Raw genomic sequence first — 143,022 nt, 5'->3', positions numbered from 1 at the left:
GCCAGGCTCTTTTCAGTGGTGGCCGGGGACGGGACAAGAGGTAACAGGCGCAAACTTGACCATAGGAAGTTCCACCTAAACATGAGGAGGAGCTTCTTTCCTGTGAGGGTGGCAGAGCCCTGGCACAGGCTGCCCAGAGAGGTGGCGGAGTCTCCTTCTCTGGAGACATTCCAAACCTGCCTGGACGTGTTCCTGTGCCACCTGCTCTGGGTGACCCTGCTCTGGCAGGGGGTTGGGCTGGATGATCTCCAGAGGTCCCTTCCAACCCCCACCATTCTGTGATTCTGTGATTCTGTGGTCTGGGCCCTGGAAGAATTTCGTTCAGAGGTGGTTTTCATGTAAACATGCTTTTCTCCATGCACTTCACCATTTCTGAGCACCTTCTACCTCTGCTCCCCAGCTCTAGTTAGGGAAGATCCCTGATGGTTGTCTGTGTGTCTCCCATGGCCCGTATTCATACCCTTCCAGGAATGTATTCGTATGAAAAGAGCATATTGGCGAATTAAAACCTGGGGACCAAACTCCTGGCTTGATCACATGATAATGGTGGTACATTCGCAGCATTGCAGTACCCCAGAGCAGAATTTGGGAGCTTTTATTTATCATTGCACCAGACTTGGTTGAACACCAGCACACATCTCCGTTGTACAGGTTGGAGTCCAGAGCTGGAATCCGCATCTTTCTCCCAGCAATAGTCTTTCTTGGGCACCTTCCTGCCAGACAACAGGCTTTCTAAGCCCGTTCCCCAAAATTTCCAGACAGGCCGTGGTTTCCCCCCCGGCCCCGATTTTCCACAAGCGTCCATTGCGGTGCAGCTCCAGCAGCCGTGGGCATACCTGGGGGTGTGATGGCAATGCAGCCACGGTGAGAGGACTTGCCGTGCCCCGGAGGCAGGTTCTCTAGCGCTGTGCAGCCATTTCTCACTGCACTGCTCTCCTGTACGCACACTCCTCCTGTATTTTCTGCAGCAGCTGGGCTGAGCAGAGCAACATTGCTTCGACACCAACATTTTTGCCAGGGATTTCACAATTGGCTGCCCTCCCTCACCTCCGAACCGGGACTTCTTGCCAAGTACGTGTTTCCCAGCAATGCACTTCCAACCCTGTCACCTGCAAACACAATTACTCCTTGCTTTCCATCAGCTTCATTAGTGACGGGGATGGAAAAGGACTGAAATGGAGCATGCTGCATTCACTGGGGGGGGGACACACGTTGTTAGCAGGCAAAGGAAAAGGACATTTGCCAAACCAGCTCTGTCAAACTTAGCGCAGCTGTTCTTGGTGAAGCTCTCGCTCTCTGATACAAGTCAGCGAGGCATGAAGAAGGCTTCTGGGAGCTGGAGAAGGCGTCTTATTAATATTGGTATATTAAGCATACAGAGAATGTAGCTGTACCAGATCCAGCGATGCTGTTGGCTCCGACTGGACTCAACACCTTTCCTTCTCAGGGGTGGCAGAGGAGGTGCTGGTCAAGAGTGGCTGTTCAGGGACTTGATTGGGGAGTTTTTAATCTTTTTTTCACGGTCTTTGACATTAGAGTTTGTTTTCATGGGGAAAAGCAGGCCAGAAGAAGCAGCACAGTCATTTAGTGGTCTTTGGTAAGCACAGGAGAGATGGTTAAGGTTTTCTTGCCAATCACCACTCTGAGAACTTTGCCTTCTCTTTTGAATCTGTTTCCTAGGTTGAGAGGACCTCAAGATGTCTGCAGGACCTGAGACCTTCCCTGCTTGGTTAGGATGGTAGCTTTGTCATTCTGGGGGTCAGATTCACTATAGGGTCTTGACAAGTGCTTCTTCATGGCAGATGGTGTAGAAGTGGTGTAGGTGGTCTAGTGAAACTTGAAGTCTTGCACGGTCACTTGCCATGCTGTGGGCAGGCAGAGCCTTTCTTGAGAACCATGCTTATCTCCTCCAGTCTACATTCCCGGGAAAGAGAAGTAGCCTGGGAGAGGTGAGGAAGGAAGGAGAGGAAGGAAAATCATATCCTATTCTGTGCAGCCGTTTTCATGTCAGTAAGTTGGAAGCCATTGCTGAAAACACAGCTGCTAAAACCCAGAGGCCAACTCCAACATGGAGAGCCCAGTGCCCTCTGCATCAGCAGCTTGAAGTGCTGAAGGAACATGGTGGATACGGGTCAATAGTCCATTTCTAGTACCCAGGACTGTGGGCTTGGCAGACTGGTTTTAGGCAGCGGTGTGGCCAAGGGACTGACTTTGGTGTGTCACAGTAGGCAGTTGCAGCCTGTTCCTGCCCATCCCTAGGAGAGAAATTTAGCTTTTCGCTTACTTTTTGTAGACATTTTGGGGACTGCTACTTCCTAGCCTCCTGGGGCAAGGATCTCAGCTTTTCTTGCTAAGGTGCGCTGTGAGAGCTAAGCCCAGGATCTGCTGGCTGGCTCCCAGTATTTTTGCCTTTAACAGGAGTTAACTGGGTTGCTTCCCCTGTGTCTGTGTCTCATAGGGGTACCATGGCCTCTAGGGCTGCAGAGGTCTACCACGGTTCATTGCTTGTGGAAAGACCCAAACTGGAGGCACTTCTCACAAACACCACTGTGTGAAAGCAGCAATAAAAAAAATACATGTATTTTAATCGAATCTGGATTGGATTTTGTGATAACAGCAAATTTCATCACGGAGAACTACATTTCTGTTGATTTTCAAGTGCAGAGCACAAAAGCCTCGTGTTCTTCCAAAATGGGCAACGTTTTCCTGGCATCCGTCGAAAATGTGGTGTCACTGCTTTTGTTAATGTTATCAGCAACATATTTGAGCCCAAAGCAGGCAGTAGGCACAGGCAGTTTTTTCATGAGTCATTACGGTTTGGCAGGCTGTGGACAAACGGAGGAGTGTTACATGACCTTAATAGTCGAGAGTCTCCTGTAGTAACTGGCAGCTTGCTTTCGGCAAAAGCATCGTGCCGTGGGGTTGAATCAGGGGTGGTGGAGGGGGGCCGAGGAGGAAGCCATGGGCACAAGGATCCCTCCCTCCCTCTCCTTCGGGCAGCCTCAGCGCACGTGTCCGATGAGCCTGGGCTCCGAGGCGTTTTCTCTGGAGGCGGCTGGCAAAATGCGCTTCCCACCTTCATGGGTGGAAGCATGGAGGGATGGGGAGCTACCTGGAAAGAAAGGAAGAGGTGGTACTTGTCACACCGGCCTTTTCTTTCCTTTGGTGTCCTCCTGCTCTTCCCGCCCCAAGCTTTTGCTCTTGCTCAAAACTTCCTGGGGGGCTGGAGGAGGGAGAGACCGTGCAGCTGCATGTTGACCTTCTAGCTGGAGCCGGGCACATAACAACCAACTGTGAGCTCATATTTCATTTCCCCGAGAGCTTTGGGCAAGGCAGGCTGCTTCCAGCGAGTGATTTACCCAGTGGATTTTCAATGCTGGCAGAATTCATTATTTTGCTAGTACGTTTCATTATCCAATTGCCTCTGTGTGTTCCCAGCACCTTGCTATCCGAACACCTTCTGGTAGTGCCTTGAGCAATTCAACTAGTGTCTGCTTTGTGCGGTTTGTTTTCTCATCCAGTTCCCCAGGAGAAGTGAATGCAGGAGAGCTGGTGGTGGGGGGAGATTGTTGGTTTGTTTTCCATTTATTTATTCCTAGCTAGTGTCTACACAGGTTTGTGTTCACAGTAGAAAAAACACGCTGAGGAACCATTCCTCACACTTGGAGCTGGCCTTCTTGGAGAGGCTCTTTTCCTGGATTCCGTTTTGCGGCACAGGCAGGCTGTCGTCTACCTGCAGAGCCTCCCATGGTGCCACAAAGCAAGGCTGTGTATGTCGTAGGTAGCCCACGTCAGTGCCCTGGAGTACCTTCAAAACAAGGGGCAAGACCTTGTCCTAATTTGCTTTTCTGTGGGGAGTCGGTGTTAAAAACCAAGAGGCTGGTCATGGCGCCTCATGTTCCTGAGAGGTTACGGTCGAAGAGCTCAAATGTGACTGTGGGCTCTTTCAATCATTTCTCTCTGCCAACAAACTTTTGCTTGAATCAGCCTCGTCCAGATGTTGCTCTTGGCCAAGCACTGGCCCATGTTGACAGCAGTCGTGTGGTGAAGCAGGAAGCCTCTTGCAGACAGCTGGCGCTTGAATCCATCTTATCTGACCGGTTTGCCTTCAAGCTGCTTTTGGTGATGGAGCAGGTCTGGAGAGAGAAAGGGTCTTTGTGTGAATGTTGTGGGGGAAGCGCAGGTTCCTGTTGCGGTTTGGGTGTATCCCACCAGGAAGGCCTCCAAGCATTTCTCACATCCGCTGGATCCATGCCACCTTGCAGGCAAGAGAGCAGTGCTGCACGCTCTTTCATTATCAGCCAGTAGGATGGATGCGACATACTGCTTTCATTATCTTTATTTTTAGCCTCTGTCTCCTTCTAGCACATCTGTTCCTGTACAGGCTGCGCACCATTAGCCAGGAGCAAGTGGCCAGAGATGGAGAAGGGAGACCTTTGCTGATCGCACCAAGAGGCCCGTGAGAGACCAGATCTCTAGAGTTTGGGAAGTAATTGTTCCCAGGTTTATTGCTCAGCCTTTGCTATTATGGGAAGCAGGACCTCTCTGAAACCTGGCCGTCCTTCACACGTTCCCATCTCCCGGCTACGTCCCAGAAGGTGTTTCCTGAAAGCAGCCAGCTGGGATAGCTGTCCGCAAACAAGATCTCGCTGCTCCTGAGCCATCCAGTTTTTTGTACAAACAGCAATGCCGGTATAGCCCCTTCATAATATTCATCCAAGACAGCAGAGCTCTTCCCCCTGGATCTTCCAGGGGCTGGACCTCCCCACTGTGGGGCTCCCCAGAGTCACCTTCTGCTGTAGTAGTGCAGAACATGGCAAGTAGGTCCTCATTACAGCCAGAATTCCTCTTTCGGCCCTTTTTAGCTTCCTCTGTTACATTCCTCAGTCCACCACGTCCTCCACACGCACAGCCAGCCCCTTTCATTCACATTCAGATTAGCTTCTTCCTCTACAACCTCCACTCTCCTTTCCACTGCTCAGAGCTCCGTCTGGAGAGAAAGGACGTTTCCGAGGTTACACTGGAAGAACAGTAGCTCCTGGGATTTATATTCATCCCATGTCTAGAAGATCAGGCTGTAGAAGGCTTCTCCACAGGTCCTGTGAGGAGCCACTTGAGAAGCTGAACCCTCAGCACCTCACCTCAATTTAATCCTTCTTTTTAGTTCCCAGTGGATCTGATTAGGCTGACAAAGAAACGAAAGCTGCCAAAGCACTTCTTAGAAGCAGGGACTGGGCAAAATGAGACTGAGGAGGATGGAGTGAACATTGTGTCTTTGTAAAGGTTTCCAAAATGCCCTCATCTGATAAGCAGGAGTGGCTTGTTCCAGAGAAATAGGCAGAAGCCCCAGCAGTTACCTCCTGACATTTCATTAATTTTAATTACAGAACATCAGCAAAACCGTTACAATCCAAATAGCGTCCTCAAGACCGGACTGAATGAGGTCTAGGTGGTACCGTGGGGTCAAAGACTCAAGGAAAGCTGTGTATGGTCCACCAGGAAGTGGACTTTCCGAAGAGTGTTTGGGTCACAAGAATACGTCCAGCAGCAGTGTGACTGAGTTGATATGATCATTGAACCTCATCTCCTCTGGTCCAAGTCCTCTTGTGCTTGAGTAATCCTTGTACAAGTTGTAGAGTCAGTGTGGTCCCCATATGCTATACGAGTTGCAGATTTTTAATGATACTTACAGGTTGTGGTGGCCCACAGCAGAGGAATGTCATTTGTTGGGCACGTAGCAGCTTTGTGGTGCATCAGGGAGTCCAGGATGTGTTTGCAGGATTTCATCCAAAGCAGCAGTTTTCATTTTTGCTCTCAGTTGTAGACACTTCTCTAAAGAAATGGAAGATAACCAGGCACTGTAGACTCAGGCGTTAATTCGAGCTCAGGGGAGGCTGGTGAAACACTGTGTAAATGAAGACTAGCAGGACGGAATGGATGCAGTAAGCCACCTGTCTCATCCCATCCTCTCTCTCTGTCCTGGTATTTTGTTGGAAAGGGTTATTGTTAGATCTCACTGTGTAAATTATCAGTCTAAATATCCCCTGACTCACACCGCAAATGCTACTGAGGGAGTCGGCATAGCGTCAGTATAAAGCACAGCCCGTGCCAGATCCCCAGAGAAATCACTGCAGGATCTGGTTGACCTTTACATAGAAGAGGGATCCATCTCACGTATCTTTGGGCTCCTCGGAGTTAGATTTCCAGGCAAACCTGGTTTTCTGGGCTCCTCTATTCAGAGGTAGGCAGCTCCGAAAGATGGTCCTGCCCTTCCATAGAGGGAATCTCTCTACAATAACTGTAGAAGGAGGCTACAGCTCTCTCTTCGGCAGCCGGGCTGGGTGAGATTGTTGCCACAGGGACCGTACGGCATGGACTGCTTCCCATTCCCTCTCCCTTGTCCCTTCTTGGTCACTAGGATGCGGCAACCTGCTCTAAGGTGACCCTGCTCTGGCAGGGGCGTTGGACTAGATGATCACCAGAGGTCCCTTCCAACCCTGTGATTCTATGATTCTATTCGTCTTTAGTACCTCCTAATGTCTGAGCAGTGAGTTAGGCCTATGGTAAGTATTATAACTGAAATCCTCTCAGCTCGATGTGGAACATATGTCAGAATGGATTTTTGCTCTGTTATTGCTACTGCCAAAATGAAATTAAATTAATCCAGTGTGTGAAAAGTCAGAAAGAAAGCCCTCCATGACACGGCAGGGATCTTGCATGATTCTTTTGGCTGAGCCAGCAGCAAGATGAAGCTGGGAAGGTCTCTGCTTCGTGACTGAAAGGACCTTGAGACCATGCTCCCCAGCCTGCCCTGGTTGCTCAAGGCTGATGTGTTCCTTGGGATTGTGCTGAGCCAGCCCGAGTAGCTCTCAACGTGTAACAGAAAATACCCACAAACATGGGATGTTTATACAGTGCCTGGGTTTTACATCTTGAGAGCATGTTGCAGACCCTAAGGAGGTCCTCCTCCTCCAAGCCACAGCTGAGTTTTCGCTTCACCAAAGCTACCTCTTGCTATGGATTTGGTTATGGGTTATGGGTTTGGTTATGGGTTTTGCTATGTCTTGCTGTCTCTGCTCTGGGTTTTGCTGATAACATGGTGGCATCTCCATGCTGTTGCTTGTCCTGTCCCAGAGAAGCGAGGAGAGCAACAAATGGGGCATGCAAGTGATGAACTGATCCTGGGACTTGGATTTCCCAACAGAGAGCCCAGGAAATCAGAAGGATCCTTCCATTTACCAGAGCTTGGAAATATGAAGGTAGGTATCTGCGCTCCATTCAGACGCTCCCGCTGACCCTCTTGGCATATGTGTGTCCCACAGCCCAGGGGTGACATGGGCCAGCTCCAGACAGCTCAGCCTCCTTCTTTCTGAACACCGAGGGAAGCAGCGTGTTCTCCACCCACCTCTGGCCAGCTGCATCCAACACAGAGCCCTCTTCACAAGCCGTGTGAGCTCTTGGGCTTCAGAGGAAGAGGTTGCAGGTGTTTCATAGAATCATAGAATCATAATGGTTCGGGTTGGAAGGGACCTCAACGATCATCCAGTTCCCACCCCCTGTCCTGGGCAGGGACACCTCCCACCAGACCAGGCTGCTCCAAGCCCCGTCCAACCTGGCCTTGAACCCCTCCAGGGATGGGGCAGCCACAGCTTCTCTGGGCCAGGGGCTCACCACCATCACAGTCAAGTATTTCTTCCTGATATCTCATCTAAATCTCCCCTCTTTCAGTTTAAAACCATTCCCCCTCATCCTGTCGCTCCCCTCCTTGATCAAGAGTCCCTCCCCCGCTCTCCTGGAGCTGCTTTAGGGATTGGAAGGGGCTGGAAGGTCTCCCTGGAGCCTTCTCTTCTCCAGGCTGAACCCCCCCAGCTCTCTCAGCCTAACAGTTTCAGCGCTGTTACCAGCCCTGAATGGCACACGTCATTTTCCATCTCCGATGCAGCTTCATGTGTGCACTGCGTGTGCCTCCTTTGCTTGCTCTGAAAAGCCTTGTTTCTCCTTGCCTCCCTCCTGCTCGTGCCTCTGCCTGGTGACCCACCAATATTCCCCCTTCTCATCCTTCATCAGAGTCTCCCTCTGCTCTCCTTGGGCGTGGCTCTGGCACCGATAAGCTTTTGGAGGCACTGGCAAGGGATGGTGGGGCTGGGTCCTGGTCTGGCCGTGATTCACGGGGTGCAATGGGCAGGATGAGGCAGGCTGTTTGGCTCCGAGCGATGGCTGAACAACCCACAGATCCGCACATCCGGGCGTGAGAGAGAGCAGGCTGACTTTGATCTGGCTGGCGCTCACTTGCCAGTCAGCTGCGCTTCTGGAGCAGGGTGTCCCACACCTAAACCACCCACTTGCAGAGAGAGCCAAGCCTGCGGGTCATGACAATCATCGGTCTTCAATCATCAGCAAGGCAAGCTGCCTCATGAAGGAAGAGCCGGAGCAAAGCGTGGGGGTGAATAAATGAGCCGCCGAGCAGCTGTTGAAGCAACGCCTTGGGCCGCATCCCCGCTAGGACAAGCCTCTGGAGCCCCACCTGGCTTGGCCAAGGAGTGAGCAGGTACTGAAGTACGCCTTGTGTGATGATCAAGGTGACAGTCCCCGTCCCCGACCTCATTAGGGTCTGTAACGCAGAGGTTCCTCACACCCTCCTTGCTCATCTGTCTGGTCAACACCAAATGATCATCCCTAATGTGAAGCCTGCTCTTTCCCCTGCTGTTCAGTGCTTAATGGCTGGCAATTTCCCTGGCATGTAAAAGCTTTGGAAAATTAATGTAGAGCATAGGTTCACACCTTGTCACAAAGATGCAAAGTTTAATAAACTGTGGAGCCAAACTGTTGGCTCCTTCACATTAATGCAGGCAAGCAGCTGGAAACTGCTTTACAGAAGAAACTCACGGCAGGATGCCGGAGTCAGAGCACCCAGAAATTCCTCGGCAGCTGCTTTGCTCAGCTGCCAGAGCCTCTGGAAACAGGGACCATTGAACCAACCGAAGAGGTTGTGCCCCAGGCCAGAAAAGATAAAAGTCCATGTACAATCTTGCAGAGATCTAGGAAATTCCCCCCCTGCATCAACCTCCTGCATCTGCAGAGATTGTCAAGGCGAGCCCAGCCCATTTCAACCTGTCACTGGAGTATCCATCTCCCCTAGAGCTTTCCACAACCCTGTTGGTCTCCTGTACACCAGACTCCTTCAGACAGTTCCTTTGATTTGGGTGTCATCTTAGGTTCTGTGTCACCAGCTTCAAGCAGCAGCTTGTTGGAGTGGTGTGTTGGGTGGTGCAGCATCTTGGCTTTCACCAGGGGATGTAGGGATGAACCAGAACACCCGCACCACCACTAAGCACATGTCGATATATAAATATATATTTACTGAAAGAGAATCACAGAGTGATGGGGGTTGGAAGGGACCTCTGGAGATCATCCAGTCCAACCCCCTGCCAGAGCAGGGTCACCCACAGCAGGTGGCACAGGAACGCATCCAGGCGGGTTTGGAATGTCTCCAGAAAAGGAGACTCCACCACCTCTCTGGGCAGCCTGTGCCAGGGCTCTGCCACCCTCACAGGAAAGAAGTTCCTCCTCATGTTGAGATGGAATTTCCTGTGTTCCAGTTTGTGCCCGTTGTCCCTTGTCCTGTCCCTGGGCACTGCTGAAAAGAGCCTGGCCCCATCCTCCTGACACCCACCTTTTAGATATTGCTGAGCATTGATGAGATCCCCTCTCAGCCTGCTCCTCTCCAGGCTGAACAGCCCCAGGGCTCTCAGCCTTTCCTCAGCACAGAGATGCTCCAGGCCCTCGATCATCTCTGTAGCCTCCCCTGGACTCTCTCCAGCAGTTCTCTGTCCTTCTTGAACTGGGAGATCCTACTCGATACTGGGAGAAGGTACTGGGAGGTACTTTTTACCACCAAAGCTTTCCTGTGCCGCTTACAGCAACCTGATTACTTTGCAGACCAAGTCCTATCCCAAAAATCCGACCACTCCATTGGGACCTGCTGAAAAGCAGCTTAGTTTTCAGGTGTGGGTAGGTGGTAGAACCCAAGTGAAATAATGGTGGGTTACCTTTGCGGCACAGGGTGGGGGGCTCTCAGCGAGGGCAGAGCTCGTTTCAGAGCGGCGCTGGCAGCAGGGGAGCGTGGCGGAGGCTCTCCCCGGTGCCGCAGGGCTCTCCAGGGAAGGAGGGCAGATAGATGGCATCCAGCCCCCTCGCCCGTGGGCTGCAGAGCCTCCATTCTTATTCCCACTATAGGATCCACCCACTGCCTTTAATGATTCATATCACTCACTTGTACCACTTAACCCATTCTTAAAGCATTCACTTAAATCATTTTCAGTCTGTTATTTCATCATATTTTCTAGGCCTCCTTTCCATTAGTGCTCCATCTGGGAAGGGAACTAGTTCAAGAGCGTGAACTCCGAAGACTCATGCACTCCGCTAAGTGTTCTGGCTGTGGGATGGGAACAAATGTACGGATCCTGGTTTCATGTCATAGAATCATAGAATCACAGAAGGGTTTGGGTTCGAAGGGATCTTAAAGATCATCCAGTTCCCACCCCCTGCCTGGGGCAGGGACACCTCCCACCAGCCCAGGTTGCTCCAAGCCCCGTCCAACCTGGCCTTGAACCCCTCCAGGGATGGGGCAGCCACAGCTGCTCTGGGCAACCTGTTCCACTGCCTCGCCACCCTCATATCCTAGAGTTATTCTAGAATTGCTCTCTTGACTGGCTCTGGCAAAGCATATGCAGCTCCTTTTCTTTCTCGGGCGTTGTTCAGGGGCTCTCGGGAGCTGGGCTGTGCTGGTGATCCTGCTTCACTGCACGCCCAGCCACGTGGCTCGAGGTTTCCTCTACTGAGCTGAGCACAGGAACACTGTGGCCGCCTGTGCTTCTGGAGAAGGTCTTGTCCATGGGCAGTCTGGATGCTCTGGTGGAAAGCAAACAAGAGGAACCCAGTCTGGTGGGTTTTTTTTTTAAGCTTATCTTGTACGTGCTTGGCACCTGAATTGTGGTATTTCACTGCCTGGGTTTGGCAATAATGGAAATAGCTAAAAATTCAGATGCCAGCGGGATGTAAATCTTCTGCGGGAAATCTCTCAGCGTTAGAGTTCCTCTGGGTTTCAGTGGTGTCTTTGTGCTACCCGCGGTGCGAGTGCTGCAAAATGAGTCAATCTGGGTGTTTCACCAAGTGCAGAAAGTACACAGGGCGTACATAAGCTTCTTAAAAGAGGCCCAGTGATCTCTGAAGGGATCAATTCATCTGTGTTCAGCTTCGCTGTGACAGTTCAAATGGTGGAAAAAATTATCCTCGTCTGGAAGCAGCTTGAACATGCCTTATTTCGGGACTGAGCTGCAAAAGGCCCCGTGAAGAATAGCTCCTGCAGAGGGAAGAGGAAGAGCCCAGATTAGTTACAACTGTCTAACCGGGAAGGGTTAGAGCTGGGGTTTATGACTGATTATCATGCACAGCATGAGGGTTTATTGTGAGAGCTCGCACGCTTCGCTCTTCCCAGCCGTCCTCTGCGCTGGCAGGTCCTGGAGAAGCAGCCGGCTGCCTTCTCGCCTCTCTCGGCACACGCGCGGTAGGTCCCGCTTATCACCCCGGCGGCAAATCCCGACGGCTCGGCAGGGATTTGTTGCACCGGGGCAGATGTCTGGGTTTGGACAGCAGCCGGGCTCCTGCCTGCGGCGTGGGGCGATGCGGCGTGGGGTTCACCGGAACGGCGTGGCGGAGCATGGGGCTGCGGATAACGCGCCTCGGCCAGGTGCACGACATCCATCCCACACTGCAGCGGGGCAAACCGGGCCCTCCACAATCATTCCTGGCGCCAGGAACACGTAGGGAAGCTCACAGAGAGAGTTTTCTGGGTCCTGGCGTGCATTATTTGGCTTTATGCATTGTTTCTCTTGTTGCAGGCTTCAGCATTTTTTATAGGCGTGTGCTTTTCCCCCCTAACGGTCATGAAAAAAGATAACCTCCAACACTTCCTTGAGATTGGAGTAAGAAACATGGGACAGTCTGAAAAAATACTGATGTTTTGCAATTACTAGTAGACATCAAGAAGCTCCAAAAGGCAGAATAAATTAACATGGTGGTTTTAAATACGGAGCCCATATCAAGGAGACAATTAAAGCATTCCTTCTTAGTTGTGCACACAACATCTGGACGAAGCGCAGGTGGAAGAGATCTGTCTTGTAAAGGAGGAGAAAAAAAAAAAAAGGAAAGAAAAGAAAACCCAGTGGCGTATTTCTTTTAAAAGCACTTCTTTCTTTGATATGTATGGTACGCTGGGAGAGAAGGGGGAGGCAAACACCCAGTCCCCACCAAGTTTCCGCAAAAGCTGAGCACCCGCCTGCCTTTGAAAAGCCAGCAAAGACTTTTTGCAGAGGGATGATGCGGCAGCGAGCCCGGGGAAGGACCTGCGATGTTGTGTCCCCATCCCGTCCCCCCAGCACCAGCACCGCCAGTTGCATCCACCCTCCCTTCCCTTCCCGAGCCCTTGGAGAGGTGCGAAATACAAAATCTTGGCTTCGTGATGGTGAGAAGCCAGAGGGCAAGCATGGTCGTAAAAACACACAGCCATTTTCTAGCATTTTAATAGAGGGGATGGATCCGGTTACATCCCTCTTCATCAGGCAACCGTTCCCACTTTGCTGACATGACCTGGGGAGCGCCGTGCCTTGTGATGGGCTGGGTTTCCATGGAGACTGACGGGATGGCATCGGCAAGTGCACGGCGAGGTTATGAGCAAATGGAATATAGGAGCCTTAGGAGCATAAAAATTAAAATAAAACAAAATGGGATTTGCGTGCAAGTCAGGAATTTGATTAGGAAATACCTGCATTCGTCAAAGAACTGCGGTCTTCCTTGGGTGATGGAGGTGGGATGCTGCAAGGCGATATGTTGTATTAATTGGGTGTCCGGAGGTGCTTTGTACAGATGATGGACCATGGTTGGGTTGTAGAAGGCCAACTCAGCTGGAGATTGGCCGGTGGGTTTTTTAAAAACCTTACTAGAGCTGTTTGCTGTTGTCTCCCATCATTCCTTCCTTTTGCCTCCGCCTTTCTCTTTGGATAAGTCTTTCCCATCTCCCTGCCCATTTTTTTTCTGGCTTCGGCATTGCTCATCTCTAAGGATGAGCCTTTCTGGCAGACAAGGCAAAACCGCCCTCCATCCTTTTTTGAGAGGAGGAGGCGGAGGAGGAGGAGGGCATCCCCAACGTGCTTTCTGGGACTGTGGGCTACCAGCAGGGCTGCTCCGGGCAGACGGGCGGTTGTGGCTTTGCGGTGCCTGGCTGAGGCTTAGCAGCTCTGGCACAGAATTTCAGTGGTGTGTAGGAGCCCAGGTTGGGTAGAGGGTGGGCACGAAATCCCGGACCAACCTTCCTCGGTGCCCACGTTATATATTTGTAGAGGTGGCCTTGCCACGTTCACACCCGCTCTTTACCGTATAATGTGTGCAAAGTCTTAAATCCTTCCTTTGTTGCATCCTCTTTGTAGGTGGAAGGGAACAGCCAGAGCTGTTTTCTTGCCTTAGGTGTCATGTTGTTCAAAATGGTCCTGTTTCCCTACAGCCCCTTGCCCAAAGGTGCCGTGATCCTACCAGGGGCTGCTCCCCAGGATTGCATTAGCAACAATAAGCGGGAGTCCATGTTGTCAGGGTTTGATCTTGGCAGCATCCCGGCGTGGTGGAGCATCTCCTCAGCGCCGTCCCTGAGCTGCCATGGCAGCCCTCAGCCTTGGGTGAGAAGGCCACAGCTCCTCTTCTCCAGCAGGATCCGCGGCATCGGAAGGGCTGCGGGTATCCAGCTGTACAGCTTGACTCCTTCCCAAGAGCTGGCAGGATGCAACCACCTGCGATTTGCAACCTTTCAGATTCCATTTTCGTCGCGCGGACTCAACCGTCTGCCCCAGCGTTTGCTCTGCGGTGGGGTTTGAGGGGTACAAACAGGTCTGTGCACTGAGAAGGGGCTTGGCTGGAAGAGACTGTGAAAAACAGCTGAATTTGATACCTTTGTGGTTTTTTGGTTTTTTTTCCCTGTACTCATGAAAAGCAAATGCAGCGTTTTTACCTCCCCTTCCATCTCCCAGAACCAATATACAATTCTGACAAATCAGCCCGGAATGCAAATCCAATAAAGTTAGCATAATTGTCTTTGTTATGAGGAGCTGGAACAGGCTGCTCTGCATGAAAATCAAAATAATAAACCACTAAAACATAATGCAATTGGGCGATCGTAAACCTGGCGAAGTGTCCCCGCCAAGGTGTGGGTGCCGGCGGTGGCGGGGGGAACTGTGCAAGGGCCAAGGTGGGCAGCTCCAGGCAGCTTTTTTTGGCTTTGCTGGCCATTTTTAAAAGAAAACAAGCAACGGAGGGAGGGGCAGATTGTTTTCCTGTTTTAATGTTTAGCAGATGAAGAAGAAAAACTGAAGCATTTCACCATCGGGGGAAACAGCGGTGAGATCCCGCTACTTCTTGTGTTAATTGCGTCTGGTTTTAAAAGATCGCAGAACTGAGCATTGCAAATAAACCAAATTGAAATACTCAAAATATTTTGCTTAGAAAACATTGACAGAAAACAGCTTTTTTTTTTTATTATTTCCTTTTCTTTCAAGGAAGTGTTCCTAAATAAACAACCCTGTTAACGTGACTGTGAAAGATGTGATGCAAGCGAGCGCGAACAAACGTTCAGGTAGGAAAAAGCCCCAGCTCTGGGAGTCCTGAGAATGCGGAATTGTAGCTTTCGTTAAAAAAAAAAACAAAACAAAAAAAAACAAGTGAAGACAAAAAGCTGTGGCTTTCCTGATCATGGAAAGTGAAGAACATGAAATAATCCTGCTGCGATGCTCGGGACAGCCGGGATTTTACCCCATGCAGCCGAGGTGGTGGCCGTATCTCCTCCTTCCCTGAGCCTTGGTCCCCTTCGTTCCCTCCGCAAAGAATCCCGCTTACGTTAGCAGCACCCTCCCCACCCCCTCTGTAAATCACTGCTTTTAACAGGTTTCCCCATGTGCCTTGGGGCCGTCGGGGTGATGCGACCCGGGAATAATTCTTGCCCTTTCTCCTGCCTGTGCTAAGCGGGTGTCAGACCCCAAGCCCTGCTCGCCCGGATCCCAGCCCCGGGGAGCTCCCACCCAGGGGACAAACACTTTCCCAAAACCGCGTTTGAAACCAGCCCGGCTCTAGAAATTTTAAAATTGGGGAGCAGGACTCGGGGTGCTGGAGGAACCCAGGAAGAGTGGTTTGCTTCCTTGGGAGAAATTGATTTTCAAAGCTATTGATGTTGCTTTTGAAATGCAGCCTGCTGTTCGCCGGCATTTAGATTACCTTCCTCCCCGCGCACCCGCCTTTGTTGTTTTAACATCAAAGGAAAGCTGCCCTGCTCCGCGCCGAAATCGCCTCTCCCCTGCCGTTCGGGGTATTTCCAGCCATACGCCGGAGTGGGGCTCAGCTCTGCGGGGGGAAGCACCCAACCCAGTGGCACGTGTCCCGAGACCAGGAAGGGATGTAGAGATGTCACCGGGGCGGTGGGACACCCTGGCAGGCACCGTGCCGCCCCATCTGATGGAAGGTTGGGATTTGGGGTTTTTTTTCCCTTCTTGTACCCAAGTGAGGTTCGTTGGTCTCCAGTTGCCATCTCCGGTGTTGCGCGGTCCCCAGCTCTCATATGGCGTGGCTTTGGGTGGCCCTACTGGCTACCGTGGCCCCACCAGCGCTGGCAGAGCCCATTGCGTCTGCTTTTCTGCAGGATCGAGGCATGCAGCAGTGCAGCCTTGCTTCTCGCAGCTCCGCTCTGCCTCAGCAGAAGGTATCAGGGGGGTTTGGCAAGCACATCACGTCTGGAAATGACAGCACCGGCTCCTTTGGCTTGACGTGGTTTCTTCTCCCTCCCCCCCAATCTCCTGCTTCAACCTGTGCTCTTGAAGAGGCTTTAGAGCTCATCTGTGCTATTGTGCGAAGGAAACCTAGAAAAGGTTAAACCAATCCAAATTGCTGAGTCTTTGAAATAAAATAAGAGTCTCTCCTGGCAGGAGATGTGCTGAACAAAAGGGCTTCGGCAGTCAGCTTGATTTCAGCAGCTTTTCCCAGAAGATTCAAAGGGGTGACCCCGCGTCCAAATTCCTGCAGAAAGCAAGCTGAAACCCCTTTTAGATGAAGTGCGTCTTCCCGGAGAGTCTCTTTCTCTCCCCGCAGTCAGGCTCCCATCTCCTACCTGGACGAGGCAACCGATGCCCTGGGTGTGCAGCTGTGGGGGCGCAGGGACCCCCCTGCTCGGAGCTTGGCCATCAGCCCCATGTGAGCTGAATCAACAGGGGCCATTGGAGGCCCCAGCTCATTCTGGGGCTTTTCATAGAATCACAGAATGGTTTGGGTTGGAAGGGACCTTAAAGATCATCTTAAAGATCCCGTGGGCAGGGACACCTCCCACCGGACCAGGCTGCTCCAAGCCCCATCCAACCTGGCCTTGAACCCCTCCAGGGATGGGGCAGCCACAGCTGCTCTGGGCAACCTGGGCCAGCGTCCCACCACCCTCACAGCAAAGAATTGCTTCCTCAGATCTCATCTCATCTCCCCTCTTTCAGTGTAAAACTGTCCCCCCTCGTCCCATGGTTCCCCTCCCTGATCCAGAGTCCCTCCCCAGCTCTCCTGGAGCCCCTTTAGGGACTGGAAGGGGCTGGAAGGTCTCCCCGGAGCCTTCTCTTCTCCAGGCTGAACCCCCCCAGCTCTCTCAGCCTGTCCTCCCACCAGAGGGGCTCCAGCCCTCCCAGCACCTCCGGGGCCTCCTCTGGCCCCGCTCCAACAGCTCCGTGTCCTTCTTGTGCTGAGGGCTCCAGAGCTGGACACAGTGCAGCCTGTGAGGACGCCGTTCCATCAGCACAAGTGACAAACCGTGGGGCGGAATCCTGGGCCAGGCGTTAGCGTGCCTCGTAGGTACGGACTGATGCTTTTTGCCTCCGCACTGACAACGGGTTTTGTGCTCGCAGGTGCTTCGGCACAAGCTTTCCGTGTTCTGGGTGGGAAACCTGCTCCCTGACAGTTTCTTCTCTTTCCTCTTTGCATAATTAAGAGAAATTACAGAGCACTTGGCCTGCTTGTAGTATTTACATCGTAAGCCTCCTGATACTTTATTTTTCTGAAATCTTCCCAGTGTGGCCCAGAAATGCCCCCTCCCAAGCAATAGTTGGTTTCATTTGCAAGCGTTTTTAGCAAACGCCAAGGTCCAGAGCCCGAGCACGCCATGGTGACGGATGTCGTCAGAGACGCTCTTCCACTTTGTACAAGTAATCACCCATCCTCTGGGGCACAGAAGGTGGAAAACGAGGTAGAACGTAGTGTCCCTGCGGTTGTGAACCCCTACGGGATACCCTGGCCTCCTTCGCTGTGCCACATCCATCCCCTTTATGAAGCAATCCCTGAGTTGTCTGGGACAAGGACAGCATGGAGACCTCATCACAGCCACGGGACCTGGCAGTGTTGCTGTCATTAAAAAAAAAATAAAATAAAATTCACAGCTTTTAATCCTCTTAACTGGTTGCATTACTGATACTCTCTGGCGCTGGCTGGGGAATGAGAAAATCTATAAACTGGTCTGGCTTGTCCGTCCCAGCTTGTGCCTGAGACCGTGTTGTCATTCCAGGCGGGGACAGGAGAAGGCACCCCAATGCTCAGCCAAAAAGTCGCCTGCCCTCTCCGTCAGCCCCGCACTGGGAAACAGGTCCCACTGGACCCGTTGCAACTCGTAGCACCCAGAAACCATTTACAGTGAGAGACATCAAGGGTCTAATGAGAAAGGAAGGACTTTTTTTTTTTTTTCTGCTTTTGGAAGAGCCTAATTTTCTTCCCTAAACCTTTGCCAATGACAGACACTCTCATAAAGCATTTTTATTGGATTTCCGAACAATTTAATTAGCGTCTCCATCCGTGATGGCTGCAGAATTGGTGCAGAGCAGTCTCTGGGGATAGCAGAACAGAAGTGGCGGCAGAGCTCTACGTGTGTGGGAAGGAGGGAGGGGACGGCTAAGATGGAGAAATGGAGAGAGCAGAAGGACTTGTGGGGAAGCAGAGCTCAGCCATATCTCCTCCAAGGGCTGAGAAAAAGCCAGATGCATTGACGTGTCCACCTGCCTCCTTCGCACTTTCTCGAGGGGATTTGCGGGGTGGAGACACCCCTGAAAGGTACAGTCCTGGTTGGGCTCACTCCTTGCTCAAAGCGGGGACCTTGTCATCCCTCTGGAGCAGAACAAGACATTCCCCTAGCAGAGATGCTTGATGAGCATATCCAACAGACCAAGGAGCCTACCACAAGTCCAGCCTTGTTCCCCCTTCACCGCTTGCCATGGCAAAGCTGCCTTGAACCGCGATGGGCCAGACATTTAACAGGAGTGAATCTCTTGTTCGTGAACCCATTGAGCAGGACCTAACCCTGCTACCTCGTACACCTCTGCCATCCAGAGGGACCTGGACGGGCCGGAGAGGTGGGTACACGCGAACCTCTGGAAGTTCAGCCAGGCTAAGTGCAGGGTCCTGCATCTGGGTGAGGGCAACGCCAAGCACAAATACAGGCTGGGCAGAGAATGAATTGAGAGGAGAAGGACTTGGGGGTGTTGATGGATGAGAAGCTCAACATGCCCCAGCAATGTGCGCTGGCAGCCCAGAAACCCCCCGCAGCCTGGGCTGCATCCCCAGCAGCGTGGGCAGCAGGGTGAGGGGGGGGATTCTGCCCCTCTGCTCCGCTCGGGGGAGACCCCCCTGCAGTGCTGCCTCCAGCTCTGGGGCACCAAGAGCAGAAGGACACGGAGCTGTTGGAGTGGGGCCAGAGGAGGCCCCGGAGATGCTGGGAGGGCTGGAGCCCCTCTGGTGGGAGGACAGGCTGAGAGAGTTGGGGGTGTCCAGCCCGGAGAAGAGAAGGCTCCGGGGAGACCTTCCAGCCCCTTCCAGTCCCTAAAGGGGCTCCAGGAGAGCTGGGGAGGGACTCTGGATCAGGGAGGGGAGCCATGGGACGAGGGGGAACGGTTTTACACTGAAAGAAGGAGATTGAGATGAGATGTGAGGAAGCAATTCTTTGCTGTGAGGGTGGTGGGACGCTGGCCCAGGTTGCCCAGAGCAGCTGTGGCTGCCCCATCCCTGGAGGGGTTCAAGGCCAGGTTGGACGGGGCTTGGAGCAACCTGGGCTGGTGGGAGGTGTCCCTGCCCATGGGATCTTTAAGATGATCTTTGAGGTCCCTTCCAACCCAAACCATTCTGTGGTTCATTCTGTGTTTGAGGAGCATAGCTCAAGGTTCCCAAGCCCCATCTGGATGCTTTGAGACCAAGTTTTGGCTGTCACCGTCCTAGAAGGGAAGGCTGCACGGGACAGACTTCAGGCCCGCTCAGCCCACACACGAACCTGCTTTTCCCCTCGCAACCCACCGCAGTGCAGACGCATCGGGGCTGGATGGGCCAAGGAGGGAACGTGGTGGCTCGGCACGGAGCTGCTGCGCAGAGCAGGCAGCAGCGGCCTCTCCACAGCCCATGTGCTGCCGCTCGTGGGCCTGACAGCTCTTTTTTTAAGCCAATTTTAGTTATTTGCGGGAGTAGAGATATAAAGGGAATCGGGGTAGCTGCGCCATGCAGAGGCAATATGTTTATGAGCTTGAATTCCAATTAATACCCAGGGGCTGTCTGGTTTATATCAGTGCATGGCGTTGGTGTTCAGTTATTCTTTTATATGGATAAAGTACGTGCCGCATGATTCATTTCGGGCCCCGAGGAGTCACACGGGTTCCTGCAACATCTGGCTGGCCTCCTGCCACCCGGGCTGTGCCGAAGCGGGGGGCTTGGTGTCCCCCCCAGCCAGCCGTGGCCGTGCCGTGCCGGAGCCGTGCAGCGGAGCTGGCCCCCAAATCCCTAAAAAGCAGGAGATGAGAAGCAGGACAGGAAAGAAGAGGAGAAAACAAGAGGGTGAAGTCATATATTAGGGAAGGGCTCGTGGAGAGCAGCCAAGCTGAGCACTTCCAGCCGGCTTCCTGACACGGGATTCGGAGGAATTCTGCAGTTTTCGCGGCAGAAATAGGTGCCCAGCACCCTAAATCTTCCGCTCCTCCCAGGGACAGGCCCAGGAATTAACTGTTCCCTGGAACAAAGCTTCTTTTTCAACAGGGCTTTGCTGAAGGAGCAGGGTTTCAGCAAGGAAAAAGTAAAAAAGATAAATTCCGGCGGGTCTGGAGCAAGGGAGGGAAGGGTTGCTTACGGAGGAGTTGTATTTCACGTTATCCAGTTTATTAATACAGCTTCTATTCCCAATTCCAAGCGCAGGGACAGGCCCTGGATCATGGTCACAGACCTGTTGCAATCCTCCACGTGCAGGTTTTCCTGCCTGGCTTTCAGGGAGCTCAGAAGAACCCCAGAAAGGTTCCTCCCGAGCTGGCGTTGAGTGCGAGCCGGGTGCTTGGCCCAGCCTGCGCCTGAGCTTTATGCTGCTTTTCATGCTCCATCACCCCCAAGCCCCCCACTCCAGCGCTGGGTGCAGATTTTCTTTGGGTTCAGCCCTATATTCCTTTAGCATTTAAGACTCGTCAGCTGTTTTCAGAGGCAGATTCGCCCTTCCCTCTTGCCACCCGGCGTCCCTCAGCCCTCTGACATGGCTAATGGATTGCAGACCTCTTCCCCCTGCGTCCAGGCGGACACCCCGTATTTTAACCAGCATCGCTGTTTCGATTAGACAGAGATTTTTCTAGGGAGCACAGAAAGGTAATTTCCCCCCCATACGGTGGATTCGTGCTAAAGGAAGGGGGGAGAAGGACCAAACGCTTTCATTTTTTATAGTAGAAAGTGGTGGAAATTACGCCGTGGCAGCAAATCTGTCCCTGTGGGTATCCTCTTTGATGTGCAAAGGAAAGGAATGTTTTAGCTGATCTCAATATTTTTAATTCTCTTGCTGATTTCGAAGCCCTCTTTAGCTTCAGCTACCAAAGGATTGTAGATTACCCTGTAAAAGCAGTTTTGTTATTGTCTCTCTTAACACCAGCTAGCCTTCAATTTCCTGCCATCATTTTTATTATGTCTTCTTTCAGCCGGGGATGAACGATGAGCTTTATTAGACGAAAAGGTGAGAAATGGAATAAGAAACACCCCAGTTGGGGAAAGCCGTGGCACGTCAAGGCGGCACCAGGCTCCTCCCGAATCCGCTCTCCCATCCGGAATGAGCTGCGGGGGCTCTCTGCTAGCCTAACTTCCTGAATTCCAAAGATCCGATCAAAAAGTGTTTTTCCAGCATTCTTTTTAGGATTTCTAACTACAACGGCTTTGGCAATTTGGACAAATCGTGGGCCTTTTCCGAGCCAGGTTCTGACTCGGGTCCACTCCTCGTTTTTCAAGAGGAAAATGTTTTTCTTGGCATTGGCACAGAGGAGATGGGAAAAACGGGAAAACCACGAGAGAAGGGAAGCTTCTCCTGCTTTTTTTTTTTTCTTCCTGCCACAGAAAACGGGTTCTTTTTGCCCCTCCCATCAGTATGGAATATATTTGTTCAGTGAGAAACAAAAGAGAAACTGCCTGGGGAAATTTCCTATTAAGCCAGCCCCCTACTCATTTATTTCTAAATTTTCCAGAAATACAATGACGGTCTCTTTCATTAAGCTGTAAAAATAAATTCAGGCCCTTAAAAGCCTTCCCTTGCTCCCCCCGCATTGTTACAGGCTGTGGTGCTACTTCTGCGTTTCCCACACAAAGCTCTAACGTTACAGGAATATTTTTGATGCCGGGACCAGGCGAACGTCTCTTTACAGTCTCAGAATACTAAAGATTATTTTATTTTTTTTTCCTTTGCAGTGGAAATAATCAGTAAGGTTTACAACGAAGCAACCAAATGCTGCCTAAATTTCAGTCGATGCTTGCTTCTGACATTCAATATATTGTTCGCGCGCCGATTTTATGGTGCCAGTAGTAAAGGAGAGAATCTTTATTCCTTCCATTGAAGATTTCAATCCCTTTCCTTTTGTGAGGGTAAGTCTTTATTTGCACCAAGCCTGATCCTTGCTGATACGGCTTGCTTACTCAGTGGATGGCTGTTGGAGATAATTGTTCTGTTGCTATTAACACAAGTTCAAATGTTGTTTAATTGTGGGAATATAGAGAACGTCGTTGCCGATCAGGGTCATTTGGAAGCCGAGCTGAATGCTGATGGGGTTGTAAAGGCAGCGTTTATGCTGGGAGCCGCGCTCATTCTTTTACCGTTTTATTTTTCGTATCATTTTAAGATCTTCAAATAGGAGCTGTCTAGGTGGGCTGAAGGGCTTAGCGGAGGAAGATCGACTGGCAGATATCATACGGTGCGAAAGCCCCAGCTGTAACGGAGCAGTGTTTTTGCAGTAATAATATCAGGTAAAACGAATGCGCATTTCAAGATAAAGGATGTTCTTGGGGTTGTGGGTGTTCAAACAGAACACAACAACATTCCTATTCAGCACACTTTAATTCTCGGTTAAAATAGAACCTGTATAATTGTAGCTTGATCCTGGTTGAAAATTCCCTGACAATTCTCAGTAGAAACCTGAGTTTTGTCGGAGGAACGTTTTCACTTTCAGATCGGCTCTTCTTCAACATTCGGTTTGCGAAAATCAGCCAGCAACAACAAAAAAAACCAACCCTCAACCACTGTAAAATGCATCTGGAACCTGACAAACAGATTGGGGTTTGAGCCAAGAAAAAATCAGCAGCTTCCGTCAGATTTTTGTTTGCTTGGGGGCTTTAGGGGGAGGTGGCAGGTTTAATACAACAATTCATAGTTGCCGGTTGCAGGGTTGGGTTTTCCAACACATAAGTCAACACCATCTCCTGAGAACTGGAACGAAGACAAAATAAATCTACTTTCATTTAAATTTTCAGCAGAATAACGCTGCTCTTTCCTGCCTGTTTCCTCTCTAAATACATGGCCTACTTCTGCCCGAAAGAGGCAGCCCTTCATGACGGCGTGGTCACCACCAGCCTTGCTTCCAACAGCAGGAAGGTATCCATGTCATTTTCCTGGCCTAGCTCAAAATGAGAGGGCTTGATGGACATGATTTAATTTCCCCTTTCACTTGCTCTTCTCCTGCTTTCGAGTTCCTCCCCGGAGCTCCTGGAGAGGACTTTTTTTACTGTGAAGGACCAGCCCAAGCAAGACCGGAAGGGTCCTGCCGTCTCCTGGGTTAGTCTCAAGGGTGTGTAGAGTGACCGCGGCGTGAAATGCTTTCCTCTTCTGGGACACGGTCTAGAAAGTCTGCTTCTCATTTCCCAGCCTTTATCTGCCAACCTAAAGTTGGGCAAGCATCAGGACTGGAAGCCTCCAAGCCAATGCGAGAAGAAACTGTTTCCGGTGTGGCTCAGATGGTGTTTGTTGAGCCGGTAAATGGTTTTTGCGCCAAAAAACTCACCCCAGTTTTTCCCTACTAGGAAAACCCGGTTGGGGTTATGATCAAATGCATCTGCTTACAACGGAGTCTGGCCGCGTTGCTTGGTCCAGGATCCTTTATAAGTTTGGAGGAGGGAAGGAGGGACGTGTACCTGAGCAGCCTGTGTTTGCATCACCCATCGAACAGGGGCAGCTCTGCTGGTGCTCAGGCCGTGCCATCGCTCTGCCATCATGGGGACTGGCCTTGTCCCATTGCATGGGGCTGAAGACCACGCATACCCCTACACTTCCACACCCCCAGGCCCTCAGGGAAATTTCCCATAGGGAAAATACAGCTTCATCCCTCCTCAGAATCCTGTGTTCATCTTTAGAGCATAAAAAGCCTAGTTTGCAGGCTGACACTTCCCTGTAATTGCCTCTCCTCTTTCTGTGCTGCACAAGGACGTCAACATCTCTCTTTAATTGTTTAGCTCCCTCACCCGTCGCATCTCTGCGGAGATAAAGGGCTTCAGAAGAAACCAGCCAGCCAGAATGAACCCTTACAGCAACGGCAGGTAGACAACCCCTCTGCAGCGCATCCCAAATTCCCTGCTTCCTAAAGCACGCAGCTCCCTTTCAGTGGTGTTTGCTGACTTTTTGGAGCAATTCTGCGCATGGCAGTGCCGTAGCTGAGGTGCGGGCAGGCGGGAGGACTGGGAGTGCTCACCGCCGTTGAGCCAGTAACGATGGGGCCGTTGCAGGGCCCCGGGCACCGATCAATGCTCATTCCCTGCCGGTCCCCACGGTCACCAGCCCATGGCTGAAGTCAGAGCGTTGCACTGCTGTGCAATGGTTTGTAGCCTGTAATTGGCTTAATGCTTGGTTTAGCCATTTAGTATCGCTAAATGGCACAACATGAGCTGCCTTCCACTCGCACCAGAAATAAAGCTTTGCTGGGGGTCACGCTGCAGTTTGCTCATTAGCCTTGAGGTTCTCCACCTCTGCTCGGAGGCTCTGGTAGATGGGCAGCACCTTTGGGCATCCCTTGGTTGTGGTGTTGCCCATCCTGACTCCCAGTTTGTCCGCTGCTCAGTCCGCCTCTTGCTCACCCCATAAACCATCCCACTGTGGTGCCAGGCTGAGAGGGTCCTCCCACCCCCACGCCTCAGAAGTGGTGGAGTCACCACCCCTGGAGGTGTTTAAAAGGTGGGTAAACATGGTGCTGAGAGACATGGTTTAGTGGTAACTTGGCAGTGGGGCTTGATGATCTTAAAGGTCTCTTCCAACCAGCACAATTCTATGATTCTATAACACAGTGAAAGGGGAGAGGACTTTTGTGGAAAAGAAAGTCCACCCCATCTTCCAGACCCCTGCAAGCTTCATCTCACAGGCCGGTACCTCCAGCAGCAGAGCACTTGATTCAGTGCTGTCTTCCCTTCTCCCCACACTCGTGTCAACTACTGATGGGCCAGACAGCAGCACAGCAGGAATGCGCACATGCCTGGGCCAAGTCCTGGTCAGCTTGTCCTTGCCTCTAACTGACGCCAGCATGATTCCTTGCTTGCTTTCAGTGGAGGCACTTGCCAGGTTTTGTTCCTCACATCCCAGCTGTGTGGAGTGGGCCTTCTGCCTTTGGGCTCAGCTGGAGGAGGTCTTCATCTGGAGAGATGGGTGGTTCTGATGCACCCAACTCCCAGAGCCCACAGAGCTGACATAAAGAGAAGTCCTGGTCAGAGGTCCCGGGCTGCTGGAGCTAATGTCCTTTTGTGGGCTACATCAGAAGGTCTCCTTGCCTGCCTTGGCCATCTTGATGGGTGTGGAGTGGCTGGTGGACTGTAGCAGGCCGGCAGGGGACCAGCAAAGCAGCCATGGTGCCAGGGCACTGGGTGCACCTTCATTGCTCTGACCATCCTCAGCTGGGACCTCTGACCACACGCCCTCAGCCAGTGGCCCAGCAGCTCCATTTAAGCTCCGTTTGCCTGGTCTGGAGCCACCTCTGATGTGCCCAGCAGCTGAGCTGGCACACGCTGACCTTGCAGGACTGCCACCCTGCCTGGGGACGGGGCCAGTGTGGCCATGGGGGCCCCTCGAGCTGGTGTCTGCAGCAGGAGCTTGTGCTGGTCTTGGGTTTCCAAACACCGGTGAAAGATTGCGGTTCTTGGCCGGGGGAGGAGGGAAGGTGTCAGTTCTTGTCTTAGAAGCGTGTAAACAAGATTAAACCCCTGTGAATTGAGGAATGCTGATTGGGTTTATCTGCATGATGAAGGTAGGAACTTATTTCACAGTGCTAAGCGATACAGGTAATATTTCCAAAACAAAATCTCCAATTTGAAATCCAATTAGGGTTGCTAAGTAACAACATAGTTAACCAGCCAATATTTGCTAAACCCAGGCTTTTGCAAGCAAGGAAACAGCTTCAACAAATTGTGCTAACAATATATAAATACGTTAATATTAAACCAAAACAAAAATATATGGCTTACTGCAACAGAAAACCTTTTAACGGTGGCTGCTAGGATTTTCCTTGTTATCTGTGTGATTTCAGAAGCTGGTTTAATGCTTTCCACTTTTCCTGGCTGGGGGGTCTGTACTTACACCGGAGTATTGGTGGGGTGGGGAAGGAATCGGTACGTGTAGTTTACAAGGTAATGTCTAACCTTATTGATGAGTGTGTATCTTAACGTGCCTGAGCTGAGGGTCTGAAAAGTAATTTTGATGAAAAATAGTTGCTTGAGGATGCTCTTTAATTGTCAACTACTTCAGTATAACTGATCTCCCCCCAAAAGTTACTGCAAGTTTTACTAAAATGGGTTGTTTTTCAAGCCCGTTCTTGGCAGACACGTACATTGATCTAAAAATCCCCTCTTTAGCTCTGTTCTGTTCAAAACACAGCTCTCGGCCTCCTCTCTGAGAGCTTCAATGGCTCTCCTGCCTGCCCAGGCTTCTGCAGCACCAGGCGGTTGGTACGGCTCTAGGCTTTCTTGGGGCAACTGCACATCCCACCAGGAGGACCAAAGCTGGGACCAGGGGTCTTGCTCCAAAACACCATGGGTCAACCTGTGGCGTGAACCCCAACCCTTCTGAGCCTTATTCACCACCTCAAAGTCTGCCTGTCCCTGCAGCTGTGTTGGCACAATGCAGGAACCTGAGGCTGAGCATCTGGTGTTTCATTTTGACGGCGATTTTACATTTTAAGCACTCTGAGGTCTTTCCTGTTTGGTAGGACCCCACATTGGCTGAGGGGTTTGGGTAGGACTTGTCAGAGGCTCTTCTCCATTCCTGTTCCTGTAGAATCACAGAGTGGCAGGGGTTGGCAGAGCCCTCTGGAGATCATCTCCTCCAACCCCCTGCCAAAGGAGGATCACCCACAGCAGGTTGGACAGGAACACGTCCAGGTGGGTTTGGAATGTCTCCAGAGAAGGAGGCTCCACAAAAGCAAAATCAGGATTCCTCCAGTAGAGCTGATCTGGGGCAGAGAACCCCTCTGCAGTGAGCGTCCTTTCTTCTCTCGTTCAGTGGCTTTAGGACTTAAACTGTGGTCCCTTGTGAGTGTCGGGGGGAAATGGTCCAGGGGGGGTCTGCGCCACTGCTCCACACCCCTGCAGGTCTTGGAGCTTGGGTGCTCTACCATCCCATGAGGAAAGGGAAGTGCCATGTGTGATGGGTAGCTGAACTCTCCCCACACATGCAGGAGGCCATGAGATCAGGATTTTCCTGGCTCACGAGGCTCCAAGATGCAGATAAGCTCTCCGTGCTTGGCTTGTGTCGATACTTCAGTGGCCAAGCCACTCTTGCGGCAAGCGAAGATCCTTGTTGTGCTGAAGAAGCCTCTTCTTGCTCCCTCCTTTATGCTCCCCGGGCTGCTGCTTTGTCCTGACTCTGTAGGCTAGCAATCTCCTTGCATTTGTGAGGCTCCTTTGGGTGCTCCACGAGTGGAAGTCCAAGGCAATGGCCTTTGGTTGATGGCGAGGGGGAGGCACGTTTATGTGCCTTCTGCGAGGATACCTGCTGCTTTGCTTTTTCGTAAACGTTCGTCCCAGCAAATTGCTCTGTCTCTGTTCAAGGATGTTTGTAAATATATGGACTGGAGATGGCAGGAGCTGCAGACTAGCATTTTTTTTTTTACCAAGGAAAGATTATATTTCAGGACTTCCTCCTTTATATCAAAGGATAGCAGAAAATCTTTCTTAGATCAACCCGTCTTGAAGCAGATGTCCAGTTTGGTACCAGCTTCCTCCTTATTTGTGCCGTGCTGTGGTTTTGTTCTGTCTAGCAGCTCTTTAGCTTGAGGAAAGGCTTCCAAATTCCCTTTTTGAAAAGAATTTCCAGCACTGAACCATGTGGAAAATGACCCTTCCGATAAGCAGAGTGGGAGGCTGTGCTGTAGCTCGTGAGAGGAAGCCTCTGGTTTGGCTCCTGCCCAGAGAAGCTGTGGCTGCCCCGTCCCTGGAGGGGTTCAAGGCCAGGTTGGACGGGGCTTGGAGCAACCTGGTCTGGTGGGAGGTGTCCCTGCCCAGGGCAGGGGGTGGGAACTGGATGATCTTTGAGGGTCCTTCCAACCCAAACCATTCTGTGATTCCAGCTCTCTCCCGGCATCCCTTTGATAGGGAGTGTTGGGGAGAGAACCCCGACATTATGGCAGGGGCTGAGGATCATATTGCTCCAAAACTTCAGCTTCTCTGAAGTTTTCCAGAAGCTTTGGGAAGTTGGGTAGATATACCGTTGGAAGAGCTCTGAGCCCAGGGAGTCCAAGCTGATCAGTGATACTCCAGCTTCTCTAGCTCATTCCTGTAGCCACCTTCCAGCGTCTGGAGCCTCTGGCCTTGGGCTACCAGCAGGCTAATGTGATAGTTGTATAAGCTTCCAGAAGCTGAGCTGGCCCTTGGAATCTTCTCTGCTAGCAATCTGACTTGACTTCTTAACGTCCACATCACATTGGCTCCGTCCGTTGGTAAATTAAAGCATTTCTGTGCAAGGGACATCCCGGCCCCGGCCCCAGCCGCCTCCTGCTAGAGAGATGAGTATGGTTTGGTGTGGTGGAGGAGCGGAGCAGTGTCCTAGCAGACCCATGGCATTTGCAGGTAGAGAAACCAGTGCCCAGGTGTCACTGCTGGCCAGTTTGTTGCCATGATACGCATGCAGTGCCGGGACCCCAGGGTCAAGAGCATCAGGCTCTTGCCCAAAGTCAGCAGCGATGTACAGCCTCGTGCCAGCCGGCGGAGACTGGATGTAATGGGAGTAATGAACAGTGCGGCTTCAAATTAAAATGAAGCTAATGGAGAGGGCAAAGACCTTAACTGTCACTCCGTCGCATCTCAACCGAGTTGCTTCTGCTGTGCTGAGCTCACCAACTCTGGGTAGCGTGACCCTTTGGGTCTGAGGCTGGTGTGCCATTCTAATGATGCATACCTGCCCCTCCCAGGGGGAGCAGGGTGAAGGGCTTGAGGAAGGAGGGCTCGAGGGCAGACACCTTTATTTAATACACCATGACAACGCATAACTAAAGCTCTTCATCTCGTCGGATTTTGCTGATAGGTGGCAGTTCTGGCGTGGATCCGATGAAGCCTGTCCCAGTTTTTCCAATGACACTGCTTTAACTTTCGTCCCTTTACTGCTGCTTTCCTGTTGCTGTCCTTTTTTGCAGGTGAGCGCTTTGCCTCTTAAACAAGGCGACTAAGCTGGGAGACCTTACTAATACTGGTTCTTTCCCCCCCGCCCCCAATAAGGACAATGAAATCTCTCCTGTCATTGTGGTATCCTGCCACCTCCCCAACAGCTGTGAGCTTTTCGTCGTGGGAAGGGGAAAACAAATAGAAACTTCCATTTGGTTTCCTTGCAGGTCTTCTCCAGGCAGAGCAGCAAGGTGGGGGTATGAGGCCAGTCTTGTCTCCAGGTCCCCTCTCACAGCGGCAGCTTTTGTTTGAAAATGCGTGCTTGGGTAGCTAGGGAATGAGTATTTGTCAGGAGAGTGCTTTTGAAGAGGAGGGGTTTGTGTCTTGGATGCCATAAAGCCACTTCTGGGAGCTTTGTCTCCCTCCTTAAGAGGTTTTGTATCTAATTGAGAATTCAGCAAACGCTCTTGCGGGTTGAGAAAATAGAGCTTGGACCAACCGCGTGTGCGGGATGGCGACCAGGCTGGGCAGAAATCCATTAAGGACCCTAAGTGTGAAAACTGCTGGGTTGTGACCCCCAGGTATTTTCCTCCTTAGAAATGCCTACCTACACATTGCTGTGTCCTTCTCCCAGAGAGGAAGTGGGGAAAGAGCTAAATGTCCTTGTTATTTGCCCAGACGGTTAAATCCCAGTACCACCCTGTCAGATTTTCCACGTAGTGACAGATGGGGAGCTCGCTGGGTCCCCTGGGTCTCATTAAGCACCTTTCCCCTTCCAGCCTGGAAGAATGATGCAGCAAAAATCAGCCTTAATCGCACTGAAATGCTTCATCGTGAGCTTTACTTTCACCATGAGTGAGAAGAAGACCTTAACCTCCGTTTCCCATCGAATGTGGCCGCAAGAGCTGAGGCTGGGATCAGTGGAAGGGCTGGATTGGGACTTACTTCAGGATGCCGTGGGGTGGAGGGGCATAGCTCCTGCCCCACAGCTTGGAACGGGGAGCAGGGATCCGTCTGGAGGACAAGCCACCTCAGGTGGGCACAGCTGGGGGCCAGATGTTGGGGTACCAAACCCCAGCAGCATCATGCAAAGACCAAAGCGTCGTGTCTGCTACACGAGCCAGGTCTTTACAGTTGTAGTCTTGCTCCGTGCCGCTGGGATGAGGGTGAGCAACTGCAGGATGCTCCCGAGGGATGCATAGAGCTCATAGGTGCTGCCTTTGCACCCCTTCAGCTGGCCCAGCAGCCCCTTGCAGGGTGCATGGCTCTCCCCGATGTTTCCGATTCCTCTGGGCTTTGCCCTCCCCTTTCCCACATCTCGCTGAGACAGGAGGGGAATTGAAACTCCGAGACCTGGCAAGCGGCATCTCTGCGGCCTCGACGTAAATCGATCCGTCAGTAACCGGAGCAGAGGGGCATCTGCTGACTTGGGTGAAACAACCCGATGATAAATTGGATTAGAAAAACCGCTGGATATTGGCGCTGGGGGATGCAGGACAGCGGAGGCTGTGTTAAGGGGGAAGTGGGATAATAAATGGCTCCCTCTCGGAGGCTTTGAAATGCTGCCTTCGCAGCACGTGCCGCTGGGGTTTTGCCAGGTGTCTCTGGACCTTGCCCCGCAGAGGTTCCCAGTCCCACCAGGGCTATGGCCTCTGGCTGTACTGTGCAGGGACCCTGCGCCTCGTACCACTTTCAGCAGGGCTGCTGATAAATGAGGCTGATTAATGCAGAGGGTAAGGTGGAGGAGTGACATGTAGCAAGAGCAGGTCTCCGTGGTTGATTAGGGCTTGCAAAAGTGGCCCAGGAAATCGAGCTGCGTGAAACGATTGCTCCGTCTTGCCTGGAGGAAGAAGGGAGAGAAAAGGCTTCCGAAACTCTCTCTCTCCTCTGGCACAGGCTGCCCAGAGAGGTGGTGGAGCCTCCAATGCTGGAGACATTCCAAACCCGCCTGGACGCGTTCCTGTGCCACCTTCTGTGGGTGACCCTGCTCTGGCAGGGGGTTGGACTGGATGATCTCCAGAGGTCCCTTCCAACCCCCACCATTCTGTGATTGATTCTGTGAGTCCATCTTTCCCCAAAAAGCTGGTCTGCTCTGTCTGTCCACCGAGTAAGAACAGGGCGACCCGCAGTGCCAAGCCTGTCAAAATGCTTATAACAGGAGGGGATTTTCTTACAGAGCAAACCAGGACAGCTTTGGAGACGTGGTCCAAGGCTCTTTGCAAGCTCTTTGCCGAGCCTGCCTGATACCTTCATGATGGCTGTGCCCGAAGCTGCCCATGGGAAGGGAAGGCTGGCTGAGAGCGGACGGAGGCGGTGCGGGTGAGACGGCTCGGCGGGGAACGGTGCGAGCGAGGCATCGGGGAGAGGTAGACGGCCGGGCTGCAGGACGGCCTGCCGCGGCTGCGTCTTCTGCCGCTTGGAGCTGCACACGTCTTGAACCCGGCTCAGGAAACACCTTCTCGCAGCTCAGGTGTTTCCTTTCCTTGGAGGAGCAGCAGGATGACAATCCTGATTTTTGGGCTTCAGCGACAGCCCCGGATTTGGCAAAGGGGTAGGGTGCCAGCAAGGCAGCATCACACGGAGGGCAGAAACTCTGCTCTGTGCTGCAGTGGAGCCGCGAGAGACCCTGCTGGAGGTCAGGGGCAGGCTCATGCTTCTCCTCCCAGAGGGGAGAGCTAAGGGGGGGGACTGAGTTGCTTAAGCTGCTTCCCAGGTCCCTCCGAGTACAGCTGAAGGCGGTGAAGCGATGCTCGCAGCGGGCTCGAGGAGGAATTCCCGAGCAGCAGGCGGTCCAGGCTGGGGGGATGCCGCCCACCTGGGGCATGGCAAAGGGATGGCCATGGGCTCGTAGGAAGGTGAACTCCATCCTCCTGCTGCCCAGAAGGACGAGGACATGGGTGGGTGGAGAAGTTAGATTAATACATGCCCTGCTGTGGGAACAAGCCTCACACGTGTTGCTAGTACAGCGGTTACTGCTGATGTTTGCACCAGGGGTGCTTCTGCCTCGGCACAGCGACCCAGAGGAGCCCCGAGGGTGGGATGCTCATCAGGAGACTCAGTGGAGCATAAATACCTCCCGCATATGCAGCGCAGCGCTGCAAACCGATGGCTGCATGAATATTTAGCGTCTGCTCCTCTCCCCACTGAAAGGATTTTGGTGCTGGGTCCTCCTGCTCCTCGAGAGAGCCGGGTGTTTGGTTCCAGCAAGGATAAGGCTGCGTCGGGGTGAGGATGGGGAAACAGCCGCTGTCGGGAATCGTGCGCTGTTGGGATGCGCATTCCAGGGGAGGATGGAGACAAATGGCATCGCTAACAGCTTGTGTGACAGAGGAGCCAGAGAAAGGAGGAACAGCTGGCACCGGGCACGCAGCTCTGCTGAACGCGTTGGGAAGGTACGGATCTACAGAGCCACGCGCCACGAAGCTGTCGACGGTTTCCCCCACCCTTCCCAAAGCAGGGGGGAGGAGGAAATGGGGTCAACCCTCACTCCTCCCCGAGGTGGGAGACGGATCCTGCGGCGCTGATGGGCTGGGAACAGCTCAATTGTAACGGCTGGTTTGAAATGAGATCTGGAACCAGAGGAGCACAGAAAACATTGAAACCATGTTGAAACCATGAAATGCCTGGGGAAATCTGAAGGAAACGGCATAACATTTAAATGTGTAACTCTATCCAGAAGAGTTGATTAAAATGTCACTAACTCCTAGGAAAAAACAGGTCTTTATGCTGGCCCCTAATACTACAAACTGATCTGGAAAGACATGGCTTGCGAAAGGGCACCTCCTGGAGAGACACGGTGAGTAATTGGGTCGTGAACCGGCCTGAAACAAGGCTCCAAGGCAAAATAACTGTGGTCCTTCCCTTGTCGCTGAGAACAAGAGGGCGGGTGTGTGCAGTCAGGCTGGCTCACGTCCCCTGCACGCTTTAGGCCTCTCGCTCTGCCCAGACTCCCCAGTTCTTGGGACCATCCAAACCCCACCGCTGGGCTCCAGCAAGCCTTTCCTACAGCGCTTCTTTAACTGTGCAGAGGCTTTGTAAGCTCTCCATGGTTTCTTCATACTGAAATGAGTGATTTATAACTTTCCACCGTCTTGGACTATACTTGGGACTACATCCACCTAGCAAATTCCTCACCCACACCTTCCTCTCCTGCCCTGGCTGCTCAGCTTGTGAGTTGAGGGTCATCGGGAAATTTGGTGGCAGATCTGGGTTTGTGGTATGAAGCGCTCTCTGGCAAAGGTTCACAGCAAAGGTCATTAAGATGCAAGACAGCTTCCCCTGGAGATTGAGTTAGCTAATTAAAAATGCATTAATAAATCCAGTGCCGGCCATAGACGTAGTCGGGAGCTATTAAGCACAGCGAGGAGGCAGCACCAGACGAGTCGAAGCCTTGAGCACTTGGCACGCTGGGGGAAGCCCTGCCTGCAAAAAGTCACCGAGATGCCTGTGGACGGGGTAGGGAGGAGATCCTGGGGACTTGGTGGGAAGAGCGCTGCTCATCCACAACCCAGTGTGGGGTCACGGCTATGGATGAGAGTTGGGAAACGCCCTGATGTGCCTGGAGGCTGGAGTCTGTGAGTTGCTACTCTGATAACCTTGCTGAAGCCAAAGTGGCCCAACAAGCCCAGACTGGCTGTGGGTTCCTGGTAAAGGCTGTGCTGCAAGAGCAGGTGGAGCACGGAGCTGCTCGTAGGTGCTCCTCAGAACGGCATTGCCTCCTGCGTGGCATCCAACGCCGGTGCTGTGTCCCTTCTTCCCAGGTGTGAATTTTGGCATCACATCCTCGCCTTGTCCCTGAACGGAGTCGTTGAGTAACCGTACATCTCGGGCAGCTTAGGGGAGCGGAGCGAGACCGTGAAAGGTTAAGTGGTGTCACTGTCTCCTGGGTTAATGATGTCCCCAGATGATGCAGGCAGAACATTATTTACTGAGGACACCAAGCAGGAGATCGTTCTTCAGGAGAAAGTGATAAATCTTGTTACGTCTCAGTGATCCCATCACTGTTACAGCAGCGCAGGGCTGTGCTTGTTCCAGGGGCAGCATGGGTGGATTTTGCTTTCATTAAAGCAGAAGGACGCGATAACAAACTGAAGGCTCTTTTTTGGTGGACCTTCAAGGGAGCAAGCCTTGGGGAGGCCAACCGTGGGGTGGTCGTACCATCACTGGGGAGGCATCAGCTAGGCCAGCTGTGAGGTCCAGCTGCCCGGTGGCATGGTGCAAACCTCAAAGGAGAGAGCCCACCCACGGGGACGCATCTCTTTAGCCCACAGCCACCTTTTCTGCCTGCGCTGGTCGCTCGTCTCGTGACAAGCTCGCAGGCTCTGGTAGGTGAGGAGACTCCTCAGCTTTCCTGCCCGCTCCCAGCGAGTCTGCTGCTGCTCTCCACACCTGTAAATTATAAGCCGATCCCACACCTTCTCGGTGTGAGCTTGGTTCTATTAAAGCATTTGTCGGGTCAAATTGCTACCAGAGCAATTTGCCAGCAATTAGTGCTTTCCATTGAAACTGCCACATGCCAGGAGCAGAGGGTGTCTTATTTATGACAGCAGGCTGGGCGCCCCGGCCTCTCCCTCGGCTTGTAAACCTTTGGTCACCAGCTGTGAAAGCTTCTGAGGCTGGTGACTCGTGTCCCGGTGACCACACAGAGCAGGACAGTCCCAGCCCTGACTCCAAGGGAGCCCAGAACACCCTAAAACTGACCCAGCACGGTTCCTGCAAACCTCCGGGTAATGGTGCAAGCCCTCACGGAGGTGGAAGGGGAAGAGGCCAAGGATGCAAAGACCAAAGCCATTGCTCTGCGGAAGCGAGGGGATTATTCACATGCTGGAAGGCAGCAGTGTCACAGAGGAACACGCTTGGGTTTAACAGCTCCTGCTGGAGGCTCCTTGAACTTAGTGACAAGAGCATTCATGGAGCAGAGGCCAGGGACAAGGGGAAAATAAATGTACCACGATCCACAGTTGTACAGAGGAGTCACACTGACAAACCAGAGCAGCTGTAAGCTCGGTTTTCTTTAAAGAATGTTGAAACTCTTCCCTCAGTCTGGCTCCAACCTTCATCCTTTGCTGGAAGTTGTGACCTTATCCTCCTTGGGAAGAGTCGTCTTGGCCGGTCGGGAGAGGCATGTTTCTGTCTTGTCAACCTACTCAAGCACTTCAGAGGAGGAATGGCCATCGATAAATGGATTTTTCTTGGCTCGAGCCCTGCCCGGTTTAGTTCTTTGATAATTTAGTGTGCCATTTCCTGATGCGCTGCTAAAATGTATAGCGTGCAGCTGGGGAGAGAGGAGCCAGATCTTGTCTGTGGAGATGGGGGTCATGTCCTGATGGAGGAGGGGATGTAGCGGTGTGTCACCGGCCACAACCTATGTGGTGTCCAGAGAGGATTGTTGTTAATTGAATTGAAGAAGACAAATGGCCATTAGCTCAGTCTCCAAAGGACAATAACTGTTCTAATAATGAAGCTGAACTCCCTAATACTGATCTCTAGTATCTCTGAAGTTATATAATTGATGGAATATCATTAAGTAAGAGGAAAATGTCCAAATACAGGTGGGGGGGTGGGGAGAGAGTTTACAGAATTTGCTGAGATCTGATGCTTACAGCAGAACTTCAGAGACAGCTTTTCCAAAGCACGGAGACCTTTGAGTCTCATTTTTTATTCTCCTTCCCCTCTTTTTTATTATTTTTTTTTTTTTTTAAAGACAAAATTACATTCCAGGCAATGATTGCAGTGACATTAAGCTCAAGTGATCAAAAACTGTTTTGCTGCACCAATGTCAGCTGTTGAAGGGACAAGTGCCTGTGATGAATGTTTGATATTTGCCCATCTTCCTTGATATGTGTCCCAGGAGGAAGACAGGAGACAATCTGATCGGCTCGGCGATCCCCCTGGCATTTCCCCGGCCTCCGGAGCCGTATTTCTCAAAGAGCTTCAGGCCATCTTTGCAGGGGGGATCACGCTTGACGCTGCTTTGACAAGCGGCCTTTGGCCACGGCCGTGGGGCAGAGGAGGCTTTCTGCCAGAAAGCGCCTGTTTGTATTAACCAAACCTTTTTGCAGGTTCTGAAGAAAACTTAGTTAGGAAAAAAGCTTTCTATTATTAACGTGGGCCTGGAACTAGAGCAGCCAGCCAACCACGGCACCATCCTGCCTGCTGCCATTTGGTCCCAGGGCCCTCCCAACCAAGGAGGGTGAACCGGGCGCCTCTTGGAGCTGCGGACTTGACACGTGATGACAACGAATGGATAAATCGCTGTGTGAGGACGCCATGGATTACATTCCTCATGCCCGGCCGCCAGCCCTGCCTGCCCTCTGCTTGTCGCACCACGTGGCATGGAGCGTTCTGATCCTCAGGAGCTCCTTCTGGCATCTGAGAGCAGCGGAAGGCACTGTAGATGGGTTAAAAAGCACGGGGGCTGGAGGAAAAAGCCTTCCTCAGTCGGCGGGGGGCTGCCGGCAGTCGGTGGGGTGCACAGGTAAATTTGCTTCCCTGGAAGCAGAAACGCTGCCGCTGTTCCAGAAACCTGGTGCATCGTCTTCCATAACAATCACGGTCTCGTAACTGCATGCTCTCCAATAACATCACCTAAGTGATTTCCCCCTAGGCAATAAGGTTAAGTCATGGGAAACAATTTCTATTTTTAATAACATTTTTGCTAAATATCCTGTCCCTGACTTTCCCCAGAGGCTCAGAATCCATCTGCAATAAGGGGGCTTTAAAAGGGCTTTAATAATAAATATAATACCGCCATTCTTTTATGCTTGTATCTATTCATGCTTGAGTGAATTCCCTGATCTTTTTATGGGTCTGTTGAAATATATTGCGCAAGTCAAGGGCAGGCCTGTTTTCAAGCTTCTTGCGTTCCCCTGCTTTAATTCTTTTTATCTCTAGGTAACAGTCCGGATAATGTGGTCCTAGTGTTGTATTTATCCATGTACAATAGCAACCGAGCCCGGAGAGCAGCGCACAACCTTGCTGTAGCCAGGGAGGGGAGGGCCCTGCTTTCCAAGAGGGCTGTGACTACCCAGGGCTCTCTCTTAGAAGCCCGTAAGAGCTCTGGTACAAGCTCCAGCAGCTCCGAGAGACCCCCACCGGCGTGACAAAGGGGAGAGAGGGCTACCACCAGCCCCTACCTTCAGCCTGCCTTGAGTCGGCAGGGAGGTTTAGAGCTGTCACAAATGCATTTTTACCCCATTAAAAGAATGCAAAAAATTCTTCTAAGTATCTTTTCGGCCCAGCCCCATGTATGTCCTGCAAAGGAAAATGACCCCTCCCGACTCCTTGTATTTACTCTTAGATTTCAAGCTGCCTGAGGTCCCGTGACTTTCTCCTATGATATTCCTTTAGAGACACCTCAAGGAGCAAACGCCACCTCTCGGAAGCCGTTGGGGCCCTGGGGGCATTAATTGCCTTGAGCAGCCTCACCTGGGACCTCCACCCACCCTCCCACTGCTCCACCAGCTCCATTTAAGCTCAGGTCTGAGCCTCCAGGTCTGGCCTGAGCAATGCTGTAGGTGTTCTTCTGTCAGCCCCCCCTCATCTGCTGCTGCAGAACCTCTCTAGCGCCCTTCCTTGGGTGTTTTTTCCCCCCCCCTCTGAACTCTGTCTCTCTCTCTGACCCCTTTCATCTTGGAGCTTTCTTCTACTGAGCAGCCAGGCTTGTGTTTCTGCCCTAGACGTGTCTTTGTGCTTTTCCTCGTGAATGATCCTGCATCTGCTGGAGGCGGTGAAGTCCTTGGCCGACTCAGTGGCAGAGCTGAGGGAGTTTGCCCTCTGAGCATGACAGGCAGAAAGACGGGAATTTCTGAACTAATTTGCTGTAAACAATGATCCGTAATAGGTCACTTCTCTCTTCAGCAACTCAGCAATTAAATCCGTCAGAGACATGAATGTAATTGGACTGCTGGCAATTAGCACTCGCAAGCCCTGGAGGAGTCCGGAGGGCCCTTCCAGTGATTTCCATCATTCTGCTTTGGATTTTTTTTTTGGTCTTTTGGCTGAGCTGTTTGAGCCCAGGAATCCCACTGCCTTGCCCGAGGGTACCAGAGCACCTAAGGATTTGAGGTCTGTAAAAGTGAAAACAGGCATGGGGTACCCTCATGATGGTGAACCTTCATGAAGGGAGGGTGGTCCAGGACTGGCTCCCGCTTAGCCCTGGAGTCTATCCGCTACATTAAAGCAGAGCAAAGTGCTCCAGAAATGCTTTTTCATTTTGAGAGAGACCAGCTGATGGTGGGGCAAAGCAGGGTCTGTTCCTGGGGTTCTTGGTGGCTCTGCTGTGCCTTGGCTTCCCCCTGAAGGAGAAGGAGTCAGTTGGGAGTAAGGTGGGAACTCGTAGCTGCTGCTTGGCTCATGTGAGGTGGGGCTGGGGACCGCCTTGTGGCAGGTGTCTGGGCCATCCCTGCCCACCCTCATCGTGGCAATCGCAATGGACAAACTGATGGAGGTTGGAGATGCAAAAATGACTTTGTTGCATCCAAGCAAAAAAACACCAATGTGGACACCACCTGAGCAATCACAGCGTGGGACTCTGATCGGCGCTGGGTGGGAGACTGGTCTGTCCTCCCAGCAGGTAAGAATGGACTTTGCTCATGCCTTTGGTTTCGTGACACCCAAAGAAGTAGAATTTCTTCCAGGTAAAAGAGAACTTATTTAAAAAAACCAACAACCAAACAACACCCTAGATTCCCAAGAGCTGGGACTAAACGGCAACAAACAGAAGTAGCTATTGAACGAGAACGTTTCTAATCCCAGGTCAGAAAGCATGAAGGAGCTCTATGAATTTGAACTACGGAGCAGAAACTTTGCCAAGATCAGCGTTTGCCTAAAGAGTTTGCCTTGGGGCCAGACTTGGCGACCTGCTGCCATCCCGCTGGGCAGGTCCCCGGGGTGGCAGCTTCAGAGTGCCTTGCTGAGGCTCTCAAGAGTGGCCGGTGATGATACAGGGTCTGTTGGAGATGCCTCAAACCAGTCACCTTGAAAATCATGGGCTTCCGTGTCATTTCCAGTTGGGCCATGAAGTATCGAAGCCCATAAAATCATTCATCCTCTTCTGCTGCGGCCTCTTCACTCAGCCTCCCCCCTCTCCTTCGTGACAAACTGTTCCATCCAATAGGGTTTGTCTGAGGTGCTTTGGATTTCAGCCATATATATATATATATAGTTTTTATCTATCCTTCTATTTTGCTTGGCTTTTGTACATCCAAGATCACGCTCCTATCTGTAATTTTAACAGCGAGGATGTGAATTAGGGGATTTTTATTTCACTTGTGGGTTTCCATTCACTGCTGTGTATTAAACTGAGCCTTGCTTGAACACAATAATAATAAATATCCTTTGTCTTCCCCGTTATAATGTAGCGATCTGTTTGCCTGTATGAGAGAACAGTTCTGCAATATCATCACCCAAAGTCCCCCATATCTCTACTGTATCCCAGTTAATTATATGGTGCTGCTGTTTCATATGGACCCCAGTAGGATCATTTTGCTGCAGACATTATTTTAGGAGGAAAGTAGATGCTATGAAGTTTAACAAACAATTTTTTTTTTCTTTTTTATTTTTTTTTAAAGGGATCAAACCCACCCGAGTCTGGCTTCCAACACAAGTCCCAGGAGAAGCCTGCACCACAGATGTACGCGTTGGCATCGTCAGCATGAGCGGAGCTGGCGTAGTTTAACCAGAGAAGCACAAAACTTCTCTTCGGTTGAAAAAAAGCTTACTTTCTGGGCAGCAGAAGTGGTTGTCATCAGTGGTGGACTGGTTTAGGGCCCTGTCCTTTCCCCGTAGTCCTGCCAAAACCTTGCTAATACGATGAAAAAGAGATTGAAATGTAGTAATTCAAGGAATAGAAAATGCTGTGGGTTTTAGTGGAAAAAGAACTTCGGAGGTGCCTTTCATTTTTGACAGGAAATCAAGTATCGTTTTTTGGAGGGGTGCCACTGGAAAATGAGAGAGTCATGTACTTGTGCCGCTTTGATCGTATCGCAAAGCTGAGCACATGTGGGGACCTTCTCCAGTGACACCATCTCCTGGTCCTTTGCTGTCCTTTGAGGCCCAGTTACCTAGTTCACAGCATTTTTAGCCTCCTGCGTGTCCTTGTAGTTGTCCGTTCATCTATTTGAAGGTGGGGGAAGCCAGCAGCTAGTCCTGACTGAGGACAGGGCAGCTTGAAAGCCAGTGGCAGGGGAAAGGGAAGGAGGTTGGCGTTGCTTAATCTCAAAGTTTTCCAAGTCAGGCGTGTTCACTGAAGTGTGGAGAAGCCGTTTCCACCTCTCTAGGAGTGGTGGTGAGAAGGGGATGCTTCAGGTTACTGAGGGATATGGGATGTTCTGGAAAACCCTCTGCAAAGCAGCAGAAATGAAGCTTGGCGTGACCTGAGATAAGCAGCGAGACCTTCCTGATCAGCCTGGTTTTAAACCTTGGTCCAGCTGAGAAGTGGTGGTAATTGCTGGTGTTTTCTGGAGCTTTTCTGAAGAGCATTTCCATTTAAATGCATGCTCTAACCTTCCTCTCAGGCAGAATAAATAACCAATAAATTATTCAAGGAAGTGTTTAACATAGGTGAAAATTAACACTTGTGTCGGTGCAGGCAATCAGCGTCGGCACTGGTCCTGCTGCAGGGTGGGATGGGGAGCAGCCAGGAAGGACCACAGGCCCTCGGCTCAGCCTGTGTTGGAAGAACTACTTTCTCCCTAGGAGCTCTTCCTCGTCATAGCCCTCCAGGCCCACTCCCCGGAGGAGATGCAGGGGACGTGGGATGTTTCTTCCAAGGCCGACAGGACATCCCAATGCCTGGATGCAGCTGTGCAAGGGAGAAGGAGAGAGGAGGAGAAGTTGGAGGGCGCTCATGTTAGCTCATGATGAGAGAGGCTAAGACACAAGCTTGGAGGAATCCCCACTGCTCATAGCAGAAAATAGGTATCTGCCAGCTCTGGTGGCCCTTGCTCCTTATTACAAGGGAAACAAGTCCCTGTTTGCAAAGGAAAAAGGCAGGTGAGAAACTAGATCCCACTGCATGGAACTTGGGATGAAGTGGAGGAGAAAGTATCACAGCTGCCCCTTATGAGGCTGTCTCTCATCTGGTCATTAAAGGTGACTTTTACCCACTGGTGTCACCATGACTGACTGTAGCTGTGGGATGTGGTGGCCCCCAGGGCTTTCTGGCAGCCCTTCAAGGGGCAGCCCTAGGGCTGTGCAAGCGGGTGGCGTGTGTGTGCCCTGAGGCTGGTTTATCAGAGGACGTGTGCCAGGAGATAAAAGAGCTTGTGGGCCACGCTGGAGCCCACTCTAGCACATACTCATCCAAGTTAGGGCAATGCTTGGAGCTGAGCATGCAGTTGGGCAGTCCTGGGAGGAGTGGGGATGGGCTGGGGCGGTATCTTCCCTGCTGGGGCAGTTGTCCTCATGGTGCCCAGGTTGCTGCTGGTACCCGGTGCCCAGGAGGCTGTGCTTGAGTCACAGAATGGTGGGGGTTGGAAGGGACCTCTGGAGATCTAGTCCAACCCCCTGCCAGAGCAGGGACACCCAGAGCAGGTGGCACAGGAACACGTCCAGGTGTGTTTGGAATGTCTCCAGAAAAGGAGACTCCACAGCTTCTGGGCAGCCTGTGCCAGGGCTCTGCCACCCTCAAAGGAAAGTTTTTCCTCATGTTGAGATGGAATTTCCCGTGTTCCAGTTTGTGCCCCTTGTCCTGTCTCCTGGCACCACTGAGAAGAGTCTGGCCCCATCGTCTTGCCACCAGCCCTTTAGTTATTTATGAGCATTGATGAGATCCCCTCTCGGTCTTCTCCGGGCTGAACGGCCCCAGGTCTCCCAGCCGTTCCTCATCAGAGAGACTCTCCAGTCCCTTCATCATCTCTGTAGCCTCCCCTGGACTCTCTCCAGCAGTTCCCTGTCCTTCTTGAACCAGGGAGCCCAGAACTGGACACAGCACTCCAGCTGTGGCCTCACCAGGGCAGAGCAGAGGGGGCGGATGACCTCCCTCCACCTGCTGGCCACACTCTTTTTAATGCACCCCAGGAGACCATTGACCGCCTTGGCCACAAGGGCACATTGCTGGCTCATGGGCAACTTGTTGTCCACCAGGACTCCCAGATCCCTCTCTGCAGAGCTGCTCTCCAGCGGGTCAACCCCTAACCTGTTTGAATGGAAGGATTCACTCCAGGTTGGCATACGGTGCTCGGCAGTGTCCAGCAACCATATGGTGGTTGATTCACCCTGCTGGGTGCCGGGAGCGTGCTCCTTCGCTCTCATCCACATCATATTTCTACAAGCAAGGTGAGAGATACTTAAAAAGAAAAAGAATAGTATCAGTGTAGTGATGAGACTGCAATTGGGGAGGACGTGTGGAAAATATTCCGAACCCAGCCTTTATCACAGACTGACTGGCAGTAAAACAGGGTCTGAGATGACCCAGTTAGCCTTAAAAACCATCTCAGGCAGCCCATGCTTGGCACTGATCGGTCTTAGTGAGCTGTAAAACTGAAGTCCGTCATAAGTGGAAAAAAAACTTGAGGGGGGGAGATCTCTTTTTTTAAGAAAAAAAAAAAAAGTGGAAAAAACTCCCCATAGCTGTTCTTTTTTTCAGTCTCTAGCCCAAGGTCTTGCCGAGCTGGTGGAAAACAATTTCAGAAGCTGGAAGAAAAAGTTTTTCTTTCGTCAAGGGTGGCAACAGAGCAGACTGAAAACTCTAAGCATGTGTTTTGTTTGATTTTTAAAGCCCTTCTTGCAGAAAAATGGCTTTATAGAGAGAATATGGATCACTTGTCATAATGAAGGGATGTTTGGCCCGGTAGGGAGAAGGTTCTCCAAGGGCTGCAGGGCATGGGCAGTGGGAGCTTGGACCTCCTGTGGTCACCAGATGGTCAGCTCAGGGCCCAAAGCTGTGCCATGGGCAAAGGGGAGAAGCGATGGGAGCTGGACCAGCCTTTCCAAGCCTTGCTGGCCAGGTCAGGATGCTGATGGGGAAATGTGACCTGAGCAGACAAAGAAATGGACAAAGAGCTGACAAACATGGACGTTTTGCTGTCACCTGCAGGGCCACCCTGCTGCTGGTGCTAGGTCATGCACGAGGAAGAACTTGATGCTTGTCTGTGGGCTCCTTTCTCTCTTGTTTCTTGGCCGTTGCTTTGGATGGAATGCAGTGGAGTGATATTTTGGGTCCTTGCTTGCTGCCGTACCTGTGGTGGCCACATGCCCTGTTGATCCGAACCCTGACATACAGACTCAACCACCCAGCTAGACCTTGGACCTGCCTCGTCATAGAATCGTAGACTCATAGAATGTGTTGGGTGGGAAGGGATGTCTAAAGGCCATCTAGTCCAACCCCCCTGCAGTCAGCAGGGACATCTTCAACTAGATCAGGTTGCTCAGAGCCTCATTAAGCCTGGCCTTGAATGTCTCCAGGGATGGGGCCTCCACCACCTCTCTGGGCAACCTGGGCCAGTGTCTCACCACCCTCAGTGTAAAGAACTTCTTCCTAATGTCTAATCTAAACCTGCCCTGCTCTAGTTTAAACCATTGCTCCTTGTCCGGTCGCTTCATGCCCTTGCTAACAGTCCCTCCCCAGCTTTCCTGTAGCCCCCTTCAGGGACTGGAAGGCCACTATAAGGTCTCCCCGGAGCCTTCTCTTCTCCAGGCTGAACACCCCCAACTCTCTCAGCCTGTCTTTGTAGGACGGACTTGCTTGGTGACCTCAGCCCATCTTGTCTGCGGTGCTTCTTATAGAAATCCCCAGTTTCTGAGCTCGGGCGCGCAGAAGAGAGCTGCTGTTTTCCTCTGCAACACTTCCAGTCCCACATGGGCTGTTCAGAAATGCAAGAAAGCGTCGCCAAAATGCACCCTAATGGCACAAAAGAATCCCAGAGCAAGTAGGATGCAGCATTCCATGATTATTTCAATCTCTTCTTTTTTTTTTTCTTTTTTTTCTTTTTTTTTTTTTTTCCAGGCTGCTCTCCTTGCTTTTGTGATTTGACTGACGATGTCTGAACTCTTGGGAGCGGCGCTGCCGTTTTCTTCCCTCGCACTTATTGTGCCGAGGTGCCTGTTGGCTCCAGGATGGGCGGTTGTTACGGGGTTGCTCTCCACCATTTGGCTGCAGCCTGGAGGACAGAAGGGCTTTCAGCAGGTCTCGCTTTATTCCAAGGAGAGCCCTGAACCCTACAGCAAGAAAATGAGAGCTCCCTGCATTACAGGATGATTTCTGAGAAGCAGTTTCTTGAGTAAGGTTGAGGCTGTAACACGGAGCTTGCTTTTCTCCCTGTCTCTATCAGTCCTGATCGGTGGGCAAATGGAATATTTCCTCTTTAAAAGATTTAAGCATTTAATGCGGCACCGCTTTGACTTTTGGGGGGCGTAAAGCATCAGGACACTTAGCAGATCGGGCCAATAAAATCATCCTGCCTGAAATTGCTCGGTAGTTCCTATAGTAGTTTAGGAAATACTAACCATGGGTTCTCGGAAGAGGCAGTCCAAGGAGACGGGAATACTGAAATATTCCAGGAATCCATTGTAAAACAAGGCACGGGGACTTCACCACGGAGAATATCTTCTCTAAACTAAGCCAGATAACTCCAGAATAAAAAGTAGCTATTAATATTAAAGTCAGGTGTTACCTGATGCTGTAGTTCCCGCTGACTTTGAGTGCTCTCAGAAAGTACAAAATTAAGAGGGAATCTTACGGCAGCTAGAACAGGAGATATCCCAGTTGGCCCGGGTATGAAACCTGAGGAAAAGATGTTCCGTTAGTGCTGTACCAAAGCCCATGGCGGGGACCAAAAGTCCGGGGCAGAGGGTTGGAATGAGATGGTCTTCGGAAGTCCCTTCCAACTCTAACCATTCCGTGAATGACAAACTATAGATTTTTAAAGACGTGGGCATTTTTGTAATGTTAGAATTGAAATACGAGAGAGAAGCGTCTCTTCCCAGAGAGAGATGATTTTCACTATTTTGGGGCAGGATAAGGCGGGGGAAACTACAAAATGCTAATGGTTAAGTGAATTACATTTTTCACGACTCTCAGGTTTTTGTTTCCAAGGAAGAAATGGCATCCCCAGAGCCTGGCCTGGCCTGCCAACAGTGCCAGGTGAGGGGTTTCCTTGCCCCCTGCCTCAGTTTCCCCGTGAGCGAACTCGAAGTAACGGAGACCAGCTTAAACCGGTGAGAGCAGCAGGGCTGATTGTGGCCTATAAACTGCACGAGTTGCTGATTTCGTGCTAATCCACGCGTAATACCAAAGGTCAGACCAATTGTAGAAGTGAGGTGCTATTTTTAGGCATAAAGATTATTATTAAAGTGGAAAGGGAAAATAACCTGAAAAGAGGAATTGAAAACACAACACAAATGTTACTCGTATTTCACTGAAAACGTGAAATTGCCGGAGTCTTGACAGCATCCTTTCTCCTACAAGGATGGATTTTTACAACGGCGCATTGTTAATAGTCACATCAATGCATGACTCAGAGGAGAGACAATCTGGTAAACAGAGGCTGCTTGGGATATTGCCATATTGCGTTAACTTTATTTCTCTTGGGCCGGGTATTTCTACCAGTTTGGGATTTTTCTCTTTTCCTTGTCAATAAGGATGCTTGAAATCGTTTCCACGGAAAAGGCCCGTTTGTTCTCAGCGCGAACGTTTGCAATAAGTCTACGCTGGCCGCAGAAACAAGCTCCTTTCTCCAGCTCTACAAGTGACCATGTGAAGCCAAAAATACACCGCTCTGGAGATGGAAGGGTTTGATGTGATGATTCGGGGGCGGGGGGGGGGTTTGGAGGAGACTTGTGTGTCGCTGCTCTCCCCTGTGGGCTGGAATCCGAGGGAGCCGCTGCCGGAGCAGAAACTCCACCCTGAGACGCTTCTGCCTTTGGGGGAGATGTTTTGCTTTGGGGGGGTTTCTCTAAAAGTTGGAACGCTTCCAGAAACTGAAACACAAGTTAAACTGACCTCTTTGGGGGTAAACAAGCCATCCTTTTGGAAGGAGCCAACTTTTATCTGTTCCGTCTTCTGCCGGGAGCAAGGTGGGAGGGTGAGCAGGAATGACCCTGGCGCAGAAGGTGCGGGATGCAGGCGCTGGGTCCTGACTCCCCCTGTTCTCTAAGCCGTGACCCTGCCCAAAGGAGTAGTCCCATGCTTTCTTTTCAGCTGGTTTATACCCAGGTGCTGTCTCACCTCTGGATGTTGCCCAGTCCTTCCAGCAGCACTTGGTATGTTTGCGTTCAGCGCAGCTGGAGGCACAAGGTACCGGGCGCAGGGGGAGGATGGAGAAACAGGCTGCTGGAAATGTCACGTGCAGGTGTTTTGGAGGGGGTGGGGTGGGGTGTTTTTTTTTTTTTTTAAGATGAAGATAGCTGAGGAAGTTTTGATGCCAGCAATGTGCCCTTGTGGCCAAGAAGGCCAATGGCATCCTGGGCTGCATCAAGAAGAGTGTGGCCAGCAGGTGGAGGGAGGTCATCCTCCCCCTCTGCTCTGCTCTGGTGAGGCTGCACCTGGAGCACTGTGTCCAGTTCTGGGCTCCCTGGTTCAAGGACAGGGAGCTGCTGGAGAGGGGACAGCAAAGGGCTACCAAGATGACGAGGGGACTGGAACATCTCTCTTATGAAGAAAGGCTGAAGGACTTGGGTCTCTTCAGTCTGGAAAAAAGACGACTGAGGAGGGATCTTATCAACGCTTATAAATACTTAAAGGGTGGGTGTCAGGAGGACGGGGCCAGGCTCTTTTCAGTGGTGCCCAGTGACAGGACAAGAGGTAACAGGCGCAAACTTGACCATATGAAGTTCCACCTAAACATGAGGAGGAACTTCTTTGCTGTGAGGGTGGCAGATCCCTGGCACAGGCTGCCCAGAGAGGTGGTGGAGTCTCCAACTCTGGAGACATTCCAAACCCGCCTGGACGCATTCCTGTGCCACCTGCTCTGGGTGACCCTGCTCTGGCAGGAGGTTGGACTGGATGATCTCCAGAGGTCCCTTCCAGCCCCACCATTCTGTGATTCTGTGATTACTGTGGAGCATTTCTGCTGTTGAATAGCTCCCCTGTGCCTGGGGAGCCTCGCGCTCGCATGGGCAGGTGTAAACCTTTCCTTGGCGAACATGCTGGGGGGGCTGTTTCTGCAGCCCCCTGCCCCCAGCTGCGGGGTTCCCTGCTGCGGGTGCCACCGCTGCCTCCTGCCGTGGTTCGCCCTGCGAAGCCCTGAGCTCCTGTTGCCAAGATCAGGCCTCCAAATTAGGTGCAAAACAGCAACAAAGCAGGAAAGCCCCCCCAAATCCAGGGAGGGTCTGGAAATGGAAAACTGGTTCTGGTTTCTCTGCCCCGGGGTGTAAATCCAGACAAAACTCTGTGCTCCGAGGGCAGTCAGGCTGGGAGTTTTCACGGTAGATGCTCAGGACCCGTCAGTCCCATGGCAGTGGTGGTACCCGGCAGGGTGGCTCCCAGCAAGGGGACGAATTCCCCCCTGGCACAGGCTGCAGCATTTCCCGGGAAGCAGCGTTTGCCCCAAAACGTGTTTGCCCAAAAAGAAAAAAAAAAAAAAAAAAACAACTAAAAAAAACCCAAAACACAAAAAGAAACCCACCCCAGGTGGTGTTTCTGCTCCTGGTTGCGAATACTGTGAGCTGTCGTCTTGGCTTTCTCTGTTTTATTATTTAAAAGACAGAGAACAAATAAGAGAAAATGAACTGCAAATAATGACTAACAGTACTTCCCCTCCAAATATTTGCTCACATAATCAGGTGGAGACTTTGAGGACTTGTGAATGGTTCTGGTGCTGTTTATAACACAGCTCGGCCCCAAGGCGGTCAAGATGCTCCTCTCCCAATGTCAGAAGAGCCCTGGGCACTGTGAGATGCATTCGGGGCTTCTCGCCACTTTTCAGTCCTCAGAGAAAGGGGGTAACAGAGAAATGGTGGAAACCAAAGATGTCGTAGTGGATCTACTGTCTCGGAGCATCCCTTTGGATAAGGTGCTGCAGCCCCAGGAAGTCGTGTCCCCCTTGGACATGTCTGTCAACATCTCTGCTTTGAAACAAAGGTTTTGCTTGCTTGTAGAAGGTATATTTGTGTTTTCTAAGTTTGAGGCCAGGGCTTAAACCAACATTACCCAATTAATTTTTTTTTTTATTTTTTTTTTCCTCCCCCCTCTAGTTAGAACCTTTGGAAGCTGAACCTAATCTTCCAGCCACGCAGCACTGAGCAGAAGGCTTGTGGTCACTTGGCTGCTTGAGCCAAAATAGCATAAATTTTCGTATTTCAGCGCAGGCTCCTTTGTCTCATAACCCAGTGAAGGTACAGAAAGCACAGCGTGTGACGGGGGAACTTGCCGACAGAGAATGGCTTCCCAACCCAGCAGTGTTGCCCCTGGCTTCGTAGCCTGGCATGAGACTCAGGTGAGCACCCAACCACTTCTCCTCTGATTTCTTGAGAGCAAAGCAGCCAGCCAAGGTCTGGCCCTTAACCTGTTTTTGTAAGCAGCTTAATACGCAAGTTAAGCAAGTTCCTGGAAATATAGAAATCTTGTTCTTTCCTCTTTGTCACCTTCCCTGATGTGCTAGCATCCTTCCTGGCGCTGCATTTCGCTGTGCGTTTGTAGGTTGGATTTTTATTTTTTTTTGTCCTGCTGAATCTATGAAGACTGGTCAAGAGCAATGCCTGAAAGAAGAGGGTGTATAACCATAGAATCCCAGAATGGTTTGAGTTGGAGGGGACCTTAAAGATCATCTCATTCCACCCCCCTGCCCTGGGCAGGGACACCTCCCACCAGCCCAGGCTGCTCCCAGCCCCGTCCAGCCTGGCCTTGAACCCCTCCAGGGATGGGGCAGCCACAGCTTCTCTGGGCAGCCTGGGCCAGCGTCCCACCACCCTCACAGCAAAGAATTGCTTCCTCAGATCTCATCTAAATCTCCCCTCTTCCAGTTTGAGGCCATTACCCCTTGTGCTATCACTACATGCCCTTGTAAAAAGTCCCTCCAGCTTTCTTGTAGGTGCCCTTCAGATACTGGAAAGCTGCTCTAAGCTCTCCCTGGAGCCTTCTCTTTTCCAGGCTGAACAACCCCAACTCTTTCAGCTGTAATGCTTTAGAAATCTTCAAAAATGCTTCCCCATCGTTCCTGGGATGTCAGGAGGTGCCTGGCTGTCCGTCAGTAATGCTGCCATGGGAGAAGGGAAGAAGGCTGCGCAAGGTCCTGGTTGCAGAGCCTGATGCAAGGTCCCTTAGACTCTCTTCTCCCAGTTACAGTGTTTTATGTGAGGAATGTTGGCATTTATCCCAGTACCACCAGTTGACAGCAGGACTCCTGGAGCCAGCGTTAGGAGAACCTGCAGCCCTCCGGGTCCTGGTCAGCCAAACTCGTATTCTCCCAGCTTGGCTTTTGGCAGCTGGGTTCAGCAGAAGACCTGAGCTCCTCACGCGGCCCCCGGCGTCAGCAGGCAGGGAGGGAACAAGTCTCCTACCATGGACACAAACAAAGAGGAGCCTGGGCACAGAGCAGCTCAGTCCCCTTCGCAAGGATGATTTTGCACTTGCGAGAGAGCCAAGCCTGCAACGCGAGGGTTTGGAGAACTTTTCCCTGCATGTAATGATTTCGCTTCTTGTAATTAAGGAGGCGGAATTAAGAGCGATACAAATAGCGAGGTAACGTTTGGCATTTACAGAAAACCATAGGCTGCGTGGTTTTGGATGGATTGTCATTAGTGGCCAGGCATTTCTCGGCCCTTAAAATATCAAGTGATCCTGTACGGCACTGGGTGCTGTTGATTTGTGATCAAATCTAGCATGCAGGTAGCAGGTGGCATTTCTACCGTTTCTGCAGGGAATATATCCCCAAACGTCAAATGGGATTATTCAGTTCTTTCTATTAGAGAAAAATGTGTGAGGAAAGGACCAGGGGAAGAGGCGGAAGGAGGGGGAGAATGGTTTCTCTATTTTAAAATTAATATTTTAGCTTACAAGCATTAAGGTGGCTTGCAAAAATTAGGAGGCGTTAAAAACTGGAGTTTTTACAGGGAAGTGTCCTTTTCTCCTTGTTGCCACCATTTTCTCTTTGACTTGTAAGCTTTTGTCCATCAGAACACACATCCTTTCTAGACAACAATACTGAGAACCCGCGAAACCTTAGGAAGAACGTGTTTTTCCAAAATGTGCTTTGGGAATGAAAAATTCCTGCCCCTTAGCGCGTTGTTCCCAAATTAATACTTTCTGAGAAAAAAATACATCATGGTTGTGACTAACCCCTATTTTAATTCCATGAGTGTTTTTCCTCAAAAGCCATCAAGCCACTACCAGGCCTGACCTTGCAGGGGCCAAACGTGCCTTCAAAAGCCTCCTCTATGGCGTTATTGCTAAATCCACTTCTAAATGCAAGGGATGAAGTGTAAACCTGGCTGTTCCCACCTGCCAGAAGGACTAACTCCACTAATTGGGATCCTCACTTAAGTAATTGTTGTTGCGTTAATGCTGGCGGTGGCCTTATGTTGGGGAAAGCTTTTTTTGTCGTCATTGTTGTTGTTTCCTCCACCAGTCTTAAGAAATGATTATATTTGTCGCCGCTGGTGGCTGGTACTTGGTCTCATCCCACCCGACAAGCGCGGGCGAGATACTGGCCTTTCTCCAGCATCCCTGGGAGATGCGATGGGGTTTATATCTTCCTTACAACCAGCGTGCCCCGAGACGGAGAATTTCTCTCTCATTTTAAAGGGAGATTGTGGCTCTGTTGTGGCCCTTGCGCAGCGTTCGCTGAATCTACGAGGCCCCTTGGTGAGATTTGCTGGGTATCGGGAGCTGAGCTGACAGATGGGCAAGGACGGTGTCCTGGGGTCCGGCGTGGCTGGCCTGGGGGAAATAATTCTTGTGGGGCCGGTTCTGCTTGTGCGAGCGTTTTCTGAGCATCTTTAGAAGTGCCAGCCTCTCCTCTGTCACGTGTTTTCTTCTTTGTAAATCCTGACTGAAGGAGGATTTCAGCTCAAACGTAAAGCTTCCTTTGCCCTGAGAATCTCAGGGCAAATCTGGGATCAAACCCGTGAAGTGAAACGGGTTTATTACCATTATAAATTTAATCCAGAGCTTTTTGTGAAAGTAACCAAATACCCTCCGCAGTGATTCGGCTTGAAAACAGAGTTGCCCAAGCTGAAGATCTTAAAGACGTGATAAACCTGAAAAATACTGGGGGTTTTGGACAACCAGGTCCCTCTGGGCTTGCTCTGGAGGTGGAAGCGATCCACCCGGCCTGGAGAAGTGCAAAGCAGTGATTTCCCAGAGGCTCGCATCTCCCTCTACTTAAGGATGGAGGCAGGTTTCCAAAGGCATCCCAAACTCCTCCAGGTGAAGCTTCCCATCCTCAGACACTCTAGTGCATCCTGTAGAAGGAAACACAAGAGGAACCCCGAGGTGACCTTTGGCTTCCTGCTACCACAACACCTTCACCTTTGGTCACCCTGGCACCACAGAAGAAGTTTTCTTTAACTGCCCAGCAGTTTCTTTTTGTTCTTGACAGCTGCCATTTGAATAATTTAATCCATGGTTCTGCCATGCCTTGTAGATCATGGTGGGCGGTGAGTGCCGTGTTGGCCGGGACACGCTCCATTTGCTAGAGGGAGCCTAGGAGTGTGCTCATCCTGGCAAAGAGGGCTTGTCACGGGCAAACAAACCGACAGGAGCCTAATAAGCTGCGGAGGGGCACGGCTCTCGGCAGCGAGGGGTCTGGATGCAGGCCAGGTAATCCCTCCCTTCATCTCCTATCGCCTTGTCATCTTCTCCTTTCCTCCCACCCTCTGCCTTTTCATTCATCTCCTCTCTTCCGTGGGCTAATTCACAGTTTTCCAGGCGCTTTTTATCACTGCCACTTTTCTTTTTCCTCCCTCCCCCCGGCTTGATCCGCAGCGAAGGAAGGAGAGTGTCAATTGGCAGGGTGCGGGGAGGGGGCCGGGGAGGCAGATGGCGGCGGGGCCGAGCCGGGGCTCATCCATCACCGCCAACGGGCAGAGCATTCGCAGCCGGGCCGGCCTTCCAAGGGCTGAGCCAAAACAGGGAATTTTTGGCGGAGAGGAGGCATTTTTCACCACTGACGGGGAGTAGAGGGCCAGGGCTGGGGTTGTGCTAATGCCATGTTGAAGGATGAATTCATCATGGCTTCTCCTTTTTTTTTTTTTTCCCCCTCCTTTTTTCCCCCCCCCCCTTTTTTTTTTTTTTTTTTTAATTAATGCTTTGATCGCCACTGTACTGCTCCCAAATGCCAAGCAGCCAGTAAATCTAAAGCAGAAACCTTTCCACAAGCCAAGACACCGGCGAGCAGCCTGGCTGCGCCGAGACCCACACTGCTCTTGTCATTGTCATCCACATTGCTAAAGTCAATGGCTCAAAAAATTTCCACCCCTAGGCTTGGGTTTGGGTTGTGGTGTCGCAGCAGCTTTCATCTGCGTTAGATCCACACAGTGCCGCCAGCACAGCTGTGCAGAAAGGCAGATGTGGGTAGTGATGAGCCAGTTTTACAGTTTTCCCACCCCAAAATGTATTTCCAGCGGAGATGGACACCTGGAGCAGGGCTTTGCTCCTGCCGGATCCCAGCCAAGAAACCCCTAGAGGCTTTGTTGCTCGGGGACGTCATCCAGGTGACTGTCCCACACGGCTTCAGACATTGCTCTGATGCCACAAGGCATATTAGAATCATAGACTCATAGAATGTGTTGGGTTGGAAGGGTCCTCTAAAGGCCATCTAGTCCAACCCCCCTGCAGTCAGCAGGGACATCTTCAACTAGATCAGGTTGCTCAGAGCCTCATCAAGCCTGGCCTTGAATGTCTTCAGGGATGGGGCCTCCACCACCTCTCTGGGCAACCTGTTCCAGTGTCTCACCACCCTCAGTGTAAAGAACTTCTTCCTAATGTCTCATCTAAACCTGCCCTGCTCTAGTTTAAACCATTGCCCCTCGTCCTATCGCTACATGCCCTTGCTAACAGTCCCTCCCCAACTTTCTTGTAGGCCCCCTTCAGGTACTGGAAGGCTGCTGTAAGGTCTCCCTGGAGCCCTCTCTTCTCCAGGCTGAACACCCCCAGCTCTCTCAGCCTGTCCTCACAGGAGAGGGGGCTCCAGCCCTCCCAGGATCTCTGGGGCCTCCTCTGGTCCCGCTCCAACAGCTCCGTGTCCTTCTTGTGCTGAGGGCTCCAGAGCTGGACACAGTACTCCAGGTGGGATCTCACCAGAGCAGAGTAGAGGGGCAGAATCCCCTCTCTGGATCTGCTGGCCATGGTTCTCCTGATGCAACTGGTCTCTGGGCTGCAGGTGCACATTGTTGGCTCACGTCCAGCTTTTCATCCACCAGTACCCCCCAAGTCCTTTTCCACAGGGCTGCTCTGTGTCACATCATCCCCCAGCCTGTATTGATAATGAGGACTGTCCCGACCCAAGTGCAGGACCTTGCACTTGGCCTGGTTGAACTTCATGAGGTTTGCATGGGCCCACCTCTCCAGCCTGTCCAGGTCCCTCTGGATGACATCCCATCCCTCTGGCATGTTGACTGCACTACTCAGTTTTGGTGTTCGCGTTGGCTTTTGGCTCGCTGGAGTTTGTTGTGGTTGTGCTTGGATGCTGCCCAGAGCTGTCAGTTAGTCGGGAATAACGGCAGAAATGTTTACTGTGCGCAGGCTCGTAGGCTGGATGTAAACTTAGAAGTGACCCCAGTGTGAGGAGCAAAAAAAAAAAAGAGAAAATAAGGGAGGCGAATAAAAAAAAAAAATCATCTGTTTCTCTCTATTTCTAGTTTCAGAATCCAACCAGTTCTGAAACTCATTTCTAAAATTATTCTGTCCCTTTTTAGAAAACTTTCTGCATTCTCCCGCCCCCGCCAAGTATAGGTATTTTTTTAAGTATTTTTAAAAGTGACAGTCTTGGCCGACTGCGCAAAGCTGCTTGGCCTGTTGAAGTTCTCTTGCATTTGTGCTTAGGAAAGAGATGATAAATAAAGGCATTATAATGGGAATTGGCAGGATTATACAAGTCTATATGCGGCAAAATTTAATTCTAGGTTTCAGTTGTGATTTGCAAACAAATTCTAAATGCCACTGTCCTCCGCGCAAAGGCATCTCTGTTGGAAAGCGGTTCTCGCATGGTTTCAAGCAGGAATCTTCAAAGGCTTTAATTCATCATATCCCTCCGCTCTGCTGCGAATCCTGCACGCAGCACGCAGCAGGGTGGTCATTCAGCTCACTTCGGCCATGCGGAATTGAGGTTTGAAGCCTAAATTGGCTGCTGTGGTTCCCGTGTGTTTCAGAGGCAGACTGGTACCAGCAGCACCAGCCTCTCCAACTCCTCCACTCAAGGTGCTCCATTGCCAGATGACCACGGTCGAGGGAAGGCGCGTCTGCCCGGTTCTTGCTCTCTCTCCTCGTGTTTTTAGAGTAATATGTTACATTTTTCTTTGCTACCTGCCCTGTCAGCCCTCAGTTTACACTGGATGAAGACCTTTTGGCCAAGGTAGGAAGCTCTGTTCCCATCTGCAAACACGGATTTAGCAGTGCTTGGCTTGGACTTGCTTCTGTTATGGCTTTTGCTTCGCCCGGGCCGTACGTGATTCATTATGCGCAGGCTGCAGGGACAGTTGTATTCCTTCCTCTTCCTACTTATGGAATATTTTGACATTTCCCAGCACCCATTGCAATTCAGTCCTGCCTTGAAATCAATACCTGGCTTTCCCAATGGGAAGGGATCCAGGACCTCCTACCTGGGATGCATTTTTCCAGCCGTCTGAGTTTTTTTTCATTTGTGTCTTGGGCTATGGAAATGTGGAGGGGTTTGGGTTTGGGGAGGGTTTTTTTTGTTGTTTTAGGCAAAGAAGAGCCACGACGCATCAGAGTTCCATCCTTGATGTTTGGTTATCTTTTGGCCAAAGACTTTTCATTTTTCAGATCAAATAGAAAAGGCACAGTTTTGTAAAGGAAGTTGGGGGGGGGCGGGAAATCCCCATGTTCAGTGAAATACGCTGCTAGGTAACAACAGGGGGAGGATTTTTCCAGCCATGAGCAAAACCAATTCTCGGATTTGGGAAAAGGGAGTTTTTCTTGTCCTTCTCAGCATTGTGGTTTTGGGGTTTATGCGAATTTCTGCTTGCGAGAAGTTTGGCTTCTACTGAATGTGTCTCGTAGGAGGGGGGCTGTGCTTTTCTTTCAGCCCAGGCTTTGGCATTTCCCAGGTACCTGGAGGGATGTTTCAAGGCTCATTTGGAGTACAGAGGGGAGGTAAGTGTCACTCTTAAAAAATCCAGGAGACTTTGGGAAAGCCGACCCAGCTGCCAGGTGAGGAACCGCTGGTACTGTCTTCCCTTCCCATATTTCTAGGCCAGGTGTCCTGCGGAGAACCAGAGCATCAACAGCAAATGTCAATTTGTGTCGGAGTGTGATTTTGTCGTAGAAAAAGCCAAATCATCCTTAAAACACCTCGGAAGGTGGAATACAGCAGACATCCTGCGGAATGAGACGCTGTAGCAGGTGGGGCTGTCTGCTAGGGGTGGTGGTACCGCTACTGTCGGGGGTAGAAAATCCAAGGAGAGGGCAAATGACACCAGTTACCTGTTCTTCGGGGGCGTTGCTATCAAGGATCACCCAACTCAAGTATTTTTGACAGCAGCTACCACCTGCCGAGCACATGGGGCGGGAGGGGGGGATGTTTCCTCCCTCTTGTTTCTAAATTTGCCTGCTTTTGGCCGCATGGGAAATGCTGACGCTGCCCTGAGCTGTGGCACTTCCCACCTCCCCGGTAGCTTCTCACACCTTCTTGTCACCTCATCAGCCAGGCGATGGGTGTCCTCCCCAGCGCTAACGGTGGGATGTTTTACAGGTTGCCTGCCAAAGGATGGATCTGTGCAGATGGGCTTTCGCTGTGCTTTAAAAACATGAGTTAGACCTGTCTCAGCAGAAGTACGTGTACGTACCCCGGCTGTGGAGCTGCCCGCCCTATCACATCCGTAGGAGAAATGAAGGTAGAAGTGGCTTTTCAGCAGGTAAGAAGACTGATTGTGGTTAGGAGCCCTGATGGTGCCGTGTATTTTGTACGGTCTATTAAATACTTGATTTTTAGCTTAAATTTTGCCTTAAATGTGGACAGGTTATCACAGAGCCACCTGCTGTAAAGGTCTTGAGCTTTCCCTGAAGCATCTGGCCGCCAGCAGAGAGGAGGCCGTGGGCTGGGTTGGACCCTCTGCCAGGCTATTCCCAAGCACCCGTGGGGAGCACAGGCCAGAAAACCAACTGTTTCCTCCGAATTATGCTTATTGACCAACAACCCTGTTAGAAATCAATCTTGTTACTCCCTAGATGTCAGCACTCCTTCTATTTAAAAGAAAAAAAAAACAAAACAAAAAAAAAACCTGAACAACAAAATCCTTGCTGTCATTTTAATGGGTTTTTTTTAGCCGTGCTTCCTTGCAAACTTTTTATTAAAAAAAAAAAAAAAATTTGATGTTTTTGAGTGAGCGCATCTGGTTCATGGTGGCCGGACACGCCGAGTGATGCTCTCAGAGCAGAGGCGGGCGTTTCGGAACGCCCGTGCCCCAGGGCACCCCGTAGGGTGGAGGAGCCAATTCCCATGCCCTTCCCAGCCCACATGCGGCTCCCGGCCGTGCTTGGTCGCTCTCAGAGCTGGTGGCTGGTTGCCCGAGCTGCGCGGCAAGGACACGGGACGGCTCATGCGTTTTTCCTGTCGTTCCCTCGCTGGAAGGAGCAGATCCCTGGCGGGGATGCGCTGGGGATGGAGGGTCTCTGGCGACGGGCACCTCCTGCCTGCCGAGCTCTGCGGGGGCAGGTAGGGGAGGGAAGGCTGGGGTTTCACGCTGCCACCCAAATTACACAAGGCAGTAGGGAAGGGAAGGCTTGAAATTGAAAATGCTTATCCCAGGCTCCGGCTCTGGGATGTGCTCAGCAGTGCCGCGGCGCTCACAAATAGGGTTACCAATTCAGGGTGAACTTGCGCAGCAGAGAATAGCAGGTTCCTAATTTTTTTATTTTATTTTTTTTTTCATCTTTTAACTGGAAACTTAGAAGCAACAGGTTCCTGTTTCTTCTCACATATGCCTCACATATTTGCCTTTTGTTGTTTTGGCTAAAGCTATCCTCCCAGGACCCCACAGGCACACCGAGCAGCATATGGCCTTCTCCTTGCTTCATTTCCAGCCCTCATATTTTCCCACAGTAAACCAGACTTTTTCAGGCAATACTAATCCCTTGTGCCTGTCACTGGTAGAGAAAAGCATTAATAACTGCAGTTATCCTGGAAATATCTGTCACCCACATTTGTTTTTCGTTTCCCTTTGGGTAATCACGCTCCAGATCTAATTACTGCAGAAATTTCTTTTGCTCCAACGAGCAGCATTTTGGGTTACCTCCCTGGCTGGTTGTAAGTTGAACTCTGCCGACGATGGGAGATCCGTATTGATTTACATCAGCCGAGGATCCGCTGCTTCATGTCTTTATTCTGTGTGTGGCTCGGGGTTATGGAGATGGTGATGACTGATGGCTTCAAAAAAACCCTGCGACTGAACTTGCGCTAATTCAGGGCCAGATCCGAAATCCAGCAAAGTCGGGGAGAGGCTTTTCTTGGTCTAAGTGGGCTCAGGATGAGTCGCTGGGAGAGCAAGGAGAGGGGAAAACGTGCAACGGAGGTGGTGAGGGGTCTGGAGCACAAGTCTTGTGAGGAGCGGCTGAGGGAGCTGGGGGTGTTCAGCCTGGAGGAGAGGAGGCTGAGGGGAGACCTTCTTGCTCCCTACAGCCCCCTGAAAGGAGGGAGTAGCCAGGGGGGGTCGGTCTCTTCTCCCAAGGAACAGGCCATAGGAAAAGAGGAAACGGCCTCAGGTTGCACCAGGGGAGGTTTAGACTGGATATTAGGACAAATTTCTACACTGAAAGGGTTATCAAACACTGGAACAGGCTGCCCAGGGCAGTGGTGGAGTCACCATCCCTGGAGGTATTTAAAAGCTGGGCCGATGTGGTGCTGAGGGACATGGGTTAGTGGTGGGTTTTGTCAGTGTTACGTTGATGGTTGGACTCGATGATCTGGAAGGTCCCTTCTAACCCAAGGAGTTCTATGATTTGGTGTTTCCACCCTCTCCTGGCCATGCCCTCTGTTCCCATGGGCTCCCGCTTCAGCGCAGGGAGCCAGAGCCGCCGTTGTGATGATGGCGGCAGCTCTCGTGACACGGGGATGCTGCGACGGGAAGGCCGGGGGGAGGGTGTCTCCTGCTGCCACACACATCAGCAAGGAGAGCGTTTGGGAGCCACCGTCGGAAAGACGGAGCCTGAGCTAAACAATTTTTCCTCCTCTCCGGCTGACTCACATCTGCGAGGCAAAATGTCAGGGTTGCGAATGCACCGAGGAGCGTGTGGCAAATACCTGAGGGAGGCACATGCCAGCTGACAGGCGTTTTCCCTGCGTTTCCTCAAGTTTACATCCAGTTATTTTTTTCTGGGTCGGCGATGACACACGCAGGAGGAGGCATCTCCGCCTCTGCCAGCAAAGAGGAGCCCACAGCGGCGTCCCCCGGGCCAGGCACAGCCAGCCGCTGGGTGAACTGGTCAGACTGGGGAGGGGGGGATGCAGGGCAGCGAGGACAGTCAAACTGTAAAAATAAACCTCCGTGTAACATGACATGTGAGTCTGAATGGAAGGGCGAAAAGGAATCACCCGTGACGGAGGCTACTGGAGATGCGCTAAGGGGCGCTGGGCAGCATGGGGACAGAGCGGGAGCGAGGGAGCGGGGCTGGGACGGTGGCAGGGCAAGGGGTTTTTAAGTATAATTCACTGGTTTTTTTCATACATATATAAAAAATATACTGGGTTTTAAGTATAATTCACTCACACAGCTGGGACGAAGGCCAGGCTCAGGAGCAGAGCAAACAGCCCCAGCTACAGCGGGAACAGCCCTGTGTCGGGGATCGTGGGCACACGGAGACGCGGAAAAGGCCATGGCACCAGGATAACCATAAGCTGTGGTTCCTAATAGAGGCGGAGGGTACAAGAAGCATGAATGTGAACAAAAGCACCTAATTGCCCTGTGGTGAGCGAGATGGATATAGCATGGTGCAACCCTGGGAGCAATTCAGGGACAGTAAGGTGACCTCCGGGATTGGGGCTGTAAGTCTGAAACGAGCGCTTAAAGCAATCATTAAGTCAACGGATTTGGGATCTTTTCCCAGCTTGGCTTTAGCAGCTGAGGCCGGGCGAGAGAATTGATGTTCAGGACAAAGCTCACCCAACCACTTCCGCTTACAGAGAGGCAAAGAAAAAAAATAAATAAAAATTGATCTATTATCCACAAGAGGGAAGAGGAAAGTATTGAGTTTTGCTTGTTTTGCTCCCCTGCAGTATTCAGGATGTGAATGGCGAGAAAGGGGCTGTTTGGAGAGAAAAAAAAAAAAAAAAAAAGGCAAGGGGAAAGCAAAAGAGAGACAAGATGTCTTTTCTTTTTTCCTTAATTAATCTTGGAAGGTGATGACAGCGTAGGATGAGGAATGGGAAGTAAATGCTCCGCTAACAGCCTTTCATAAAGATCTCTGGGTTTGACAAATGAGCTGAAAGCCACAGGACGAGGAACCGGAGCTCTGCCAGTCCATTAGAGAGAATTCAGCGGTCAGAGGGAAGGAGCGAAGGGGTTGGTTGGGGGCGGGGAGGGGGAAAATCCCTCCCGGCTCGGGATTGCTGAGGGTGCTGGGGCTGCGGGTTGAAGCCCACCTGTGCCTGCGTGGAATTTGTCTCACTGTCTGCCTTCGCTCAGTGGCCGTGCTGCTGTCACAGCTGTGCGCGTGGCAGCGGCTTCCCTGCGCCCTGCTGAAGGCTCCTCCGCTCCGTTCTCTGCTTTGGGGCAGGTATTTTATTAATTTATATTATTAATTTATATTATTAATTTATATTATTAATTTATTCATTAATGCATTGGAGCGGCAGGGCCAGCGGATCTGACCGAAATTTCAGTGCTCCATCACTAGTGCTGGCAGTTGAGGATCCAGAATCTATCTTGTTCCTGCGATGGATTTTTTTTTTGTTGTTTTTTTTTTTTTTTTTCATGGCGTGGTTTTCATGGCGACCTTAAAGCCCACCCAGTGCCACCCCCTGCCCTGGGCAGGGACACCTCCCACCAGACCAGGTTGCTCCCAGCCCCGTCCAACCTGGCCTTGAACCCCTCCAGGGATGGGGCAGCCACAGCTTCTCTGGGCAACCTGGGCCAGCGTCCCACCACCCTCACAGCCAAGAATTGCTTCCTCACATCTCATCTAAGTCTCCCCTCTTCCAGTGAAAAACCGTTCCCCCTCATCCTGTCGCTCCCCTCCCTGATCCAGAGTCCCTCCCCAGCTCTCCTGGAGCCCCTTTAGGGACTGCTTTGGACAAATCACTTGATCTTTGTGTGCTCTTAGAGGTACCAGCCCCAGCCTACATCAGAGAGGGACTGCGAGAAGAAATGTAGGAAAGGCTACAGATATGTTAAGGGTGGCCATCATAAAGGCCAGCATTTAGTGGAACAAAAGAAGAAATCAAAGAATTAAACAGAGGGATGGGATGGATCGGGGCATGAATGTAATGGAATGGGATAGAATTAATGGAACGGAATGGAGAATTCAATGGAGAATGGAATGGAATGGAATGGAATAGAGCCTATAGAATAGGCTTAGAATAGGCATAGAATAGAATAGAATAAAATAGAATAGGATAGAATAGTTAAAAGGGCTTTTCTACAGCAATAAAATCCTACACTTGGGAAGGATTTCATTTTAATTTGGTCAGCATTGCTTTTCTGGAATTTTGATTCCAAGACAAGAATCAAATTTCAGCTTTTTGCTTGGATTCTGATTATTCGTCAGCAAACTGGGGCTGGAGCTGGCAGCGGCCTCTGCCATCACCCGAGAGCAGTTAGAGACACGTAGACGTTACTCCCCCAGGACAACCCAAGCTATAAACTTTATTGCCCTATAAAGAGTAACCTGCAACATCAGAGGCTTTTTGGGGATCAATAAAATCAGCGTTAACGAAATCGGCAGCGGTCGCTATCCCCTTTTCCCAACCCGCGCTGCCGCTCAGTTCCAATTATGCTAAAGTGGGACTCCCAAATTTGGGTGAAAGCCAAACTGTCAATCCCGTAATCAGTTATGAACAATGTAAGCAACGTCTGTCTAATCTGTAAATGACCAGCTAGTCTGAGAGGCTCCTAGAATGATGCTGAAATAACCATGGATTTGGTAATTATTCGTGTCTGGAAAGAGGGGAAAAAAAAAAAAGTAAAATTCCCCTTTGGGAACTGTTGGCCCTGGCCCTTCAGAGGGCTTCAAACCCCAGCGCGGCGTAGTCCCTCCAGGATTGGTAAAAATGTAAAAAAAAAAAAAAAAAAAAAAAAAAGAGAAAAATGTCAAGGTAGGGGGGAGACGGGTGGGTGTCCCCTGCCTCTGCAAATGGGTGGGGGCAGAGCTGGGGCTTCCCTGGCGTCCGGTGTGAGATGATGAGAGCGGATGGAGCTCGGCGGAGAAGTACTGCCCGGGATAAAGCGTTTTTTGCCAGCCTGTCCCAACACCGGGATATTCAAGTGTAGGCAGCGAACGACCCCCTGCAGCGAAGCAACTGCCGGCGTGCTCCCAGCTCTTCAGCTTCACCAGGGCATCGCTTAAGAGGTGCGAAAAGAGGCTGCATGCAAAATGCAAACACCTAGCGAGGAAGGCCGGGCTCCGTTTAGTGCAAGGGCAACGGCAAATTGTGCATTAAAAATGAGTAAATGACATTTACCCGGGAGGTGGGCTCGGTGGCAAGGCGGCGTTGTTTGTAAAAGGAGCGGCGAGACCAGGCTTGGGATGGGGGGAAACACTGCAGAGGATGCTCCCGCTTGCTGTCACGGGAGCTGCCTGCCACGGTTTTGGGCCGGGAACGCAACTTTCGGGGGTAATTTGGAGGAAGACACCCCCCCCTCCTCCCCCAGCCTGAGGTTCTCCTGGGGAGAGTGCAGGGTCTGAGCATCCTCCCCAGACGTCGCACAGCTCAACGGGCTTGCTAGGAAAGGGAGGGCAAGATTTTGGCAGGTAACACCCCACTTTTTCCTCTCTCGGGCCAGGCGGTGCCACAGCCTAGACCCTGCGTGAAATTCAAGGAAGAATTTCCTAAATTCATCATTTACCCTTGAGTACCTATCAAAGCCCCCCGTCTGCTCTAATGCCTTTTCCCATCTCCAGCCAGCCGTCATCAGCACAGGTAAGAATACCGACGATAAAAAATTAAAAGCTACAATAAACATTATTGATGCCATTCCTAACGAGACAGAGAAAGAGAAAGAGAGGATGCTGCGGTGATAAATACCGTCTGTCAGCAATAAATTACAGCCGTCATCAGGTTTCTACAGTGGGGCCTGACAAATTATTTTGTGGAAGTACATGCTTAGCTGCGCCTTACACAGTCTCAGCTATTCCGAGACTGCACCTTAAAAAAGAGATCAATTAAATTGATCCGGCATCGATCTGAGATGCACCACGTAGCGCTGGGAAAACGCTCAGCGCTAGGGACCGCTCCTGGACCCCTGGCGTGGGATAAGGAGCATCCGTGGGACTTTTCCGCGATGGCAAGGGATTGGATTTAATGGGGTGAGGGAGGGGAAAGGCTGGGCTCCGCGCAGCCGTGTGGGGCTCACCTACGGGTCCGGGGCCGGGTTTGCAGGCTGCCGTCACCCTGCCAGCTTTGTAATTTGAGAATTTATGCGTGGTTTTTTGTTTTTCTTTCAATAATGGGCGGGCTCTTCCTTGGGTGCTTGGGGACGATGCCCTGGAGGGACGTGCCCTGCCCTCCCAGGAGACTTGCAGTGCTGCTGCAGAGTCCCAGGGCCCCAGGTCTGCGGATGCCGGAGCTGTCTTGGGTTGCACCCAGGATGGCTGCCCGGCTGTCACCCTCCAGTCCCCCCGGCCATGGTGGCACAGGATAGGATATGCACCTACTTCCTCCATGGGTTTTTTTTTTTGGTTTTTTTTTTCTTCCAGAGGGTGCCAACCCCTTCTCCGCAGCCTGAGCCTTCTCCCTGAGCTTCAGGTCATCTCACGGTTAGAAATAGCGCGTTCGGAGGGAGCGTGCTGCAGGATGAGGCCACCTGTCCCTGTGCTTACAGGTGCCGTTGCAGCTTTGCCTTGGCTTCAGCTCTCTTGATGCTCTTCCATCCCGTGCTCTTAAGTTCCATCCAGCCTCAATCCAAAGCACTTTATCCCATGTCTGCGGGTGCCGGGTCTCCTGCTGGTTCCCCCACTCCAGCGTTGGTGCTGCCGAAGACAGCCCTGGGATTGCCTCCGTCACACACCTCATAGACCTGAATTTGCAAAACAGCGTAGAAAAGGGGAAAAAAAAAACAACCCTGTGTTGCGGCGCAGTCTTTACAAAAGCCATTCATCCCCGTGCTCTTACTAACAGGCATCAAATGAGATTCCTGCAGTAGATGATTTGTTTTGTCCTTCTCCTGCCGGCTCAGATTAATCTCTGCTCCTGAAGTAGTGGTGTCATTTCTTGGAGACATACGGCGGCAGGAATCACGGAGCCCCGTAAATTAGAAACAATTCGGGATCCATCCGTCTTCCTTCCCAATCTCTGTCCCCACGCCTTTCTGCAGGGCAAGGGCAGGCCCCGCAGGTACCGGCGCAGCAGCCTCTTTGTAGACTAATAAATAAATAAAAAAAAAAAACAAACTTCAGGATGGGAGACTTTGAACAAAAGAGGGATTCTTGTGGTCGAAAGCGATTTGCCTTCTGCTCTTTTCCTTCCTTTTGACACAGAGGAGGAGCTGGACGGTGGCCGGCGGTGGAATGTCACCTCCCCGAGAGCATCCCTGCCCTCCTGGCGGTGAAACCAGCCTCGAGAAGCAACACCAGCATTTTAAAGGTTTACAGAATCCCATATAAAAACCACCACCCCTCCCCAGGTACGCTAAGCACTGTATTTCTCTGGGCTTTGTTCAAATGAGAGTGGGGTTTGATTTACGCCCCCCCCACCCCCCCCCCCGACGAACTCTTTTGTGAAAAAAAAACCCAACAAAAACCAACCAGTTTTGAGCGAGAAGAGAATTTTTTGCATCTTTCAAAACTCGTTACAACAGCTGGGCTGAAAGGGCCGGGGCTTCCAAGGAGGGAGGAAGCGCCAGGGGCGTGGGAATGGTTGGGGAGCGGAGGAGCTCGGTGGGCACCGTCCTGCACCCAGAGCTCTCAGACCCGTCCCCTCTGAGCCTGGATGCTGTTAATATATACCCTAAATACGTATATATGTCTGTGTTTATGTGCACATACCAACACAACGTACATATATATATATATACGCACACATATATATATATATTTTACACCTGGGTAACAAGATGAAAGCTTGGAGGAGACGGAAGCGCCACTATTTATTCTTGGTGGAGCCCACGCCGTGACAAGCCGCGTGCAGGCGTAAGAGCGAGCGCGGTCTCTCCGCCGAGGAGTTCACAGGCTTGCTGGGACATAGACAAACCAGTTGGAGAGCCCGGAGGGTTGGAGGGAGCCAGCTGAGGCTGGAGGGAGGTGGCGAGGCTCCGACGCTCCTGAAAAATAACGCGGCATCACCTGTCATCTTGCTCCGTCGTTCCCAGAGCCACCAGGTGTTGCGAGGACGGAGGTGTCGTGGGACACTGTGACGATGACAGCGACCTGGAGGAGGCAGGGACATGTCCCTGCCCCAGGGTCACGTTCCTATCGATAGACATCCCCTGCCCATCCCTCTGCCCAAACCAGGCAGCTACCCCCTGGAAACGAAGTGAAAGGCCAGCTATTTATTTTGTATTAATTTTTAAAGATGACTTGTTTCGGATGAGTGCCTGTCTGTCTCTGTCTATTTGCCACTGCTGCGAAGATTCATTACTTTGATGGATTTGTGTAATTTTTTCAAGTGCTTCAGGTGACAAACAATAAAGCACACTTCACGCTCGGCTCCGGAGCCGCAGCCAGGCGAGGGGCTGGGGGGAGAGCGGGGGATGCTACGGAGGGGATTTCTCCTGGGGAAAAATTATTCATCCCACAGTTGAGCTCCTCTCTGGATGTCAGCACCAGGCAGAGCCCTGCAGGGAAGGGGGAATTGGGGTTTTTTAGGGATGGAGCTGGCTGGGAAGGGCATGGGCATGGGTGTGAGCAGATGGCGAGGCTCTAAAATCCAGTCCTCCCGGCTTTGGTCCATCCCTCCATCCCTTCAACTGCAGCGTGGGAAATAGGAACGAGCCACGGTGCCAGGAGAAAGGGTCAGGAGGGGGATGAGGGCATCACAGGGACGTGGACAGGTGGGGATACAGGTATAGCCAATGCTGGGGGCTTACGGATGCTGCTGTTTTTCCATAGGAGCTCGGAAGAGGGAAAGATTTCATCCCGAGCATTGCTCCTTGAGCGCGTGATCATCTCTGCTGTAACTGCATGGGCTCCCAAGGAATAAATTACGCCGGACAGGCTCAATCACTGTTGGAGACAGAGGCACAGGATTTATGGCTGCGAGGATCACAGACACGGGAGTGCAGCGTGGCTTCCGAAACCCCTTACCTGCGATGATACTGGACCCGGACCGCAGAAGTGGCCGAGTCCCATAGCACCCATGCCAGGTGATGGAACGGGGACAGGGATGGGGACAAGCTGTGTCGGTAAAACCAAGAAAGGTCAAGACACAGAGTCGAGTCCACAGGGCGCTCTGGCTGAGGTCACTTGAATGGGATTTTCTATCTGAAAGGTTTTGTGGTGCTCTGGAGAGGTGGAGGGAAGGGGCTGGGAAGTGGCTTCCCCTGTGGCAGAGCCAAGAGCAAACACATTCCTTGTGCTCAGGCTGCGCCTGCAACGCTAGCTGTGATCTTTGGCCGGGCTTTCGAGGTAACGGGGTTCGTGTGATGAAAATAGGTTGTTCTGATGGCCAGAATACTCATCCAGCTTTGGCTCGCACCTTCCCAGTTCCCCGCCCCGGTAACAAGACTTTCTGTGTAATGGTGGAAAGTCCCCCAAGCGCTGCGATGACTCGCTTGGGCAGGAGGACTTGCGCTGGGACGGCTGATGGCAAAGCAATCTCCTCGCAGAGCTGAGCCTGGCCCACACAGATGTACCCACATCTCTTTGGTACCCCAAGACAACCCAAGAGCTCTGCCTGGCTGCCCATGGATGCTTGGCCTCTCGAGCAGCTGCTGGGGAGCTGTGGCCTCAGCTTTCCACGTGGCCGAGAAAAGGTGAAGAGCTGAAGCCAACGCACCAGCTTGCCCAGTGCAAACCAGTTCACAGCCACTTGCCAAAGAGGGGGAACCCCACTGTAACGCCAGTGGAGGCTGCAGGAAGGCCGTGCCATAGCTGGAAGCAACTCATCTCCTGGGGAGCATCTCTAGAGAGACTTTATCCTCAGCTCCGTGATGAGGCTTCTCAGAGGTGTCCATAGAATACCAGGACCTGCTTTCCCTGTACGGGATGTGCCAGACGGAGAGGTCACTATCTCCCCAAAACCACCCCTCTGGGAGCAGAAGACAAGCGATGTGTGGCAGGAGGACACGCTGGCTGGAGGAGGAGACACCCCCTAAAGGCTCTGCAGAAGGAAAACCCACCCGGCCTGCTGTCCTGATGTGCTGGGCCGCCTCCTTCATGATAGAGAAGAGTCTGCATCTCCACCCAGGCTGCGTGTCGTGCTCTGAAATTCACCTGTCCTCTGCCACCTGCTGGGATTAAGCGTCTGCATCACAGGCACTGAAGTGGCTCAGGTTCACCAGAAAAAAGCTGTTTGGCCAGTTCTCGCAAACAGGAAGGGCAAAGTCAGGAACCGGAGGGATTTGCTTGTTCCTCACCTTTCATGTAATAAAAAACAATAACTAAGGAAAGTGGGAAGGAGAGGCACTAACAGCCTGGATTTATCCAGTTTTTAGAGAAAAAATCTCTACTGCTGACCTCTAGACGAAAGCGTAGATAACTGTTCTAGTTTTCACAGAGGACAGCCTCAATTCTTGCACAAAAAACCCCTATTTCTAGTCTTCAGGGGAACGAGCAGGGCCTTGATCTATAGCTCCAGCTTCCAAAGAGCAAATGAAGCACTTTTTCTCTTTTCATCCACATCCTGAAAGGACTGGCCATCATGAAAAATGGGAGCTCGTCCCTCGAAGGGAGATTACCAGCGCGATTTTCCACCTGAAACCCTGGCTTCTGGTCGATGCTGCTGACACAGACACGTGGTGCTCCAAACCTGCTCTTGCCTTTGAGAGCCTTCTCCATCAAGTGGGCTGTGGGTGATGGGGAGAAGGAAAAGGAGGGAAGAAGAAGTGGAGACAAAGGTTTAGGGGGATGGGGGGGAGGAGAAGGAGAAGGAGAAGGAGAAGGAGAAGGAGAAGGAGAAGGAGAAGGAGAAAGAAGGAGAAGGAGAAGAAAGGGAGGAGGAGAAGAGAGGGAGGAGGAGGAGGAGGAGAAGAAGAAAGAAGGGGGAGGAGAAAGAAGTGCAGAAGAAGAAAAAGAAAAGAGGAGAATAAGGAGAAGGACGTGGAGAAGGAGAAAGAAAAGAGGAGAAGGAGGAAGAGGAGAATAAGGAGAAGGATGTGGAGAAGGAGAAAGAGAAAAGAAGGAGAAAGAATGAGAAAGAGGAGGAGGAGAAAGGTGGAGAAGAGGAAAGAGAAGGAGGAGGAGAAAGGTGGAGAAGAGGAAAGAGAAGGAGAAGGAGAAAAGGAGAAGAAAGAGCTGGAGAAGGAGAAAAGGAGAAGGAGAAAGAGGTGGAGAAGGAGAAAAGGAGAAGAGAGGGAGAAGGAGAAAGAGGAGGAGGAGGAGAAGAAGAAGGAGAAAAGAAGAGAGGGAGGAAGAGGAGGAGGAGGAGGAGAAGGAGAAAGAGGTGGAGAAGAAGGAGGAGGAGGAGGAGGAGGAGGAGGAGGAGGAGAAGATCTCTGAGAGCAAGAAGCAGAGCAAGAGCTTTCTCTGCCACTGAGAGTTAACATGTGTTTTGCCACTTGCAAAAATATCCTCGCTGCTCCCCAGAGGGCTCCTGACTCTTCCAGCAGTAACTGAGAAACTGAGAAAATGTGTCAGGAAACTTTTCACCAAGTAGCTTTGGGGTTTTGGGGTTTTGTAGCTGCAGATGAAGGCTTTCACTTTCCTCCAGGGCAAAAGGAGTCGTACCCCAGGCTGGCCAAAACAAATACATTTTTTTTTTGAGTTTTCTTCTTTGGACAAAAGAAATGGAAGTGAAGCTAACAGTTTGAAAGAAATACCAAAATTAGCAACACCAAGCAGTTCAACCTCTTCTCTTTTACCCCACTCTCTTTTGACCCCAGAATCCTCCAGCAGCACTGGTACGAAGACCCTGGTTTTTTTTCCCCTCTGCCCCGCACACCCACGTGTGGCGCTGAAACCCATCAGTGGAAGGTGGGTTTCACACCACTTTATTCCCGGCGGGCAAGAAAAACAACGGCTGCGCCGTGCCCAGTCCTCTCCGCATGAAGTGGGCCAGTGCGAAGACTCGACTCCTAAAATTCCCGGTTCATTTGCGTGGTTAACAGGGCACCGACCTCGCAGGAGCTGAGCACACACACGCGGGGGGTGGCTCAGGGAAGGGACGTCTTCCCGAGTTGGGGCCGACGCGTTTTGCACTTGAAGATTTCTGGGAAAGGAATAATGGATTTGCTAAGTATTGTTATTACTTAAGCAACATGAGTGAAAATTGAAAAGAAAATCTGTTTACCAAAAATAACAATAGCAGATATTTGTCATCTCTGTCAGATATCCAGACCCATGCAATTTCATAGGTTTCGTAAGCTCTCGTTAATTTTCTTGTTTGGGAGGATTTGCTATTTTAATGAAACCTATTTACACTAGCGACTGCTGGAAAATCATTCATTAGTGGACAAGAACTATTGATTATTTTCATCCAGCTACTCAGCCGTGTTCTAGCCAATTACTGTAACCGATAAATAAAGAAATATCAACCTTGCATTCCTGCCCCTATCTCCAGTAAAACTTTATTCCCCCCGAATAACACGTGGCATTGCCAGCCTTGGGGAAACGCTGTGCCGGAGAAACCTCTTTTAACATTTATGTCGCATTGCCATCGTCTGCAAGCTCCCTGAGAGCAGACTGGCCCTGAGAAAGCAAAGACTGCTAGTTAGTGCTTTAATGTATTTACTAGAGAAAGTATTTACTGGGCACACGGAGAGAATTATCGAAGAAATATTCCGAGGCTTACAGAAATGCCTGGCTGCTGGCCGGATCTTAAACTCTTGGTTTATTATGCAGATATTTGGCCTGATTTGCAGAAGTCCTAAACTCTGGAGGTTTGGCGGGGCGGGGGGATTCATCTCACCTTACTAAATAAGAAATCCGGGGTGTTCACGGAGGCGGTGGTCCCTAAAAAGAGTACAGGAAGGCTCCGGTTTAGGCTCGACACCTCGCTTCTTTGAAAAAAACCACAACCGTAAGCAAATCGAATTTGTCCGTGCGTTTCGATGCGTGGCTTTGCTGGTACTCAGCCGGGCTTAATAGGGAAATGTTTTATTTAAATATTACATTAGGATAGGAGCCGTGGCTTTAAAAGCTCGGCCATTCACATACATTTTAATGGGCTTGGGGGGGAAAAAAAAAAAGAGAAATCTGTCTCCAGTTTTTTTGACAGAGTTGTAATTAAAGAAGATTTTTCATAGGGAACATCTGTTTCGCTTGACAGATATATTCTTGTTGGGAGAAAAAGAAGTGCCTAAAAAAAATAGTTTGTCAGTCTGAGCTTTTTATAGGTTTTTCATCCAAGAATATTTATCTTGAGGCTTTTTTCGACCAAAAAAAAAAAAAAAAAAAAGAGAAAAGTTGATATCTCCTGAAAGGAGACCCATTCTGATGAAGGCGGAGTTTCAGCAAGTGTTGGCGGGGTGGGGGCAGCCCCGTCTTTGCTGCCTCCGCCTCCTCTGCGGCCCCCCCAGGCAGCGCTCGCCCTCCCTGGCCACAAATCAAATAATTAATACATGGTTAAAAACAAAACCAGAGGGACGAAGATGAATGGCTGGCCGAAGGGGGGGGGGTCACACTCTGACATACACATGCATGCGAATGTGTGTGTGTATATACATATATATATATGTGTGTATTTAAAAGGGTTTTTTCTGTTTCTTTCCAAGCTGAAAGCGCTGAAAGTTCCTCCTGAGTAATTTCCCAGTAGTCCTCGTTAATTCCTTAAGATTTTCCCCACCTCTTTTCAAAGCCTAAAGTTCAAAGACGCAGAAAGGAGCTGCCTCAGCACTTTCTTTTCCCCCTTTTTTTCCTTTTCTTTTTTTTTCCCCCAGTTTTTCAGCAAAGTCTGTTCAAGCCTATTAACTCCTTTCTTTCCCTTTTTTCCTCCCTCCTTGAAGGGAAAAAGGCTGTGGGGCTCAGCCAAAGCTGCCAGATGCGACCGTCTGGAGGATTTCCCTCTCCCCGCTGCTCCAGGAGATGCCCGGTTTCTTGGCAGCCGTGTCCATGTGGATCTGCTGAATGCCGAGAAATCCCGTCCCTGCTCCTGGAGGGCTCCGAGCAGGGGCTGGCCACTGTGCCCTGCCCAGGAGGAGCCGGGCAAGCCGGTGCGCAGCAGGTTAAGCTCCCCATACCCCCACCCCAGCATCTCCCAGTTCACTCTCCCAGCTCAGGAAACGCAAGGAGACTTCGGGAGAAGTCCTGCAAGTCAAGATGCATCGTGTTTTAAGATGCCTCAGCCGGTTCTCCTCCTTACGCCTGCTGTTTCCCTCGATTTTCTCCCCTTCTATTACCAGAATAAAATTGAAGACCCTTGCTTGATTATAAAGCAGTGCCCTGCCTGCAGGCCATGCACGGCAGCGTCCTTCCCATGTCGGCATTTCCATCAACCGCAAGTGCAAAGCGCTTTGGAAAGTCTCAGCCTCTCCATGCAAGGCGCAATAATTAATTGCCATGATCGTAAGCAATGATTTCCCGTTGGCCCCTCGGGATGCGGATCTCTTGGTGCCTGAATGGCTTGCTTCACTATATCACCCTGAGCATTAATGCAAACTGCAGACAGTAATTATACCAGGCATTAAAGTTCTGTAATTGTATGTACCGTGCGTGTATTTATAATGCAACAGCAATCTTGGAGATGCCGTGGTGCTCCTTGCTCCGCAGCACCGCCTGTCTGTGAAAAGGCAAAGGCAAGCCACATAAAACATAAAATAAAATCCAAATATATAAAGGTCAGGGTAGTAAATATAAAGATAAGCATCGCATCCCTTTAAACATTTATCATTAGTGACATTTTCATGATAAGGAGGGCTGGGACTTACAGAATGTGGGCAGGGTGGGCCCCAGGTCTTGGCTGGAGGCCACCAGGGCAGCGAAAAAAGGCTTTGAAATGGGGTGAAAATGTGTCGAGAATGGGTGTAGATTCAGCATCGGTATGCCCGCTTCGCGCCGGGGGTAGCCCAGGGCACGCCAGTATCCCGAAGGAAAGAGGGATTTGGTTTTGGGGATCGGGAACAAGCTTTCCCCTGCCCCCTCGCCTGCTCACCGCTCCTGTCGTGCAGCAGGGACCTGGCCTAAAAAATGGGACAAAAACCTGAGGGGCTTTTGTAATTGACAGAACAAAGCCACGGCTCTAACAAAGACGTGCCGAAAGGAGAGAAATGGGATTGAAAAGCAAGAGTAAAAGCGGAGGGGAATTTTATGATTCCACATAAAATACCCTATGCACACCCAAAAAAACCCACCACCATCCTGGGATTGTACGACCACCCCATTAGACCCCCAGCAGATGTGCCTGAGCAAACCCCGGTCCTACGGCAAACAGCACCTTATGATGTACCCGTAGCACCAGTGATGGAGAACCACCCGTCCGGGCTGAGAAAGTCCCCCTCAAATAAGAAACGGTCCCTTTTGGGATGGCTCTCGAGAAGGGTTTAATATTTTTAAACCCCTTGACTAAGTGCCGATTCATCAATGCATTAGAAACAGAACATTAATCTGTTCCTCCCGTCCGTGCCTTAATTGTAACATTTTCCTTTTAATGAGGTGAAGCAGGAAAATGGGAAGGTAATTGTGGCAGTGCTGATGGAGGGTTTCCTTTATAATTTTAAAACTAACGATGACACGAGGCGTGTATTATTTCTCTTCAGCAAAGGGCTTCCCCCCCGCCCCCCACAAAGGAGGGAGATGAGCAGGAGAGGAAGCGCTAACCCCACAGACGAAGTGGGTCTCCGCCACTTCTGCCCGCTTGGGGTGAGTGTATATAAACGTATACGTAGATATATATTCACCAGGCTTTCCTCTGACACCACTCAGGGCTTCCCTAGAATAAACCCGGGCTCCGTTGGCAAGGGACGTGTATTTTGCATCTCTCTTTTCTGGACAAATCCCAAGTATTGATCGTCATAAAGGACGACGCAGACTTCTGGGTCTCCCTCTGGTCTCCTGGAAGCAGGAGGAGTGATGGAGACGGTGAAGCGCTCGCACAGGGCACGTTTCCAAACCAGCTTTGAAGCCATCGCATCACTCTCCTCTGCAATGACTCGTCTCAGCACTTTCCTCACCCACTAGTTCATGCCGTCCTTCAGCATTGCCTTGACCTCTCCTGCCCATGTCCCACACGTCAAGTGAACCGCTTCCTCCGAAGCTCCACCAGCAGCCAGCACGGGGCTCGCTCGGCTGCAGAACGTGCGTTTTCATTCCCTTCTCTTCCTCTGTGCCTTTCTGCCTGGCTCTGACACCTCTGTCATTTTGTCCTTCTCTCTGGGAGGCCTCTGTGGAGGAGTCACAGACTAATTGATCTTCTTGGTGTTCATACCCGTCCCTTTGAGCAGAAACTATTAATGTTAGTTACTGCCATTGTCCGTGGCCCAGGAGGGAGTCCTGACCTTGTACAGCCTATTCTGCACCTACAGAGAAATTCATGAGCGCAACCATTTCATCACCAGGGTGCATAAATTGCACTGAGATTGGCTTCCCAAACCACAGGGAAAAGGGGATTTTGCCACGTTGCCAAGATTGAGGACACCTCAAGCACACATCTGTGTGATAGGAAAGGTTGGAATTGCTGGAAAGGGGACCCTGATGGGCCACCCCTATCTAGCACAAGCAGAGTTGGATGGTGACCGAGGCTGGGAGGAAGGAGGATGAGTCCGCGACGTGCCCTACAACATGTATGTTGCAGCCACATCCTTGATGCTTTGGCTAAAGGCGCAGAGGGAAGGAACGAACCACAGGACATCTGAACAGGAGAGACCCACGGGCCTGGATGTCATCAGAGTCCCCTCATTTCATCTTCTGCAGGAGTTTCTCCCTGATATGACTCTGGCAGGGGTTAACTCAGGCCAGCGTGGGGTACAGCAGGCAGCAGAGCTGTCCTCGCCACATGCTGGCCAGCCCACACTTGCAGAATACCACTGGGAAAAGGGTTTGATGCCTTCTCCTGGCTCCAAGGGTCACAATGCATTTGGGGCTGATGATTGGTAGCAGGAACTGTTGGTGATCCAAAGACCTGAGAAATGACTGGTGCCTCCGGGGATGTTGCTGAGGTGTTCTCATGTTCCTGGGACTCTACGTTGGCAGTGATAAGGGAAGAGTTAAATCTGCCTTGGAGTGGGGTGGCTCCTTTTCAGCCCTATTTTTCACTAATTCATCTAATCCCTCCTACACCATCACTACAGGATGGTCCAGCCTTCACCTACTGCAAGCCTGCCTCCATTTCTACCCATTACCAGGAGAGCCAAGTTAGTCCTGGAAATTTGCCTCACACTTTTTTTTTGGGAACTTCATTCCTCAAAAATGAAAGTAAAATATTTTGGCCTAGAAACTTCAAATGTGATTTAGTACCTTGCCCGTGGCAGAGTGTGTTGCCCCCGGAGAGACTGGGGCATCTTCCGTTATTAACAACGGGATCTGCACATGCAGTGAAGTCTGTGTGGCAGATGTGTGTGTCAGAAAGCACAGCTCAGGGCCTGACTCTCTAATTGTTATAATTATGCTGGGGCCCTGAGAACCCTTCCAAGCACCGTTGGTATCCTCGTGTTGACTGCGCTGGTGTGACATCTGTAGTGGTGACCTCGGGGAGTCAACGCGAGCGGAATTGCTGAAGGCACAGGGGAAGTGTGCTGGGAAACCTGCTACGCGCACATCTGGGGGAGTTTTGTCTTGAAAAGTCAAAATAACTGAATGCTGCGACAAATTATGAGGTCAGAAACTCACGGAGTCAGAAAATTTCTTTCAGGTCTCTGCGTATTCAGAGGTCTGATGGAGCAGTGGCCAGAGGTCCCAATGGGTGGTCTTCTGGGGCTCTGCTTCCCCAGCCGTCCCCAGCATGCCACCAGCCACAAGGACAGACCAAAGACATCTCCTCAGATGTCCCCTGGGAGAGGAGGGTACCCCAGATTCAGCTGGGTTCTTGGGCAAGCACTGGGTTAATGGCAAAGCCATAGAAAAGGCCGCCGGAAGGCAGGCCATCAGGACATTTCTGCAAGGCATGTATGGCCCTTCCTTCATCACACCTCGTCCAACTTCCTCGAAAAGCCAGCTGGTGGCAGAGCCACCGTGCCCTCCCCAGGAATTCTTAGAGCATGAAGATCAGAGAGGTTTCTCAAAGACCCCGTCTACAGGATGACCCCGTATTCCCTTCCTTGTGCTGCCTTTGCTGGTGAACTGCTCTTCCTCAGCGCTGTCTTCGTGCACCCAACAGACCCATCACCTGAGCGCTGGAGACCCACCTGCTCTCCCCGGATTCATCCCTGCTTTCATGTCTGCCTCCTCATGTGCCCCGTGCTCCCACTGCCCCCTGCTCTTGCTTTCCTTTCCCCTCCGCAAAAAACATCGAGACTCAGCGTATGGCAGCAGCTCTGCCTTCCCCATCATCTCCCCACCTTGTCCCATGGTGGCAGTCCCTCCGTCCCCTTCCCTCCACAGCTTCATTCCTGGCTTTATCATCAGCTCCACCTTCTCCGTCCTCCCTCTCAGTAAAATGTCTTAACAAGCTCAGACCTGACTTTGTATTAAATCAAAGTCTGAACAGTACGCAAGGGCTCAGGAAAACAGGATTTAAATGGTGCCGTGCCCGTTCACATCAGATTAAGTCTATAGAGGTAATTTACTGCATATAGAAACTGGAAGGCAGAGGGCAGCTCATTAATGTCTAGGATTATTATTATTATTGTACTAAAACAGAAGATCTTTTTCGTTTTATTTCCATTCCTCGTGAATGCAAATTTGCGATACAACTAAGACAGCCCGCCCCTACCAGTCCTTATGGGTCACTATTGATTTTAGGAGGCGGGGTGGGGGGGGAAAGAAGAAAAACAGCAGAACAAGAATACGCCATGAGTCCAAAACCTCACAGAGGAAACAATTTAAAGGATTTCAAAGGCTGTTTTCATAAGCCTTTTGGGACTCAAGTGTAGCATATTGATTAAACTTCGGAAGCAGCTAAAAGCAGCTTCAACATGGCTAATTAATACAGCGATGCCCCGATGCCCCTTCTACTTGTTTTACCAAGCTTCAACCTGTCAAATCAATTAATATTCACAACCCTGATGAAAGCAGAAACTCTGTTTATCATTTGATAAACTGATCAATGTATTGACTCACTCAGCGTAATTAACTGACCCGTCCTGTGGGGTTCAATGTGGTGTCCTGCAGAGGCTTTTGGGGTGACATGAGACAAGCAAACGCGTAAAGGCCCTTGTTTTGACTCCGTAATCAAAACAGCAGGGTTTCTGCTTTCAGGCAGCGTTTGATGTTCAGCCTGTGTAGCTGGTTCTCCCTAGACCCTTGGACAACGACATTTCAAGGCGAAAGGTCTGTGATGATTACTCCCGGTTCCAATGGTGCTGCCTGGCCTTGTGGGAGACTCTGGTGGCATTTGGGATGTGGTCTGCTGGGGTTCAGGAACAGCACCCCTTCTCTGGGGAAAATCCCTTTACCTCTGGCATCAAAAGCAAAAACCCACATGGGGTTGCAATCCCATCTTTTGCATTTTTTGGCTTCCACCTACCCTTTGTTGTAGACCACCACACGCGTTCTCCCTGCATGCCTCATCTCCAACAGGGGAATAATTTTTTCCGCTTTTCCACCCGTTCAGCGGAGCTTGTGGCAGGTGCTGTCTCTCACCGCACATCAGTTCAGAACTAGCTTAGTGCTGACACAGCCAACACGGCCGGGACTGCAACGTAATACTGTACAATGGGCCAAAATATTCTGAAACAGGGCTTTTGGTCTCCCAAGTCTCCTTGAACTGAAGAGTTCATGCCTGGATTGGGGTTCCTCTCTGGAAGGGTTCCTCTCTGGAAGAGTTCTTCATCTGAATCATAGACTCATAGAATGTGTTGGGTTGGAAGGGACCTCTAAAGGCCATCTAGTCCAACCCCCCTGCAGCGAGCAGGGACATCTTTAACTAGATCAGGTTGCTCAGAGCCTCATCAAGCCTGGCCTTGAATGTCTCCAAGGATGGGGCCTCCACCAGCTCTCTGGGCAACCTGTTCCAGTGTCTCACCACCCTCAGTGTAAAGAACTTCTTCCTAATGTCTCATCTAAACCTGCCCTGCTCTAGTTTAAAGCCATTGCCCCTCATCCTATCACTGCATACCCTTGCAAACAGCCCCTTCCCACTCTGAAGAAGTCAGGTGCCTCCACGAAGTCTTCTGGAAGGTCCTTAATGCAGTCCTATGATTATGCATGTTTTCTTTTGGAACTAAGGAGACAGATTTGGAGCCGTCTGGCTCATTGGAGAAGGTGAATTTCTGGGCAAAGGAGTGATAGAAGGCAGAACCGTGCAGAGTGCATGTCATCTGGATGCTGTGCTGACCAGGGTGACGCCAGACGCAGTGGAGGACTATGTGCTACGACATGTTTTGGGGAGTCTTTGATGGCTCCCAGGGTGAGCTGGAGGTTCCGGATAACTTGTGGTTTTCAAAAGGCAGAGGGATCTCAGTGCATGTACTTTGCTTCGAATAAGTTTTTGGCACACACCCCCCCCCCAGTAAACCGCCATGAGCTGTTTATCGAATTTTAATTCAGTGTTCCTCATAAAAAAACAAGGGAAGAAAAAGGGGGAAAACAGTTGAATGAATAATTTCAGCAACATCTGCTGCCTTTCTAAGATATTTCACCAAAAGCCTATGGAGATCAAATATTTTCCTCTAATTAGAGCGCTTTGCTTGCGAGCAGCTCCCCTGTACGCAAAAATATACCGACGCGTCCCTCACTACCCAGAGAGTCTCCTGGGACCCGCGGCATTGCCAACGCAGATAGAGAAATGCACATCTCTCTTTTAAGTTATCCTCGGTGCAAATGCCTAGCTTTCCCAGGAGGGAAAGAATCGTTCACCACCTCTCTTCCTCCCTTCATCAGACCACCCTCTCCAGCCCTCCGCTTGGTTTCGCTCAGCTGGAACAGTTGCTCCCTTGGCCAAAGGAGCCAGCACGCTTCAAATGCCTGGTTCACATTTGCAAAACCTTTTTCCAGAAAGCCAGTCTCCACATTTTTGGTTATGTTACGATAAATCCCACTATGCCTGTGATGCATTTACTGAGACACGGTTTACCACAACCCTTTGTGAATGTACCTGCAGGTAGATAAAGCATCCTGGGGGCCCGAGATGTCCCACAGTGAATGAACTCTTCCACCTGCTTAGTGGTGACCTGCCTTGGGTACCAGCTGGGTGACTGGAGCGTGTCCAGAGAAGGGCAACAGAGCTGGTGAGGGGTCTGGAGAACAAGTCTTGTGAGGAGCGGCTGAGGGAGCTGGGGGTGTTCAGCCTGGAGAAATGGGGGCTGAGGGGAGACCTTCTCGCTCCCTACAGCCCCCTGAAAGGAGGGGGTAGCCAGGGGAGATCGGTCTCTTCTCCCAAGGAACAGGTGATGGGACAAGAGGAAACAGCCTCAAGTTGCGCCAGGGGAGGTTCAGGATGGGTATTAGGAAAAATTTCTTCACTGAAAGCGTTATCAAGCATCGGAACAGGCTGCCCAGGGCAGTGATGGAGTCGCCATCCCTGGAGGTATTTAAAAGCTGGGCCGATGTGGTGCTGAGGGACATGGTTCGGTGGTGGGTTTTGTCAGTTAGGTTGTTGGTTGGACTTAATGATCTGAAAGGTCCCTTCCAACCAAGATGATTCTATGATTTTGTGACTATTCCGCTCAAACTCCTGAAGATGGTCTTGATGCGCATGGGTTTGTCAGGTCATTTCTGGGTCTAGCCCAACACAGATCAAATTAGTTTGTTTATTATAAAGGCTTTAAGGAATAAAAAGAGGAAGATGAGAGCTTCAGACCAAAGGTTATGTCATTACGCTAAGGCATGCTCCTAGGTAGGGCAGGCAGGAGTCACATTTCATGGACTATTTGGGTTGCTGGAAAATCAGTGTGAAAAGTTACTTGGGCATCTGCTGTTGCTCCTAGCATCCTCCCCGCTGACCCTGCCAGCATCCTTCAGAGAGCAGGAGTGCTTCCGAACCCAGCCCCTGGCTGCTGCTGAAGAGGGTTTCTACCCAGTGCTGTGTTCCCAGAGGGAAGGGGTTGGCGACACGGCGATGTCACCTTTGAGTGGCTAAATCCTGCCTCACAACCCTGAGGAGCATCTTGGCCTGCCCTGTGGGGTGGGCAGGTTGCTCCTAGAGCAACAGCAAGGACATCACCCCAGTCTCTGTACCCCAGGACGTGGATGCATTCGAAGCAGCAAGATTTACCCAGGGAGGGCATGGCTTCTCCCTCCCTTGTTTTTCCCGTAATGAACCTTACAGCAAAAAAACAAAAAGAAAAAATACCCAAAAAAGATTTATTGTTCTGTATCAGAGAAGAAAAAAACAAACAATTTTTAGCCTTTGTGAAATAAATGTGTTGCAGGAGAGAGAAGGATCGCTGTTTCTTTAGCCTCTGGGTTAAGACAACCAATTCAGATCTGATCCACGTGGAAATTTGCAGCCCATTCCCATGGACAGGGACGGCAGGGAAGAGCTCTGAAACGATCCCAATAGTCTGCGGATGATTTATGAGGCAGGTTGTAAAGAGCAAAAGAAACCTGGGTTGTTAGCTCTGATATTTAGAGATGATAAACAACATGAAAGGGAGGTATTTTTTTTTTTTTGTTAATGCCTCTACACGGATGCAGAACAAGTAGTATTGGCTTAAATTAAGAATAGGAAAATATTCTTACTTGAGGTGGTGAGGCCCCACCTCGAGGGCTGTGTCCAGTTTTGGGCCCCTCACCACGAGAAAGCCATTGAGGTGCTGGAGCGGGTCCAGAGAAGGGCAACGGAGCTGGTGAGGGGTCTGGAGCACAAGTCTTGTGAGGAACAGCTGAGGGAGCTGGGGGTGTTCAGCCTGGAGAAGAGGAGGCTGAGGGGAGACCTTCTCGCTCCCTACAACTCCCTGAAAGGAGAGTGTAGCCGGGGGAGGTCGGTCTCTTCTCCGAAGGAACAGGCAATGCAACAAGAGGAAACAGCCTCAAGTTGTACCAGGGGAGGTTTAGGATGGATATTAGGAAAAATTTCTTCACCGAAAGGGTTGTCAAGCATCGGAACAGGCTGCCCAGGGAAGCAGTGGAGTCACCATCCCTGGAGGTATTTAAAAGCTGGGTAGACGTGGTGCTTAGAGATACGGTTTAGTGATGGTTTTTGTCAAGAGTTCAGTTGATGGTTGGACTGGATGATCTGGAAGGTCCCTTCCAACCTAGGCAACCCTATGGTTCTGTGATTGGCTTAATAGTAGGGGAAAACCTACTGTTTTTAGGGCAGAGATGTCTGTTATGAACAGATCTATGCTACAAATTGACTTCCCAAAGGAAGGGCAGTGAACCCTATTTCCTCATCCACCGAAAGCTGGAACGGTGTACACGGTGCAGCAGAGGACCTCTCTGCTCCTCCAGCAGCAGATCCTCCCTGAGCAAAGCACCAGTCCGTTCCCTACATTTTCCAAGCTCTCCCATGTAGCAGGAGCCACCAGGGACCCACCTGCTACCTTGCAAGAGCAGGAGGCCCGGGAGGGTATAAATCCATCATCCTCCCTTCTCCATGGGGAAAGAGAACATTTTCCTCTCTGATTTTTTCCTGCCTGTCCTCAGATGGACAGTGTTTTACCGACACCTTTCTGGGCTGTGGTCGCAGCACGAACCGTTTTTCCTTGTGTTCTGTCCTTCCCCTGCAATCGCTACAATGAATTCCTAAAACGTGGCAATTATTTAAAAATCAGGGGATGTGCGGCGCGAGCAGGTTCCCCATCCCCAGGTTGGGGCAGGGGGGGGGGGTGGGGGCAGGGGGCCCTGACTCCAAGCAGGACGTGAACGGGAGCGACAGCCCCAGACCCCGGCACACACAAAGCCGCCTTAATTACTGCTCCCGCTGCAGCCTGCTAATTTGCTGATACCAATGTCTTCCAACACAGCCTCTGTGATCTGCTTCGTAATTGGGCTACTTACAACAAGCTGGGAGGATGAAGCCAAAAGGAGCTTTTTTTTTTTTTTTTTTGTGTTTTGCTTCCCCCACATTCTCCGGTAATCTTTAATCACAGCGCCTGCAAAGGTCAAGTGTATTCCTCATTAGCTTCCAGACCAGCGTCTTCAGGAGAGTCGGGAGTCCTTGAGATCAAAGGGAAGAGGGAGGTCTAGCATCAAGGGGGTAGAAGGCACATTAACAACCCAAAAGCTGTAGGATCGTCCCTCTGGGAGGTTGCTGGACAGATTTATGGGCAGGACGGGTCCTTCACAGGGTGCGGGGACCAACCTGCTGGGCAAGGTCAGGCACGAAATCCCGGCGGCCAACGGGACAGAGAGTGCCTGGGGAAGCCAGAGGGTATCCTGACACTGAGGTGACGATTCAGATGAAAAAATGTTTTTTTGCGGTGATAGTCTTCCCGGAAGAGTCGGTAAAAAAGAACGCTGCTTCTCCCCCCGCACTTTAAAAATTACCATCAACATCAGCGTTGCTTAGAGAAAAACTAGCTGGTTAAAAAACAGCGTGTGTCGGGAAGTGAGATGTTTCAAAATGCACTTGAGAGTTATTCCTAACACAGACAGATTAATAATTTTGCAGAAAAATTTAAACAAGACCCAGAAAAGAGTTTCTCCCTTGGCGTTTGCAACTCCGTTTTCATGGAGACAGTCTCCCTTTGCAATATCCTCTCCGAACAGAGAAACCTACAGCCATCCCTTGAAACTGCCACGTGCTGAACCTCTCCGGGTGCTATCGCCGCTGCAGTTTCTCTCCGTCCTTTGAGGAAAGGGAGGAGGACACGCTTTCCAGCAGCCGCAGCACAGCAGAGGGTCGGGGCAGGATGCTACAGGGTCTGGGTAACCCCACCCTGGGGCTGCGGGATGCAGATGCTGTTTAAGATCCCTTCTACCCTATTTTTGTCCCCATGGAGCTCTAAATATTCAAGTACCCAGCCCCCTTTCCAGGAGGCCACAGATGTCCCAATTTACGGATGGCCTAGATGGAGAGCAGAAGTAGGAATAGCAGCAGGACAAGAAGATGTCCCTGCTTACTGCAGGGGGGTTGGACTAGATGGCCTTCCAACCCAACACATTCTGTGATTCTATGATTCCATGACAAGGGGCAACGGGCACAAGCTGGAACATGGGAAGTTCCATCTCAACATGAGGAGGAACTTCTTTCCTGTGAGGGTGGCAGAGCCCTGGCACAGGCTGCCCAGAGAGGTGGTGGAGTCTCTTTTCTGGAGACATTCCAAACCCATCTGGACGCGTTCCTGTGCCACCTGCTCTGGGTGACCCTGCTCTGGCAGGGGGTTGGACGGGATGATCTCTAGAGGTCCCTTCCAACCCCCACCATCCTGCAATTCTGTGAATACTCCTTCTCTCCCACCCCCAAAACGCTGAGGGCTGTGCAGTAGGGTTGCGCAGTGGACAACATCACGTCTCCTTCGGCTGTCCGGGATGCTGTACTGGTGATGTGGGAAAGACCAGCAGTAAAAGCACTCGTATGACCTGCAAATACACCACCTTATCTCCTTTGACATAGGCAAAGGAAAGATGCCCCGGCTGGGGCTGCGTGATTCGGAGGGATTCTTCCCCCCAACCCCGGGGGGAAGAGTCACCACGCCGGTACCCCAGCATTTCTCTATGCCGGGGGTGGAGGTGGTGGGGGGGGGAGGTTCTCTGGGTCCCCGTTTCTAATTAACGTGAAGGGGTTTTGACGCTTCGCTTGCCTGCTGTGACTTGCAAATCCCATCCATAAAAAGATTCCCCAAATTTTCAAGTAAATCCAGGGCCCACTTTTGAGCTTGAAGCCGTACATTAGTCAGACTCATTTGCCTAGGAACATGAAAGTCCCTTCCTATTTATCTCCTCATTTGAACTACATAAATAGCCCACAGCAAAAACTCCTCATCTTTCCACTATTCCAACAAATAGCAGCCTTTGAAAAAGAAAAATTAGTGGTGGGTAATTATTTTTGAGGCAGATACCAAAATGATAATTTCTTAAACAATTACTTTGAAATATTAACAATTGTTCTCTAAATTCCAATTTAATTCCTGATATGAATTATAGTTTGTCAGATCTGTGCTTCTGAAACATTTGTTCCTTGAAAAGAACATAAAAAATGCCAGCATAACCTTTTGCCTCCTCGCCCTCCGAGCGGAGTAAAATGCCTTCGCTCTTGTTTTATCAACACAAATAATTAAAACACAAGAGAATGTTTGGGATTTATACAGTTGTTTTTGGCATCTTATTCATATTTATTTGATCTGTGAGATACCATTTTAATTAACAGCTCACTCTCTCTTCCTACCACCTACCACCCCCCACCTCCCCTTGGCCAGAGAATAAATTATTTATCATACCCTCGCTGCCTCGTGCTGGCAGACAGACACGGCTTGTGATGCTGGATGCTGGCAGCGAACAGCCCCCTGGGAGGGGACGGGGGATGCCATGGGAGGGGTCTGCCTGCACCTAGGACCGGGGATGCCGCGGGACGGGGGATCCCTGCATCAAGGACCAGGGATGCCATGGGCAAGGGTCTGCCTGCACCTAGCACCGGGGATGCTGCGGGCAGGGGTCTGCCTGCATCAAGGACCGGGGATGCCACGAGAAGGGGTCTGCCTGCATCAAGGACAAGGGATGCCACGGGCAGGGGTCTGCCTGCACCTAGGACCAGGGATGCCATGGGCAGGGGTCTGCCTGCACCTAGGACCGGGGATGCTGCGGGCAGGGGTCTGCCTGCATCAGACCATTTATTCCCTTTGAAGTCCGAGGACTAAATCTAGAGAAGGCGACTTCCCACTGAATTCAACGCTTATCAGAGCCGGCCTGAAACCCCTCAGTTTACCCAGGCACGGCTGGCTGGCGTTTGCACTGGGTAAGGGCTGGCGTCCTCAAGAGGTCCTCCCGTTCGCAGAGCAGAGTCTTCTGCACATACGAAGGGCCACCACGTGCCTCAACCCTACTGGGAAATATCCCCATATTCCTAAACAGGCTGCTCTGGGACTCCTGGTAGTCAAAATGCAGCTTCCAATAGCAGGCATAAGAGATGTATTTAAGTTAAAACTACCCTTGATTAGTGCTAGTATTGCTAAGAAGCTGCAGGTGGGCATTTGGGCTGGGTCCCCATCTCTTTCTTCTCTACAGCTGCTCTGACAGCAGATCAATGGCCACTAAATACCCTGGTCTCCATTCCGAAGGACTCCGATCTCCACAAATGAGGTACAAATACCTCCACCACAATATAGGTCACATAATTAAATACCAGTACCTAGAATTATTTATGAGACTTTATAGCCATGCAAATTGAGCACTCAAAACATTTTCGTAAGTATTTATGAGTAACCACGAGAAGATCGACCCGAGCCACCAGTTGACAGCAAGGGTTGGCTTTTATCCAAAACTGGCCACCCTGCCTGTTGGCGAGAGGGCTTTTTTCCAGACTAATGGCTGTCCTTGCACCTTGGGGAGATATGCTGTTTAGGTTTTATTTTTTAACGCGAGGGGTTAGAGGTTAAATGCCACCAATTTAATGTGAAGGAAGAGGTTAAGGGGGCTGTGGAGACAGCGTGGAAGAACGTGCCGTTGTGTCTTCGCAATTCAAGGGCAACACTCAGCCGCAGACCCGCTGGTAAAGGTGGCCATGGACACATGCACCTTCCTGGCCCAGGGACTGTGGAGGTGATGGGGACCGCAGGGGGTTACGGGGGTAATGGGTTGCCTGTCATGGGGGTTTGGGGAGCTCTTCTCACCCTGCAAAGGCAGCAATCGGTCGGGGCAGAGCTGACCCTTGGTTTTGGGTCACTCACAACATCTACAGGTGGTCCCTTGGACCTCGTGGCTCCCAGATGGTCACCTCCGTGATGCAGCTGCATTCTTCCACAGCCCACCCGCTCCCAGCACAGAGACTAATTGGAAAACAGGGTGCTAAAGGAAAAAAAAATAAAAGCCAGGGTTAAATTAATGGGGGGGTGCTGCACAGCAAACTTCACCCTTAGCAACGTGAATCCCCGGCGGCAACCTCCCCCTTTCACGCCGTCCATGCAGGCTGAGAAGGGAAGCAGACATGGGTTAGTGAGCTTTCGTTGCTTCCCAGCCGGAATCAGAGTCCACGGAATTAGAGAGGAGGGAAAAAAATAAAATAAAACCCTTCTCGTAATGGTTCTGAAGAAATTCCTTTAGGAGATGCGCAGATGGGATTGGAGTAAGGACCAGGGGAGTCACACAGAAGATGACTCTGCTCTGCTCTTCGCCCTGCTCCTTTTTTTTTTTTTCACCTTTTTTCCCTTTCTCACCGGCCCCAGTCTCCAGATATCTCCAAACTTTCACAAGGAAAGAAACTGCTTTCAAGCAGGAATAAAACAAACAAGGTCATTGGAAAAGATAAAAAATAATGAGTTCCTTTCTGTAGGACTCCTCGCTCGTCTCTCCCTCCCCCTCCCCCCTTTCATCTCACTCCAGAAAACGAAAAATAAATCTTTACTAATCCCTTTGGAGCCCTGCCTCCAGATCCGCCTGCGCTGCACGCTGTAGCCACGCTGAAAATGGGAGCCTGGACTCATGACTCCGGGAAAATCAATTTATTTCCCAATTCCCCCAAACCCTCCCTCGTCCTCCTGCCCCAGACCCACCTCCCCGTGCAGGAGCATCACGGCCGACTTCGATGGATGAGGCTCAGACCAGTCACCGGCCACCGATGCGGTGTCTTCTCCTGTTTTATTGAAGTTATTTATTTTTTTTTAAGTCCTAGGGATTTGGGAAGTGATGAAAGTCTCCGAGCCGGGTTTTAAATAGTTGATTAAAGAACAGTCAGCAGAGAAGCAGGAGGAAGCTCTTGGGGAATGAAGATGATTTTGGCCAACCTGTGCCGCACAGCTCTGCCCACGTCGGCCCCCCCCACCCTGGCTGGGTCTCCCCCCTTCTCCCCGGGGCTCACACTGCCACGGGCTGCTCACCAAAAAGGTTCACCAGAAACACGTGGGTTGGTTTGGTTTTTTTCATCAAAAACCAAATTTGCCCCTACACGCATGCGGGAAGAAAAGGAAGTTTTAAAAATTGAACTTTTTTTTTTTTTTCGCTCTGCTACTTTTTAAAAAGGAATATTATTCTAGTTAACGTTCTGAAATGACATTTCAGTCTGCAATTGAATAAAACATTTCATTTGATCTAAAATTAATCGGAGTGGGGAGGAGAAGGGTTTATTTTGGTAGGGGAAAAAAAAAATAAATCAAAGGGTCTGTACTTTGCATTGATCCCAACCATTTCTTATTTGAATTTTTTTGGGTTTTTTTGGGTGGAGGATCGGGCAGTGAGCTGAGAAGTTTTTCATTTGTCCGGCTCTAATTGGAAGCCCTGAACCGGCGAGGACGTTATGTTTGCAAAATGCAAAGCGTGAACAGTCCCGGTGGGAGCAGTTTGGCCCTGCTCTCATTTCCACGGGCTCGGCTTGCCTGCTGATTTTAAGCCGGAGACGCGGGAGATGTAGGGCTCCTCCTTCTCATCGGATTTCCTAAAAAAAAAAAAAAAAAAAAATCAGTCCCATCTACTTTAATTGCTAATCCCACATCATGTCTTACCTCAAAGCGTGTGTTAGTATTAGCAAGGCAGCTTGGAAACGCCTTTGGCTGAGTCCAGCCGAGCTCGGTGGGCCTGAGGATACCTTCGGATGTGCTGATCCCTGGAAAGGCGAGAGGGTTGGACATCCCCCAGCTCTGGATTGATGCCGTGAGTGCTGGTCTCACAAAATGTATTTTAGGTAAAAGAGGGTAAAAAAAACCCTCACTTGCCGCAGATTGCACCCTTCAGCATCTTGGCCTTGATGGAGCAGCCATGGCGGCACCTTCTGCCAGTGCAGTGCGTTTCTGTACCAACGCAGTGCGTTTCTGTACCAAGGTAGGCAGATCATAGAATCATAGAGTTGGAAGGGACGTCTGGAGATCATCCAGTCCAACCCCCTGCCAGAGCAGGGTCACCCAGAGCAGGTGGCACAAGAACGCGTCCAGGCGGGTTTGGAATGTCTCCAGAGATGGAGACTCCACCACCTCTCTGGGCAGCCTGTGCCAGGGCTCTGCCACCCTCAAAGTAGAGAAGTTCCTCCTCATGTTTAGGTGGAATCATCTTTAGATCCACCACAGCCTCTGTGGTTTGGTGGCTGTTTCGCCAGCAGTGCCAGATGAGAGGACTGCCAGCTCAGGGAGCCCTCCAGCTAACAGCAAAACCAGGCTTCGATACACCAGAAATTGGCCCGAGGTTGGATGGACCAGCCAAGGACAACCATCTTGAGTTCGGTTTGGATGTGTGGGACATCTCCAAAGGAGACCCCCTGCCCTGCAGGACCTGTCACATCTCTAGCTGGCCAGCAGGATACCTCTTTGTGGTGCCAACTGCCCAAGTGCCACTGGTCTGGGCTATAACCCCAAACTTATCTGAGTCGGTCCAGATGGCAAAGGACCTTCAGGCCCTCCTCCTCCTGTCTCCCCCCAAGCTGCTGGGCTGGCAGCAAGGGACCGTCACTGCTCCCAGCCAAACCACGTCCCTGCCAGGCTGCCAAAAAGACCCGTGCACACCCCCCCACCCCCAGCTCTGAGCTGATGAAATCAAAAAAGCTTTAAATGAAAATTGCACTGTGGAAGGAGGGGAGGCAATGGCGGAGAGGGGAGGGCAGAGGGGAGCTCCACAGCTGTTTTCTTTCATGTCCTTTAAAGCTCCCGTTATGTCAGGGTTTTTTTTTTTAATTAAAATGTTTTTTAGGAGGCTGCCGGGATTTACTGCTCCTTGTCCTTGATGGAGGTGAGGTGCGCGGAGAGCGTCCCAAGGCTGGCGGGGGGATGGGGGAGGCAGCACCACGGTCCCGAGCCCCCCTGGGCATGGCAGGATCCAACCTGCCCCAGCCTGAGGTGCGCAGGAGACGGGAGACACAGGAAGGAAGCGTCACCCGTACCACGGACTGCGATCGAGACCCTCAGATAGGGCAGAAATAGCCCCCAACCCCTAAAGGTGTTGCTCTCTGCCAGCCCCGCGGCTTCAGGTTGCGGGCTGGAGGGTGAGCAGCTCAGCCGCCTCTGCTTGTGGAAGCGCAGACCTGCATAAAACTAATTCTTTCTCGCGGTCAAAACCCTTGCCTGCAAAGAAACGCTGTGCTTTAATCCCAGCCGGCCTGCATTTTCTGCGTATTTATAAAATAAATGATCTTTCCATGCTTAGCCAAAGCAGTTATTAATGTTTTCACACCAGAAGAGACGCGCATTGCAATTTCAGTACCTGCTAGTGATGAATAATGAACACCTGAAAAAAAAAAATACACAAAATATCAGCATTTGCTTGGAAGACATCGGTAAGGAGAAGCCAGGGTTATGATCAACAGTCACAACCAGTGTTTGACCCGTGCTCGGATTGAAACCCCCAAAAAAGCTTCTCGGTGAGACGGAAACCTTGTCGCGGCCCTGCACCGCTCCCCTCCCTTCCTCTAGCCGTAGCGCCCAGTGGAGGCGAGGGGATCTGCTCCTGATAAGTGGGTAAATGATAGCAGCGAGATAAGCAGCGTGCCGCTCCACGCCGGGGCTTTGCACAATATCACGGTTCATTATAAAGGAACGCAAATACCCTGGCAGAATCCTAACCTAATGAAAGCCTTATTTTCCAGAGTAACAGTTCATTACTGGACTTGCTGTGCAGTCTAAACCCCTAAGGTGGGGGAAAAAAAAAAGCAACCAACAAACCTATGCAGGGCTGCTGAACGCGTAGCGAAATCCTGGTAGGCTTGGACATTTGCAGTTCTGCCACATCTCTCTCTGCGGGAGGGAGGAAGATGCATGCTGGAAATCAGAGGGGGTTTTTAGGACTTTGTGGGTGTTTTTAGGGCGTTATGGGTGTTTCAGGATACAGATGCTGTCCCCGCGCAGTGGCAGGTGAAACGCAAGCACCGCTGCCCAGGCTGGTACTCACTCGGGGACAGGCGACCTCCCTGCAACCAGGGGTGTCCATACGCAGGTATCCTGTGTGCCCTGGCACAGGAGATCAGATCTCAGAAGCTGGGGCTCGGAAACCCAAACTAAAACCCATTTATAAATGCGGCAAGATGAGCTGGGAGAAGCTACAGAGCCCCAAGCACCTCAGCTCGCTCCACCTTCAGCTCCTTGCAGGGACCTCGGCTTTGCTGGCTGCCCTTGCAGCAATGCCTGGGAGCAGGGCGAGGGCTACGATTAGAGGGGAAACTTTCCAAAGCTGCGTATGAAATAAAAAGGGGATGATGAGCCTTTTCCCCCCAGCACGTAGAGCCACAGCCTTCCCACTACCCAGGACAGCCATTATGAACTGTGGTCCATGGACAACCTGCCAGGAGCCTGCAGAGACACATCTGGTAAAACAAAGCTGCTCATCCTTGCTTCCAGCAGTAAAAGAAGGCAAAACATTGTAAACTCTGCCTTTTTTTCCCCCTCATCTGCTCACAAATAGAGGGGAAAAATAGCAAGACAGCCAACCGAGAGCCTCTCCTCTGCAAGGGCGTGCTGGGATCCCCAACCTGGAAGAAGATGCACCTCCCAATGAAGCGATGATTTCCTTCTGACCCTGCCGAGTGGGAGCACCATGGTGGGAGCAGAGCGTGAGTCCAGCCTGAATCCATGCCTGCTCCTGCATCCCACCAACCCCCAGGCTCTGCAAGCCGCTGTTAATCTAGGTGCCTCCAGAGCAGATGTAGAACACATTCACACTCCTCCAAAAAAGAAGGAAAACAAGACAGGCAGTGGTGCAAAGCAGCAGGAACTGATCAGGCAAATGGACAGAGAAAATAGGAAAATATATCCTAGAAATGACGACACCAAGCTGTGTGGCGCAGTCGACACGCTGGAGGGAAGGGATGCCATCCAGAGGGACCTTGACAGGCTGGAGAGGTGGAACTGTGTGAACCTCATGAAGTTCAACCAGGCCAAGTGCAGGGTCCTGCACCTGGGTCATGGCAATCCCAGGCACAAACCCAGGCTGGGCAGAGAATGGACTGAGAGCAGCTCTGAGGAGAAGGACTTGGAGGTGTTGGTGAGTCTCTGGTGAGACTCCATCTGGAGTATTGTGTCCAGCTCTGGAGTCCTCAGCACAAGAAGAACATGGACCTGTTGGAGCAAGGCCAGCGGAGGGCCACGAAGATGATCAGGGGGCTGGAGCACCTCTGCTGTGAGGACAGGCTGAGAGAGCTTGGGGGGGTTCAGCCTGGAGAAGAGAAGGCTCTGGGGAGACCTTAGACCCCGTTCCAGTCCCTAAAGAGGGCCAACAGGAAGGATGGGGAGGGACTCTGGAACTGGGAGTATAATGATGGAACATGAGGTAATGGCCTCAAACTGAAAGAGGGGAGATATAGATTAGGTATCAGGAAGCAACTCTTTGCTGTGAGGGTGGTGGGACGCTGGCCCAGGTTTCCCAGAGAAGCTGTGGCTGCCCCATCCCTGGAGGGGTTCAAGGCCAGGTTGGACGGGGCTGGGAGCAGCCTGGGCTGGTGGGAGGTGTCCCTGCCCAGGGCAGGGGGTGGCACTGGATGATCTTTAAGGTCCCCTCCAACTCAAACCCTTCTGTGATTCTATGATTCTATAAATATATCCTAGAAATGAGGATATATCCTATTTTCTACTCCAACCTTACGCAGGATAACCTGCCCTCCACTTTGGTGGTGCGATAGCTACATTTTTCAACCCACCCATGCGTGGCTCGTGAATCTATATGCCTACATTATTTGGGGATGTAGGAGACAAAGTCCCCGTGGCTTTTGGTAAGACTACAGCTCTTCCTCACAAATGGAAGGAAGGATACTCACTCCCCTAGGTCTGCAACGCTGGGCAGGGCAACTCCTGGCGCACACCAAAGGTCTGGACATCGATGCTGAAGCCAAGGAGGGACCTCAGAAAATGCAGTCACGTTGTCAGCCAGAAAGCAGCAGTTACATGTCGCTTCTTCACTCCACTTTCACAACCACCACCCATCTTCTTCAAATGCATCAGCTCTTCCTGACAGCTAGGGCTGTTTAAAAAATGAAGACTCACTGTCAGAAATTTTGTGAAATTACAGTTATTTGTGCTTTTTCCAGGAAGGAAGAGGGCTTGTCTCTGCTAACGGCACCAACTAAAAGTCACGTATTTAGTCTAAAAGTTGTCTATACTCTCGCTATTGTCAACAGGAGGAGAAACCTCCAGAGAACTACTGAACCCGTCTATCATGGACACCCCTTTGGGACAGGACAAATTGCCTTCTGGAAGAAACTTGCTTCTGCATGGACTACAGAGAGAGCTAAAATGAGCATGCACCTAATTTTTACATGACTGGTGAGGTGAGAGGAATCCCAGCCCATATGTTTAAACACATTAGTTCTTCCTTCTTGACATCCTTCGCAATTATTAGTAGCGCCTCCTCCCAGCTTCTCTATTCAGAATATTATTGAACATGTCCATCACTACAATGGGGAGTTTTGCTGTAAATAATAACAAGGAAGGAGTGCTCCTTTGTGAACCGGCGTAGCCTCCGAGCCCTGCTCGCCCTTCCCTGGCACGCAGGCGTTTTGTCTCTTTTTTACACCTTCCTCCCCAAAGTCAGCCTCTGTAGGCTGAGCCCAAACGAAAACGCAGTAATCCCCTGCTCCACAGCAACAGCCTGAGGTGACAAAGGCATCCGTGAACATATATTTACTGATATTATCATTAAACCAGCCCATCTTTCCTAGTCCTATCCGGCTCTAAGCAGGAACCTTCTCAATCACAGATGTCAATGCCAGCTCCCAGCAGAGCTCAAAAGAGCAAGAAAACAAAAATTAAATCACTCCTGGCTTTCACTGAACAGGCTGAGGATGACGCGGTGATGGAGGAGGGAGATGCTTGACTATCTTTTAAAACAGGGATCAACAAACCATAGACACCACAGGAAAGCGAGCTCTGGTCCCCTCACCGAGGGTGCCCAGTCGGTGGGACACATCCACCAGCCACGCAGAAGGGACATGCTCTGATGTGGGCAAAGCCCTGGCACTCGCCACCTGCCAAGTGCCCCCAGGACACATCCCCATCACCCACGCGGGCTATTTCCTGGAGCAGACCCAGGTGGAAATGTCCACACGAGGTCCAGAGAGGAACAAAAGACTCAGGATCCAGGTAGGGAGGTACTTGCTGGAGCCGAGTTTCTCAACACTATCTCTGGGTAGATGGGAAAGGTGCTCCATGCAGAGGTCAGGATGGTGCTTGGTGGGTTTTGAATGCCCACAGGCCAAAGCACACCATATAAAAATAAAACCCCAATGTTCTCATCTCCACCTCCACCATAGGCTTGAGGGGTGAATGCAAATGATGCGCTTCCCCTTCGGTTTCCCCTTGGACAAAATAGGACTATACCGCATCAAGCCACCTTCAGAAATCATGCAAGATTCTTTGCAGAAAAAGGAACCTAATACTGGTTGGTCTATTTATAATATTTGCAGGTAATGGCATGCTAATACGATTCATTAACACTCAGACACTGCTCATTAGTGTCTTTTCACTCTTCCTTCGCAAGGCCCATATTTCTATTTTACACATAATCTGTTTTATTAAGCAGTTTCTTAATAGAAAAGAGTATTATCTTCCATGCAGGTTTTTTATAAATCCCCTCAAATTTAATTAGACCCCAAAAGGTTCAAGGAAGTTTGGGTACGTATCCAAACTTCAGAAAACTTGCTTCTAACTCCACCTCCAAAGCATTTAAGTTTTACTGATCACTGCTACGTGCTCCACTTCCTCCACGTGACATCAGACAATATAACTGTTCTGGCTTTCAAGATCACAGCTCTCCTAGGAAAGTGAAGGGCTTCTGTAATATCTCCCAGTGGGTAAAAGCCCAGCACCAGCCTCTGCAAGGGGCTCGGTCCACCCTTGGGAAATGAGAACATCCCTTTTTCCATCCCTTGGAAAATGACGACGACTGAGCAGGACTTTTAAAGTCCTTCCCTGCTGATTTTCAGCACTGAAACATGAAAGCTCCTGGGCAAAGGATTCTGCTCCCAGACTCAGTTCTTGCCGTGGGGATGCTGAGGCTGAACCCCAGGACCGCAGCAGTGGTTTGAGCTGTACTTCAGCCAGGCTTGAGTCAGCACTGGAGAAGACAACAAAGTAAAGCTCGTTATGTAGCACATCTTGCCTGGTACTCCCAACAGGAGCCAGGGAGGGGAGAGCTCAGCCTGGGTCCAGCCTCACACCAGACCCCCCCCCATCCTCGTCTGCTCCCAGCTCACATCTAAATCTCAGGCTTCGTGTAGCAACACCACCGCCGGACCACTTTTTCTGCTAGAGAAAACATCCCAAACACGAGCAGCGGTGAACATGGCCCTGGAGGATGCACCCCAGCCCAGGACCTGGGTCTCCACTGGCGGTCCCATCCTTCCCAGGGGCAAACACCCTCAAGCTCTCCGATGCTACAGAGATACAACCCTATACGACAGGGGCGTTTCGAAGCCAAGAAGTTGCCACACATAGAGCACTGGCTGTCGTCTTAGAGCCTACAGCCCCTTTCCTAGCTATCAAGCTTTCCTCCAGCGAGCAGGATTTGCATTCCTCCGCCACCTTGCCATCCGCTGCCTTTCCCCCTGCTAAAACCTCCCCTCCCTGCCAGGTAGAGGATTTTTGAGCCGCCATTCCTCCTCATTACCATAAAACAGTTAGCTACCTATTGTTCTACTTTATGCAGAAATTGCAATTGCATCCGTAGCTTTAAACAAATGGGAAAATGTTCTAAAACACGGGCTTTTATTGAATTAAATATTAACATAAATACAGGGCTGAATGCAGCACTGGATTATTAATTTTAATATTTAATCCAACAAGAAACCTTATGGTTGTTTTAGGGTGGTTTATTTTCTCTAATCCAATTCATTTCCCCTCAGCACTAAAATTAAGTTTTCTTAATGAAGGAAGGTGATCAGGAAAGTGTACTCTTGTGGTGCAGAATATTAGGGGCTGGTGACTGAGAGCATAGAAATAGTAAGAAGAGAAAGCAACAGCAATAATGATACCCCTGTGTTGGCATGGACAAGAATAAAAGGGATGTAATTAATACAATGCACGGGTCAGATGAATACGAGCTCGAGGAGATTAAAGAAAGCAGGTGAACCTTAAGTGTTTGTCATTCAGAGCAAAACCGGCACCAGTGGCTAACTTTGGGGAAGACATCTTTAAACACACGCTCACCGACTGGGCAGCAACAGAGGTGTTTGAGGACAGCCCTTCAGCCCAGGCCCGTGCCCTGCAGCTGGTGTGGCCGTCCTCACCTCAGCGCTGCACCGAGGGCTTAGCTGTAGAGCCGTCCTTTAAGATGATGTTCCTCCTCCAGCTAGGTCTGGCACATCCACCAGCTTCCGGGCCCCGTGCCTTTGAGGGATGCTTGCTGCCTGCTCTGGAGGAGGTGTAGTGGGAGTGCTGGTGAAGGCAACTGGTTGGCCTTATTCACGGGAAGGGTCATGCAGCATTTGGGCTGCGTCCCCAGCAGCGTGGGCAGCAGGGCGAGGGGGGGGATTCTGCCCCTCTGCTCCGCTTAGGGGAGACCCCCCTGCAGTGCTGCCTCCAGCTCTGGGGCACCAACAGCAGAAGGACACGGAGCTGTTGGAGCGGGGCCAGAGGAGGCCCCGGAGATGCTGGGAGAGCTGGAGCCCCTCTGCTGTGAGGGCAGGCTGAGAGAGCTGGAGGGGTTCAGCCTGGAGAAGGCTCCAGGGAGACCTTCGAGCAGCTTTCCAGTATCTGAAGGGCTCCTACAAGAAAGCTGGAGGGGTTTTTTACAAGGGCATGTAGTGATAGCACAAGGGCTAATGGCTTCAAACTGGAAGAGGGGAGATTTAGATGAGATCTGAGGAAGCAATTCTTGGCTGTGAGGGTGGTGGGACGCTGGCCCAGGTTGCCCAGAGAAGCTGTGGCTGCCCCATCCCTGGAGGGGTTCAAGGCCAGGTTGGACGGGGCTGGGAGCAGCCTGGGCTGGTGGGAGGTGTCCCTGCCCAGGGCAGGGGGTGGCACTGGGTGGTTTCTAAGGTCCCTTCCAACCCAAACCCTTCTGTTATCCTATGATTTCTGTCTGAATTCACCCCTGCTCTGATGTTTCTCACCCATCCTGCTGGCTGCTGCTCCCCGACCGGGCTGCGAGGGACACGGTGGGCCAGGCTGCACGTCTGGATTTTAGCGATGACATTTTAAGTTGGAGGAAGGTAGAAAACCCGGGCAGGAAAATGCTTTGGAAAACGCTTTGGAAAAAGTCTTTTACAGCAGCTGCAGCTAGAGTAAACCAGTCTAGCGCTTTTTTTATTTACGCCAGCTGGGAATCTGGTCCAGAAGCCTGGGAGGAGTCTCCCTTCCCCAAATGGAGCGGCATCCTTTCTTCTGCCGCCTTCTTTTTTTTTTTTTTTTCATCCAGGCTGTAGACACACTCTGTTCTCTGCCCTGATAACACAATAACCTGGGGGCAGTTGCGTTTCCATAGAACACATCACGCTGGGCAGAAACCCCCACCTTTTCTGGTGTGATCTGTCTCTTCCTTTGGCTTCTGGGACAACTGCTGCTTCACATGGTAACTACAAGGTGGGAGGTGAAGTTCTTGCTTTGGAAAGTTGCTCTGTGATATGGGCTGGGCGTGCAGAGAGAGAGAGAGCGAGCGAGGGAGAGCCTCTGGGGCCAGCAGTGGAGGGCGAGAGGCAGCCAGGAGTGGAGGACACCGACCAAGGGAGGCCAAGCCGGAGGCGGGGGATGGCGAGGCTTCATTGGGATTCAGAGGCGCCCAAGCAAAGGAGCAGACGGCGTCTGACCGCTGATGCTGAATAGCAACAAGCTTCCCCGAGCACTAGGCAGCTACCTGCAATTATTTTCAGGCAGCGCCGTCCATCTGGAACGAGGTTGGGAATGGCAGCGCCTGGGCGGGGGGGCTCTTTGGAGACCCCCATGCCGCCTCACCCCGCACAGACGCTTTTTCAGGAGAGCCCAAACCCTGCTTGCTATTTCCCCCCTATCTCCGAGCAGTAGCAACCTCCCAAAAAGCATTGGGCACCCCCAGCACCCGGCACCCACAAAGCCACAGGCATCAGAGGAAAGGGAGAAACCATGGGCAGATGGGTTCAGCGGGTGAAAGATGGCATGACCCCCTTAGGATGAGCCCTGATGGATCGGTGGAGGGTCTGCCCGCGTGTCTGCCCTCCCCAGCGAGCCAGCCATCAGCTTGTGATGGTGAAGCGCAGGTATTTTTCTTCCCCAAGACCCCAGCAGGCAGGGAGAGGAAAGACGGCCCATCCATGCCAACACATCCTTTGGTTTCATTGTTTAAGCTCTTAAGCTCCTATTTGAATTTGAGCTGTAAAACATTGAACTGATTAAAAAAAGAAATAAATAAAAAAATAAAAAAAAAAAGAGCCTCCCTTAATCCGGAGAAGAAGGCTGGATGAATGTTTGTCTTCACGGCTCCCTCTATCAACTCTGCCGTTTCCTGGGATGATGGGAAGGGGACCTGCCCCTTTCCCACAGCGGGAAAGCCAAAGCTGGGTCCTGCCAGGTCCCACAAGTCCCCTGCCCGATGCCGATGGCTAAAGGGGCAGAAAAGGCAGGAAGAAATGTGTCTGTGCTACTTGCTTGTTGCTGGAGATGGGCCTGGAGTGCAATCCCTGGGCAATATTGTAGCCTTCGGATTATTACCTGTCACTACAGAGCCAGCGAAACACCCCGGCCTCCAGCACCTGCCTGCTGGGGGGCTGGAGGTGAAAGAGTGCCAAGACAAAGACGGCAAAGCCTGCCTCGCAACCAGTGACATGATGATTATCGCTATTGCTTCTAATCACACTTAATGATGGCACAGGAGAGCAGCGTGGCCATAGGGAATCGATTTGTCGCCGGTCCGTCCTGGTCCGGCAGAAAACAACAACGACAAAAGTCCCTTATTGCTGAGGCAAGTCAACGATGAGCGTGTTCACACCTTGGTCACAAACTGGACACCCCTATTAATGATGGTGTCTCTTGGCCCGCTACTGAATCTCACATCATGGAGGAAAATAACATAGTTACGGGCTGCCGTGGCTGTGCTGATAGTGCTTATTTATAAGGTTTCGGGTTTTCATTGTCACATGTACACTGTTGCACACCGTGGTGCACAATCAAGACCTGGGCGATGAGCGTGCGAGCAGCTCATGCCCACGCTCACCAGCCTGGCCAAACCATCCCTGTGGTTCTGCGCTCTCCTGGCATAGAAAGGTGCGAAAAAAAATATGGCAATTGTAGGTGGAAAACCAGGCCTGTGGAAGGGTGCGACTGCCCGGAGGACAGCTGCAGCAAAGGGTGGCCGGTACCGCAGCCGCTGAAGGCTGGAGCAACCTTGGGAAGCAAAAGGGATCCAATTTCACATGGCAGAATGGGCTGGCCCTGGACTGAGCATCATTAACCACTTATCCCCATGGAAAGGGCTCACAAATAAAGGTGAGAGCATCTTCCCCACAAAGCCAGGGAGAACCAGGGTGCTGGAGCAAAAGGCAGCTTGGGTCTGGTACAAGAGCAGGGTCTGTGCTTGGGAAGGACGAGAGCTGGGACAACAAAACCTGCCTGAGGTTTTAACCAGGTTATCCCAGATGCGAGCTCCACGAACGTACAGACAGGTTATCCCAGATGCGAGCTCCACGAACATACAGCCGCCCTGCTCCCGTGCTGGCACAGCCGCCCCAGGCTGAGCTGAATCCCAGCGACCCACCTGAAAGGCATCTGCTCGCTTTCCACCACTCCAGCTTCTTCATTCAGCATAGGCAGCCCAGAAGGATGAATTCGCGAGTAACCGTGCCTGGCACCTTGGCAGACCCCAGGCAACCTTCTGGAGCAGAGGGAATCTGCAAAACAACAACAAGCACGAGCAAGTGAGAGACGGTCAGAGGGGGTTTTTTTATTGCTTTACAATGATGATTTGTTTGTTTTGCACCTGGTTACAAATGCTAATAAAACATGGTTTTCAGCAGCATTTTTCACTCTCCTGTTTTTTTTCTAGGCAGAAAAAAAAAAACAAAAACAAAAAAAAGTTGTGACAAAAATGCCCCGCTTCAGGAGAGACTTCCCTATCCCTGGCATAGCAAAAAGCCAGTTTTGTTGGGATCTAGAAGTGACTTCATGTACCTGAACAGGACTGCTGCTTGGGAGAGGAAGGTACCATTGCCAGGACCACACTGCCTACGGTAACAAGGAGTAAAGAGGTATCAGGGGACAGAAAATACCGCTGACTGGACGATGCCACGGAGCCTAATTGCAGGGCAATGTGCCCAGGGAGAGCTCTGGCACAGATGTGCTGCAGAGCATCCCCCCAGAGGGGCTGGCGCGGCCCAGAGCAGAGGGATGAATCCCACTGACCACGCTGTCTCCCAGTAAAAGCCGGAGCTGCTCTAACACCCACCGACACCGCTCCTCGCCGTGAGCCAGGGACACATGCCATCCCCGAGGCCACGTGTCACCTGCCGTCTGCAGGAGTCATGGTGTGATGGAGGGCTAACGCGGCAGAGGCGTGGGAGGGAACGGGGGCTGGATGCTCAGCCCAGGATGGATGGACAAGAGCTAAATACGACCCTCCTTCTATACATATTTACATCCTATTTACCCTCCTCTGATATGTCTTATTTACATTCAGATAATCCTTAAGGCAGGAAATTCCCACTGGGTACGTCTTTACCCTTCCCTTATTTTCTTTCTCTCTTTTCTCCTAATACTTTCTCTACCCGTCATTCCTGTCTGTAGCTATTTCTTGTGCTGGTTTCAGCTTTCCCCTTTCCCGGCTTGCAGGGACAGAGAGGAGCTCCACCGGTGAGGCACCGGGGGACGCGTAGCTGGGAGGGAGTGACGCCAAGGCCGTGAGAAGAATGCTGCCTGGCTGTGAGAGGGTTAAGCCCCGCGTATTCTGCAGCATGGCTGGCTTAAGCTGGCAAAGTCTCTCCGGAGCGATCAGACGTGCCCAAGCTGTGGGGGTCTCCTTCCTCGGCAGGGCTGGGGAGAATTTGCACAGGCGGCTCAGCTCCAGCAGGGATGGACCCTCCTGCTGGTGACCCTCCTCACCCCTTCCCTCCCCTCCAACGGGTGGAAATCAGCGCCGCTGCCCACCACCGCCGAGGGCTAGGATGCCCTCTGACCAAACACAGCTCTCTAGACACACGGCACCTTTCAGGGACAAGCTCTCCTCGCTCCCTTCCCCACACCTCATATTCCTCCTCTTTCACCTTCCTTAAATCAGCTGGGACGGGCTGGGAAAGCCGCGCGCAACCAGTGGCCTCCAGTCTGCCACGCTGAGCGGGGCACGCAGCAAGCACGGGGCTGTGTTTCTCCCTCGGCGCGTGTCAGGGTGACGGAGGGAGGGTGCCGAGCCGGCTTCACGCGCGCGGGCACAGCAGCAGGATGCTCCGGCCAGAGAGGTTCGCCCCTAAAACGCCCATGCGGTTCTAGGGCACCCCTTCCCTTTCCGTGGGTGCCCGTTAGCAGGGGTGCTCAGCTGCTGCAAAGATGCCGTTTGCCACGAGAGGACACCATCCCACCTCCGACGTCCTCGGCGCACAACGGCAGGGTAAAAATAATCCATTATAATATTACAGGGACCGACTGGAACACACACGTCGGAGAGGAGAGCGAGAAAGAAACAATATGTTTATCATCCTGCCGTACCCAGCGAGAGCGCTGCCCTGCCATATATTTATGCAGCAAGTACCCCTTTAAATATACAAATCGCAGGAACATTAGGCTGGAATAGGCAGACCAGGGATTAGCCTGAATATACTTCATTTGGTGATTTGTGAGTGCCTGCGTGTGAGAGGGGACGTACGTGTGCGCGTGTGCGTGTGTTGGTTGACTTTAAAATGGAATAAACCACATTTAGCAGCTAGGTAGCTATGGAAACATAACCAAAATTGTTCTACCACCTTTCTGCCGCACTGCTTTCTGCAGCCCTGCAAATACTGTCAAGGGAGGGCTGAATATTGTTTCTTATAAATAATAGAATGTAAAGAGCTGCAGAAAGAATCACTAAATTAGGATCTTGAAGTGAGGACGGTTCAGGAAAAAAAATGCCCGGTAGATGCAATATTAGTTTCCAATGACTTAGCAATGATAAGGGACTTAATTTCATTCTTTTGTCTGTATTTTTGCAATTTGCAGAAAGGTGCAGGCTGAGGAAATCCACGTATTTTGGTGCCCGCACTTCGCGGGGAGGTAAGTGTGTACATACATAAATACATATGCACAAACGCACTCCGCGCGGCCTATGCAGCGACAGGAATCTATCAACGGATTTTGCGGTGTTTAAAAAGCAAAGGATTTCACCTGCTACCCAGCTTTTTTTTCTGCATGCCGCAGACACAACCAGAAGCAATTCCAGCTCTGCGGCTCCACTCTGCCCCGGCCGGGCTCCCCGGTTTCTCTCCCGACCGACGGATTTGCCACTAATCCTGCCCACGGCCCCCCCCCCCACGCCCAATGCCCTGCCAACCTTGTTGAGGTATTTAGAGGCTGAGAAGACTGGTTATATATCACAGCTGATTTTAAAGAGCCCTTAAAACCGGGTATTAAATTCTGGCCCACCAGACTCCACCAGACAATGCTCAGTTGTTTCCACTGGGGCCAGGATTTAATCCTCGGACACGCAGAGATTTTCCAGGGCTGAGCCATCAGGGCGAGTCCATTTAAGTCTTTTAGGGCTGAAATCTGTCACCTGGTGCAGCCCAGGTGACAGCGTGATGCACAAACGGGACTTCCCAGCTGCTTGGCTTGCAACCCCACTGAGGACGGGGGGCCGACAGGGAACGGCCAGGAGAAGGAGAGGGGTCAACATGGGTCTTGCCGTCCTACAGGCCAATGGCAAGAGGGGTCTGGTCAGGTGTGCCACTCCATACTGATGTCCCCCCGTTGAGCTGGTTTTTGGGTGCTGGCATAGTTCCTATTCCCAGCTGTCAAATACAGAGAGCCAAGGTTGGGGTCTCTATACAGCATCAGCCCCAGCCAGAGCTGAGGTCCATCCAGCTCCACATCTACCTCCTCTAAGCCACCCATGACTTGTTTCCTCTCATTTGCCCCGTCAGTCCTCCTCAGATCAAGGTATCCTGGTCACCGGAGGTCCTGCTGCTACAACGGGTAGCTCTGGTTTCCTTTCCCATCTTTCCTTGCGCGTCACCCCCTGAGACATGGACACCAGAACTACACACAGCATACAAGACAGGGGTGCACCATGCATGTATCCAGTCGCATAATGACAGGCTCCGTTTTATCCACCATTTCTTCCGCTGTGACTCCTCACATTGCCCTTGCCTTTGTAGTCACTGCTGACATTTCCAGAAACAGCCTGCAATGCCTCTACAATCTCCTTCCAGGGTGGTAACAGCTCACTTCGACCACACTGCTGTATGATCTTTGTTGATCTACTGTTGATCTTTCTCCTTGTGCAGCTACCAACACCAAACCTCCTCCGCCATGTCATCATGCAGTCATCGGTAAGCAGCCACCCTTCTGCACTTTTTTGCAGTCATCTTTTGTTGGTACTGTCCTGAATAATTCCTGCTTCCTTGCAAATTTTGGTGTTTGTCTGCTCCCCTTTGCAGATCGTTTGTGGATAGGCCAGCAAAAGCCCTACCACAAATCCCTGGAGGACTTCACGTGTAATCTCTGCCTGCCATGCAAGGGGATTGCTGTTTCTCAGACACTGTTGGAGAAGGCTGTTAGTACACAACAGCACCTCCACTCCTATCTCATGGCAACTATGTTTTTGAAAGCCTTTTTTGGAGAGGTCTAAGTGAACCTGCTTTGTCAGGAGGGGTTGGACTAGATGATCTCCAAAGGTCCCTTCCAACCCCTACAATTCTGTGACTCTGTGACTTGGAAAAGAAGCCCAGAGCCCAAAATGTACTGAGCTTGTGCAAATACTGCTTTATTTCAGGACCACAAGCAAAGACCAGTCTGGATGGGGCTTTGAGCAACCTGGTCTAGTGGGAGGTGTCCCTGCCCATGGCAGTGGGCTTGGAACTAGATGATCTTTAAGGTCCCTTCCAACCCAAACCATTCTACGACTCTATGATTCTATAATCAACACCCTCCTTTTCATCTTGGTGCGCGTGCGCACTTGCTTTCTGTCCCTCTTCCTCCTTCAAGCCTAGCAAAGGCACATCTTACCTTGCTCTCATGTGCAAGGTCTGGTCCATCGGACAAAGCTCCCTCATGAACCAGCTCCTCACCCACCAGGCTGGCTTCCAGCAGCATGTGGATTTCAGACCCCACTGCAGGATGAGAGGAAGGCAGAAGCTTCTCCTACATCTGAACCACTGACCCTCCTCCTGTGTGATCCACCAGACACCCACTGGATGGGAACCTTTATCAGGACTGGGGCTTGAGCTAGAAGGCAACTTGTTTTGGGCTTGCCCAGGACTCAAAGTAAGTAAGGTGCAGGAAGCCCACCTCCCCTCAGCAGGACCGCTGTGCTTGCAGTCAGGGTTCTCCAAAGGAGCCTCCAAAGGAGGAGGGGGATGCTGACGGACACATTTATTAAAGTGTTTTAGGGCCTAAAGCAAGATTTGCTTCTGCAGCCATTAGCATGTCTACATGTCAGGTGTCCAAAAAAGTTCATCTAGAGTTTCACTACAATCTGTGGAGAGAAGTCAATCTTTCTGGACACTGACTGAACTCTCCTTAGACAGGATGAGTGATCCAAGGAAGTCCAGTCTTTCTCCACTAACCCCAGGAGAAGCCAGGCCAACCAGCTCAGCACAGGAACCAGGCTGAAGAGGTGATGTTAGGAGAGAAGCCCGCGGCCCATAGAAACTGAGAAAAAACAACCCAACAACACACTCTAAGGAGCCACTTTCACTGTTCAGAACCAGGTGTCAACTGATGGATGGATGCCTGAACACATTTTTACAACCAGCCATCACATGGGCTCTGGGCCTGAACCACCTTGGGCTGCTATGAGGACAGAGAGTTGGCAGAGATTGTCCATCCTCCAGAGCCAGGCAAACACGCTGGAGATCTTGGCTCCCACCAGGGCCTCTCAGCAGAGATGCCTTCTGCCAGGGAGGAAGGAGAAGGGGTGATGAAGCAAATACCTTTGGCAAGCTTGGCAGAGTTAGTGCTGCTGATTAGTAGCAACGGAGGGCTTCAGAGACAGCTGTGCTGCTCCATCCTCTCTGCCATTAGCAAGCCAGCCTCGTGAGACAGCCCAGTCAGGGGTGAGGCCCTGCCCTTCTTCAGATATTGGATTTGCCAGACCACAGAAGCGGCAATGCCAACTTCTCCATCCTGCCTGATGGAGGGCGTGCTGCCCAGTCACATCACAGCCCCCCGTACCATCATTCTGGATTTGGAGGTTGGGAGCAGATCCCTCTGCAGCCCAATGTGTTGTTGCTTTAACGATCAGAAGGATGGAAAAACAAAACCCTTTACTGTCTATTGTTAAAGTTTACTGTCTAATCTTTTAATAAACAGTCAAGTTCTTCCTCCGATCATTAAATCAGCAGTAAAGCAGGATGGAGACTGGTTTATGAGATCCTATCTGCAACACTAACATACAAATGTGAGGTCTTGGCAGCTGCCAACAGCTACTCCCAGTTGCATAGCTTCCTGCCCACGTCGAGGACTGGATCTGCTGCTGGTTTGGAAGAGGTACAGCTCATCCCGCAATGTAGGAAATGGGCAGAGAGTGAGACCTCTCAAGGGCCCTTCTCGCCCAATCCTCTGTTGAACTTCACATCAGTGGAAAGAAGACAGTGCAAATCATAGACTCACAGAATGTGTTGGGTGGAAAGGGACATCTAAAGGCCATCTAGTCCAACCCCCCTGCAGTCAGCAGGGACATCTTCAACTAGATCAGGTTGCTCAGAGCCTCATCAAGCCTGGCCTTGAATGTCTCCAGGGATGGGGCCTCCACCACCTCTCTGGGCAACCTGTTCCAGCGTCTCACCACCCTCAGTGTAAAGAACTTCTTCCTAATGTCTCATCTAAACCTGCCCTCCTCTAGTTTAAAACCATTGCCCCTTATCCTATCGCTACATGCCCTTGCAAACAGGTGATATACGATGTTCTGGCCCCAAGAAAGGTCAGGAAATCCTCCTCGAGATGACGAATGGGGCGCATCTTCTCAGAATGGTTTAGGACAAGCAAGCTGAGCAGTGCTGTTTACGGCTAAGTCTTTGGAAGTTGAATGGACACGTTTAAATGGCACCAGTTGACCACGTTCGGTGGTCAGAGGCACACTTTACAATTAGCCCATAGCTCCTGTTGTACCCACAGCATCACAGGTGCCTGGGGCTCACCAGGAGTCCCAAAGGAGCTGGATGATTTACCGGATGAGAACGAAACCAGCTACAGCTATGGGCTTAAAAATAGAAGCAATTAAACCCACAGGCTTCGGGGCGAGAGGGACGGGGCGTATTATCACCTGGCTGGGGGCAACACCACTGTCACCCTGCAGCAGCAGGTTCTGTCTCCATGCTCTGCAGCACCAACGCTGGGACACTGCTGACTGGACTCGAGTGCCACACAATTAGACCTAACGCCTTTGTTATCTCTGGGATGATTCCTGTTTGCTTGAAAGCACTAACACCCTTTAATCTTTGTTTTTCCAGGAATTCACAGCCTCTCACCCAGCAGCTGTGGGCTGTGCAGACCTGAGCTCAAGCAGACACGGTGGTAATGTCTGCTCCTTGTAGGACTAACTTCTGAACACCTTCCAAAAAACTTATCTGCCACTTTTACTCTGGAAGTAATAATGAACATCCCACCACCCATCCCCAAAGTAATTTTCAATAGCTCACAGTTGTTGCATCAACTTGCATTGCTAGCAGTGAGGTTTTATCTCCTCGGGGGTGGCTCTGTGGGCAATAGATACCAGGTTTCCTGCTTACCACCATTTGTGGGCTGCCCCAACCGTTTGTCCAGTCATAAAATTATTAGCACATTATCCCTGGGCAATAGCCTGTAATTTTCTTTTTTTATTACTCAATAAACAGTTTGGAAGCCAACCCCTCAGAGTGAGAAGCGAAACTAACTTACTACTTACACATACATAACCAGTGCCGCAAAGAGACGGTGCAAGAGCTCTGAAAAGCTACCAAAAAAAAAAAAGGAGAGAACAGTATTAGCTAAGATTTTTTTAAATTTTTTTTTTTTTTGGTAAGGAAAGTAAAATGTGGTATAGGACATTTGCAGGGGAATGGGGGAAAAGAGACAAAGCCTTGAGAAGTCCTGCAGGAGAGGGCTGCTGGACCGAAGGGACTGAGGTGAAAACATGGGCAGCAGGGCGAGGGGGGGGATTCTGCCCCTCTGCTCCGCTCGGGGGAGACCCCCCCACAGTGCTGCCTCCAGCTCTGCGGCACCAAGAGCAGAAGGACACGGAGCTGTTGGAGCGGGGCCAGAGGAGGCCCCGGAGATGCTGGGAGGGCTGGAGCCCCTCTGCTGGGAGGACAGGCTGAGAGAGCTGGGGGGGTTCAGCCTGGAGAAGAGAAGGCTCCGGGGTCACCTTCCAGCCCCTTCCAGTCCCTAAAGGGGCTCCAGGAGAGCTGGGGAGGGACTCTGGATCAGGGAGGGGAGCCATGGGACGAGGGAGGACAGTTTTACACTGAAAGAGGGCAGATTGAGATGAGATTTGAGGAAGCAATTCTTTGCTGTGAGGGTGGTGGGACGCTGGCCCAGGTTGCCCAGAGAAGCTGTGGCTGCCCCATCCCTGGAGGGGTTCAAGGCCAGGTTGGATGGGGCTGGGAGCAGCCTGGGCTGGTGGGAGGTGTCCCTGCCCAGGGCAGGGGGTGCCACTGGGTGGTTTCTAAGGTCCCTTCCAACCCAAACCATTCTATGGTTAAATTTCCTTGATAACAGTGCCAGCAGCACGCTCCCTGTGGTTTTCCATACCTGGGTCCCCAATGCCAGTGCTCCCCCATGAACATGCCCGGATGCCTGGAGAGCCTTGGGAAAGAAAAATACAGCAGTTAGCTGACACAGTACAGCTATAGTCATTCCAACTATATTATAGCTATATATTTCCAGCTATAGCGAGGAGAAGGGGCTTTGACAGAGGAAGGAGATTGTTCTAAATGAAAAAGAAATGCAGTTTATGGAGAGTGAAACCTAGTCCTAAATCTAAGCCTAATTGAATTATAAATAGCCTGGATGCTTTCTTTCCATTCACAAGCTTGTTAAACTTCCAAATATATGTATATATAATCTTACATTTTCTAAACATTTCTATTCAACTTCCTGTTTCAGCGTTAACATTTTCTGTTTCAAAGTTGACCTATTTTGAGGAGTAAGAACATTAGCTGAATTCCCCCAAATCGAAATGCTTCACTCCGGGTTGAAAAAAATATTGGGAGGTTTGTTGTTTTTTTCCCTTTCTCCATAGTAGTATACTCCTCACTGGGAGCTACCAGAATGGATTTTGTTCATTCTTTTGAAGTCCAGTTCAGCCATGGAAGAGAAAAAAACAATCCCTCTACACAATTTGCACAGCAATGATTTCCAGCCTACTTTCCCATTTCAAATTAAACTATCTAATCTATGCCAGGGATTTGGGATATAGGAATTTGAAGGGTAACTAGGGATTGATAAATTGAGTAATGGGGTTTATCTATAACAACGGTTTCTTGGGTCAGAAACACTGGCCATAGCCTCCTCCATCCTATCGGACACAGATTTCTCTTGACACCCACCGCTGCAGTTCGTCGTCAGCTTTGGAATTAAAGGTGAGAGAAGATTTTGTGTTGCAGGCCAGTCTCTCGATGAATTCACTCACAGTCAAGTGAAAGCTTTCAGGAGTCATTCTTCAAGTATTTTGAACCCTTCCCCTGCCAGTATTTGATTAAAGAGATTTTTAATTGACGCAAGATACCTCAACGCTACCGCTGCCATTGGTGTGAGAGGAAATAAAAATCTCACAACTGTCCCGAAAGCCAAAGATACATATTGGAGCATCCGTGCAAGACTGCGTGTTTCAGTTTGCTGTTCTTGGAGAGGCTTGTTAATAAGGATGACTTCGTCTTTGCAAACCGTGGCAATGTTTTTGGTACAGCAGAAATTATCCTCAGCAGAGTTGGGAAAAGCTGTCTCACTGGAAGGTGTGGGCAAGATGAAATGGCAGGAGGTTTTTCTTTCTGATGCAGTTCTTTTCTTTTTTTTTTTTTTTTTTTTTTTAGCAGCTATCCCGATGCCATTCTCCTACTCTGCAACAATGTCGGGCTGGAGAGAAAAATAAATAAATCCATTTGGGTTACTATTTGCACATCTCAGAGCCTTTGCTCCAGGCTGCCTGGAGGCTGTTGGACAACTCCGCGCCATCACCAAGTTTCCTTGACGCTACCTACAAGATTTTCTTTCTAAAGCCAGACTCTGAAGCACAGATCTCCCCTGCATGCCAGCTCCTGCAAACCAGTCCTCATTTGAAGATTCAGCCACCCTAACATGTGACGGAGTGAGATCTGTGTAGCTTTCTGACAGCGTAGCACGGAGCCCAACTTTCCCAAACTTTTCACAAAAGGTTGTGTTGGGACTGCTCCGTGCAATCAGTGCATGAGCTGTTAATGTGGAACTCATGATTGCTTGCAGCAATCACGGGGTCTGAAAACACAGCAGGATTCAAAGGAAGATCAGACACTCGCACAAGGTAACAAGGACACCTTAAAATGAGCAGCTATTGAATTGGGATTGGGAGCTAATTTATCCCAAGGGAAGGTTATTTGTTAACTGCCTCTTGAAGAGTTTCTGGTAGAGCTGAAGGAAGGGTGACAATTCCTCTTCACAACAACCCCCAAGGATTATTCATCCTCCACCGGAATGAAAATTAAAGCTTCTTGAAGGAGGGGGACAGGGACTCCAGACAGCAGCACAGATGCTTCAGGTTCAAATCCCAGTTGCCTGAGGGAGACAGAGGTTACCCAGCCCCAGAAACCAGGGCCAAGACCTCCCTGTTTGGGACATCCCAGGATAGCTCCCCCACTTGCTGCCACTCCAGATGGGCACCAGCCCCTCAAGGATGCTATGTCACATCTGCAGCCGCCGTACAGGTGCTCAGGTGTCACTGGTACCCGCCACCACCCTTAGGTGCCTGCATTCCCACCCTAAAATGTCTTCAGCCAAATAGCGGGCATTTGAGAGACAGAAAAAACTCTTACTCAGGTTTCTTCTGACTCCAGTACTATTCAAACCCCCTTGTTTTGATAAGCGGTTGTGTCACTGATGGCTTGCTAGACCTTGGTTGGCCAGTTCCCAAAGCCAAAAGCATCACAAATATGTCAGTCCCTTTTTCTTTCCCTTTAATTTCTTGCAATATTTCCCCGTCCTTCTCTTAACATCTCTGTGATATCAGCCTGAGACACACCTGGGCCCTGCTCACCTTCAGGCACTTCAACGGACTCCATGTGTTTCCGCACAGACACCATCCCTAGTGGAGAAGAGTCTCCTTTAAGCCATTAGGAGGCCTGAGGACATGGCGGAGTTGGTCAAACGGAGTAAGTCCCCTAAAAGATCAAGGACACGAGGTTGAGATGGAGAGGTGCAATTTGAACAGCCGTTTCTGGGTGGCTGCAAAAAGTCAGAAGTCTGTGATTGAGAAGCAGAGTTATTTCCTCCTAGGAAGTCCAGCAGGTCACGCTCCTCACCCAAACCACCAGCCCGTTCAGACCCAGGCAGAGCTGAGCATCCCTTTTCATCAGTCCCCAAATGCCCTATGGGATGGAGACGGTTTTAACCCCTCGCAGCCTCAGGTGAGCGGACCACAGCCCCGCAGAAGCAAGGATGCCCTGCGTGGGCAGCGTGTCTTGGCATCGCTGCAGGAGGCGTCTGGCCCCGGGGCTCCGCTCCTGAGAGAGCGACTGACTCCAAACACCCGCAAAGACAAAAAATGAGGCTCAGACAGAGCAGTAAAATACGTCAATGACAGAGTCTCAAAAAGAGACAAATGAAGTTGAAATTCATCCTTGTTTATTTTAATGTTTGGAATGTTTTTGAGGTGATTTATGCTCCCACTTCAATGTGTTTCTCTCTCTTTGTCTCTCTCTCTCTCTCTCTCCCCCCCGCTCACTTTTTTTTTTTTAAACCAGAAAAAAAATAAAAAATTGGGAGTTAATTGGATTTCCAGGCTTCGCAGCCAGACACTGTAATTGATCTCTGAAGAGATGGATTTGTCGGTTAGCCGGGCATGAATCTGACAACAGGAGTGGGAAGGGAAGAAAAATTTCCCCCTGCGCACAGAGCAGAAGTGGGTCACAAGGGGATCACGCTGGAAGAGCTAGCGTCCCAAGGCCAAGCACCCCCCCACCTTTTTTCTGACCTTGTCCCAGATTTCAAATTTAACGAGCGCTTGTTACTTTGGGTCCCTTCAAGTAAGAAGAGATCTGAGCAGAATGGGACAATCCCCTTGTTTAGAGGAAATTTTTTGCCTTCTATTTCGCCCCAGGTTTTTGAAGCTACATGCGGAAAAATGCCTGTTTGCCTCTCATCCATGACATGGGATACTCTTTGCCTGCCCATTCCCCCTCCTCCTTTGTCCTGCCTTGTAAGCCGGTTATCTCCAAAGCATGGACGCCTTAAGCGAGACCCCCTGCAGCTCCTGCCACCCCACGCATCCCCCCCGTCAGCATGGCTCCTCACCCTGGCCCAACCGTCACTTCCAAACCCACGTCACCCACCCCTTCCCCTCCCCAAGAAACTCTCCCTGCGTTTCCCATGGCAGCGGATGGGTTCACACCCTGAGGCGAAGCACAGGGTACACAAGGATGCACCCAACTGCCCATACCCACGTTTCCCATTTTGCCCAACTTCTTTCCAAGAGCCCCCACTGAGCCCGGGGGCTGGCAGGCAACATGACAAACCTTGGCCACGCAACAGAGGTTTCTCCTCCGTTGTATGTAGCAAAGAAATTTATATTCTGTTCTCAGCTCAGCTGCTGCAAGAGGCCCGATCCTGCTGGTCTGGACAGAGCTATACCGGAGGATGCTGTGCCTGAAGGTACCTCACTAAAACCCGCCACGCTCCCCTGCTCCCTGCTGCCCATCTCCGCGGCAGATGGCAAGCAGCCGTTCCCGACAGACTGCAGCGCGTTCCGGCAGCGCCCCTGGGGAATCCCGGCTCCTGCAGAGGACTCCCACGTGGGAATTTGGTGCAAAAACGAGTGCAGGAGCCAATTTCCAAGAGTCATCCCTGCGGTTTAGCATTATCCAACCTCTGGAGTGGAGGAAGAAGGCGTTTCTGGGCACATGCTGACACAGTTACGGCATCCCAGCGCTGGTTTCCCAGCCAGAGCATCCTTTTCCCATCGCAGAGGTGTACCCACCCCTCCATCCCCGGGCGCTCAAGTCCTGAGCTCCTGAAAGACCTTGGTTATCCAGGAAAGTGACATATACCAGGGCAAAGGTTCTCTGCAAAATTCGCAAAGAGTCTTCCTGGCTCATTTCAAGCTTTGCTGCCCATTTATCTGCAGTACCAGCCTGGCGGTCCTCACAAGGAGTCAGGAAAGGTCAACAGCCTTTCTGAGGCAGACCCCCCCCGCCCCGGCTTTTCCCCTTGGAGGTAACCCAAACGAAAATATCCCATTCCCACGCATCTGCCAACTTGACCGGCAGATAAGGAATTGCACTCCTTTTATCCGTTAGGGGCCTGTCTGAAAAGCCAAGCACAAGCCGAGCCAGCGCTAGGTTACACTGTGCTGATGTTCAGCTGCTCAGAAGCCACCCTCTTGTCACAGTCCCAGACCCCTGGCACAGCCCCGCCGAAGGAAACGCGGGGTCCGCACAATGCATCGTTAAACCCTGGAGCCAACTTCCGCGGGAAGTTGCCGTGGCCAAGAATTTGTGACATTTCAGAGAGGAAGCAGGCACGTACGCGGCTAACAAGAATAGCTGGAGTTACAACAGCTAAATACCAACATCTCTGCTGAAAGTGATATTAATATTGCAGGCAACCTCCAGCCACCGGAGACGAGGAGCCGGGCTAACATGGGGCAGATCTGCCTTCTGTCGTCCCTCCCTTCGCGACACCCACTCCTGGCCACCCCTCGGAGAGGACAGGGAGTTACGCAGATCCCAGCCAGCGCCTGCAATTCCCCCTCTTCTATTTTTCATCTCGATTTTTTTCCTAAAAGCCTGGAGCAAAAATAAAATATCAACATCAAAAATATTACGCAGACTTATTTTTTTGACGGCCTGGATGTAAAACTCTGTGCAACGGGAGATGTCTGGAGTTGCAGAGCAGGTTTACAGGCAGGAAGGCTGCTGGGTGCAGGTGTAAGGTATCACTCACTCCCGAGTGTTACAGCTACTACAGACTGTGACAAGGAAGCAGCTCACAAACGGTCACGCGAAGGAAAACATCTGTTACGAGCTAGCAGGTACACAGATCGTCTGCAAATTGCACAGCTTGCGCCTGATTTTCCCTTGCTTTGTTTAGCAACTCGCAGCGCCGCGGCACAGGAGGCAGCTGCCGGCAGAAGGGACCTCCGCGGCGCAGGGCGGGAGGCATGGCAGAACCAGGCACGGCATCCCCCTCACCCTGTGGAGGACGTGGGTGATGCCACAGGCATTACTGAACGTGGGAGCACTCCAGAAAGTCAGGTCATACATTACAGCAGGCGTGGTTGCCCCTTCCCCCGCAGAGCCAGGTCCCTCCTGCCCCAGAGGTACCTGGTTTGGGGCCAGGCTCTTCTCAGTGGTGCCCAGTGATGGGACAAGGGGCGATGGGCACAAACCGGAACACTGGAAATTCTGTCTCAACACGAGATAAAACTTTACTTTGAGGGTGGCAGAGCCTTGGCACAGGATGCCCAGAGAGGTGGTGGAGTCTCTTATGGAGATATGGGGGCCACAAAGATGATCCACGGGCTGGAGCGCCTCTCCTACAAAGACAGGCTGAGAGAGTTGGGGGTGTTCAGCCTAGAGAAGAGAAGGCTCCGGGGAGACCTTATAGCAGCCTTCCAGTCCCTGAAGGGGCTCCAGGAAAGCTGGGGAGGGGTTGTTTGCAAGGGCATGTAGCGATAGGATAAGGGGCAATGGTTTTAAACTAGAGGAGGGCAGGTTTAGATGAGACATTAGGAAGAAGTTCTTTACACTGAGGGTGGTGAGACACTGGCCCAGGTTGCCCAGAGAGGTGGTGGAGGCCCCATCCCTGGAGACATTCAAGGCCAGGCTTGATGAGGCTCAGCAACCTGATCTAGTTGAAGATGTCCCTGCTGACTGCAGGGGGGTTGGACTAGATGGCCTTTAGAGGTCCCTTCCAACCCAACACATTCTATGATTCTATGATATTCCAAACCTGCCTGGACACGCTCCTGTGCAACCTGCTCTGGGTGACCCTGCTCTGGCAGGGGGTTGGACGGGATGGTCTCGAGAGGTCCCTTCCAACCCCGACCATCCTGTGATTCTGTGATTTTCCCCTCGCACGGGCTCCTCCAGCTGGCAACACGCAGAGGACTTTTGCCTCCACCTCGCACACAAAAGATTTCCTGGTCTCAGCTGGACCTTTACATCTGCTTTGTGTTACGGGGCTTAGAGCAGGAAATAGAAGGATTTGGTTTCCATCAGACAGGATCTCTGGTTGATCTCTGGCCAGCCTCGGGACGCAACCACTGTTCCCAACACCACGTGCCATGGCTGGGAAGGAGCATCCTCCGGTGCCTCTCCTTATTACCCGCCCCCTGCCTTCCCACCCGCGTAAAAGGACCCAAAAATGTCAGACACAGACCACAGTGTGTCCAAAATCTCTCAGCTTGCTCAGGATCCAGGCCTCTGGAGTCCTTCTCAGCCTTGCACAAGCTCTGCTACCATCCATCAGAGAGCCAAGGGTACAATTTTTCTTAATTTTTTTTAAAAAAATGATTTAAGAATATTTAAGTGCTACTCACTCCTTGAGCAAATCAAAGGGGGCAGAAGGAGGGGACCCATCCCTGGCCCCACACCGCCACCACCTGCTTTGAGCTCCCACACCCCTCAGCTCTCCATCAGTCACAGCAACGCCTTTGGCACGTGGTTTATCATGTCAAGAGGAGTTCTCCACTTCTGTCACTGAGCGGAGAGACTTATTAAGTCCTGTACACACACCTTAGCAATCGATGGGAATTTCAGCTGTGACTTCATTGAGAAAGGGATCAAACCTTTTAAAATCCCATTCCTCAAACGCAGTGGCCTTGCACATTGCAGGAACTCCGGGTAAACACTGAGGCTTCCTAAACACCTGCACATGCTTCAGGTGGGCAAAGAGTACACAGGCTGGTGAGACCCTGTGCGAAGCCCTGCGCAATCCTTGTCACCCAAAACTGGGGCCAAGGATGGAACTGGCTCAGAGGAAAGCTCTCCGGACCATCACAGCCAAGGTGGCCTTTTTACAAGAGAGCTGCTAGGAGAGCCTGACTCGTTAGTCTAAGAAAATGAAGGTGGAGAGGGGATAAAATTGTTCTCTCTCCGTGTATCAGGAGGTTTAACATGAAGGAAAAGAAAATGCTATTTAAGGTGAAAGGACAACATCAGCAAAAGGTCATAAACCACCCATGAATAAATTTAGGCGAGAAACTAGAATAAGGCTTCTGGCTGTCCAAACAATTAGGGGAGGCAATACGCAGGGTTTTTTCTCCAGCCTAGGACAGGGACGAGGTGCTCCATCATCTGCAGTAGCAGGGAAGGGGACTTGGTCGCTCGGAGGTCCTGCCCCAACCTTGTTTCTGCTGTTACTGCAGCTGTGGAAACCAAGGGGGTGTGTTGGCAAGGTGCGTTGGGAGACACAACACAGTTGTGCGTGATCAACTGAATTAATTAGACATAGAGCCGTAAAAACCAAGCGAAATATAAACTGAAAGACTACGATAATGCATAAAAGGCAGCTGACCAGCCATGGGCCGCCGGGGGAGGAGAAGGCGAAGCACGAGCAGAAGCTCTCTGCCGACGGACCAGCTCTGGCTGTCCTGCAGCAGCCCACGCGGAAATCCATACAGAAAATCATTAAACAATTACACCCTCCATCGGAAGAAGATCATCCTTTGAAGACATTTCCCCAGAAACCTCCGCTGGCAGCTTTCAAATAACCCCCTGCCTCATCAGAATAATTGCTGGGAGTAAATGCTTTGTAGCTCGGCAAACACGAAGCAGAAGAAGGAGAACGAAGCAAAACGAGCCACAGCAACCGCCCCTCCCCCGCCAAGCTCTGCCCCAAGTCATGGGCCCTATACCGGGTCATACTGAAATACCGCGCCACCACGCGCCCCACGGAGATGTCACCGGCCGAGATGTCACCATCAGCCCTTGCAAGCCCTGGTGACCTCTAAGGAAAAGGACCATTTCCAGCAGACAAAGGTGTTGGGGTCTGGGGGTTTTTTGTTTTGGTTTGGTTTGGGTTTTTTTCCGCAAAATAATCGCTCTGTGCCAGCTCAGCGGTTTGCCACAGGAAACGATCCGCCTGAAAAAAAATACCCAGACAAAAAAGTAAGGTCTAATACACTGCCTGATTTAACACCCAATATTATCACTCCCTACACAGAAGCCTCTCTTATTTTGAAGGTGCTTAAGCACCTGATTTCGGTTAGGCCTAAATACTTCTTGAAAATCTGGCCCTTCATGCAGAACCAAGATAATCTTCGAAGACACAGCAACCCAACTGGCTTTGCTAAATCAATCTCACTGTTATTTTATTCAGCATAAAAAAAAAAAAAAGTTCCCAGGGATCACATTTCCACCAGAACTTGTTAACAATTTATAACTATCACCTTAATCATTAAAAACAAACAATGGGAAAGGAAAAAAAAATCATTAAATTAATCCCCGAACTGGAATCCCAGAAGAGAAAATGAATTCTTTTTCAAGACTGCAAGAATTAGGGGCCAACCTTCCAGATCGTGTAAAAACATGAAGAGCAAGAGTACGCGTACGCTGCCAGGCAGCATCCGAGGCTGCCGGAGGATGAGGGGGAGTTTTGCATCGCTTTGAAGCTCTTTGCTGTCATTCTCTGCGGAGCCTGGCAACCACATTGTGATAGAGCGAGGCGACGCTCAAGGCAGGAGGAGCCTTTTAAGCTTTCGGGGTTATTTCCAAAGGAGCATGGGCTGCGGCGAGCGTTGCAGTTCATGCACTGGAGCCGTACTGCAGCCAGGAGAGCCAAGCCCTGCAGAAACACCATGAGGACCTGGCCCACCTCTGGGCTTCTGGGAAAAGCACATCCCTATTCCCTAGGGAGCCCTGACTGCTCTGCCTCACTGCGTTCCCATCAAAATTAGCATCCCTCCCACCCCTTCATGTTTCTGACAGCCGAGTGGGCCCCCGGTCCCATACCAAACTCAGAAATTAAAGGCAGCAAGGCCTGTAGGAAACATTAGGAGCTTTTATTAGACCAGCTGATAGAGACAGAAACAAGGACACGTCTTGGATGCAAAGTCTGCTCTTGTCTCACGAGACTCCAAGCCCACACGCTTGTCAGCTTTGGGTTGAAGTTTTTCTTTTTTTTTCCTTTTCCCATTTGGACTAATAAAAGTACTAACTATCCTGCAAAAGCCACAGTTCACTGCAATTACAACCCCCCCCTCCCCACCCCAAAATAAATGACTATGTTATACAGAGAAAAAATAGCGTAGGGGCAGGAGGGAGAAGCATTTTTCCGTGTGGTCCAGGGGGAGGCAGTGGCAGACCTGGTCATGAGATCCCCACCTCAATCCCAGCCCAAGGGCATCCCAACACCCAGCTCATGCCCGGTGCACCTAGGAGTAATGGAAGGTGATAATGGGAATAGATGGAATAAGGTATGATGGCTGGAGGGAGACAACGTGCTCCCCAGCTAACTCCTTATACGTGCGGTGATGCGCCTAGATCTGGTATGGTGAGGCTTGGAAAATTCAGGATTTTTCCCCACTTGGCTTAAGGAAGCGTCCTTCTTCAGGGATGCCCGTGGCTGAGCAGGCTGGTCCACCCAACAGAGGGCACTGACGGACTGACCAGGCACCAACCTCTGCCCGCTCTCCCCACCCACCAGCACCCTCTTCTCCTCCCCTCCACACCAGCGGTGACCTTCCCGCTATCGAGCTTTCCATCGCAGCCCTGGCAGGGGCTGCCACGTCCCCACCCAACACAAATCAATGGGGCGTCACCTCCGCGGGGCGAGGACGGGAAGGGAACGTCCCAGCGCCCTGCCAAACTGACTTCCTCGCCGGGGCTGCCGCGATGGGAAGGGGCGGCCGCGAGGAACGCTGGTGGAAAAACCTGGGTGGGGGGCGAGGAGGGAAATGGGGGCCTTCACTTTTTCAGGCTGTTAACTGTAATTAGCCTGGTTTCTGAGATGTAATTATCTTCGCAATCTCAAAGCAAACACCCTGGAGGAAATTGCACAGTTAAAGACAGCACGGCATTAAAAATAAATTATGAGAGTCCTGCCCGTGATTGCTGCGGATCTGTCAGCATTTTCACTCTAAAAGCCCCGGCTTGGGGGAGCTGGAATCACCCAGCTGTGACTTTCCCTGCCAAACTGTCTGCCGAGACGGAGGACTGCACCGCATCCCTCTCTCACAACACAGAATTACAAACAACCCTTCCCCAATGGGGAGGCATCCAGCTTTGTCACAGCCCAATTACAACATCGCTGCCCTTTGGGGGTGGGGAGGTTGTTTTGTTTTGGGTTTTTTCCCAGAGGAATTAAATTCCGCAGGCTATTTAATACAGCGCACGCACAGAGCGTGCTAGGTGTTTGGAAACAAGTCAGCTGCTAACAGATCACAATATTCCTTCCTCTTGCAGAAGGAGCTCCCAAGCCTCCTCTCTGCTGCCCTTTATGTTGCTGCTTGAGTGATTCCCATAATTAGGACTGTGCTTTATCCCAAATTACCATTCCATGAGACTCCTCCCAGGAGCCCGGCCGGTTCGAGAGCTGGAGTCAATGGGCAGCTCGCGGCTCATCCTTTGCTCGGGGAACTCCTTTGCTTGGGTCCCACCGGCAGAGCTTTGCTCAGTCTCCAGCTCCGTGGCCGGGCCACAGCTCTGCAACGCCTGGCTGAAGCGGGGGTGCAGGAAGGGAGGGAGAACCGGCTGGAAAGCAGGGCTGAGCTCCTCATGTGGCTATGGAGCACGCCAGCAGGCCACCAGGGAGGACTCGAAGCTTGCTGTTGGCTTACTTCTAATTTTGGAGTGGTTTTTTTTTTGGTTTTTTTTTTTTGGAGTGTCTTGCTGTAAGACACCAGCTCCGACTCAAGACTTACCTCTAAAGCTGGCTTTGCTCAGCAGAAGACCCCACCAACGTCACCCCAAAGTGCCTTCCCTCGTGGCACTCCTCTCCCATGGCAAGTCCCTCCATGTGGGCAAAACTTCAGATCACAAGAAGGTGTGGATGACCGCAACGGAGCACGTCCCCCTACCAAGACACGCTGCGTCACACAGAGAGGAACATCTCGGGAAGGAAGCAGTACCTCAATGGCTTTAAAAGCTGTCAGTGACACTCAAACACCTTCTCAACACCTGCAGAGAGCTGGGATGTGCCACCGTCTCCAAACCATCACGCTCATTACACAAAACACCACTTCATTCATTCTGCCATAGCTGAGGCAGACAAGGGACTCCCAGAAACGTGCTGGGCCGCTGGTAAGACGCTCTCTCAACAAGAGATGATCCAAAAAAGACCACCACTGTGCCTCACACTGGAAATACAACTTCCTTCAGGGGTCCTGCAGATGGGCTTCTCCAGAGCAGAGCCCTGCCCTGTGTTGTGGATAATTAGTGGGCACTTCTGGAGAACGAGAGACAACCTCCAGCAGCACCAAGCCCCGCTTAGTTAAAACCCTAACACTTCTTAGAGTATGAACCAATCCCACTGTCTCTCCTCTCCACATATCTAGTCGCTCACAGGATGCAAAGAACAAGCCTGGAGAGCCCATTAAAAGCCACTCGACTGGAAAATAGTTTCTGGCCTAATTCTAGCGCTGGGGTCTTAGCTGGGGAGAGAACTCTGACAGCAAGAGCATGTCTGCGGGGAGGAGGAGGCAGAGCTGTTAACTACTTCACCAATCTAATGTATAGCACTCTCCAAGAGTAATTAATAATTAATATTCGTAGCCTGCTTAAATCTGTTGACTCTGTAAACCACAGCCTCTCACTTAAAGGACTCTCGGCGTGCTGAGACAAACTGAAGAACATCCCCCACAGAGAGACTCAGCATAAACAAGAGCAACGGCAACTCCCTGCTACTCAGCCCTGGTTTTAATCCCTCTGCTTCTCTTGCCCTCTTTATCTTGTTTAATTAAGCATAATTCCTTAGCATCGTCCCTGACCAGAGGTGGATGGAGAGTCCAGTGTGACAGGACCTCGGCCCCTGGTACCGGCAACGCTATTACCAGTGCTTTAGTGGGAGCAGTAAGGTCCTGGGTTGGCACAGGACACTGAAGTCACCAAGTCAACCTCCTCCAGAGAGTCTGCTCAGATGTCCCCAGGCCACGGGCCACACACTGCATGCCAGAGGACATGCAGGACAGCGGCGGAGGCCCCCTAGCACAGATAAATGCTGCCAACAAACAGTAGCTTCGTCTCCTTTCAAGTAATCAACCAAGGCAGATTATCAGATTTATAGATAGATTTTTCCTATGCAGGGGTTGGGTTTACTGCATCAAAGATCAATTGATTGAAGATCAATTAGAGCTTTCTGAAGACTGAAATGCGTCATTAGAGCATTGCAGCTCATCTTGTAGCAGCCCTGAGCCTACGACAGCTCAAACCGTTGCCCTCTTCTCCAATGGCCAAGCGGTGAAGGACTTTTTGAGAAGGCTGAAGCTCTGCACGCTTCCCTCAGCAACAGCTGACCATCTTAAGATGATGATAAACTGACCACCAGCCCTCCCTTATCCTCACAGCTCCCTGCCTGCTCTTCACTAGCATCAGGATTCATTCCAAACCCTACGCTGCGGTGGGAGATCACAGCTCCGCAAGGTAAAAGCACGGAGATGGGTGGTTTAAAGTCAACACAGGTACCTCAGTTTGTCTCACAGAGATGCAACGTTGCAAGGTGTCAATGTAAACCTGCTCCTCCGTGAGGATATTGCTCAAGGTCCACTTCTCCAGTGGCCTCCAAGTACCAGTGAACTAAAATGGCCCAAAGACAATAGAATAAAGTCAGGGCAACAGCAAGGTCTTTCTCAGAAGAAAAGGCTGCTCAGGCGCACAAGAAAAGGCACATTTTTGGTCACAAAACTCCATTTTGTCTGCCTTCACTCTGACCAATCCTCCTTTCTGTGGTGCAGCCCATCAACCACTTAGCCCTCAAAGCTGCAGATGTAACTCACAGTTTCCCTCTTCTCCCCACCTCCCAACATTGTCACCATCTTCATCTCAGTTTCAGCCACCAACAGATGCCCGATGTCTAGGCACTGTGCTTGTGGGATCTGTGGGATCGGGGTGGTACGAGTTAATCACAGAGGGCTGTGTATCAACAGCATGCTGAAAACAAGCCATGAGGCTTGGTAACCCACTTCAGGTCACACGCATTGAAAGGTGGAGAGGAGGAACAAGGCAGGACAGGTTTTCTTGATGGAACCACAACCCCCGAGGAACAAGATCTTCCCCTCTAAGTGTCACAAACCAGAAGAACTTGAAGGTCTGGACCAAGAACTAGGCACCTTTGTGAATCTGGCCTATGGGATCACCCAGACTGTCCTAATTTATTCTCTGTGGAATCATCTCCAGGGGCAAGCCGACTTCCACAGAACTCACAGATCACCTTCTCTTTTGACTTTACTCAAGACTTGAAGGAGACCCTTAATAACTTTTAAATATTGTGCATTGGGGTAATTTGATATACACACAGATGACTTGTTTTGTAGCAGATTTGGGTCATTCATTATACGTGTATATTACTTTTTCTACTGTATTCCAAGTTTGGTAGAACATGAAAAATTCCTTTTTCATTATAAGGAACATTATTTTATCATCTGGGTTATGAGTTGTATTTTATCATAGTTACGCTTTAATCTGGAGACAGTCTTCTAAGATAGAGGAAATAGCTTAACTCAGTAAGTCAGACTTTATACCTTATTTTCCGTGTAAACTCTAAACTCTGTTTAGTTACTTTAATCAGTATTCAACAAATACAATCCCACTGAAATTTGTTTTTCTTTCCAAAGTGTAATGGAAAAAGGCCTGCTTGCTAGCATTCAGATGTGAGCACACCTAAAAATACCTAATATCAGGAAACAATTACACATCCTCCCTTGAATTAATAATTTGCATTTAGAAAGGAGGAAAATATGCCCATAAATAATTTTTCCCTAGCTTCCTATAAAAAACAAGGATAACCAATGTGATTCTGTAGTTAAAAAGTACCAAGGATGCGGTTTGTCCTGCAAAGATGTTTGAAACACTGAGAAACCAAGCCTTGTGAGAATGAATCACGGGAGAACGCAGCAATTCTCGCACGGTGGTGCAAAAGATCGATATTTGGGGGGAACAAAAACAAACAAACAAACAAACACATTTTACTTGTTATTCACCTCTCTGTTTGTGCATATTCTCTTTACACTCCGAGCCAATAAGACCTTCCCTCTGGAGTCTCATGGTGAGACAGATATTTAACAGTTCTGGTTCCCCCAAGATTTCAAAAACTGAAGGAAAATTAAGAAATGCCTTTTTTTTTAATTCCTTTTTTTTAATTCCTTTTTTGCTAAAATGAGAAAAACAATCATTCAGGTTTGAATGAAGCCTGTTGCTCAACTTAAACAAAATGCTTCATTTGGTCACGTCTGCAAACAGTTTTGTAAGATTTGCAGAAAAACGTACGCGCGAGATGAAACGCGAAGTCCAACGTTTTCATTAGGACGTGAAACAGAAGGCTTCGAGGTAAAACAGGATCTTTTGGGGGTACAATTTCCCTCCCATACCCCTCCCCCTGAAATGAGGGAAGTCTAAACGGATTTCCAAATGTTTCAGGGTTGTGAAATTTTGGGAGGGAGACCACAGGAGGAAAAAAACAACCCTCTTATTGAAAAAAACAACCTATACAACCTGTCTTTTTTCTTTCTTTATCAAGGGAGACCCAGGGGGTTCAGAATCTCTGCTGGGGCTTCCAGCTGCTGATGAGATGGGTACCACCGGGCAGGCAATGGGAGACCCAGGGCGTCCACAATCTTTGCTGGGGCTTCCAACTGCTGATGAGAATGGGTGCCACCAGGCAGGCAACGGGACGGCATGTCGCTGGACTCACCTTACAGCAGCTGAGCGCTGTCAGCTTAATTCCAGCCTTTACCCCTTCGTCCACGCATCTCCATCATCAGAGCAAAAGCATCCCTTCACATCCAAGCAACACGGCCTTAAAGGGAGAGGTATTGGACTGTAGTGCCAGAAATAAACCTAAGAAACACCAAACGCAGAAGGAGCATGGCGAAATGGCTGCTTTTTCTCTAATTTCTACTGATGCTGCCATTAGCAGCTTCCCAGAGCTCACCGCTGCTAATCTCAACACCCACCAGCACTCCCTCAAACGAATTCTTCTCCACCTAATCTCCGTTCCCCCTTCACCCCCTCAGGTTAAACCCTACTGAGAACAACAATATCCCTCTGTAAGAAAGACAGAGCGAGCAAGGTTGGAGAGAACGAGCCTCCTCCTGAAAGCAGTCCCACAGCCGGCAACTCCGGACAACAACATCCATTTTGCTAATGACTGGAATAATGATGGCATTCTTGTTAGTAACTGTGGAGATAACAAGGCAAACACTAGTCGTAATTATTGTAAAATGTGCAGAAGGCAATTTAGAATAATAAATGTTTCAAATGCAGAGAGCACACGCACGCACAAAAGAGCCCGTCGTTAGCTGGATCTCTCCGCCTGCGGCGTACAAGGGCCCTCCTGATTGCATTGTCTGGAGGGACATGTCATGTGGTGGGGCTCCGATTTAACAACACCAGGTCCCCCCCAAGCTCTGCCGGGGTGAGCGCCATGTGCTGGGCCCTCTGCTTGCAAGGGATCCTGCTAGCTTTCCAGCCAAAACAAAACAATAAAGGCTGACCCAAGAGCCCAGGGAGGGGAGGAAGAAGCTACTGCTCGTGGGAAGGACAACCTCAGGACTGGGGTGCTCCAATGTTTCTATGGGGTTGTCTTGCAGTGGTCTTCCTGCGCCTGCAGCCAGCCCGTGCAGGTACCATCCCGATGCCCCAGCAGCATGCATGCCCTCTGCCCAGCTGTGCAGCAAGGTCCCACCTTCAACAGGGCTGCTATCGAATGGGGACACCTCTTCGTGGTGGAAGGAGGCTGGTTCCCACGCGTGGGTCAACCTGCGCTCTTGCATAAGGCAGCATCTGAGGTGCAATGTGGATCGTGGGCAGCAGTAGGAGATGGGAAGCCAGGAAAGAGGCCCAAGGGAGAAGAAGAAGAAGAAGAAGGGTGGAGTAAGAAGAGGGGTCCAGAGGATGAGTGAAGGGGATGAGGAAAGCCAAGGAGAAGAAGAGGGCGCCTGGGAGACTCTCATTTAAAAAGCTGAAGGATCCCTGCCAAAGCAAACAGTTGGGCATGTAGGGCTCTCCATGTCTCTGGTTAATTTTGACCATCTGGCATTTATTGAAATTGCCTCCCTTTGTGCTTTCTACGACAAAGTGGTTTTATGTTCCTGCTTTCTTTCCCTCTCTCTCAGGCTGAGGTGTAGCTTCTCCCCTGCCTTCCATCTTGCGCGTCCCTGCGATAACTGTTGAGCAAAGACCATGACTGCAGGGAAGGAACACCAGGAGGGTACTAGGGATGGGGGGCAACCACCTGCATACGGACAGCCATGGTCCATGGGCTCTGCCCGCCCCGCCACCTCTCGTCTTACGTACTTTGCTTCCCGCGGCTCTCAATCTGGGAAAGTAACAGACTGAGAGGAAAGATGGGAAGAGAAATCAGAGCAGAAGTCAAATGGGAGAACAGAAAAACAGGGAGAAAAAAAAAAAACAAAAAACCCTTTAAAAAGGTGCAATTGCAAAGTGATGACAGGCTGGTGGAAGGGAATTAGCAGAGAGGAGGGCTCTGTTCACGTCTTCCTCTCCCTGAACTGCCGTGTGATTAGAAATAAGCCAAAAGAGCCATTTTGTAGGGAACTTTGGCATCAGCCGCTCTCCCGCAACAAGGGTGAGAGACTGAAATAATCAACATTTTCCGCGGAACAGAGATGCAAACATTCAAATTCACGTCTCAGCTGACAGTTTCAGTCAAAATACATCACCCTGACGTTCTTCAATTAGAAAAGATTCACAGACTCATTTCACGGCATAGCCCGCAGTCCCAGGCCCAGATTATACAGCCCCGCCGCCATAGCTTATATTTCCTATAAGTCAGCAAGAAACCTCCGAGGCTTAGGACGCGCTCCCATGTCTATGGCAAGGAGGAGCTTTTGCAGTAGTTTCTCCAGGAAGCCTGTCCCGGTGGGGGAAAAAAAAAAAAAAAATAAAAATTAAAATGAAAGCAACGCAACCGCGACGGTGTGGAGATGTTTCCTTCGCCCTGTTCAGCCTCCGAACGCTTCAATTACTCATCGCGAGACCTTACCCCATCGCTCGGCGTGTCGCTGCCGTGCTCCCCGGCGCCGCAAGGCTCGGAGGTCCGCCAGCGCTCTGAGGACGGCAGGCAGCAGCTCAGCGGCTCCGCTGGCACAAATTAGCGGAGCTGAAACTTTAGATCAGTGACAGAGAGCGCCTGCCTCCTGGGAGCAGTAAATTGTGATGCCGGTCCCTAAAGACCCTCCTTGCCATTAAGTGATTAATGAATTCATTAACACCTCTAAGAACACAGGAAATATGACACAGACAGCCTGCCTAGGCTTTGCAAAGGTTTTTTTCTCTTTTTTTTTTTTCCCCCCCTTTTAGGAGCGGCAGAGGATAGTGACTAATTAAGCTCTACGGCCCATGGCAGCACTACTACATTTATCCAGTGGGCATGAGCAGAGGGGTGAGATCCTCTGTCTCATCCTCTGACCAGCTTTTATTTGACCCATAACGAGATGCTAAAATAAGGGGTTTATTGCTATTATAAACCTTTAATTTGAAAGGGGGTGGGGAAAGACTTTTTACTGTAATGGCTTTAAATTACTTTACCAGCATTCCCAGTCCAGGGGTGGAAAGGTTCCAGGGTAACTGGAGGTGACAGTCGGGGCAAGGAGAGGAGGGGGGATTGCACAATGGCCTCTTCAAGCCCTATGGAGAGCCTTAATTCTTGCCCTAAAGCCACGGTCACGTGGCTCAAGACCATTTCACTGACAGTTTTATTTACCAAATGTAAGGTAACCAACAGGCCAAACACCTGGGATGAAGCGTGCGCTGGGCTCAGTGTCTGACACCTGCGTTAAATCAAGGCTCCCTCCCGCTGCACACCAGCAGGACGCTCCTGGTGCTCCCACGGCTCCAGCCAAGCAGCTGACAAGAGGCAATCCTTCCCCGCCGCGGCAATGACAAGTGCCTCTCGCCCCACGTGTGCCTTGGACGGGTGTCCCACATCCAGCTTCCCACCCACCAACCACAGATGAAGACGCCCCAGAGGCAGCCAGGCAGGGTTAGCTGTCTCGCCCAGGAGGGGGTGCCCACATTACCCATGCTGAAGGGACAAATAACTGCTCCCTGCACCTCATTTCCCTTCACCTGTCTTGGGCTTGCTGGTGCCCATGTCACATACTGGCTGCGTTGTCACAGAAACATGGGATTCATCCCTACAGCCACCAATTACTGCAGAAATTCGTTTCCACAACCCAAGGGGGACAACTGCCCTGCACCCCAAAAATGGGACAGTGGCATTGAGGCTGGCTTGTGCCTTGGCTTTGCGTGTCCTGTAAGACCTGCCTGGGGAACAGGAGCTTGGGCTGCATCACGGGTCGCTTCCAGCACAGGCTGCTTGTGAAGAGCCACCTGAGTCCAAGGAGACAAGAGATGCTCTGTAGGTCACTCGTTGTATCACCTGAAGATAAATGGAGGTGGCAAGGAGCCACCACGTATTCCTGCTGTGGGCAGGTACTGGGGGTTTCGGGAGATCAGAAATTCCGGAGAATCAGGCCCAAAAGACAACTTGCTTTCAAAGACAGATAGTAAATTGGAGAGAGCTCAGAGAAAGCCACTACAAAGATTAAAGGGCAGGAGGTATTGATTTATGTAGGAAGATCAAAAGAGCTATATTTGTATGTAGTAGTTTAGCTAAGTGATGACTAAGTGTTTAAAGGGAAGAGTTTGAAGGACATAAACCAAGAGAGGGACCATTAGGATGAGCGCAGCGAAGAGAGCTTAACGGGAGCAGCAGAGTGGAAGAAATGGAAGGGAAAAGAGGGAGATCTCCGCTGCATTCCCACTGATGCTTCTTGGCAGGGAGACATCAACAGCCCCATTGACGTTCAGGCCCAAGCCACATTTGGCAGACCGGCTTCCCAAGGCATTTCAAGCCCTGTCCTACACCTTGCTCACTGCAGCTGCACCACCGACACAGCCCGCGCCATGCCACAGCACCCGGGAGCCTGCGGGAAGGTCTGCAGGAGGACACAGAGTACTGTCGCAGCCCACGCAGCACCCTGCAGCTTGGTGATACCGAGGTACCTCAAACTCCGAACCGTTGGAGCCCTCTGACTACTCTAACTCACACAATACCCCAGAGGGAAGCAGAAACAAGGCAGCTATGTATCTTCTGAGCACTCCACTATCCTGCTCCATCCGCTCCTAAGGCCTAAGGATCTCACGCCCGGCCTAAACCAATTTAAACATTACTGGAGTTTGTCTGGCAATAGCGTTTGCAAAGCATTAACCGGAGTATGGTGCAAAACCCTGCACGCTCCGGTGACATCCCAGCTCGCAGGGGACCTTCTGCTTGATTCTGCTCTCTCACACTGCCCTTAACTGACCTGACCTTAACTAACCTTAACTGACCTGCACGGGATTTGCAGGGCTAGGGCCGGACCGCAGCCAGAGCACCCAAAGCTATTCTGTTCCTCGAGATAACACACACAGAGCTGAGAAAAAGTTAGTTAAAGTGGCTTTTTAATAAGTGACCTACCCTTAACCTCCCTCTGTGGGCTCAAGGTGACGGACGTCTGCCTGGTGCAGCAGCCAGCAGCGTTTCAGAGGCTGGTACCTTGGAAATCCTCCACGGAGAAGGCAGCTGTGTGCGTAGGACAGGCAAGAAACACGTCTCTCCCATCCTGAGGAGTCTGACGGTGGGCCCCAAGGCACTAGGGCACGCAGGCCTGGCGCTGGGGAGGACCTGGAGGCCAGATGTTTCATTAAGCAGCTGAATTTTTAAGCTTCCTATCTGCTTACTCTGCTAAAGGCTGCAGCTGCCCATCGTAGCAATGCGTAACCAACCCTTTAGAGAAGGCAATTCCCACCCTAACGGAGAAGGAGGAGAGGAGGGAAAGATAAGCGAGACAAAGAGAATCTGATAAGAGAGCCTGACTGAATTGCTCTGCCATCGCCTGGGATATCCTGAAAACTTTATGGCCTCACTTCTTAGTCTGAAAACGTCAACAAAAAGCTTTTGCTCACAGATGGGCAGGGACCTCCGGGCAGTTTAGATCAATGCCAATGCTCTGCTCTCTGTCCACATCATTCAGTGTTTTATCCACCATTTGCTGGAGTGATACTCTTTGCTGGGAGCATTTATAGACAGCAGAAAGAGAGGTCACGCAGTAAGTAATGATGAGAACAGGACAGGTTACAGAGCAGGCTAAATGAGATCAGATACAAGGGGCAGGATTCACAGCCCATTATGGAGCCACTAACTATATTTTTGTCACCCTGGCCTATCAGGTGTCAACAGAGTCTACCCCAATCGAGGGCCCCTTGATCCATATGGCTGAACACTGATCCAAGAGGATAAGCACTCGTACGTGGGTGAAGGGAATGGCAGAACACACGGGCTGCTCTGCTCAGCCACACGTGGTCCCGCGGCCACAAGCTGCTCACCCCTGATCTACTCTACCAAGGTACATTACTGCGCAAAAAGGCATTCTGATGCAACCAAATGCAAGATAACACCTCTGGGGACCAGGAATGCAAATTACAACCACTTACAGCATGAGAGATTACCTCAGAAAGCACTGACTGCAGCGAGGACTGAAGACGCTTTCCACGGAGGAAGTGAATATTTATCCAAGCAGGAGCAGGAACCGGGCTTTCCCTGGCCATTTGCATTTGCTCCTTCTCCTACCCACCATTCTGCCCCTCTTTTAGCCACATTTACATGACTCCATATGAAAAAACCACACCCCCCCCAACATTTTAAATAGAGGCTCAGAGAGCTCTGGTGCAGAGCATACCAAACTCTGCATTTACAGAGCTCTTCCAGGAGATGTGGGGACATCTCGGGCAGAAAAAACAACTCTCCCTTCTTCAGCAACCCCATGAGCCACTCAAGAGGCAGCGGGCACCAACATGACCCTTCCAGGAGAGCTGTGGGGTAAGCGCGCCTGCTGGACCACGGGCAGTTAATGTAGGATGCTGTAGGTTTGGGCTCAACACCAATTGCTCGATCCATCAGAAGCACTGCCTTGGGGACTGGCCAAGCAGGACTCAGGGATGATGAGAAAGCTGCTGAAGATTCGACCACGTGCAACCAGCCTTCTCTCATCGCCTGCTCCCCCAGAGATGGTGCCCCAAGCCTTGGTGTCCCCGCAAGGAGGGGAGACACCAGGGAGCATTGTAATGGAGGCCAGACACGTGGCTGAGAGCTGGAAAAACTCATAACTCGGCTCAGCTCGGGCAGTTTAGCGAAGAGTTGCTTAAGAGATCACAAGATGTCTAGGCATCTTAAACGTGGAGATATCCTGGGTTGCAGAGGACTTCCCAGGCTTTGACAAAGACGTGGCAAGATTCAATGCCTGGAAGTTCAGGTCAGATAAATCCCAAAATACAGTGCCATTTCCCAGCAGGGAGGGAAGCCGAACGCTGGAGGACCTGGCAAGGGTGTGGATCCTCCTCGTGTGACATCGTTAGCCTAGCAGTAGATAACTTTTGAACAGCTAGGCTTTAATCCAGCTCCTGGGAGGACATCCAAAGCCCAGGCTCAAAGGGAACGGGGTGGGATGGCGCAGGGCATACCTCCGTGCCCCGGCTCCCGTCCTCCCCTCAGCCATGACAAGAACAGGAAATTCTGCGTTATCTGTTGCTCAGCCTCGGAGATCCTCATTAAGCCGGTAGCTGCAGTCCAATCTCATTCCCCAAGACCTCAGCTGGTTGCCTGCAGACATAAGGAAGGAATTCATTTATTTATTTTACTCCTCCAGGCTCATTTGGCCAGACAGATGTTGTTTGCTATTTCTCTTTTTTTTTGTTGTTGTTTTTTTCTTTCTCACCTTCCTTTGAATCATCGGAGATCAGCTGTGGCTGGAGACACCACGCCGAAGGCACAGCCCAGGCTTTGCAGATGTGCCAAAAGTGGGGGTCGCCTTTTCCTGCATCCTCTGCGACCAGTTGGTGCCACCTCACCCAGTTTCCTGGACTTCATCTGCTGTAATGTGGGTCATAGTCATAGTTCTGATCCAGTCAAAGCTGTCGCTGCTCACTGCAGGGGGGTTGGACTAGATGACCTTTAAAGATCCCTTCCAACCCAACACATTCTATGATTCTAGAGACATGGATGTTCAAAGAAGTCTTGTTACGCTGGTTGGTATCACCTGCGGAGTTCACAACCCGTACCTTGGACACTCTGGTCTCTCAAGTGCTATCGCCATTCAGGGCCTTGCAGGACTACCTAAATAAACATATGTGAGAGTTTAAATTCAGTCTCGCCCCTGCCCTGTCCCCTGGCAAACTCTTTGATGACTAAGCCCATTAGGGGAGGAGCAAATCTCTTCGAAATGTCACAGCTGATCTCCGCTGACCTTATCAAAGTGCAGGATCAATACGCTGACCCACTCGGAGTAGGGAACCTTAAGCAAGAGCCAAAGAGAAGGAATTAAAACAAAATTTCAAGAATGGGGGGGGCGGAGGGGAAGAATAGAAATACCCCATTATGTCTCTAGAGAGTGAAAAACAAATGAGCCAAAAGTAACCATGATGCTCAGAATTATCATATACATAATTAGTATTTGATAAAGCAGGAAATAAAACATAACATCCATTCATCATGCTGACAGCTGCAAACCCATATTGCGAGGCCCTCAAGTGTTAGTGGGGGGCGCGTGAGTGGCCACCTTCGGCACTGCAGGTACGAATCCATGGGCTCCGCGGGACACACATCCCCAGGGACTGCTTCTGAGCATGCAAGGCACCAGCATGTGCTCTTGACTGCCTGGATTTGAAGGGTGGAGAGGCATCCCTAAATGCCTTGGTAGCAGCTAACGAGCTTCCAGTGAGTCCCTGACTTCAGGCACACTTCAGGCATCCTAGAAAACTAACCCGGCTTTCCTGACGTCTGGAACTCGACCAACTCCACCATCTCATGAGTGCGGCAGTCCCTGTTGTGGTCTCAAACCGAGCCAGTTATCACCATTTCTAACAACACCTCCTCCCACCCTGGAGGATGGCAAGGCCATTTCAAACAGGCAGGTTGACGACAGCCAGACGGCTTTGGAGGAGGAGGAAGACTATGGGCAGGGGACATGGAATGGTCCTGGGCACCCAAACAGATGCGGCCAAAGGGTTTATGGTCAGACAGGACCCAATTCCTCAGCCCATACAAACCATAAAGCAGCACCTCCACCACCTAATGCCCAGGCCCTATAATATAATATAACACTTCTGTAAGATGGAAAAGTATTCTCGGAGAAACTCATTATTAACCTTCCCATTAAGAGGGCAATCAGCAGGGGAGAGGTGCAAAGAGGAGCTACGGTTCTCATGGAGGAGTGTTTAAAGGAGCAGATGACAGAGAAAACAGGAAACGACATCAAAGAGAAGGGTATTAAACGGTAAATAACTTGTAGGACTGGGGGCTCTGCCTAGAGCAGCTCTCTTTCCAGGGCTTTGCCAAACGAGTGATATTTTTTTCCTCTCTTCACAGATATTTTTAAGATTTACCTTTTCTTCACAAGGGTGAACACGAGCCATTTGCAAGCAAGTCGGCGACAAAACAGGAAGAAATCAACTTCTGCCTCGCCTGACAAAAATAGCCATAGTGCCTGCTGGCGAAGGCGCGCACCCGTCCTTGCTCCGCCTGGCTGGAAGGGAGCCGTGCCGCAGCCTCCCGCTGCGCGCGCTGCTCGCCAGATTGCCGACTTGGGATAGGTCCCCGTCCATCTGTCAAGGCAGAATTATTCCACTTGAAAAACACTAAAAAAACTCCCTGGAGTACTGCAACTGTCCCAATTCCCACGTGAACCATCTCACCGTCAACCGCAAGCTGCTCGGAAGAACGGGAAGGGCTCCAGTCCCAGCCCTTCCTCCTTCCCTCCCTTTTTATTTGCCGATAAAGCTACCACCTCTAATTTCATCCACTTCTTTTCTGGCCAGCTCTTCGTGAAGTCACTTGGTGAACCCAACGTAAGGCAGGATCCTCATCTCTTTGGCTGACCACCTTTCTCCAGCCGAGAAAGAGCACTGTGTGAACAATCTCTTTCAGAGTGAATCAAAAAAGCAATCAAAGAAAGCCTCTGCTGTCCTGGGAAATTTTCTATGCACTGGGAGTCTCATCAAACCAGGGGAAAGAAAGCAATAGCAAATTTAACAGTGCCATCCATAGCAGACACAGATGGCTGCGGTTCCTAAATAAGCATTACATTAGTGCGAAGGAGAGAGAGGAAAAAAAAATTAAAGGAAGAAAGAAAAATATAACAGCTGTATCTTAAGCCTGGAGGCTGATGCTAAATCTACGTTTGTAGATGCTTTCAGCACTGGCAATAAAAGTCAAGTTGCTTCCACATTAGAGGGGCACTGCTGAGTGTTTTATGCACCATCCTCGACCTGCTAATCATTCGGTGGGAACATCCTCCAGCTGCCCAGCAGTCTGGGGGACCCGCGGCAGAACAGGAGGAGACGGGGGCAGAGAGGGAAGGCGGCGGGGAAAAACGTTAATATTTAAAGCAGCGTTTTGCACTGCTTTGAATGGAGTGTTTTGCTTAAAAAAAAAAAAAAAAAAAAATCGATAGCACGCAATAGCTTTCCCTGCATTGACAGAAAGATCATTCGCCCTCTCGTCACTGCTGTCAAGCTAAGACCACAGCTCAAACAATTCCCCCAGAGCACGTCCTGTGATTCTGCTGGGTGGACAAAAAGGAGGTAAAAGAATCGGGAGGCCTTGACTTGAAATCTTGACCCCTCCCGAAGCGCAGGAGGCCAGCGGTGCCTTGCTCTGGAGGGGACCCGGAACTCAGGCACGGCTCCGGGAAAGCTCTGCTCTCAGCCCAGGGATGCTGGGGATCTTTCTCCGCGATCTGGAAGGGAAAACACAAGCTTGCTGCCAGTAAAGATCACAGTTGACACAAATATTGGAGGAGCAGTAAATGATTACATGAAGGGGGCTGGTTACAGTAGGCAAACCGTGTTGGCAGACAGGCAGGCTAAAAGTGGCCTTTAAAATACCCACACGCCAGGCTGAGCCTGAGAAACAGAAGACTATGGGTGCACTTAGAAGTGCAGGCAGTTTGAGGAGAGGCTCCTGGAGCAAGGGGACAACCCCGTTCCTGGAGGTGCAACCAAGGATGGGATGGGATAGGAGCCCCTCCGATACCCTGCAAGACTGGCACTGAGGTCCTGGGTCCACCTGGTCTCCACACCTGCAACCACATCCAACCTGCAGTGCATTCAGCCAAGGGCTCGGGAGAAGTGTTGTCCTGAGCGAGCATCTCTCCCGCGGCAGGACGGGGACAGTCGAGGAGTTGTCGTCGGAGCGGCGCACAGCAACGCACCTGGTCTTCATCAATGGAGGCAACTTAAATCACTTAAGATTGCGAAACGCCGAGCTCAAATGACACACATGTGTTGGCCTTGGGGCAATGAGGTTTCTTGCAATCTCACACACCCGTTTTTCCTCTCCTCTGCTTTTTAAAAGCAACCAGTGAACTTTCATTCCTGCTGATGTTCCCATTAGTCTACGGCAAAGTGCAAGATTTCCCATCTCCGCTGTGTCAGAGCTGTGATACCTTCCGCCTCTTGTTGACCTGGTCAACATTTTTTATCACATTAATTTCTCTTTTTATTACACTTCATTATAACATTCATATCCTGTAAGATACTCGGGTGCTTCAGCGAACCCTGGTTGCCCTCTGTGGCTACCCCATCGCTCACAAACATTGAAGCACTACTATTTTTTTGCAACCATATTCCCTCGCTGTCCATGAAGAAGCTACACCAATTAATTATCGGCCTTTGGGATTGCTCGTAGAGCACCAGCCTTGAGGCTGAGGAGTGAAAAGGATGGCGTTACACGAGTGGGCAAGGTTTGGCTGCTCTTACCAGAGCTGCTGGGGGATTTTCCATCAGGAAAAGGTTGATTTCTTGAAAAAAAAACAACAAAAAAAATCCAAACCCCAACTCACCTGGGCACGTCAATACCTACGCGTTCTTGTTTCGAAACAAAAAAATGACCCCAGTGTTTTGATAACATCAAAACATCATGTTTCATTATTTTGAGGGCATAGAATACTTTGATTTTCATTCTAAAACAGCTTCGCACTTAGAAGTTTCTCTGATATTCCAATTGCTTTTAAATGCCAAAATTGACTTAAAATATGTAAACAATTTCTTAATGGTCTCACAGGGACATTTCGGAACAAAAAATACTTCTAAATTAAACTCCAGAATTTTTCCATGGAACAGAAAATGCACTTCTTGCTCAACTCTAGACGTCAGTGTAACACCTTGATGGGCTTTAGTATAACAGAGAGAACCCACCTGGGTGCGATGGAGAACCGGGCTAACAGGGGCTGCTGGAGGGCACATGAAAATGCCGGCTGAGCTGGGAGAGCAAAACGGCAGAAGGACGAGCTGCGAGCAAGGCTCTAGCTCAGGGACACCTGAATTTGTGATGCCAGGCAAGACACCTGCACGTGGGCCAGCTCTCAGAGAGTTTGGGGATGTCAACGGAGAAGCTGCCAAAGAGGGATATTTTGGAGCACTCAGTCTAAGGGCAATCCACTGAATCATTTAGTGAAATCAGTTAGGGAAAAAAACCCCTAATTTCCTTCCTTCCCTCCACAGCAGACTCCCTGCTGTGCCATTGCAGAGTTGCATCCTAGTGGCATCAAGGAGGAGATCTGGAAGCATCATCTCCATCAGCCCAAGCCGCTCTGAACCCCGGCCGTCAGAGAAGGTGTCTCAGCGCTGAGCGGATGGCTGGGATAAAAAGTAAAGCCATGCTCTAAAGCACATTAATTGCTTATTAATTACGCCATTAATCACAGTGACACCTTCTTCTGCATTCCCAGTAGCCCCGCTTGCAGTTAGCTGGGACTGTCACACTGCTTTGCGTAAACGGAGAGTTTTGCTGCCTCACTCCAGCCCCTTCTGGGACCCAGAGGGTGAAAAAACAACCCCAAATCCCTCCCCCCACCCCGGTTAGCTAGTGTTCCAACGGCAGCACGGCAGGCCCTGCCCTAGCGCAGGCAGGTTGGAAACGTGCCCCCTCGATGGCAACGGGCAGGACAAGGAAATGCAGATGACAGAGGATGTGTAGGACAACGATGCTCTGAAGTCCTCCAAGCCTGAGATTCAGGCTGTAATTTGCAAAGCGTCAGCTTACAGAGCCCGGCCAGGGCTTTGCTGCAGCTTCCCACAGGCAACTGCAAGTTTCCATTAAATCACAGAAAGCTGTAAACCAATCACCAGGGAAAATTTCTGTTCCATCACCGGTGCTTTTTCTTTATTTCATTATTTATAGCACTCCCTGATTTCCAGCAACTTTTTTTATTATAAAAAAAAATTATTTTCTTTGTCTGAAAATTGATATAAAAAGAAATCCATCTCTCAGCCGTCATTTCTCTTAATGATGTTTACATCAGCAGATGGGGAAAAAATCACTTTTTAAACAGAATTTATTACCCGCTGACCCAAAGCTTTCCCATACATCACTGTGGTTTCAGAAAGTTAGTTTCCACAGCAACATGATGTAACTCTCCAGCGTGTCTCTGAGCTGCTGATGTTAACTCTTCCATTCCTAGCTGCAGTTTTCTGTGAGGGGTATCTTGGCCACATGGCCATCACCAGGAAACCTCAAAGTTGGTTAGATGGGAAAGCTCAGGCTCAGGAACCCTGCACGAATAGGGCCATCTTTAAATTCCCTCATTTAATGAAATACCAAGTAACAGCTTCAAGCAGGAGTTAAAGCCTGCAGGTGTTCCAGACAAAGGGCAGCACCAGCTGGGTAGAGGTAACACAGAAGGAAGAAGGTGACGGATGTCTGGGGATGCCTACCATCACCCATAGAAGGAACACACGAGCTTTGTAAGAGGTCCTCCTCCATGCCCATCTTCTCCAGCGCCAAGCCCGGGATGACAAGAGAATCAGGGAGGGAAATACAGTACAGGCATTGGGGTGCTTCAGAAAAAAGAAGGAGTCTAGGGACTTCGCAGACACTACTTCTTCACTTAAGACTTCAAAATAGAGGGTGAATTCCTCTGGGGGGAGTCTCTTGTCCTCTTCTCTGTGAAACTGTGGCTTGGTGTAGAAATACCCAGAGACCAGACACCTTCCTGGCTGCTAACTGTCCGTGTGTGCACAGGCATCTCTCAAGCTCCCTCAAGCAGACAGTGGAGGCCAACAGATCAGAGAGAATAAGCACAGAGCAATAAGCACCACCGTCCCGTGGGAAGGGAAGGGCTCAGGACAGCACAAGGCAACTCTCTGCTCCTCTGAGGACCTGCCCTCTGAGACCAACTCCATACTTTGGACCCACAGAAACAGACAAGCTTCAGCCACAGGTGGCTACAGCAAAAAAGCTGGCTACTTCGCAATGGAGGTTGAGCTCCAATAGAGACAGTTGCACCTATCACTGCATTTATTGATTGCCGGGATGTTGATAAGCAATTGATTTTTTTCTGCAAATGTCACCTGGAAGGAGTTTTATACTTCTTTCTACAGGGAGCAAGCAATAGCAAAAGCCTAACAAAGACAAAGAAAGCAAACTATCTTCTGCCAGGGCAGATAATTCGCGGAAGCAAGCACCCAAGTCATAGAAATAAGTTGCTTCTACTGGGATTTGTTAGTCTACCATGGTGGGAGACAGGAAAAGCATTGACTCGGTGCTTGGGCTCAGATATCAGAATGTCACTTTGGCACCTTAGCAAAGAAATCCAGCATCTACAGGCTTGAGCCAGATACAGAGCAATAACCCGATCCACCTGACGAGAGATGTTAATCAGCTTTCAGTGCACGCCTGCGGTACATCACAGGCCAAGAGAACAAAGGCTGTTCGGACCATGGGAGGCATGTAACAATCCAGAGACACGAACTATGCAGGGGAGAAAGTAGACCCACGTGGGCCATGTTCCAAGAACACCACACATGGAGCTCTTGAGGAAAAAACCCAGGCGTTTAGAGAGAGGACGAGCAAACTGCAAGTTACCTGGCTCTAAGACTACCTAAAAATTCACCCTATATATCACGTTAGAAACCAGAGGACCATTTAGAGAACCCATGTATCACCCTAACTTGAGAAAATTTCAAGTAGCGTTCACAAGAGAGAGCAAAGCACGGAGGGCACAAATAGGCTGGAAACCAGACTTCCCTAGCTCTGATGTCCCCAGAAATCCTGAGGTTCTTCAGAGCTCTTCTGGGAGTGTTCTCTAGGGAATTACGAGCCTATTGTGTGACCTGGGCATTTCCCTCTGGACATCGGCCCCATGTGGGCTATGCAACCACACTACTGTTGGGGTACATGGCTGCTGTTGGGCTCTACAGAGGTAGACCTTCGTCCTACACCAGGCTCAGGAAGCTGCAGGAATTGTGATGCAGTCCCCAGCTCCATACTATGGACCACAGTCCATATCTGTTGTACTGCTGGAAGTCCGAGACACCTTTGCTTTGTACCACGGTCAATGAGAGCAGACCTTCGCTTTAATGATGTGCAGAGGAGATGATACGCCCAAGACAAAAAGGTTTCCAACGTTTAGGCTCCCAGTTGTCCCCAGGAGCAGACCCCTTCCCAGGTCAGCCAAGCCCTGCAGCGTGACTCTGAGATGGGGACAGCGGGGACCACGCTCACCTCCACAGAAACACAACCACAGCCAGACCGGAGCGAGCAGCTGCCGGGAGGAAAGCCAGCCGCTTTCGTTCACTCCCATGCCACAGCCTGGCCTTTAGCGGCAAGCATCCAGCCTTGGAGACCATGATCCCAGTGGCGTTGAGCCTAAGAAGGTCTCAACCCACATCCCCGGCACTGTTAACCATCAGGAGTGAAAGACAGATAAACCTCCCCGGTCCTAACATATTTCCTTCTGCTCTCCCTTAAGCATTTCCGAAAAAAAAAACTCTACTGTGGCCAGAAACCTTCCCCAACACCTGCAGCATGAAAGGTGCTTCAAAACCTGTTGCCCACAGCCTGGAAGGATGCGGTGCAGCCCTGTGCTGAACCCCTTCCCACACTCCCCAAAGCACAGGGCTTCCCAAAACTCGTGGCTTCCTCAGTACCACCAATCAGTGGTCCTCGTCCCTGTCCTTCTCTGCCTCAATAAAAGGATCTCTAATGTTTAGAGATGTTCTCCAAACCAAGAGTCTCCACCCATAAATGCCTTTTGGCTGCTATGTCAAACTTGTACTCATCACTACAATAATTAATTAGCGCGCAGGTAACAAGTTTGGGAAAGCTGCCTCCAAAGGTTGCGACCATATTCAGTCAAAAACATTTCCTAAAACCAAAAAAATTCAAGCTTCCTTTTCAGCATTTTGTATGGCAGCCGATACGCAAGTTAAAGTCTCCCGCAGAGCTACTCTGTGCTAATAGGCATTGGTTCTGCCAAAAAAGATACCAGCCAGGTTTTCAGAGATATGAGCTGATGGAGTTGGTATCATTATCAAAGATCAGATACGAGATTAGTATCATTATCAAAATCAGCCTACCAATGCCGTTTCCTCCACTTATCTTAAAATCCTTGAGTCTAGCAGAAGATGTTGACCTTTATATCAAAAAATGTCGAGCAGCCTATTTATTAGAAAGCTTCAAATTAGATGACCTAGAAGGAGAAAGCTTTCCCAGAAGCAGCTCCCACCCCTTTCAGCAGGGAGGTGGTCCACGTGCCGCAAAAGGCGCGGGCAGGTTGGAGCCCTCATCTCGGGAAGCCAGCTTCAGCCTCGCGCAAAATAGTCTGCTTGATTGAAGGAGATGTACTAATCGATCGGGCAGCGCAGTCATGAGGTGTTGTACAATTCCTGCCGAGGACTGAGAGACACATCCATCATCACAGCTGGCTACGCCAGGCAGGAGCAACGCGTGCAACAGAGCTTTAAAACCTCGGCCTTTTTAACAGCCTTGTCCCATGACGTGAGATGAGGCTTGTGATTGAGCTGGCAAGGAAGGAAGCCTAAGCAGCACCACACCGCGTCGAGGAGAGGATTGCGGCGCTGGAAAATGTGCTTTTCCGTGCAAGAGCGATGGTCCTTCTGCTGCTTGGGGACCCTGTGGGAGAAACCGCAATGGATGCAGGACCCTGGACTGGGATTCAGACGCATGTCCCCCACATCAAGCCCAATCCTTCCCCAAAGCTTTCTATATCCATGGCTTGGGCCAGGAGAAAGCTCATCTGCAGCTCTGACAGTAATTTGAGACAGTGAAAAATGAATTCGTTGGGAAGAGAAGACCAGAATACACAAACCATAACCATGACCATGGCTGGAGCGGTGAGAATCATGGAATCTTCATGGTTGGAAAGGACCTTTGAGATCATCGAGTCCAACCATACACACACACAAAAAAAAAACCCAAAAAACAACAACCTACAATCTCTGCCCTTCAGAGCATGCCCTGAAGTGCCACATCTAGACGTTTCTTAAACACCTCTAGGGATGGTGACTCAACCCCCTCCCTGGGCAGGCTGTTCCAGTGCCTGACCACTCTTTCAGTAAAGTAATTCTTCCTAATATCTAATCTAAACCTCCCCTGCGGCAACTTCAGACCATTTCCTCTGGTCCTGTCATTATTCACCTGAAAGAAGAGGCCAACGCCCACCTCTCTACAAAGAATAACCCCACGCACGCTCCCAGACACAAGGTATGCCCATCTCCAGCCACCGCAGCTTGGTGACCGTCTGTGCATCCGGAGACCCTGCATCCCTCATCCATTTCCAGCGATCCCGAGGTCTTCCCAACTCACCCCTGCTACCGTATAGCTGGGGTCACTCGAGATCCTGCCACCAACATTACACACCATGGGCTGCTCCTCCCCAGCCTTTCCATCAGATTATTTTCAACTAGAGGGATCCATCATTGAACTCAGCCCCAAAGTCCTGCATTGCTCATGCAAAACTCCCACTGGAGTCAAAAGGAACATAAAATAAAACCAGCTGCTCTTGGCTGTCACAGCCTAAGTGCATTAATGTCTTTTTATCTACACGGGGGCACTGCGGCCGACCCCTGTTTCCATGCAATCGGTGTTAATAAAATCTCTCTCTGCAGAAGTGACAAGGGGAAGATACACTTCAATTGGCATGTTTTATCTGAATTGAAATTTGAATGCAAAAACCTCATAAAAACCTCTGTTAATAATTCTCATCCGCGACCCTCCCCCGAGACCGGCTTTTGGGCTGATTACTCCTGAAGAAAATGCTCAGGAAACATCTATATAAGGCAGCCCCCAGCTTTGGCTTACAATCAAGAAGTCGTGGTTGAAACAATACTGTCAGCCGGTTCAGGTTCTTTTCACTGTAAAATTAAAAGCAAAAATTGTCCGGAGACAAACCATCACAAAGAGCACGTGGGAAACAAGGTAGAGAATAGGTCTGGAGTCTTGGCCAAAAACTGGTTAGTTTAGATTTAGGAAAGAGTTGAGCCCTTGGAACTGAGAGGATGGAAGCTGAAGCCAGACCCAAGGAAATTAAAACAGCTGTTCCAGCCTCCTTTTCTAGGAGCGTGGGCGGAGGGCAGTAGCTGGGGGCTGTAGCCGAGCACAGGTGTCCAACAGCTCCAAGGGAGACAGAGATGCGATTGCAATAGGTGGGAAAGGAGAACCAGGTGCGTAGCTGAGCAAGAAACACACCTGCCTGGACCCCTGGCTGCAACGGAGGAAGCTCAGGAGTATTTTTGGCTAGCTCCTGGAGGGGGAGGCAGGAGTAGCATCTCCCAGGCATAAAGAGTCAGCTCGCCACATGCCCGAGATGAGCAGAAAGGTGACAATGTGGAAGGGAAGCAAAGGGACGCTGAAGAGGGCCAGGTTAGCAGCATCCTGTCATGAGGCCATGGAAATTGAGCCGTATTCCGCTGCCATCCCGACACGTACCCAGATAAACGCGTGTGCCTGTGTCTTTTAAGCTGGGGATTACACAGACACTGTGGCTGTACCCCAAGTGCCACCTTCTAATGAAGCCTGAATGACCAAGTGAAGTCCTCAATCCTTCTGGACATATTTCACTGGAGCCCTGAGGGTCTGAGGACCAAGGGAAGACGTAGTCTTAGTGTTCCCAACAGCTTCTCTGATTTCCTCAGCTACACCTATGGGCCTGGCCTTTTCCTTTCCCTGTCTTCAAACTTACTTAATCCTGCTTAGATTTTCCTTAGTGCTCTCGAAATGACGTTCATAGGTTGTTTTCTTCAGTTTCACACTCCTCCTGCCTCTTCCCTATAAATCACTTATTCTGTTTTAAATTGATATTAACCATTTCGCCAGAAGCTCCTTTTCTAAGCAAGCTCCTGTAAGAGCAACTCTATCTGTCCATACCAAATGAAAAGAAATGATGAATGTGCTTCATCAGTCAAGGCAGGAAAAGTGATAGCAATACGAAGAGACAGTAAATAGGCAAAGCATCCACAGAGTATTTCAAAAGTAAATCAAGTTACGGAAACAATTAAAGGAGAAGAGAATTTGCCTGAAATTACTAGTCATATTGCTTCTCCCATCCGTACAGTCACTTATGCAGTATCAAAATTAAGAACTGACTTGCATTTTTAAAGTCGCTACATTTCATCAGTAATAGCAGATTTTTTTTCCAACTGGGAGAACAGGTGTGAATCTCCCTCTCTTCTTCCCCGTTTAGCCAGCTCTGCGGAGAGGGAGCTCAGCTGGAATTTGAACATTAGATTCAAAACCGGGGCAAAACTGACGCTATGTTCATTGAAACCCCGCCAGGATCTCCCCACCCCTAGACCCAGCCAAGCTTTTTTTGCAGGAGGATTTGACCAAGAGAGCAAATAAATGCGCCCCTTCACCCCGCTCTGCTCAGCAAAGCACAACCGAAAGAATTAATTTGCCATTTTCTTGGTGCGTTTTCCCTAAGTTCAAGTCGTAGCAGGTGAACCCCGCTCTTCCCAGTCTATATTAAAGCCATGACAATAATGATTTCTTGATCTGTACTATTCCAGCCCAATGCACAAACCATAGTACTGCCGCCTGGGTATTGAAAAAGGCTAAAATATTGACTGGCACTGCCTAAAGGATCGTGGAAGGCAAGTGATTATAGACCAGGAAAACAAGGGCGGTGATTTGTCTAAATTTTGCAATTAATCTAATTAATAATCCTCAATTAATTTACTGCCGTCTCTCAATAGGTTAAAAGGAGAGGTGTGACTGCAGCAGATCGAGACACGGCAGCTCCAACAACCTCATGGTGACGGCTTGGGCTTGCGAATGTCACCGCTGTCCCACTTCTGCATCCCGAACCCCTTCTGGGAGCACGGGGGAAGGAAGGGGCCAGCCCCGCCCCCACCCCACAGAGATATTCCCCAGCGATAAATGCACTTACAGTCCTGATGTGCTCGGGCACCGGGGCTGGGGGGACAGAAGCCAGGACAGACGGACACGTCTCCCCTGCGAGGCGTTGGAGCATAGCAGCCCAGCGGGGTCTCGCCTTCAGCTAGGAGAATGCCCTTGGAACGCTCTCCCGCTTCTCCAAACCTTTCACGCTTCGAGCTGCCCGCAAGCCTTTCCATCCTGAAAACGGGGTTGGAAAATTTCACAAAATCAAATCCCAACGGCAGAAATCCTCGTAAGAAAAATAAATAATACAGATTTTGCCCTCAAGATGGAGTTTTTTCGTAGGGTTCACTGGACCTCTCTATCTCTCCATGGATGGGCTGAATGAAATTTTTCAGGAAACATTCGTGGCAGAATTGAGATGGAGAACTCTCACCCGGGCCAGCCTGTGGGAAGGGCCTGACTCCCCACAACACCTCACAAGATCCTGGTCCCTCAATCCTGGGGCACCACAGCGATTTTAAGGAGCGAGAATACATTGAGTTTCTTTCACTGCAGCCAGGATGAAAACGATGACTTGCACAAGTCGGAGACTGCCTCAAGAGGAGCCCAACCCCAGATCAGTTACGACCTTCCTCGGCATCACAGCCCGGGCTGCAGCTCCTCATCCTCGCTCCCACCCTCCTCTTCCCTACCTTGCTCTACTCTCCTGCGTGGTCACCTCGGCTGAAGTCCCAGGGTGGGTAACACAGGGGTTCATATCGCTGCCTTGTTATTCTAATTGCCTCGTTAGGCACCTCACATTTACTCCAGCAGGAGCTCTTCCCGAGCACAGAGCAGGAGAGGCAACGCAGCCCGTCTCACCATCAAGCCCACCACCCTGGGGCAGGAGGTGGACAGCCCTTCTGGAGATGCTGCTGCGCAAAAAGAGCTTCTTAAAAGGCAGAAAAAGAAGAGGAAAGTGGCTAAAAATCAGGGGGAATGGAGAAAATGATGCAGCAAGCTTGTCGGACACACGTGGCAGTGCCAGGCTTTGCCTGGATCTTCCCTGTCAGAGGTTTCCTGACCATACTTACTAAAATAAATATGTCAAATTAGAGTAGGGAAGGGCATACTGTCACTGTTCTGCAAGAGCAGGGGGGGTGGTTGATGCGTTTCCCTCCCCCAAGCCAGACAAAATGCCAGCGATTTCTAAAATTTGCCTAAACGAGGAAAAAAATAACAGGGAAGAAATTTGATCCAAGGATTGTGGCACTCCCATCTGAAACCGGTCGACTTCAGCTCCTCTGAAAGTCCCACACAACAATTGGAGCTTTTAATTTAAAGAGAATATTTCAAACATGCCAGATTTGCTTCTTTTTTTAACCAAATGAGAAAATTAATTTTTAAAAATGCTGCCGGGAAAAAGTAGGTTTTCAGCAAAAAGCTTCTGAAATGAAGAATTCCTTTGCAGGCTTGCTCTGAAGAGGAAAAGGCATTATATTTTTTTGTTCAGATGGGTGGTATTGGTCGTCCTTCGTGATGAAACAGAAGGGTGCTTCTGGACAACTCCTGAGCTGGTGTGGAGGGTTATCAGGCTACGTTTTCCAGGATGCTCCTTTCCTCTGGACACCAGAGCGCAGTGAAGACGAGCTCACCCCAAAGGGGAGAGCCCATGCCGAGGATCAGAGCATCTCCACTGCAGTCCTGACTGCAGCCTTTGGTTCATTTAAAGCAAAGAAACTCAAAACAAAGCCCTCCAATCCAATTTGGATTTGCCTCGGTTGCTTTTTTTTTTTTTTTTTTTTTTTTATTAAGTGTAAGATAGAAATCAAGAACTACAGAAAGTGCTATGCCCATGTGGGGGCATTTCCACTGCAGCAGAAAATTCCCATCCAGCTCCCAAACAAGAGAGCAGGTCCTGCTCACGGAGCCAAATGAATTTTCCTCCAAGTTATCTGGAAGCACTAATGAAATATCCTCTTCTGGAATAAAAAAAAAAAAAAACAAACAAAAAAACCAAACCAACAAACAAAAAACCCCCTAAAAAAACAAAACCCACCCTGCTAACTTCCATCAAAAATCCCAGCTTTAAAAGGGTTCGTTAATGCAGGCGAGATTTGCCCTGCCAGACACGAGCGGTGGTGCCCTACCAGTGCAGAGCGCTGTCTCTGGAAATGCTTCAGAGGACCAAAGAGGGGAAAAAAAAAAAAAAAAAAAATTAAAAGTCACTTAATGCATCTGGCCAATTAAATAAAGCTGTAAATGGCGAGGAAATAATTCCTTCCTGACCCCTGCAAGCAATCAGCTGCTGACCTGAAGCATGAGAATTGATTAGCCTTATCTTACTGTAGCATGTATAACTACAAATGCTATTATTGGCCATAAAATCACCCAGCCCTTTATGGAACCCATTGGTGGCATCTGGCTCCATGACCTCCCAAACCACAAATTTTGCTGGCAAGAAGAAACACCCCCCACGGTGGGAGAAGCCCGGCTCCGCTTCCCTGTGGAAGTGGGTCTGGGGGGGAGATGGTTTCCAACGGTGGGCAACGCTGCCCCGGTTTGCCCCAGTCCAGCCCTCAATGGGATGTGCGTGGTAAAGTGCTCAGGAGAATAAGAAAAGGCTTATGGCCCTGAGGTGCTGGTGACGTTCCTCACCGCCGACGGCTTGGCCTTTGCGCCGAGGCGGGGGCGAGGGGGAGAGCCCAGGCTTCGCTTCGCCTCCTCTCACTCAATTAATAACACGGCTGTCAGCACCAGGATAAGTGAAGCTCCTCGCATTTTTCCTCTGAGACAGCAAAGCCCGGAATTGGGAGGCGGAGGGGGTTGGGGGGGGTGGGGATCTATGCTTGTCTTCCTCACCCTTCAAGATGATCCCATCCCCCTGACGCAGGTGCTCACTCAGCATCTGCCCTGGACAAAACGCCGCTTGCAAGAGCTGGAGCAACACCTTCTGAGCTAATCGATAAGTAATTGCTGGCTCTCTCGCAGCGCAGAGTAGCTTCTCCATCATGCCTCTCCCCGCTCCCTCCCTCGACCTTTTGTGCCAGACTAGAAGCACGGGCAACCACCTTTGGTCTGCAGGAGGCCTGG

This window comes from Rissa tridactyla, chromosome 6, assembly GCF_028500815.1.
Source record: "Rissa tridactyla isolate bRisTri1 chromosome 6, bRisTri1.patW.cur.20221130, whole genome shotgun sequence".
In the NCBI taxonomy this organism is placed as follows: domain Eukaryota; kingdom Metazoa; phylum Chordata; class Aves; order Charadriiformes; family Laridae; genus Rissa; species Rissa tridactyla.
The sequence above is the reverse complement of the archived record's forward strand: the minus strand, read 5'-3'. Positions refer to the sequence as shown.